At 43.0% G+C, this 108,025-nt stretch overlaps 1 protein-coding gene and 1 pseudogene across 2 annotated transcripts; one reads left to right on the top strand and one right to left on the bottom strand.

Annotated features, from left to right (window-relative positions):
* Positions 1 to 49,020: 49,020 nt before the first annotated feature.
* LOC311108920 (nuclear receptor-binding protein-like) lies at positions 49,021 to 83,617 on the bottom strand (annotated as a pseudogene). Its single transcript has 6 exons — positions 83,063 to 83,617; positions 78,402 to 78,580; positions 76,683 to 76,785; positions 75,817 to 75,933; positions 74,502 to 74,680; positions 49,021 to 49,112 (listed from the first exon to the last, which is right to left on the bottom strand). The product of its transcript is annotated as a nuclear receptor-binding protein-like (transcript).
* A 4,612-nt stretch (positions 83,618 to 88,229) lies between these two features.
* On the top strand, positions 88,230 to 99,378 carry LOC311108974 (delta-type opioid receptor-like; the record flags this gene model as incomplete). The annotated part of the gene is made up of 3 exons (XM_084151755.1): positions 88,230 to 88,468; positions 95,773 to 96,125; positions 98,849 to 99,378. The coding sequence occupies 3 exons, from the start codon at positions 88,230 to 88,232 to the stop codon at positions 99,376 to 99,378; spliced, it is 1,122 nt and encodes a 373-aa protein (XP_084007881.1).
* Positions 99,379 to 108,025: the final 8,647 nt, after the last annotated feature.

Below are 108,025 nucleotides of genomic sequence, written 5' to 3'. Positions count from 1 at the left end.
CCCCCGTGGGAATCGAACCCACAACCCTGGCGTTGCAAACGCCATGCTCTATCAACTGAGCTACATCCCTGCCGGCCATTCCCTCCCCTACCCTGGACGACGCTGGGCCAATTGTGCGCCGCCCATGAGTCTCCCGGTCGCGGCCGGCTGCGACAGAGCCTGGATTCGAACCAGGATCTCTAGTGGCACAGTTAGCACTGCGATGCGGCGCCTTAGACCACTGCGCCACTCAGGAGGATATAGTCCCGACACAAATCTAGGGTTGCTACCCAAGGAGGCTGGTCATTCATTCTATCGGTTCGGTTGCCAGAAACGCAACCCAGTCGTTTAGTCTTTTTGTTCTGTATCTATGGACGCAACCCAGTCGTTCGTTCTAAATGTTCCATTGCCATACTGGCTGGCAACGTTCTTATCCCTTGCTTGCTAGCTAGCCAACTACGGCTAACTTACAGTCACGTCAAACAGTGCAGCCAGAATAACAAAGTAGCTGCATTTGCATTTGTTTAAGCTGTTTTCAATTGACATTTCTTGATATATATCCATGAAAATGATGCCAGCTGATTCATGACTTTGACTGGAGCTGGAAAGACTGCAAACTAGCTGCACTTCGTTTCGGTTTACCTTTTTTCAATTGACATTTCTTTGTATATATCCATAAAAATGATGCCAGCTGATTCATGATTGCGACTGGCTGAGAAACGCTGCCTGATTGTCTCGTCCTGACTCCTGACACATTCATTACTATGGGACAGCTGGAGATCTAATTTGAATATATAATTTGTTTTGCAAATTTCGGAGAGACAGACAGCAATGTTTATACAAATGTTAGTCTAAAAGAAATAATGTCTAGATGCCTTCTATTGTGGAGATCAAGTTTATAAATTGCCTGGCTGGGCTGATGAGACAGTGGAGTCAGATGGAACAGAGTAAATAGGCATTTTAACATCATATATTTAGCCGGTGGTAACTTGTGTAATAGACACCGGCTGGAATGCGGTTTTAACCAATCAGCATTCAGGATTAGCACCACCTTTCAGAGCAGTATGAAAATAAATTTAAAAGAATTGGTCGGAAGGTCAGAAAAGTCAGCCTTTCAGCAGTCCTCCATTACCGGAAGCCCTCTCTGATCTCTATTTTCCAATGAGAATGGTATTCAGACTAACCAGAGGCAGCACTGTGACATGCAGTACAAACACAAAGAGCATGCACAGTTACCATACCGACCAGGATCAAAGGATGAGTACAGTAACCACAGCAAATACAGACAGAAATGATTCCGGTAATAAATACAAAAGCATGCATCCCAAATGGCAATCTATTCCCTATATAGTGCACTATTTATTTTACATGGCCCCTAGGGCTCTGGACAAAGGTAGTACACTGTATAGGGAATATAGTGCCATTTGGGAGGCAATCACTGTTCTGGTCTTCATCTCACACAACTCCAGCTAGCAGAGTTTATTTCTAGATTGGACTAATTGATGTGACATTTTGTGTGCTTGTGTGTCTGTGTGTGAGTTTAGTAATGGCCTCTTTTAATAATAAATCAATTGCTTTTCATCTTACTAGCCCAATGTCCTGCTTTGTGGTATAACGTTATGTATCATTTATTAAACGTAGTGAGCTCATTTCTTTGAATGTGTCATTTGGGTGACTCATGTTCAACATAAAGGTAGTACTCTTGCTTTCCATGACACACACACATTATCTAGATTCTCGTGTATATAAAGCAATTTGATTGATCCTGCCTTATGAATTCCGTCCAGTTTTGCAGCATGGCTCTTCTTTGAATATATTTCCCTGATCCTAATAATTCTAGTTGTCAGAATTATCCCAATGCACTGTCTGTAACTATACTGCTTTAGGAGCCTTGTACACAGGAGAACAGTTGCTTATAGCCATGAAAATATCAGTGTGTGAAATCTCTGCAGTGATGACAACAACATAACCTTGAGAGTGTGAGTTGCTATCACTGCACATCTGGTCTGCGACAGACACCACAGATGAACGAGTCTTACTGGCTGACACGTTCCACAACACATCTGTAAAAATGTCTACACACTCCAGCTGAACCACATCTGGCATGTCAAACTAAATCAATGTGGCTACGTTGCTTGGCTAAGTCTCTTGCCATTCATTGTACAAACGTTATTTTCATTGGTTTAGAGCGAAGTTGGTTCAGTTGAGCGAAGATGGAGCGCATTTAAGGATGCATCTCACATTGAGCCTTGTGTTCCTCATTGGCTTTGCTGCATTGTTTTAGTGGTTCAAGGACAAAGACAATACTTCAGTGGGAATTGTAATACCTTAAATTATAAGTGGAGACAGTACTATATAATATGGAGACTGATACTCACTGTACCATGTTTGATTGATCATTTGTTTTGCCTTTCTTCTTCCCAGGTAGTATTGTTCTGATGTTTTGTCTGCTGGAAAACAGCCATCTGGGCTGTGTGTGTGTGTGTGTGTGTGTGTGTGTGTGTGTGTGTGTGTGTGTGTGTGTGTGTGTGTGTGTGTGTGTGTGTGTGTGTATGTTTGCGTGTGCATATTTGTCTGCCTGTGTGCGTTGGTGTGTGTGTTTCCTTAAACTTGAAAGTTTGATGATGCTGCTGGGTTGGGGGGCCTCCTGTGATTTGGCCAAGAACACAGAATCTCTGGCCCATCTGGAGCCATGGCGTCTCCAAAAGTATGCTTCTCCTCTGAATTATGGATGCAGCTCAATGGGCCTGTTTGGCTGGAAATGGGATAAGCAGAACAACACAAAAATAACTCATGAATTCCCTATACAGCTCCATGCTAAAGGAACATTCATATTGATTCACACTCACATTGATATTAAACGTTAATTCAAATACCCTCTTCCACGTGTCTTCATCGTGATTCTTTTTGAACTGAAGCACAGAGTGGATCATTTATTTGTGAAATATGTAATTGTATTTCCTCTCTCTGCTCATCAATTTCCTGAAATGTAGATGTAAAAAATACAATCTACACTAATCCCGTTCGAATAGGGCTTTATATACAATCTGAGAGTAAGATAGCCTCATCTGATTCGTGATGATATTGCGGCCTCTCACTCCTTCAATTTTGTGCTTTGAATCATATCAGACAACAGTATTTCTGACAGGCTTATGTTCCTGATGTCCTGGTGTCTGTCTGGGTCATGTCATAGCACACAGTCTTCACACCTTGTCACTCTTTCTCTCTCAGTCTCTCTCACAGACCCCCCCCCCCCCCCCCCTCTCTCTCTCTCTCTCTCTCTCTCTCTCTCTCTTGCCATGTCTGTCTCTACACTTCTTCATGCTTTAATGCTATGTTTTCATTATATTTTTATCAGGCGCACAGTATGATAAAGAACATACAGGGATAAGTCTCTCTAACTATGAAAATCAGAACATCTCCTGCAGGCAAAGTTGTAATTCTCTACATGTTGCTCTCTGAATCCTAATTACACCTTGTATTTGTTACATTGTTCTCTAGTCATGATTCATGTTAGATATTCATTTTTAAATGCCAAAATGTACAATGAACAGGACAACTTTCTTGTACTCATTCTTGGACTTGGACAGTTCATGGAACAAATGAACAAATTCAAAGAGTGTGTGCATTTCAGACTCTTGGCTGCAAAGGGTTGACCGATCAGAAAAGTATTGAAATTCCTCCCAGGCAGCACCGCATTCATCTGTTTCATTCCTCTGCCTACTGGAGCTGCTATGGGAGGTCATGGGCATGGTCTGTTAATAATAATAATAATTTCTTACATTTGTATAGCGCTTTTCATTATAAAATTATAATCTCAAAGTGCATAAAATTAAATAGAAAATAGTTAAAGAATAATATATACAATATATACTGTTTATCTAACCATATCATGAAAGCAACATTCAAAGTCTAGAAAGAAGGGTAGGCCAGCCTATAAAGAGGAGTCTTAAGTCCTGCTTTAAAAGCTTCAACAGTCTGAACAGAGTTCCATAGGCGTGGTGTGTGGGAGGAAAAGGCACGGTCCCCCATTGTGCTGAGCCTGGTCCTGGGGGCATGACAGCCTGGTCTCATAGCCTAGATGTAACATAGTAAATGTAAATCCGGCCAAAATAGTATGATATGTTACGCTTGGTATGTCTACATAAAACAGAAGGTTACTTAAAGCAAAAATTAAAGTAGGGTGGTTGGTTGGTTTGGGCAGATGGGTAGATTTATAACGCAAAGCCAAAGGTTGTGTGTTCGAATCTCATCATGGACAACTTTAGCATTTTGGCTAATTAGCAACTTTTCAACTACTTACTACTTTTTAGCTACTTTGCAACTACATACCATGTTAGCTAGGCCTTTCCTAACACTAAACCTAACCTTAACCTAACTCCTAACCCTAACCTTAACCCTAACCTTAACCATAACCCATAGCCTAGCTAACGTTAGCCACCTAGCTAATGTTAGCGTTAGCCACCTAGCAACCTAGCTAACGTTAACCACAACAAATTGGAATTCGTAACATATCATACATTTTGCAAATTCACCACATATCGTACAAATTGAAATTCGTAACATATCATATGAATTGTAATTCATAACATATCATACGAAATGGATGATGAACATCCACAAATGAATACATAACATAACATACGAAATGTAACATATCATACTAATTGGAGTGTCCCTGATTTGTAACCCCCCTTCTGTGCCCCTAATGTAACTAAGCTTTGTAGGATGTAAAACAGGGGTGACCACATATACTAAAAAATAACCAAAGGAAGGCAATTGTCATAAATGATCTTGTATTAGGAAAATTAATTATAGTTGGACAGTACAAATGATCTTTGGGCTTAATTCAGTGATATACAGAAATGTAAGTCTTTAGAATGGAATCAAATGTAAGGCATAAATAAACCAAAACAGTATGGTGTAAAAACTCAACAATACAATTCCGAAACAAAATCAATCTGTATGTTCTCCTGCTAGGGTCAGTCTGTCCTATCTGGTGTAATTCTCCTGTCTTATCTGGTGTACTGTGTGATCTTAAGTATGCTCCCTCTAATTCTCCCATCATCTCTCTCTCACTCTCTCTTTCCCCTCCCGGACTGGCCACCCCTCAGAGCCTGGTTCCTCGCTAGGTTTCTTCCTAGGTTCCTGCCTCTCTAGGGAGTTTTTACTAGCCACCGTGCTTCTACATCTGCATTGCTTGCTGTTTGGGGTTTTAGGCTGGGTTTCTGTATAAGCACTTTGTGACATCTGCTGATGTAAAAATGGCTTTATAAATACATTTCATTGATTGATTTGTGCCATCTGCCTTGGTATTAACTGGTAGCAGTCCCAGGTTGGGCATGAAGGAGTTTGGCGTGGCTTGAACGTAGGGTATGTGGAGGTTCATAGGGGGAGAGTAGGTCTAACAGGTAGGCGGGTCTGATGCCATATAGAGTAGATCTGACAGGTAGGCGGGTCTGATGCCATATAGAGTAGATCTGACAGGTAGGCGGGTCTGATGCCATATAGAGTAGATCTGACAGGTAGGCGGGTCTGATGCCATATAGAGTAGATCTGACAGGTAGGCTGGTCTGATGCCATATAGAGTAGATCTGACAGGTAGGCGGGTCTGATGCCATATAGAGTAGGTCTACCAGGTAGGCGGGTCTGATGCCATATAGAGTAGATCTGACAGGTAGGCGGGTCTAATGCCATATAGAGTAGATCTGACAGGTAGGCGGGTCTGATGCCATATAGAGTAGGTCTTACAGGTAGGCGGGTCTGATGCCATATAGAGTAGATCTGACAGGTAGGCGGGTCTGATGCCATATAGAGTAGATCTGACAGGTAGGCGGGTCTGATGCCATATAGAGTAGGTCTACCAGGTAGGCGGGTCTGATGCCATATAGAGTAGATCTGACAGGTAGGCGGGTCTGATGCCATATAGAGTAGGTCTAACAGGTAGGCTGGTCTGATGCCATATAGAGTAGATCTACCAGGTAGGCGGGTCTGATGCCATATAGAGTAGATCTGACAGGTAGGCGGGTCTGATGCCATATAGAGTAGATCTGACAGGTAGGCTGGTCTGATGCCATATAGAGTAGATCTGACAGGTAGGCTGGTCTGATGCCATATAGAGTAGGTCTAACAGGTAGGCTGGTCTGATGCCATATAGAGTAGATCTGACAGGTAGGCGGGTCTGATGCCATATAGAGTAGATCTGACAGGTAGGGTGGTCTGATGCCATATAGAGTAGGTCTAACAGGTAGGCTGGTCTGATGCCATATAGAGTAGATCTGACAGGTAGGCGGGTCTAATGCCATATAGAGTAGATCTGACAGGTAGGCTGGTCTGATGCCATATATAGTAGATCTGACAGGTAGGCTGGTCTGATGCCATATATAGTAGATCTGACAGGTAGGCTGGTCTGATGCCATATAGAGTAGATCTGACAGGTAGGAGGGTCTGATGCCATATAGAGTAGATCTGACAGGTAGGGTGGTCTGATGCCATATAGAGTAGGTCTAACAGGTAGGCTGGTCTGATGCCATATAGAGTAGATCTGACAGGTAGGCGGGTCTGATGCCATATAGAGTAGATCTGACAGGTAGGGTGGTCTGATGCCATATAGAGTAGATCTAACAGGTAGGCTGGTCTGATGCTATATAGAGTAGGTCTGACAGGTAGGCGGGTCTGATGCTATATAGAGTAGGTCTAACAGGTAGGCGGGTCTGTTACCATATAGAGTAGGTCTACCAGGTAGGCGGGTCTGATGCCATATATATAGTAGGTCTACCAGGTAGGCTGGTCTGATGCCATATAGAGTAGATCTGACAGGTAGGCTGGTCTGATGCCATATAGAGTAGATCTGACAGGTAGGCTGGTCTGATGCTATATAGAGTAGGTCTGACAGGTAGGCAGGTCAGATGCTATATAGAGTAGGTCTAACAGGTAGGCGGGTCTGTTACCATATAGAGTAGGTCTAACAGGTAGGCTGGTCTGATGCCATATAGAGTAGGTCTAACAGGTAGGCTGGTCTGATGCCATATAGAGTAGGTCTAACAGGTAGGCTGGTCTGATGCCATATAGAGTAGATCTGACAGGTAGGCGGGTCTGATGCCATATAGAGTAGATCTGACAGGTAGGCTGTCTGATGCCATATAGAGTAGATCTGACAGGTAGGCGGGTCTGATGCCATATAGAGTAGGTCTAACAGGTAGGCTGGTCTGATGCCATATAGAGTAGGTCTAACAGGTAGGCTGGTCTGATGCCATATAGAGTAGGTCTAACAGGTAGGCTGGTCTGATGCCATATAGAGTAGGTCTAACAGGTAGGCTGGTCTGATGCCATATAGAGTAGGTCTAACAGGTAGGCTGGTCTGATGCCATATAGAGTAGGTCTAACAGGTAGGCTGGTCTGATGCCATATAGAGTAGGTCTAACAGGTAGGCGGGTCTGATGCCATATAGAGTAGATCTGACAGGTAGGCGGGTCTGATGCCATATAGAGTAGATCTAACAGGTAGGCGGGTCTGATGCCATATAGAGTAGATCTGACAGGTAGGCGGGTCTGATGCCATATAGAGTAGATCTAACAGGTAGGCTGGTCTGATGCCATATAGAGTAGGTCTAACAGGTAGGCTGGTCTGATGCCATATAGAGTAGGTCTAACAGGTAGGCTGGTCTGATGCCATATAGAGTAGGTCTATCAGGTACGCTGGTCTGATGCCATATAGAGTAGGTCTAACAGGTAGGCTGGTCTGATGCCATATAGAGTAGGTCTAACAGGTAGGCTGGTCTGATGCCATATAGAGTAGATCTAACAGGTAGGCGGGTCTGATGCCATATAGAGTAGATCTGACAGGTAGGCGGGTCTGATGCCATATAGAGTAGATCTAACAGGTAGGCTGGTCTGATGCCATATAGAGTAGGTCTAACAGGTAGGCTGGTCTGATGCCATATAGAGTAGGTCTAACAGGTAGGCTGGTCTGATGCCATATAGAGTAGGTCTAACAGGTAGGCTGGTCTGATGCCATATAGAGTAGGTCTAACAGGTAGGCTGGTCTGATGCCATATAGAGTAGGTCTAACAGGTAGGCTGGTCTGATGCCATATAGAGTAGGTCTAACAGGTAGGCTGGTCTGATGCCATATAGAGTAGGTCTAACAGGTAGGCTGGTCTGATGCCATATAGAGTAGGTCTAACAGGTAGGCTGGTCTGATGCCATATAGAGTAGGTCTAACAGGTAGGCTGGTCTGATGCCATATAGAGTAGGTCTAACAGGTAGGCTGGTCTGATGCCATATAGAGTAGGTCTAACAGGTAGGCTGGTCTGATGCCATATAGAGTAGGTCTAACAGGTAGGCTGGTCTGATGCCATATAGAGTAGGTCTAACAGGTAGGCTGGTCTGATGCCATATAGAGTAGGTCTAACAGGTAGGCTGGTCTGATGCCATATAGAGTAGGTCTAACAGGTAGGCTGGTCTGATGCCATATAGAGTAGGTCTACCAGGTAGGCGGGTCTGATGCCATATAGAGTAGATCTGACAGGTAGGCTGGTCTGATGCCATATAGAGTAGATCTGACAGGTAGGCTGGTCTGATGCTATATAGAGTAGGTCTGACAGGTAGGCGGGTCAGATGCTATATAGAGTAGGTCTAACAGGTAGGCGGGTCTGTTACCATATAGAGTAGGTCTAACAGGTAGGCTGGTCTGATGCCATATAGAGTAGGTCTAACAGGTAGGCTGGTCTGATGCCATTTAGAGTAGGTCTAACAGGTAGGCTGGTCTGATGCCATATAGAGTAGATCTGACAGGTAGGCGGGTCTGATGCCATATAGAGTAGATCTGACAGGTAGGCTGTCTGATGCCATATAGAGTAGATCTGACAGGTAGGCGGGTCTGATGCCATATAGAGTAGATCTGACAGGTAGGCTGGTCTGATGCCATATAGAGTAGGTCTAACAGGTAGGCTGGTCTGATGCCATATAGAGTAGGTCTAACAGGTAGGCTGGTCTGATGCCATATAGAGTAGGTCTAACAGGTAGGCTGGTCTGATGCCATATAGAGTAGGTCTAACAGGTAGGCTGGTCTGATGCCATATAGAGTAGGTCTAACAGGTAGGCTGGTCTGATGCCATATAGAGTAGGTCTAACAGGTAGGCTGGTCTGATGCCATATAGAGTAGGTCTAACAGGTAGGCGGGTCTGATGCCATATAGAGTAGATCTGACAGGTAGGCGGGTCTGATGCCATATAGAGTAGATCTAACAGGTAGGCGGGTCTGATGCCATATAGAGTAGATCTGACAGGTAGGCGGGTCTGATGCCATATAGAGTAGATCTAACAGGTAGGCTGGTCTGATGCCATATAGAGTAGGTCTAACAGGTAGGCTGGTCTGATGCCATATAGAGTAGGTCTAACAGGTAGGCTGGTCTGATGCCATATAGAGTAGGTCTAACAGGTAGGCTGGTCTGATGCCATATAGAGTAGGTCTAACAGGTAGGCTGGTCTGATGCCATATAGAGTAGGTCTAACAGGTAGGCTGGTCTGATGCCATATAGAGTAGGTCTAACAGGTAGGCTGGTCTGATGCCATATAGAGTAGGTCTAACAGGTAGGCTGGTCTGATGCCATATAGAGTAGGTCTAACAGGTAGGCTGGTCTGATGCCATATAGAGTAGGTCTAACAGGTAGGCTGGTCTGATGCTATATAGAGTAGGTCTAACAGGTAGGCTGGTCTGATGCCATATAGAGTAGGTCTAACAGGTAGGCTGGTCTGATGCCATATAGAGTAGGTCTAACAGGTAGGCTGGTCTGATGCCATATAGAGTAGGTCTACCAGGTAGGCGGGTCTGATGCCATATAGAGTAGATCTGACAGGTAGGCTGGTCTGATGCCATATAGAGTAGATCTGACAGGTAGGCGGGTCCGAAGCCATTTAGGGCTTTGTAGACAAGGAGGAGAAATTTGAGGAACAGGTAGTCAATGGAGATCAGCAAGGATGGAGGTGATGTGGGCAGACTTTTTTGTTTGTGTCAGAATCCTTTCGGCACTGTTTTGGATGAGCTGTAGTTTATGAATTACATTTGCAGGCTGGCCCCCAAGTACTGCGTTCCCGTAATCAATTCAGAAGACTAATGTGAGCATTGAAGGAGAGAGCAGGGTCGAATTTCACATCCAAATTAGTGATGACTGAGGTGAGGGAGATTATGTGGCCATATATGGCAGGGCGGATGCTGCAAGAATTGGTGATCTGCTGGTAGGAGCCTATCAACATTGCCTCTGTCTTGCTGCTGTTGAGTTGGAGGAAGTTGTTCTGCATCCAAGATTGGACCTCTTCCAGACAGTTGGACAATGTTGACAAAGCAGATGTTGTGTCAGGCTTTGTTTTAATGTACAGCTGTGTGTCGTCTGCGTAGCAGTGGAATTGGACACTGTGTTGTCTGAAGATCTGGCCAAGTGGGAGCATGTAGAGTAGGAAGACGATAGGTCCTAACACCGAGCCTTCTGGGACACTGCAGGTTATGGTGGGATTCTCTGATCTTGCCTAACCAATGGTGACGTACTGCTTGCAGTTAGAGAGGTAGGAGGTGAACCAGTTTAGGGCAGTCCCACAGATTGCAGTTTGCTCTCTAAAGCGCTGCAGTAGTATGGTGTGATCTACTGTGTCAAAAGCAGCACTGAGGTCCAGAAGAATCAAGATCCTGTATCTGCAGCCATGAGCAGGTCATTTACAACCTTCACCAGGACTGTCTCAGTACTGTGCATAGGCCTGAAGACAGACTGGAGAGCCTCATAAAGCTGGTTAACACTGAGGTGTGACTGGAGAGCCTCATAAAGCTGGTTAACACTGAGGTGTGACTGGAGAGCCTCATAAAGCTGGTTAACACTGAGGTGTGACTGGAGAGCCTCATAAAGCTGGTTAACACTGAGGTGTGACTGGAGAGCCTCATAAAGCTGGTTAACACTGAGGTGTGACTGGAGAGCCTCATAAAGCTGGTTAACACTGAGGTGTGACTGGAGAGCCTCATAAAGCTGGTTAACACTGAGGTGTGACTGGAGAGCCTCATAAAGCTGGTTAACACTGAGGTGTGACTGGAGAGCCTCATAAAGCTGGTTAACACTGAGGTGTGACTGAAGCTGAGTTGCCACTGTCTTCTCCAGAACTTTAGATAAAAATCATAGGTTGGAAATAGACCTGTAGTTTGAGAGGAGGTCTTGGTCAAGGGATGGTTTCTTGAGCAAGAGGGTGATGGCAGTGATTTTGAACAGTGATGGCACCTGCCCAGTGTGGAGGGAATTGTTGAACAGGTTGGTTACAAACTGAATGAGAGCAGCTGGGCATGTTTTGAACAGTGATGTTGGAATAGGGTCGAGAGGGCCACTGGTAGTTTTCATTTTGGAGATTATTTCTAACACAGCAGCAGATGAGACCAGAGCAAAGTCGCTTTGAGAGGGGGGCAAATATGGGTGGTGGGGTAGGAGCCAGAGTGGGGTTGAGGTTGAAGGATACAACAGTCCAAGCTCTTCTCTGTCCTGGCACCCCAGTGGTGGAACCAGCTTCCCCCTGAAGCTAGGACAGCATCTTCTGAAAGCACCTGAAACTCTACCTCTTCAAAGAGTATCTTAAATAATAGCCCCAAATGTTTTAAAATAAATAATTCCTGAACCAATACTTGCACTTGACTCCCCCTCCCCCTCCCCCATTTCTAGCTCTGATTTTGCTGATAACTACTTTATTGAGGAAAAGTGTACTTACTATGCCTGTGATATGTGGTTGTCCCACCTAGCTTTCTTAAGATTAAAGCACTAACTGTAAGTTAGAGTGTCTGCTAAATGACTAACATTTTAAAATGTTAATGTTCTGTCGGATGGTGTTGATTTTAGACTTGAAGACCTCTGCAAATCTGTTGCATTGTTTGGTAGTTGCTGTGTGGGGGTCAGAGTCTGTAGGGAGAAGGAGGCGACTGATAGTGGAATACATGGTCCTGGGATTTCCTCGGTCGGTGTCTATCATGGCAGATTAGAAGGTGGAACGGACTGCTTTTAGTTCTTTGAAATAGCAAGCCTGATGGTCTTTATAGGCCAGTAGGTGGACAGGTAGGCCAGTACTTCTCCACAGATGCTCTAAACTGCAGCCATGGGCCTTCATGCTGCCAGCTCCTCTGTGAACCATGGGGAGGACCGTTGGAAGGATATTTAAGGCGTTGCTTAGAGTGCTATTATACAGGTCGACCATCTCGTCAGGGTTGGACTCAATGCAGTCAGCTTGTAGGGCAGGGCGAACAGACTCCTGGAAGAGGGATGTGTCAAGGGACTAGATGTTTCTGAATTGAATAGTTCAAGGGACTAGATGTTTCTGAATTGAATAGTGTGCTTGGTGTGGAGCTGAAGGGCTGGAGTAATCACAGACATTGTCACGGCCCTATGGTCAGATACACCTAGCTCATATACATTCAGGTCTGAGGCAGGAACTTCTCCAGTGGTGATGTCTAGTGTATGCCCATGATTGTGTGTGGGATATTGAGATTTGGACCAGGTTGAGACAGTCAAGCATGTTCAGGAAGTCAGTAACAGAGGAACATTTTGTTCAATCAATGTGAATGTTGAAATCACCTAATGGGGTATTGACAGGGGGTCTAGCCTGAAGACTCAACACACATTGCCAGATTGTACTCCAAGATGACACTCAGAGGTGATTAGCCTTTTACTGCAGTGGGATAAATCAGGGTCACACAAAGTGATTCTTGGTAGTCTTAAACAAATCTACTTTGAAACAAAAGTATACACCTCACACACATGGCTATGGAGTGCCAAGTCTAGGTCCAAAAGACTTCTCAACAGCTTCTACCCCCAAGCCATAAGACTCCTGAACAGCTAATCATGGCTACCCGGACTATTTGCACTGCAAACTATTTGCACCCATCCTTTTTACGCTGCTGCTACTCTGTTAATGATTTATGCATAGTCACTTTAACTCTACCCACATGTACATATTACCTCAACTACCTCAACTAGCCGGTGCCCCCGCACATTGACTCTGCAACGGTACCCCCCTGTATATATAGCCTCCCTACTGTCACTTTATTTTACTTCTGCTCTTTTTTTTCTCAACACTTTTTTTTGTTGTTGTTTTATTTTTACTTTTTTTTGTTTAAAATAAATGCACTGTTGGTTAAGGGCTGTAAGTAAGCATTTCACTGTAATGTCTGCACCTGTTGTATTCGGCGCATGTGACCAATACAATTTGATTTGATTTGATTTGATATGGGCTTCAAAGAAGAAGACACCTGTACCATGTCAGATATAGAGTTGAAATGTATTATATTTTGAGTTTGCATCCCAATATTGGACTTTATATACATCACAGAAGACTGAAATATAACAAAACTGTTTGACATAGAAACACCGGATTTCGTCGTAAACAAGCTTTTATTAATTATGAAATTATAAAAAATATTAATAACATTCCACCCATGAGGGCAAAGAGGGCGCTTTTGGTCATTGACTGCAGGAAAGGGCTACGTAATTGAGTGATAACCTTGAAAGGGTCTATAAAAGTCAATTAGGAAAAAATTGCACTTATTAACCTTTGTCGAAGCATGTGAGATGGTTTTTAATGAGTGTCTATGACATGCCTGATAAGGTATTTTAGAAGAGACTGGTCACTCGACATGTCTGTGTGCAGTAGCGGTGCGTGGGTCAAATCACTGAGGAAGCGAAGCCAGGAAAAGCCATATTACAACCTATGTGTTGTGATAATTGCATTGTTTGCTCTATAACCTGTTAGTTCATATGCCTTGCCACCGTGACATATAAGCCTAAGGCCGAGACAATAGGAAGACACAGTGGCAGAATAAATTCAACCACACCTTTGTTTCATCACAAAGCTGGAGAGCAACATCTGTCCGGTGTGGCCCACAAAGCATATTGCATATAATAAACAGTTACATGACCAACAGCATGGTCAATCAGGTTAATGTTTCCAACATTTTTGGACTACTAAACAACTATTGATTTAAAACACTGGAGAGTTACCGCAAGTCGCAAAGAAACAGGAGCTGCCTCCAGTTTTCCAGAACCATTTCAACTTCAACATTTCAACATCATCAAATCACCTATGCATAGATTCAAAAAACAATTTAGTCCAATCAACGTAAGCTAATTATCCTGTGGCTGTCCATGGTACTGATTTCTGTGTGTGTGTGTGTGTGTGTGTGTGTGTGTGTGTGTGTGCGTGTGTGTGTGTGTGTGTTTGTGTGCGTAAGTAGAAAAAACATGTTGACTCACCCTACTTGTAGAGAAACACCAATGCCATCCTCCTCTCTTTCATGTTGCCGAAACGGTCTATGACTCTGTCACACAGTTCATGCTTTTAGTATTTGTTGTTCTAGGCTACCTGGCTAAAATATTTGCTCGCTAGTCTAACTTCCTTTCATGGGCAACGATTAGCCAGATAGTTAACATTAGCCTACTACATCTAGCTACATATTGAACTTCCATCCTCTCAGGCCAGAGGCACAATGTATGAATTTATGGTTGGATCAGAATCGCCATTATAATCATTGGCCAGTATGGAAAATTAAGTAAAACAACAAGTCCAAATCCCTATCTCTGTCTATGGCTAATTTAGGAAAGCGCCAATTTTAGCTAGCTAGCCACCGGAGGACAACAACACATCGAGATGCAATAATTGAAGTTTTTTTCTGTCAATGACATTTGGATTGATGTGATTGATGTGAAGCCAAATCCAAACTGGCTTCCCTTGCTAAATTTTTTTGGTGCGCCAGGACCATTCACGTGTGACCAAACACCGCCAACATCGCTGCTGCATGTGGCTGATAAGAATGGTTTGTGTTCCACTAGTGAGGGACCCTGTTCAAGACGTGTAATATTATTCCAACAGAGGCATAGGATACAAAGGACAGAATACGAAACCAGCCGAGCGAGCGTCCGCCAAGGACATGATCTGGTGGAGACTTTGGGTCTGCTTGTTACATCAGTAGTTTGTTACATCAGTGTCTCAGTGTGTAATTATAATTTTGCACTAGATATTAGATATCATCTATGAAGTGGATAATGACAGCAGCCAATCATATCAGCAGAGTGCCTCATACTGGAGTGCCAATTAGATTCAGAATGAGTGTATGGCATTGGCATGTTCTCTGTACTATAACTGTGGCACCTGTGACTCTCGTGAATGGGACTCTGATTACAGCACCAGATGCCATGCCTCAGCATGCCTCAACTAATATTGAGGGTGATAATTCACTGAGCCATAGTCTTACAATAGCAATGACAGATCCTCCGACATTTTGTTGTGGATGACATGCATTATTGAAGTAGCTAACAGAAGAACAGAAGAATTTGAAATATACACAGAACAAAAATTTAAACGCAACATGCAACACTTTTTTAGATTTTACTGCATTACAGTTAATAATTTATAAGGAAATCAGTCAATTGAAATACATTCATTAGGCCCTAATCTTTGGATTTCACATGACTGGGAATACAGATATGCATCTGTTGGTCACAGATACCTTTAAAAAAAAAAGTAGGGCCGTGGATAAAAAAAACCAGTCAGTATCTGGTGTGACCACCATTTGCCTCATGCAGTGCGACACATCTCCTTCGCATAGAATTGATCAGGCTGTTGATTGTGGCCTGTAGAATGTTGTCCCACTCATCTTCAATGGCTGTGCGAAGTTGCTGAATATTGGTGGGAACTGGAATATGCTGTCGTACACGTCGATCCAGAGCATCCCAAACATGATCAATGGGTGACTTGTCTGGTGAGTATGCAGGCCAGGGAAGAACTGGGACATTTCAGCTTCCAGGAATTGTGTACAGATCCTTGCGGTATGGGGCCGTGCATTATCATGCTGAAACATGAGGTGATGCGGCGGATGAATGGTACGACAACGGGCCTCAGGATCTCATCACGGTATCTCTGTGCATTCAAATTGCCATCGATAAAATGCAATTGTGTTCGTTGTCCATAGCTTATGCCTGCCATTTCCATAACCCCACCGCCACCATGGGGCACTCTGTTCACAACGTTGACATCAGCAAACCGCTCGCCCACACAACATCATGCCCGGTACAGTTGAAACCGGGATTCATCTGTGAATTGCACACTTCTCCAGCATGCCAGTGGCCATTGAAGGTGAGTATTTGCCCACTGAAGTCGGTTACAACGCTGAACTGCAGTCAGGTCAAGACCCTGGTGAGGACGGCGAGCACGCAGATGAGCTTCCCTGAGACGGTTCTGCCAGTTTGTGCAGAAAATCTTTGGTTGCGCAAACCCACTGTTTCATCAGCTGTCCGGGTGGCTGGTGTCAGACGATCCCGCAGGTGAAGAAGCCGGATGTGGAGGTCCTGGGCTGGCATGGTTACACATGGTCTGCGGTTGTGAGGCTGGTTGGACGTACTGCCAAACTCTCTAAAATGACATTGGAGGCAGCTTATGGTAGAGAAATGAACATTAAACTGCATCGCAGTGCTAACTGTGCCACTAGAGATCCTGGTTCGAATCCAGGCTCTGTCGCAGCCGGCCGCGACCGGGAGACTCATGGGCGGCGCACAATTGGCCCAGCGTCGTCCAGGGTAGGGGAGGGAATGGCCGGCAGGGATGTAGCTCAGTTGATAGAGCATGGTGTTTGCAACGCCAGGGTTGTGGGTTCGATTCCCACGGGGGGCCAGTATAAAAAAATATGTATTCACTAACTGTAAGTCGCTCTGGATAAGAGTGTCTGCTAAATGACTAAAATGTAAATGTAAATGTAAATTCTCTGGCAACAGCTCTGGTGGATATTCCTGCAATTGCATGCTCCCTCAAAACTTCAGACATCTGTGGCATTGTGTTGTGTGACAAAACTGTACATTTTAGAGTGTCCTTTTATTGTACCCAGCACAAGGTGTAATGATCATGCTGTTTAATCAGCTTCTTGATATGCCACACCTGTCAAGTGGATGGATTATCTTGGCAAAGGACAAATGCTCACTAACAGGGATGTAAACAAATTTGTGCACAAAATTTGAGCGAAATAAGCTTTTTGTGCGTATGGCAAATTTCGGGGATCTTTTCTTTCAGCTCATGAAACAAGTGACCAACACTTTACATGTTGCGTTTATATTTTTGTTCAGTATATATGCTTCCACATTAGTGCTGTTTGTCTGTGATTCTTTCAGCTCTGGGCAAGTATTTTCTTTAAAGCGTTAAACTCAAAATGTGTCTGTTACCCCCACAATGAAGGTATAGAGGAGGTACATTTTAATCATTTAGCAGACGCTCTTAACCAGAGCGACTTACAGTAGTGAGTGCATACATTTTCATACTTTTTCATACTGGTCCCCCATGGGAATTGAACCCACAACCCTGGCATTGCAAGCACAATGCTCTACCAACTGAGCCCCCCTCCTTTGCTGTGTTAAGTGTTAAATGATTTTTTAAGTGGGTTGGATTGATTGATAATGGTCTGTTAATTACCAGAGGTGTTTTTGAGAAGAGCTTATTAAATATCACCCAGAGGGTTTGCTGTCAGACCAAGGGGAGGGATACAGCACTCATTAGCGGCCTGCCTGCCAAGCTGCCAGCCCCACTGACCATTAATATCCAGCCTGAGTCTGCTAGATACTAGCCCCACTGACCATTAATATCCAGCCTGTGTCTGCTAGATGCTAGCCCCACTGACCATTAATATCCAGCCTGTGTCTGCTAGATGCTAGCCCCACTGGCCATTAATATCCAGCCTGTGTCTGCTAGATGCTAGCCCCACTGACCATTAATATCCAGCCTGTGTCTGCTAGATGACAGCCCCACTGACCATTAATACCCAGCCTGTGTCTGCTAGATGCTAGCCACACTGACCATTAATATCCAGCCTGTGTCTGCTAGATGCTAGCCCCACTGACCATTAATATCCAGCCTGTGTCTGCTAGATGCTAGCCCCACTGACCATTAATACCCAGCCTGTGTCTGCTAGATGCTAGCCCCACTGACCATTAATACCCAGCCTGTGTCTGCTAGATGCTAGCCCCACTGACCATTAATATCCAGTCTGTGTCTGCTAGATGCTAGCGCCACTGACCATTAATATCCAGCCTGTGTCTGCTAGATGCTAGCCCCACTGACCATTAATATCCAGTCTGTGTCTGCTAGATGCTAGCCCCACTGACCATTAATATCCAGTCTGTGTCTGCTAGATGCTAGCGCCACCACCATTAGCCTCTGAACCTGTCTGTCTCTACGACTCTCTACTCCTCTACCACCACAGCCCTCTTAATGGTGAATGAAAGGGCTGATGAATGAGCTGGAGTCATCCAGAGGCATTACCGGTTCAATCATTGTGTTAAAGGGTGAAATACCACAGTGCAAGGGAACAAGAGACAGAAACAGCTCTGATTCTGACGGAAAGGAGACAAAGCACTTTGTCCATCTGTTTAAGCTCAATTGAGCTCATGAGGAGCACAGATGAATGCATTTATAGATCCTGTAGGCGGACTTGAGCAATAATAAACTACTTGGCTTGATCATAAATTGCTCTTGACAGATTGCTTCAATCTGTGTTGACTGGATTTGATGCAGAAATATGGTTTTCTTCTGTACCCAGGTGATCCGTGTGAACTCCCATGCTGATGGCTACGGTTGAAGTCAATGAAGCCTTAGGTAAGATCAGTCATATACACTGAGTGTACAAAACATTAGGAACACCTGCTCTTTCCATGACATAGACTGACCAGGTGAATCCAGGTGAAACTATGATACCTTATTGATGTCACCTGTTAAATCCACTTCAATCAATGTAGATGAAGGGGAGGAGACAGGTTAAAGAAGGATTTTTAAGCCTTGAGACAATTGAGACATGGATTGCTCAATTCAGAGGGTGAATGGGAAAGACAAAATATTGAAGTGCCTTTGAACAGGGTATGGTAGTAGGTGCCAGGTGCACCGGTTTGAGTGTGTCAAGAACTGCAACACTGCTGGGTTTTTCACGCTCAACAGTTTCCCGTGTGTATCAAGAAAGGTCCACTACCCAAAAGACATCCAGCCAACTTGACACAACTGTGGGAAGCGTTGGAGACAACATGGGCCATCATCCCTGTGGAACGCTTCTGACACCTTGTAGAGTCCACGCTCCAATGTATTGAGGCTGTTCTGAGGGCAAAAAGGGGTGCAACTCAATATTAAGATGGTGTTCCTAATGTTTTCTACACTCAGTGTTTATAGAGAGTTAGCCTAATGTGGTTTCTGTCTGAACGTTCCGAGAGCGCCACTTTCTCCTCCATAGCTGTTGCTAAGTGATAATTGATGCTTCCACGTGTGCTGTTTATTTCTGATAGTTTTCAAAACCTATGAAGATGTCCAGTGAAAGCAGATATACAATTTGTTGATACAACAACACTGTATAGAGTTGGATACACATTATTGCAAATTCGAATCAATAAAAACATATTGTTAAATTCACAGCTCTGTTTTGCCTGTTTACAGAGGGTCATTTCAGAGGGAATTGTCTCTTGTATTGTTCCATCACCAACATGTGGAGAATAAAGGCGCTAACATGCCGTCCATTCTAAAACCTGGCTGAACTCTCTTAATACATGGCTCTTGGTAAGATAACCAGCGGGAACCTATGAGTTCTATGGTCGACTAGGCAGGCAGCTCTGTAGATGTTGTACATATTTGATTATTTGTAAGTGTTTTTTGGTTGATTTTCTTGATCATCTTTTAAATGTTTTATTAGCCTGTGTTTTGATTGCACAAATATTGTGGTCTTAACTCACAGTGATGAAGGACTGTGATGGCAGGAGTGGAAGTTTGACTTGGCTAGCTAACGGTTAGCTAGCTTGTAGGTAGGCTACTGTTCCAGACCACTGTCGAAGTGTGGTGGGCTTTCTGCACTTTTCCAGCTGCAAGGGCAATCCCACAGGTGGGTGCTACACTTTCAGCAATGGAGGACGAGCAACCTACGATCGGGGGTGCGGCTGTGGAGGAACCTCAAAAGTCAGACACGGTGAGGTGCCCTACCGATCAACTCCTATCTGTCTGGAGACTCCATCACTCTCCATCTTATACACACAGTACATACATTTTAAAAACGTGACAGCGATAACACAAAAAAGTTTGACTGTTTTTTGAAACTGGCAAATAAAATCAATTATTACATGCCCTTGTAATTCTGACTTGGGAAAGTGAGACGTAATATCCCTGAAACAAAGGCAATTTGACTAGAACTTGGTCCACAAATCATGCATTCCCAATTAAGTGTCAAGGTCTCACAGGACCATTTTTCTCCCAACTTCTAATCAGAACTAATCAGCTCCTACTCAGCCGATGAAAACTCTGTCATGTCCTCATAAATCCTCTACCTTTGAGGGGGGGAAAAAACAGACAGTTCTGTGATCTCGACTGTCCTTATAGAGGCAATTAGCATGGCAACATCATCCTTGTTTTAGGCATTCAAGGTGGACCGATGTCTTGAGGCAGGATGGAGGATGGGTCTTTTAGCTGTCCCATTTCAACAAAGTAAGAGTAATGCCGCTGTCAGGATGCCACCTCTGCCCCAGCTGATTGCATCTGCCTGGCATGGCAGGATGAGCTGTTACTTTTGGGGAGGAGGGCAAATGTGTCATGCCTGCTCGAAACAGACATACAGCATGAGTGTGTCTGCAGGGTGAGAGAAACTGTCGTTGTATTGTACTGTAGATTTCCTCCTGTAGAGCTGTGACAAGCTGTGACAGACATAGTCAATTCTCTATCCAGACAAAGTATAAACAACATCATGTATTTTCACAATGACCAGGATTTTGTTCTTTCTGAGATTTTTGTGGCACCGTCGAGGTCCCTGTGAAAGCCTCTGGTTGTTTTTAGCATGACCCACTTGGCTTTTATATATAGCTCAGTTTCTTGTTGTTTCACAACATGGCGTGAACAACCAAAAAATGAAATACCATGCCCAGTGGGCTGATGTCTGTAGAGTAGAGAGGTACTTTAAAGCCTCGAGATACTGTCACAAAAACTGTGTGTGAAGAATCAACTCTGACCTTCACACAATCCATGCACACCGTCTCATCTGGGGAAGCACCGGTCTGGACAAGCTCTGAAGAGATATCATTGGAGCTTCTGTATTTGATCAGGAACGGTGATGAGACATAGGGAAGATAGTAGTCTGAGTATGCTGGGGGGAAATAGGTTGTTGTACACTCTTAGACATTTTTTATCTTCATTTATCCCCATAAGAGAACACTTTTTGTGTCCAGGTAGAACACTTTGTTGGTTGAAAAGGTTATTCACAGAACCTTTTAGTGGTGAAAGGGTTCTACGTAGAATCTTGTATTAGTGAAAGGGTTCCACTTGAAAGCAAAAATAGTTATTTTCAGAGGGTTCTCCTTTGGGGACAATTTAAGAACCCTTTATGGTATATACTGAGGTGGACTTCCAAGGTGAGGTGCTGATGGAAAGAAGACACCTGCTGGGCAGGCGGGGGCTTATGGTGGGTTCCTCTGATGACTGATCCAGAGTAACATGCTGCCCCATCCTCCATCCCCCATCACCAATTGTAGATACCTACCTGACTGGTATCTGTTTCTTCTCATACTTTTACAATTTGACAAGGACTTACAGTATAGCTTGCTCTAAGTCTGTTTCCTTGCTGTCATGGAAACATTATACGCCTATGGTGAAGCTGTTTGGATTGGATGGCAATGTGGATGCCATTAATAGCCTGTGTTTCTGTTACACTTGCCATATATGACAAGACATCACTTGGCAATCTGCAGGTGCTCTCTCCAGTTGACTGAGATTTAATTCATATAAACCCAAGAAAGGAGAGTTGGTGTTGATTTTAAAACATATTAATGATGCAACAGGGTATTATTTAGTAGCCTCACACCCTCCCCCTTCCCTCTCCATCCCATACACTCTGTGAGGACACATTCACACTTCGTCTGAATTATAAAAACAGCACACAATGTTGTACTTCAGATGCAATGGAATACTTCCCTGAGCTAAACCTTTGCCATTGAAGAAGAAACACTCTTTCCTCATGCCCTCAAGGTTTGAATTATGCACCTTTTCTGTATGATTCCTCGCAGTGACTCAAATGTTTCTGCTTACCTATATTTAAACAGTACACAGTAATGCACGTTGCTATGGTAACATTCACCACAACCACTCCAAAGGCCCTGCCTGCATTCCAAATGGCACCCTATTCCCTATACTGTATATTGCACTAATTTGACCAGGACCCATAGATGAGGGAGAGAGAGAGAGAGAGAGAGGGAGAGTATACATTAACTCAACCTTAATCTGATGCAGCTGTGATGAAGAGGGCCCATCTGGGTTGTATGGGGCTGCCCAGAGTCTGATTAGTTTGGGCTTGTCATTATCCAACAGGGCTTAGGGAGAGACAGGGATGTTACATAGTCAGGGTCTCTACATGCAGTCTCCTATTCACTACTGGCAATATCAACGTGCATAATGAGATGTCAGCACACTGAGACTGTCTCAGAATTGATTAAGTAAGTAAGAGGCTTACAGATTCATTCAATTTAGTGAAAAAAAATCAATTGGTGACAATCTGAGCCAGTCACTCATTTACTGGCAGGGTTTTATATTACATTTGAGTTATTTAGCAGACACTCTTATCCAGAGCGACTTACAGTTAGTACGTGCATACATTTTGCATACTGGCCCCCCCGTGGGAAACAAACCCACAACCCTGGCGTTGCAAGCGCCATGCTCTACCAACTGAGCTACAGGGTTTTATATTGAGGGAAGAGTCTCTCTGTCTCTACTGGCATAACGATTGTTCAGGATTATTCAGTCACCAAGGTCTTCTACTCTTGTTATGAAGCCCTGACTTTGAGGCTACTTCTTTAATGTGCATTTTGGAGAGCCTGATCTGCCTACATATTATGATAATGGGGGTGTAGGCTACATGAAGTGCACACAAACTCTCTATCGCTCTCTCTCTCACTTTCTGTCTGTTGCTCTCTCTCTCTCTCTCTCTCTGTCTCACACACACACACACATGCACGCACGCACGCACACACGCACATACACACACACACGCACGCACGCACGCACGCACGCACACACACACACACACACACACACACACACACACACACACACACACACACACACACACACACACACACACACACACACACACTCCTTTTCTTGAGACTTTTCAGTGGGTGAAAATAAGATATGTTGAGACAGGAACAACAATAGGTGGCTGCAGGTTTTAGACAGCTGAAATACTTTACCATAGCCATAATGGAGTGTTCTGCATTCCTAAATGGAAACCAATATGTCCTCTCCCTCCAGGTAGCTGCTTCTGAACTGTAGATTCTATAGATAAAACCACCGCATCTTGGACACCTGTCAGTTTCTCCCCAGGAGGACTCTTTCTCAGTCCGCATCTATGATCCTTTCAATTCTACTTTCTCTTTTATTTTCCTTTCTTCCCTTTCTTTTTTGGTCGAGCACTTAGTGAAAAGGCTTTCTTTCTATTCACAAACAAAAGCCACCCTTATATTATAGCTCTATAAGCGCTCTCTGGCCCTCCAGTCTCTATAAGTGGCAGAGTAGCATGTTCCACTGCTTCCCTTCCTGCTGCTCATATACTGATACTCTCTGGATCTCTGATTCATCTTTTGATTCATTATCAGCAGCTGCAGCTTTCTAAATGAGTGTAATTGAGTCTAAATTCGATATGTTCCAAAAAGCTCAGTTGGTAGAGCCTGGCGCTTGCAGGGTTGTGGGTTCGATTCCCACGGGGGGCCAGTATGAAAATGTATGTACTCACTAACTGTAAGTCGCTCTGGATAAGAGCGTCTGCTAAATGACTAAAATGTAAATGTAAAATTAGATTGGATCTGGTTATTTCAAATTGATGGGCCAGGGGAGTGAGTAGGTCACTGGCAGAGAGAGATGACTCCAGCCCTGTCGTTCACAGAGAGACGCTTCCTCAGGGACGAGGCCACTACTCACTCTCCCAGGGAAGCACACCATCCTGTACCCCTGGCCTTTTGAACTCACTCTCAGATGTGCTTAGGACCACCTTGTTGTTCTTCATTTGTGGTCCCCTGCTGTTAAATAACAGTGGCAAGGGTGACGTGAAGTGGTCTTCTCAGTGTGAGTGTGTCTCAGTAGAAAAGCATTGACACCAGTTACTCTGGCAGGAAATAGCATCAGCAGGTAACTGACTGCATAGGCTGTGTCTCAAATGCGACCATATTCCTAATAGTTCACTACTTTTGACCAGAGCCCTATGAGCAGTGGTGGAAAAAGTACCCAATTGTCATACTTGAGTAAAAGTACAGATACCTTATTTGAAAGTTACTCAAGTAAAAGTGAAAGTCAGCCAGTAAAATACTACTTGAGTAAAAGTCTAAAAGTATTTGGTTTTAAATATACTTAAGTATCAAAAGTAAATGTAATTACTAAAATATACTTAAGTATCAAAAGTAAAAGTAAAAGTATAAATAATTTAAAATTCCTTATATTAAGCAAAGCAGACAGCACCATTTTCTTGTTTTTAAAATGTATGGATAGCCAGGGGCACACTCCAACACTCAGAGTACTTTTGGTTGTCAGGGAAAATGTATGGAGTAAAAAGTACAATATTTTCTTTAGGAATGTAGTGAAGTAAAAGTAAAAGTTGTCAAAAATATAAATAGTCAAGTAAAGTACAGATACCCCAAAAAACAACTTAAGTAGTACTTTAAAGTATTTTTACTTAAGTACTTTACACCACTGCCTATGAGTCCTGGTCAAAAGTAGTGCAATATATAGGGAATACGGTACCATTTTGGTACACAGCCATAGGCTACTTATCATCATTCAGATTTTAAAATACGGCCAATTCCTCTCCAGCCCTGTTTAATGTTCACCTTCCCAAGTCTATTTGATTTACCGTGTCGTTACAGAAACTTTCTAAGTCCCATCCTCACCTCTTCATTTATAAAAAAAAATTCAACAGGCAGTCATGCTGAGACCAAGGTCTCTTTCACAAATGAGCCCTGCATACACATCAATACACATCAATATACACTATACACATCAATATACATTATACACATCACTATACACTATACACCACCATAAACTCTTTTTTTTTAAAGTGCAAAGTAGAGGATTCTACCTAGTATCCTCTATGTAGGGTCCTTCAAATAACCCCCTGTATATGGTTCTACCTAGAACCCTCTTTGAAGTGTTCTACCAAGAACCCTTTTATCTTTCAAAAGGTTCTTCCTATGAAGCTTTTGTCTTTTGAGGGTTCTTCCTAGAACCCTCTTATGAACGGTTCCACCAGCTTTATTAGCCTTTTAAATGAAATGATTTATGATAGTAAATTACATACAGTGCCTTCATAAAGTATTTATACCCCATGATTTATTCCACATTTTGTTGTGTTACAGCCTGAATTCAAAATGGATTAAATATTATTTATTTCTCACCCATCTACACGCAATACCCCATAATGACAATTACCCCATAATCATCATTTTCCTGCAAATTTCTTGAAAATGAAATACAGAAATATCTAATTTGCACAAGTATTCACACCCCTGAGTCAACACATGTTAGAATCACCTTTGGCAGCGATTATTTAATTAAATGTTTTTATGTAAAATTTTATCAGGTAGTCATACTGAGACCAAGGTCTCTTTTACAAATGAGCCCTGAATTACATAAATTACAGAAAATACACACATCAATATAAATACAAAATGCAAGTACAAAGAAAAACATGGTCATAAAAAACAAACACATTCATCAGTAATAAGGTCCTCAATCAGCTTTCTGAATTGCCCTAGAGGTACCAAAACATCACATTTAAGAACATTTTGAAGCTTGTTCCACAAATAAGGTGCAAGAAAACTAAAAGCTGATATACAGTGGCTTGCGAAAGTATTCACCCCCCTTGGCATTTTTCCAATTTTGTTGCCTTACAAACTGGAATAAAAATGGATTTATATCATTTGATTTACACAACATGCATACCACTTGTGAAACAAACAAGAAATAAGACAAAAAAACACAAAACTTGAGCGTGCATAACTATTCACCCCCCCAAAGTCAATACTTTGTAGAGCCACCTTTTGCAGCAATTACAGCTGCAAGTCTCTTGGGGTATGTCTCTATAAGCTTGGCACATCTAGCCACTAGGAATTTTGCCCATTCTTCAAGGCAAAACTGCACCAGCTCCTTCAAGTTGGATGGGTTCCGCTGGTGTACAGCAATCTTTAAGTCATACCACAGATTTTCAATTGGATTGAGGTCTGGGCTTTGACTAGGCCATTCCAAGACATTTAAATGTTTCCCCTTAAACCACTCAAGTGTTGCTTTAGCAGTATGCTTAGGGTCATTGTCCTGCTGGAAGGTGAACCTCCGTCCCAGTCTCAAATCTCTGGAAGACTGAAACAGGTTTCCCTCAAGAAATTTATGTATTTAGTGCCATCCATCATTCCTTCAATTCTGACCAGTTTCCCAGTCCCTGCCGATGAAAAGCATCCCCACAGCATGATGCTGCCACCACCATGCTTCACTGTGGGGATGGTGTTCTCGGGGGTGATGAGAGGTGTTGGGTTTGCGCCAGACATAGCGTTTTAAATGACGGCCAAAAAGCTCAATTTTAGTCTCACCTGACCAGAGTACCTTCTTCCATATGTTTGGGGAGTCTCCCACATGCCTTTTGGCGAACACCAAACGTGTTTGCTTATTTTTTTCTTTAAGCAATAGCTTTTTTCTGGCCACTCTTCTGTAAGCTCAGCTCTGTGGAGTGTACGGCTTAAAGTGGTCCTATGGACAGATACTCCAATCTCTGCTGTGGAGCTTTGCAGCTCCTTTAGGGTTATCTTTGGTCTCTTTGTTGCCTCTCTGATTAATGCCCTCCTTGCCTGGTCCGTGAGTTTTGGATGGAGGCCCTCTCTTGGCAGATTTGTTGTGGTGCCATATTCTTTCCATTATTTAATAATGGATTTAATGGTGCTCCGTGGGATGTTCAAAGTTTCTGATATTTTTTTATAACCCAACCCTGATCTGTACTTCTCCACAACTTTGTCCCTGACCTGTTTGGAGAGCTCCTTGGTCTTCATGGTGCCGCTTGCTTGGTGGTGCCCCTTGCTCAGTGGTGTTGCAGACTCTGGGGCCTTTCAGAACAGGTGTATAGTTACTGAGATCATGTGACAGATCATGTGACACTTAGATTTAGCACTTAGCAACATTTTTCCGTTATTTATTTCTTATACTTTTTTGAAACAAGTTATTTTTTTAATTTCACTTTACCAATTTGGACTATTTTGTGTATGTCCATTACTTGAAATCCAAATAAAAATCAATTTAAATTACAGGTTGTAATGCAACAAAATAGGAAAAACGCCAAGGGGTATAAATACTTTTGCAAGGCACTGTAGACAGGTGTGTGCCTTTCCAAATTACATTTTACATTTACGTCATTTAGCAGACGCTCTTATCCAGAGCAAATTACAGTTAGTGAATACATTTTATTTTTATTTTTTTATACTGGCCCCCCGTGGGAATCGAACCCACAACCCTGGCGTTGCAAACGCCATGCTCTATCAACTGAGCTACATCCCTGCCGGCCATTCCCTCCCCTACCCTGGGCCAATTGTGCGCCGCCCATGAGTCTCCCGGTCGCGGCCGGCTGCGACAGAGCCTGGATACGAACCAGGATCTCTAGTGGCACAGTTAGCACTGCGATGCAGTGCCTTAGACCACTGCGCCACTCAGGAGTACAAATCATGTCCAATCATGTCCAATCAATTGAATTTACCACAGGTGGACTCTAATCAAGTTGTAGAAGGATAATCAATGGAAACAGGATGCACCTGAGCTCAATTTCGAGTCTCATAGCAAAGGGTCTGAATACTTATGTAAATAAGGCATTTCAGTTATTTTTTCATAATACATTTGCAAAGATTTCTAAAAACCTGTTTTCGCTTTGTCATTATGGGGTATTGTGTGTAGATTGCTGAGGATTATTACTTTTTAAATGCATTTTAGTCTAAGGCTGTAATGTAACAAAATGTGGAAAAAGTCAGAATACTTTCCGAAGGCACTGTAACGATTACAAGCATACCTATAACATGATTCAGCCACCTATATACTTGAAAATATGGAGAATGGTACTCAGTACTGTATTGGATTGGATTTGCCCCAAACATAACACTTTGTATTCAGGACAATAAGTTAATTGTCTTTTTTTTCAGTATTACTTTAGTGCCTTGTTGCAAACAGGATGCATGTTTTGAAATATTTTTATTCTGTACAGGCTTCCTTCGTTTCACTCTTTAAATTACATTAGTATTGTGGAATAATTCCATCCTCAGTTTTCTCCTATCAGAGCCATTCTGTAACTGTTGGACTGGGAAGGCTACGGTCCTATCAGAGCCATTCTGTAACTGTTTTAAAGTCACCATTGACCTCATGGTGACTTTAAAACAGTTACAGAATGGCTCTGATAGGAGAAAACTGAGGATGGAATTATTCCACAATACTAATGTAATTTAAAGAGTGAAACGAAGGAAGCCTGTACAGAATAAAAATATTTCAAAACATGCATCCTGTTTGCAACAAGGCACTAAAGTAATACTGAAAAAAAAGACAATTAACTTATTGTCCTGAATACAAAGTGTTATGTTTGGGGCAAATCCAATCCAATACAGTACTGAGTACCATTCTCCATATTTTCAAGTATATAGGTGGCTGAATCATGTTATAGGTATGCTTGTAATCGTTACAGTGCCTTCGGAAAGTATTCTGACTTTTTCCACATTTTGTTACATTACAGCCTTAGACTAAAATGCATTTAAAAAGTAATAATCCTCAGCAATCTACACACAATACCCCATAATGACAAAGCGAAAACAGGTTTTTAGAAATCTTTGCAAATGTATTATGAAAAAATAACTGAAATGCCTTATTTACATAAGTATTCAGAAATCCAGGGGTGCAACTTTGGTTTTAGAAGTGGAGGACACACAAATGTGGGGGACACACAAATGTTAGGGGGTAGATCAACTTTAATATTGCAGATAGATTGTGGCTTCCATCAACGTAATTGTCTGCATCATTTCCAATCCCCCATACATTTTTTGGGAAATACATATATTTTTTAAAATATATTTTCCTTTATTATTTTTCCCTAACCCTACCATCCCTCCCCTAATTGGAGTAAACTAATGGACAACAACACTTAGGCTTCTACTTCCAGCTTATACATACAATATACAATTTACGGACACAGTATATTTTACAATAGTTATCTTTTGTTTGTTTTTAGTCCCATCGTTCAGCTCCACTCAACCCCTCACATCTATCTCTGAACACATTCCAGTTTAGATTTCTATATGCCATGTCACGCCCTGGCTCTGGGGACACTTGTATGTTGAGCCAGGGTGTGCATTTCATTTGTTTATCTAGTATGTGTATTTCTATGTTGGCCTGAGTGGCTCCCAATCAGAGGCAACGAGTGTCAGCTGTCGTTGGTTGTCTCTGATTGGGAGCCATATTTAAACTGTCTGTTTCCCATTTGTGTTTGTGGGATCTTGTTTCAAGTCTGTTTATGTTAGACCGTGAACTGTCACGTATCGTTTGTTGTTTTGATCGGGTCTCTAATTAAAGAGTATGTTTGCCTGCAACGCTGCGCCTTGGTCCTCATCTGTTCCTGACGATCGTGACATGCCATGCATTTTTCAACTGTGCTGTGATGTTTCACAAAAGTTCTGAACCTTTCTATTCTCATAGATTCTACATATTGTAAATTAAAATTATTATTTTTTGCTAAGAGTATTATTATATTATTGATCGATTTACTATTACTTTTTAAATCATCCAGCAGTGCTATTTGCAGAGGGGGACATAACTTGGCAGAGGATCTGGGGGTCCTCCCATTTTTGGGGGCATCTAATGCACATTTCTTGCATTTCTACCCAATCTAATATGACCCATCGCCCTTCTAGATGTCTCTATTTAGAACAACAAAAAGTAAGCAAAAATGCCCACAGTCATCAAGCTAGGTAAGAGATTATTAAATATGTTTAAGTGATTGATAAGACTGAACTAGATCCATGATAATTCAATAATCAATATTGTGTTGCACCTTTAACCAATAGCCAAACAAATGAACAACTCCTACAAATAAAGTACAAAGACAACTTTTGATTGTCTTTAAGACATCCTCTATATCAAATTTCAGCCAGATCGCCCAGCCAACCCGAGCCGCCTACACGCCCGACCCCCACCAGTCTAGTCAATAACTCAACTCTCTCCCCAACACAACTTCCTTCCCATCTTTGTTTTTATGTCTCAAGGGAAAGGTTTGGAAAACAAAAGTTGAATGAAAACACACATACACCTACACATTAACACACAGAAACAGTACACCCTCCATATAATTAATATCATAGGCCTAATAGTACTGTAGAGTTATTTTTACTTACACACAATATAGCTGGGTCTCCCCGTCCTGCCTTTAGGGGTCCACGGCCCTGTAGCGTAACCAACCAACACACCCCACTCAGCTTTAGGATCTTAGTGAAACATTCATTATTGGTTTCAGGTGTGTTAGGCCAAGACCAGAGTGACAACAGTACAGCAGACCCCCAGGGCTAGGACTGAGCAGCCCAGCAGCTAGGGATTACCTAAATCAAATCAAATCAAATCAAATTTTATTGGCCACATGCGCCGAATACAACAAGTGTACACATTACAGTGAAATGCTTACTTACAGCCCTTAACGAACAATGCATTTATTTTTTAATAAAAAAGTAAAATAAAACAACAACAACAAAAAAGTGTTGAGAAAGAAAGAGCAGAAGTAAAATAAAATAACAGTAGGGAGGCTATATACAGGGGGGTACCGGTGCAAAGTCAATGTGCGGGGGCACCGGCTAGTTGAGGTAGTTGAGATAATATGTACATGTGGGTAGAGTTAAAGTGACTAGCAGCAGCGTAAAAATATGGGGTGGGGGTGGGGGGGCAGTGCAAACAGTCTGGGTAGCCATGATTAGCTGTTCAGGAGTCGTATGGCTTTGGGGTAGAAGCTGTTGAGAAGTCTTTTGGACCTAGACTTGGCACTCTGGTACCGCTTGCCGTGCGGTAGCAGAGAGAACAGTCTATGACTTGGGTGGCTGGAGTCTTTGACAATTTTGAGGGCCTTTCACTGACACCGCCTGGTATTGAGGTCCTGGATGGCAGGAAGATTGGCCCCAGTGATGTACTGGGCCATACGCACTACCCTCTGTAGTGCCTTGCGGTCGGAGGCCGAGCAGTTGCCATACCAGGCGGTGATGCAACCAGTCAGGATGCTCTCGATGGTGCAGCTGTAGAAGTTTTTGAGGATCTGAGGACCCATGCCAAATCTTTTCAGTCTCCTGAGGGGGAATAGGCTTTGTCGTGCCCTCTTCACGACTGTCCTGGTGTGTTTGGACCATGATAGTTTGTTAGTGATCTGGACACCAAGGAACTTGAAGCTCTCAACATTCTCTTTGCCAGAATTCAGCCAGCCTTCAAAAGACCACAGCATATGCAAATATGTCACCTTTTGTGCTTTACACCTCCAGCAGAATAATACAATTTCTGAGTGCATGATATTCAGTTTCACTGGCATATGGTACATTCTATGGATGGTCTTAAACTGCAGTAATTTATGTCTGAAATTATATGAATATGACTGGGCATTCTAACATCTGTATCCATTCATCATCATCAATAGCGTCTCCCAGGTCTTCCTCACATTTTTGTTTGACATGTTTTGTGTCATCGGGAAAAGCCTCTATCAACCCTTGATACAGTTTGGAAATCAACTTTAGAGGTTTGTCAGACTGCCTTAAAATAGCATCTGGCTTGTCCAGTGTTTGCTGGACAGAGAGAATAAAGTGTTGTATCTGCAGGTATTTACCTCACCTCTGTCACAGACTGGTCTTCCCTGGCTGCCTGACTCCACTGAGACTCCTGTCACCATCTGATCCTATTAAAATGAGACATGACAAATAATTATCTTGGTGTACATTTATACATTATATTATCCAAGAATAGAATCAATGGTTCAGTAATTGAAATGACCATTATTCCCAGATCCCAGACTGTAGCTTTAAGCTGAAGCTGCTGTCCTGTAGCTACTGTAGGTCTACCCATCAATTCAAGATGAAACTTTGTATCATTCACTGAATATACTGCTAAATTCTCCTGAGCTCCATAGACTGGTCTTCACTGTCCCAATCTGATCCTGCTAAAACATGATGAGCATAGCGTTGTGTACTGACTGCACTAGAGGGCTGCCTGCGGGACCTGTGGGTCCTGATCGAGATCATTGCGGCGCGGTCGGCCTGAAATTATTTTTGTTGTCTCACAGATTATTTTGAAACGGTCCTCTTTCTGTTTTGTATGCGTTAGCCTACCTATTGTACAGAGCATATGAGCGGAGTGGAGCGGTGAGAATCTCAGCTCCTCGCTCACGGAGCTGTTCACCCCTCCGCTCCCCCCGCTCAAAGCCACATCAGGCCAGTCCGCTCATTATCGCTCAGCGCTCAACGCAGTTTGCATCGCGCTCCACTCAAATTGCCCCCCGCTCACTCCAAAAAAGGAACAAAATCTGCATGTATTTCACTTTTAGCTTAAACCACAGCCTTACTTTATCTCCCCGAATTTGTTGCATACAGACTCATCTCGGATTATCCATTCTGTCTTGAAACGGGGATCTAACACTGACGCTAAAATGAGATGTTAATCAGTATAGTATATTCCATAGCGAATTGACACGTTGTTTGCAAATGTTTCTGCAAAAGCAGCGATGCCCATTGGAAGTGCAGCGTGAGTGTAATCGGTGAGCAGGGATTTGATTTCTGTGACAGCAGGGAGGATCATCCCCAGGTTCCCCAGCTCCTTCTGCATTTTGTCTGTGAGGTCTGCTAGTGGTGTCAGCACACTGACAAGGTGCGTCAGCTGCCGTACTTGATTCAGGGTGATGTTAGCAACATTAGACTTGAGTTTGTTTTACCATAACGGGTCTTTTTGGAACAACCGGATGAACGACTGAATCATCCGCAGCTGGCTGCTCCATCGAATGGCGCAGGCATTTGTGGGGCGGACACCTAATTGGTCGGTTTCCTCTGTGCTCTTGCGTACACTTTTCACCAGGTGCCCGACTTTCACTAACAGCCTATTAATGTTGTCGTGCTTGTTAACTGCGTTTTTGATCGCCAGCTGAAGCATGTGAATGGGGCATCTCAGATGTAAATTTGGCAAAGTAAAGTACTGATTTATCATAGTTTCTTGGGGGAGTGTAGCCCGGTTGAGCTGCGCTGGCGAAGTGTTGCATCCCTTCGCGTTCTCCTTTACTCAGCGGTTCATAGTCCATGAAAATCATTTCAAAAAATGCTACATCCAGCTCTCTTTTTCTCTCCCTTGTTATGGTTGGGCCTTTGCGTGCAGTGAATAAACTTTTGAATTCCTCAACCCTTTTCTCTTGTTGCTGCTGCTGCTCCTCTCGCTCTATAAAATACAAATTAATGGACGACACAAATTAAATTAAACAGATGGATTCTGGGTCAGGCTTGAGCATGCTTCAGACTCGTGGTGTGAGCGAGCGAAATTGGAGCGGGACATAGGGCGACGCTCCGTCCTTTTAAAAATGCCGCTCTGCGCTCTGTTCAAAATCCGTCCGCTCACGCTCCACGCTCGCTCCCGCTCCACTCCGCTCATATGCTCTGCAATTGTATTACAATCACATATTTTTTGCATTATTCACACACTCAGAATTCGCTGCTTCAATTTCAGTAGCCTACCTCTCCTAGTTGGGCGTGAGAGTTCAAGTGTGCCTAGTATGTGTGGTCTCATTGAAATAGAGTAGGCTGTCTATATGGGCGGAGAATCACGTGTCAGTTAACTTGAATATGATAAGAAAAAAGAATGAAGAAGAATCCCGCACACTGCTCTTGCTAGTATCACTGCTTTTTAATAAACGTTATGTATCAGCCTCAATGCCTTTGTCAGAGCTTTTGTGAATATGAATATGAAATTAAACACTACATTAGATTCACTGTTGCTATTGAAGTTATTCCAAAGGGTAGGTTAAACAGAGCAGATTAAATGCCTTTACATCCATCTGTGTACAGTAGTACATACAGTGGGGAGACCAAGTATTTGATACACTGACGATTTTGCAGGTTTTCCTACTTACAAAGCATGTAGAGGTCTGTAATTTTTATCATAGGTACACTTCAACTGTGAGAGACGGAATCTAAAACAAAAATCCAGAAAATCACATTGTATGATTTTTAAGTAATTCATTTGCATTTTTTTGCATGACATAAGTATTTGATACATCAGAAAAGCAAAACTTAATATTTGGTACAGAAACCTTTGTTTGCAATTACAGAGATCATACGTTTCCTGTAGGTCTTGACCAGGTTTGCACACACTGCAGCAGGGATTTTGGCCCACTCCTCCATACCTTCAGGTTTCGGTGCTGTCGCTGGGCAATGCGGACTTTTAGCTCCCTCCAAAGATTTTCTATTGGGTTCAGGTCTGGAGACTGGCTAGGCCACTCCAGGACCTTGAGATGCTTCTTACGGAGCCACTCCTTAGTTGCCCTGGCTGTGTGTTTCGGGTTGTGGTCATGCTGGAAGACCCAGCCACGACCCATCTTCAATGCTCTTACTGAGGGAAGGAGGTTGTTGGCCAAGATCTCGCGATACATGGCCCCATCCATCCTCCCCTCAATACGGTGCAGTCGTCCTGTCTCCTTTGCAGAAAAGCATCCCCAAAGAATGATGTTTCCACCTCCATGGTTCACGGTTGGGATGGTGTTCTTGGGGTTGTACTCATCCTTTTTCTTCCTCCAAACACAGCGAGTGGAGTTTAGACCAAAAAGCTATATTTTTGTCTCATCAGACCACATGACCTTCTCCCATTCCTCCTCTGGATCATCCAGATGGTCATTGGCAAACTTCAGACGGGCCTGGACATGCGCTGGCTTGAGCAGGGGGACCTTGCGTGCGCTGCAGGATTTTAATCCATGACGGCGTAGTGTGTTACTAATGGTTTTTTTTGAGACTGTGGTCCCAGCTCTCTTCAGGTCATTGACCAGGTCCTGCCGTGTAGTTCTGGGCTGATCCCTCACCTTCTTCATGATCATTGATGCCCCACGAGGTGAGATCTTGCATGGAGCCCCAGACCGAGGGTGATTGACCGTCATCTTGAACTTCTTCCATTTTCTAATAATTGCACCAACAGTTGTTGCCTTCTCACCAAGCTGCTTGCCTATTGTCCTGTAGCCCATCCCAGCCTTGTGCAGGTCTACAATTTTATCCCTGATGTCCTTACACAGCTCTCTGTTCTTGGCCATTGTGGAGAGGTTGGAGTCTGTTTGATTGAGTGTGTGGACAGGTGTCTTTTATACAGGTAATGAGTTCAAACAGGTGTAGTTAATACAGGTAATGAGTGGAGAACAGGAGGGCTTCTTAAAGAAAATGAACAGGTCTGTGAGAGCCGGAATTCTTACTGGTTGGTAGGTGATCAAATACTTATGTCATGCAATAAAATGCAAATGAATTACTTAAAAATCATACAATGTGATTTTCTGGATTTTTGTTTTAGATTCCGTCTCTCACAGTTGAAGTGTACCTATGATAAAAATTACAGACCTCTACATGCTTTGTAAGTAGGAAAACCTGCAAAATCGCCAGTGTATCAAATACTTGTTCTCCCCACTGTATGCACATTGCTTTATCAGCCTACATTTTTACATGATTTGGAAAATAAGAATAACATATACCAATTTCAGTTCAACAAAGGCATTTTTGCAAATAGACCAACATAGAGACAGTGTCACTGATCCCCCAGGTACTGCTGCTCATTCCGTTCACCAGCTCCGGAGATCTACGTCACCTGTCTTCTAGGCGTCAATGACCTGGATCATTACCACCAACCTCGGACTGTCTTGTCTCATTACCCCCTGGTTCCCATTTCCCCTGATTAGTATGTGTATATATGTGCCCTCTGTTCCCCATTGTCCTTGTTGATTATTGTCCCATGTCCGTTGGTCTCTTGAGTACCGTGTATTGTGCTCTTGTTATTACGGGTCTCGTCCCGTGTATTGTTTAAAGGTTTACACCTTGCTCTTTTGTTTGGGTTACAGCCCTGTGTTATATATATATCCGTGTTTGTTTTAGGCTTCGTCCCCATCGTTTTTCATGACGTACCTTGTGTTGGGTGGAGTAACAAAAAACCCCAATACGTATTCCTGCACCTGTCTTCTAATCATTATACAACGTGACAGAATAATCGACCCATCATGGCGATTCGGTTTATCCGCCCCTCTACGTCACCAGCCTCCTCAAGCTTATTTTTTGTTAAGAAGAAAGATGGGGGACTGCGCCCCTGCATTGATTATCGAACACTGAACAAAGCCACCGTTAAGTTCAGCTATCCTTTACCCCTCATCCCAACCATCGTCTGACAAATGCACAGGGCGCAGTACTTCACGAAACTGGACTTGAGGAGCGCCTACAATCTGGTGCGCATTCGTGCAGGCGACGAATGGAAAACGGCCTTTTCCACGACCACGGAGCATTACGAGTATCTTCCAGTCCTTTATTAACGAAGTGTTTTGGGACGGGGGTAGTAGTTTATATAGACAACGTTTTGGTCTATTCTGCTGACCGAGCCCAGCGTGTCTCGTTAGTCAGGTCTGTGCTGGGAAAACTGTTGGAGCATAACCTATATGTTAAACAAGAAAAATGTTTGTTTTTCCAGCGGTCCGTGTCCTTTTTGGGATACCTCATATCCACGGAGGGAGTGGAGATGGAGGAGCAACGCGTCAGCGCAGGCAGGTCATGGTCCATCCCCAACTCCATGAAAGCAGTCCAGCGATTCCTGGGATTCGCCAACTATTTCTGGAGGTTCATCCGGAGCTTCAGCACGGTGGTCGCGCCTCTTACCTCCCTGCTGAGAGGAGGTCCCCAGCGGCTTCATTGGATGACGGAGGCGGAGAGGGTGTTCGAGACACTGAAGGCACGCTTCACCACTGCTCCCATGCTGGCACATCCCGACCCCTCACTCCCCTTCATCATCGAGGTGGATGCCTTCGAAGTAGGAGTCGGGGCAGTGCTGTCTCAGCGCACCGGAACCCCTCCAAAACTGTGGCCCTGCGCCTTCTACTCCAAGCAGCTTAGCCCAGCCCAGAGGAACTACGACGTAGGGGACCGGGAACTCTTGGCGGTCAAGAAGGCTCTGAAGGCGTGGAGGCACTAGCTGGAAGGGTACAAACACCCTTTCCTGGTGTGGACGGACCACCGAAACCTGGAGTACATCAGGGCAGCAAAGAGGTTAAATCCGAGACAGGCCAGGTGGGCTCTATTCTTCGGCAGGTTTCAATTCACGCTTTCCTATAGGCCAGGCTCAAAGAATGTGAAGGCGGATGCCCTGTCTCACCTCTATGATGCAGAGGAGAGGCAGGGAGAGGAGACCCCAATCATCCCTCCATTCCGTATCATCGCGCCAGTGGTGTGGGACGGGACCGCCTCCTTTCCTGGGCGCTTACGGCGCCTATGTCGGTTTATCCTAGGATAGGCCGTACCATCGCCTGCCTGACTGAGAAGTATTAGTGGCCCACCTTGGCTTCATTGTTTTGCAATGAATGTCTACAGTAGCCTCAACAGCACTCTGTAGGGTAGCACCATGGTGTAGCCGGAGGACAGCTAGCTTCCGTCCTCCTCTTGTTACATTGACTTCAATACAAAGCCTAGGAGGCTCTTGGTTCTCACCCCCTTTCCATATACTTTATTATGACAACTTCAGGAGGAAGTCCTCCAACCTATCAGAGCTCCTTCAGCATGAACTGACATGTTGTCCACACAATCAAAGGATCAGAGAATGAATCTAGTACCGAAAGCATAAGCTACAGCTAGCTAGCACTGCAGTACATAAAATGTGGTGAGTAGTTGACTCAATGAGAGAGAAAGACAATAGTTGAACAGTTTTCAACAAATTAAGAAGCAAGAGAGAGATTTCGTCATTTTCTTTCACTTTCAGTTTCACTTACTTAGCTAGCAAATGCAGCTGGCTAGTTTAGTTACTCAAACACCCAGCTCAAACAGAGGGATGCTATGTTAGCTAGCTGGCTATGACTATCCAACACAACATGGAGAGAGACGCAGAGAAATCCCACTCAAGAGGCAAAGACGGATAGTTCCTGAGCCAGACTGTCCTGAAGACGCACTCTGTATCGTCAAACAGGTAAACTGGTGGTCCTCTTTAGCTCAGTTGGTAGAGCATGGCGCTTGCAACACCAGGATAGTTGGTTCGAGTCCCGGGACCACCCTTACATAAAATGTATGCAAGCATGACTAAGTCGCTTCGGATAAAAGCGTCTGCTAAATGGCATATATAATATTATTATTATTATATTAAACTGAAATGTGTGTTGAGTCCTCTAACATAGCTAGCCGTTCTTCAAACAAAGTCAACACAGTAGCCATTGCTAGCTAGCCAACACGACCAGCTAACTGTACTGTAGTAGCTAAATACAATATACTTGTGCTAGCTAGCCAACGTCTAATTATTGCTGCGTTATGAAAGGAACTAGACACGGACACGAATGATCTGTTTAGTGTGTTAACACACTATTGGTAGTTTGTTGTAACCAAGTATTGGTGCTAAACTGTGTGTTATTGGATGCTAGCATGCTAGTTAGCTATGGTGTCATAGTTAGGCATCGTGGGCTGTTGTGGGTAGTTACTGTAGGTTGGCATTGTCTTCGGCGGTGCCGGGTGTAGCACGAAGCTAGCTAGCTAGCCGTTTTTCGAACAGAGTCAACACAGTAGCCATTGTGTGCTGTACTGTGGCAGCTACATACAATATATTTGTGCTAAGCTAGCCAACGTTTAATTATTGCTGCGTTATGAAAGGAACTAGACACGGACACAAATTATCTGCTTAGTGTGTTAACACACTATTGGTGGTTTGTTGTGACCAAGTGTTGGTGCTAAACTGTGTGTTATTGGATGCTAGCATGCTAGTTAGCTATGGTGTCATAGTTAGCTAGCTGAATAAAGTGGGTTGAGTCTATTCCTTTAAACATTGAACCGCTGTGGTTCACAACAATTCTGATTTCTAAAGGTGGAAGTTGGGAGAGTTTTTGTTCGGGTGGTTCAGTGAAACAATTATAGTTTCTGAGGTGGAAGTTTTGGTGAGGGAGGCCCTGCTCTCTCCTCTCCCAGATGTTTAGTTCATTTCATTCCGATCTCCTCTGCATTATTGTAGCCATTTGCTACAGCCTGTCAACTATGCCTCTGCCTATCCCTGTTCTCTCCTCTCTGCACAGGCTACACAAACGCCTCACACCGCGTGGCTGCTGCCTCTCTAACCTGGTGGTCCCTGCACGCACCCCACACCTGGAGTTCCAGGTCTCAGGCAGCCTCTGGAACTGCCGTTCTGCTGCCAACAAAGCTGACTTCATCCCCGCCTATGCTAACCTCCAGTCCCTCGACTTCCTGGCGCTGACGGAAACATGGATTACCACTGAAAACACTGCTACTCCTACTGCTCTCTCCTCGTCTGACCATGTGTTCTCGCATACCCCGAGAGCATCTGGTCAGAGGGGTGGTGGCACAGGAATCCTCATCTCTCCCAAGTGGACATTCTCAATTTTTCCCCTAACCCACCTGTCTATCTCCTCATTTCAATTCCATGCTGTCACAGTCACTAGCCCATTTAAGCTTAATATCCTTGTCATCTATCGCCCTCCAGGTTCCCTTGGAGAGTTCATCAATGAGCTTGACGCCTTGATAAGTTCCTTTCCTGAGGATGGCTCACCCCTCACAGTTTTGGGGGATTTCAACCTCCCTATGTCCACATTTGACTCATTTCTCTCTGCCTCCTTCTTTCCACTCCTCTCCTCTTTTGACCTCACCCTCTCACCGTCCCCCCCTACTCACAAGGCAGGCAATACGCTTGACCTCATCTTTACTAGATGCTGCTCTTCTACTAATCTCACTGCAACTCCCCTCCATGTCTCCGACCACTACTTTGTTTCCTTTTCTCTCTCGCTCTCCTCCAACACTACTCACTCTGCCCCTACACAGATGGTAATGCGCCGCCGCAACCTTCGCTCTCTCTCTCCCACTACTCTCTCCTCTTCCATCCTATCATCTCTTCCCTCTGCTCAATCCTTCTCCCTCCAATCTCCTGATTCTGCCTCCTCAACCCTCCTCTCCTCCCTTTCTGCATCCTTTGACTCTCTGTGTCCCCTATCCTCCCGGCCGGCTCGGTCCTCCCCTCCAGCTCCGTGGCTTGATGACTCATTGCGAGCTCACAGAACAGAGCTCCGGGCAGCGGAGCGGAAATGGAAGAAAACTAAACTCCCTGCCGACTAAACGTCTGACCTCTTTGATTCCTCTTTGATAGCTCTTTGCCACATTCTCCTCCCTGCTGAATTCCCCCCCCCCCCCCCCCCCCCCCCCCCCCCCTGATGTCAACAACTACAGACCAGTATCCCTTCTTTCTTTTCTTTCCAAAACTATTGAGCGTGCCGTCTTTAACCAACTCTCTTGCTATCTCTCTCAGAATGACCTTCTTGATCCAAACCAGTCAGGTTTCAGGACTGGTCATTCAACTGAGACTGCTCTTCTCTGTGTCACGGAGGCTCTCCGCACTGCTAAAGCTAACTCTCTCTCCTCTGCTCTTGTCCTTCTAGACCTGTCTGCTGCCTTTGATACTGTGAACCATCAGATCCTCCTCTCCACCCTCTCCGAGCTGGGCATCTCCGGCGCGGCTCACTCCTGGATTGCGTCCTACCTGACCGGTCGCTCCTACCAAGTGGCGTGGCGAGAAGCTGTCTCCGCACCACGTGCTCTCACCACTGGTGTCCCCCAGGGCTCAGTTCTAGGCCCTCTCCTTTTCTCCCTATACACCAAGTCACTTGGCTCTGTCATATCCTCACATGGCCTCTCCTATCATTGCTACGCTGACGACACACAACTAATCTTCTCCTTTCCCCCTTCTGATAACCAGGTGGCGAATCGCATCTCTGCATGTCTGGCAGACATATCAGTATGGATGACGGATCACCACCTCAAGCTGAACCCTGGCAAGACGGAGCTGCTCTTCCTCCTGGGGAAGGACTGCCCGTTCCATGATCTCGACATCACGGTTGACAACTCCGTTGTGTCCTCCTCCCAGAGTGCGAAGAGCCTTGGCGTGACCCTGGACAACACCCTGTCGTTCTCCGCTAACATCAAGGCGGTGACCCGCTCCTGCAGGTTCATGCTCTACAACATTCGGAGAGTACGACCCTGCCTTACACAGGAAGCGGCACAGGTCCTAATCCAGGCACTTGTCATCTCCCGTCTGGATTATTGCAACTCGCTGTTGGCTGGCCTCCCTGCCTGTGCCATTAAACCCCTACAACTCATCCAGAATGCCGCAGCCCGTCTGGTGTTCAACCTTCCCAAGTTCTCCCACGTCAACCCCCTCCTCCGCACACTCCACTGGCTTCCAGTTGAAGCTCGCATCCGTTACAAGACCATGGTGCTTGCCTATGGAGCAGTGAGGGGAACGGCACCTCTGTACCTTCGGGCTCTGATCAGTCCCTACACCCAAACGAGGGCATTGCGTTCATCCACCTCTGGCCTGCTGGCTCCCCTTCCTCTGCGGAAGCATAGTTCCCGCTCAGCCCAGTCAAAACTGTTCGCTGCTCTGGCACCCCAATGGTGGAACAAGCTCCCTCACGACGCCAGGACAGCGGAGTCACTCACCACCTTCCGGAGACATTTGAAACCCCACCTCTTTAAGGAATACCTGGGATAGGATAAAGTAATCCTTCTACCCCCCCCCCCCCCCCCCCCCCCCCCCCCCAAAATTGTAAAGTGGTTATCCCACTGGCTATAGGGTGAATGCACCAATTTGTGAGTCGCTCTGGATAAGAGCGTCTGCTAAATGACGTAAATGTGCCCTTGAGCAAGGCACTTAACCCTAATTGCTCCTGTAAGTCGCTCTGGATAAGAGCGTCTGCTAAATGACTAAAATGTAAAATGTAAATGTAAACATTGGAACTCTTCCAAGTCATGGTAAGCTTTTATTAATTTATTGCCACTGTATTGTTACTGCATGATTGTAGCGGGTTTACTAATGCACAGTGGCGGCTCCTGAAAAAATTCTCAGGGGGGGGGCAATTTTTCTGATGATTTAGGTGACCTACACACATTTTTTAAAAGATATGTCCAGCAACAACATGAAGACAGGGGCAGCATATAAGTCAATACCAGAAGCATTTATTGACTGATCTCAAAAGTGTTGGCTTACAAAAGCAAAATAAGTTATCACAGTAAAAACAATCAAGGGTGTTCTTTCACATTCCTCAACACTGCATAAACAATATGCATTTCCATAAACAAATGAAATATCAGCTGAAAATACAGCATCTTGGTATTTGTTCAGATTGCAGGATCAACAAGAGCTTTTACCACATTTTTTGATATTGTTTAATCTTACCTTATGGCCTGCACTTGCTTGTGAAGCTGTCGAGGGCACGTTTGATAAAGACAGCATCGATGTCCTTCTTCTGTAGCTTCTGGTACAGAATGTCGACGTGGGGCATGATTTTGTGAAAAAGCCGCAGGAAAAAAATTAAATCTTCATCATGTAGTATCCTCACGTAGCCAGCTGCCTCTCTCAAGGTGTGCTGGTCAAATGAACCCAATGAACCCGTCCGGATGGCTTCAAAACATTCTATGAGGTCGTCTCGATTCTCGTAGACAGTGTTCACGACTCTGCTGTTGCTAACCTCATCGTTGTGGCGGCGGACAGCTAGCCTGTATCCCTCATCCAGTTGAGTGGCAATATTCACTCTCCCAAAAGCAGACAATCTCAAACAGCTATATGTGGGTCTTTGACAGCTCATTTTTCTTAATCTTTTCTGAAAGATGGTGCATGTCGGTTACACCAGTCGCTGTCCAAGCGGTGCTGTCTGCTTTGCCGCCTTCAGGGTGAAAGAGTAGTTTCTTAGTTACGTTCATCGTTATGTTACGTATGACGAAAGCGCGTAAGTGCAAGCCCTCAGAAACCCATAGAGATTGTATTGAAAGCTCAGATATTTGAAAAAAAAAATTTTTACATTAGAGGCTATGAGAGACTTCTGGGCGATTTTCAACCTGACTGAAATCGCCCCAAAACGGGCGGGGACATTTGAAGCACGACTTTAGCATGATTGGACATTTATTGGCAGATCAGGCGTCTAGATTAGAACACTGAACTACTGTTGCCGTGATATAATTGATTAGAAAAAAAATCCCTTCCTTTTCCCGTTTGGCAGTGCGTCGCCCATATCGCCCTAATGAACACACCGCCCCTGCTAATGCAGTAGTTCTATTAGCTATGTTGACTAGGACGTTATTTTAGCTAATATGGTGACAACGATGTAGGCTGTGTGTAGCGGTTATGACATGGTTTGACTTGGAAAGTTTTTTTGCCTGGTCACATACAGCTGATGTGTTGTTCATTGAAGTCCACAAACGAAGGGAAAAGGTGAGAGGAGGAGAGTGCATAGAGGCTAGAATGAATACAATATGGCTGCTATGAAAGTGAACTCTGTTTATGCGTGATCAGGGGTGTATTCATTCCGCAGATTCTGTTGAAAAACGTTTCTTAAACAGAAGCAAATGAAACAGGGATGAAAATACCTGAATTTTCCAATAGAAACTCTTGTTTGCAACTGTTGGACTAAGGATTACACCCTAGATAAGATAGATGCAGGCAAGAGTGTGCAAGGCGGTATTGAATGTGTCATTGTCTGTCCATGTGTCACTGTCTGTCATCTCAAACTTTTCTCTCGAACTGTGTGGACCTACATTGTAAACTTTCATTCATAGGCTAGGTTGTAGCAACATCATGATGGGTATATGGAAAATTATAGTATCATGTTATAGCCTAAACCTATCTATATTACATTGAAGATGCTGGAGATGTTGCATCTCCCCTCCATCCACCATAGAAAACCCATAGCCAATTCTACATTTATAACAGTTCAACATTTGTTATACACTGAGCTCGCTGCCTTTACATCCATCTGTGTATAGAAGTAGATGTGCACATTACTTTATGCATACCTGAGAGTGCTAAACAGGCTTTTAGTATTCTTAACTTGACTTGTTTGTCTTCATACTGGAACAATACATTAGATAAGGAGGAACTTCATGTACAGTCCTGTGACTCCTCTTCATATTACCTTCCTCTCTCTGTGTAATTCAAGGAACACCCTTAAAGGGATAGTTCACCCAGATAAAAAAATGACATATTGGTTAGCATTAGGAGACAGTGGCCAGGTAAACAAAACCAAAGCATGGATTGCTGTCTTGCCTTTTCCATAGACTGTTTACAGGGTAAGGAAAGCAATATCATATCAAGTCATGTTGTAATTTTGGTGAACTATCCCTTTAAGACATTAGGGGAGAGTGGGGTATGCCGGGCCAAAGGGTTAATTGAGCCACCCCTTGTTTCTAGGAACATTGAATACTGTGACCAAATATTTAGGAAGAGGTCATCATGTCATGCGTCTGTGAAGGAAGAAACCACATGGAAAAAGTGGTAAGCAAGTTAGGTCCAAAAAACTGATGCTCACAAAGTCAAATGAATTTCTTGTGTTATAGGTTTCATGATGCTTGTATCTAAACCAAAGTAGATAGTTTTAAGACTGTACATCAGCTGGGGTCTCTATAAGCTACAATATGAGGTCCTAAACCTAACATGAAAGTGCATCCTTGTAACTGTGTGGGCTAATATAGTAAAAATGGTTGCTTTTGGGTAAATTGTGCCATTTGACCAGGGGCAAGTTGAGCCAATGGCTCAACATACCCCATACAAATGATGATATGCATAGTAATTTTTCAATTTTTCATGCATATGAACGCAAGATAGTGCAGTTTTATTGTTACAGAGCAGGCTTCGTCCCAAATGGCCCCCTATTCACTATTTAGTGCACTTCTTTTGACCAGGGCTCATATGGTAACCCATAGGGCTCTAGTCAAACGTAATTCACTATATAGGGAATAGAGTGCTATTAACTGGGATGCAGACAAACTGGAACCACCACAGCACCCAGAGGTTAGGAGAAAGTCAGGGTTTTTGTGGATATTTATCATCTGTTCATCTCCTCTTGGCTCCTGTCTGTGTAGCGTTTCACACTGGTCTGTGTATGTATCAGATGTCTGGCTTGATTTATTAATGTTATATACTGAGCTGAATGTCCGGGGGATTATGATGAGGCTATAGGAGCAGCCAGTCCCATAGAAATATAATTACTATTTAATGAATAATATTTATTTGAGCAGTGCACACTTTAGAGACGGGCCCGCAAATCGTGTTTCCTCAAGATGTCCCCTGTGGTCATGTTCTTAAAATGTCATGTACTATAGGAAATGTAATCACAATTTACACTAAAATGTAGAGTGAAGGGTGGATGAGAAAACAAATCATTATAAGCCGAAATGATTGGATAGGTGTTAGGCTTGCTGTGGTTAGGCTTTCTGTGAACCGTGATGACAGGCTCTTGCCAGTATCACTTAATTTATTTAAGCATACGTACAGTGGGGAAAAAAAGTATTTAGTCAGCCACTATTTGTGCAAGTTCTCCCACTTAAAAAGATGAGAGAGGCCTGTAATTTTCATCATAGGTACACGTCAACTATGAAAGACAAATTGAGAAAAAAAAATCCAGAAAATCACATTGTAGGATTATTTATGAATTTATTTGCAAATTATGGTGGAAAATAAGTATTTGGTCACCTACAAACAAGCAAGATTTCTGGCTCTCACAGACCTGTAACTTCTTCTTTAAGAGGCTCCTCTGTCCTCCACTCGTTACCTGTATTAATGGCATCTGTTTGAACTTGTTATCAGTATAAAATACACCTGTCCACAACCTCAAACAGTCACACTCCAAACTCCACTATGGCCAAGACCAAAGAGCTGACAAAGGACACCAGAAACAAAATTGTAGACCTGCACCAGGCTGGGAAGACTGAATCAGCAATAGGTAAGCAGCTTGGTTTGAAGAAATCAACTGTGGGAGCAATTATTAGGAAATGGAAGACATACAAGACCACTGATAATCTCCCTCGATCTGGGGCTCCACGCAAGATCTCACCCCGTAGGGTCAAAATGATCACAAGAACGGTGAGCAAAAATCCCAGAACCACACGGGGGGACCTAGTGAATGACCTGCAGAGAGCTGGGACCAAAGTAACAAAGCCTACCATCAGTAACACACTACGCCGCCAGGGACTCAAATCCTGCAGTGCAAGACGTGTCCGCCTGCTTAAGCCAGTACATGTCCAGGCCTGTCTGAAGTTTGCTAGAGTGCATTTGGATGATCCAGAAGAGGATTGGGAGAATGTCATATGGTCAGATGAAACCAAAATAGAACTTTTTGGTAAAAACTCAACTCTTCGTGTTTGGAGGACAAAGAATGCTGAGTTGCATCCAAAGAACACCATACCTACTGTGAAGCATGGGGGTGGAAACATCATGCTTTGGGGCTGTTTTTCTGCAAAGGGACCAGGACGACTGATCCGTGTAAAGGAACGAATGAATGGGGCCATGTATCGTGAGATTTTGAGTGAAAACCTCCTTCCATCAGCAAGGGCATTGAAGATGAAACGTGGCTGGGTCTTTCAGCATGACAATGATCCCAAACACACCGCCCGGGCAATGAAGGAGTGGCTTCGTAAGAAGCATTTCAAGGTCCTGGAGTGGCCTAGCCAGTCTCCTGATCTCAACCCCATAGAAAATCTTTGGAGGGAGTTGAAAGTCTGTGTTGCCCAGCGACAGCCCCAAAACATCACTGCTCTAGAGGAGATCTGCATGGAAGAATGGGCCAAAATACCAGCAACAGTGTGTGAAAACCTTGTGAAGACTTACAGAAAACGTTTGACCTGTGTCATTGCCAACAAAGGGTATATAACAAAGTATTGAGAAACTTTTGTTATTGACCAAATACTTATTTTCCACCATAATATGCAAATAAATTCATTAAAAATCCTACAATGTGATTTTCTGGATTTCTTTTTCTCATTTTGTCTGTCATAGTTGACGTGTACCTATGATGAAAATTACAGGCCTCTCTCATCTTTTTAAGTGGGAGAACTTGCACAATTAGTGGCTGACTAAATACTTTTTTTCCCCACTGTATCGTCCTATTGGCCTTTGTCAGAGCTTTTGGAATTTTCTGGCTAGAGCAGTCGAAGATATCATAACATTATTCCCACGCACCCACAACAAGCAAACTCAGATGTGTGAGTGTGTTTTCTATTTGGAAACAGGAAGTATGTCTTGCCGTTGTGCTCATCTGCTTTGACAGTCCAGGACTGTTACAAGATACTCATCTTAGGAGATGCATAATTGTCTGAGCCATTGTCATTGCACTGAAGTGAAGTGTTGAAGTGGTTGTATATTTCCAACTGTATACACAGTGAATTTGAATGAGTCTGTATTTTCAGCGGCATTTGAATTCCTACTGGGATCAAAGGATGTGTGAGTTGGAGGGAGACTGTAGCTAAAGGAACTAGGCAGTGGCTTTACAAGCTCCCATCATTATGCCATAGCTGGGGGTAACTTCTAATTAGAGAGAGAGAGAGAGAGAGAGAGAGAGAGAGAGAGAGAGAGAGAGAGAGAGAGAGAGAGAGAGAGAGAGAGAGAGAGAGAGAGAGAGAGAGAGAGAGAGAGAGAGAGAGAGAGAGAGAGAGAGAGAGAGAGAGAGAGAGAGAGAGAGAGAGAGAGAGAGAGAGAGAGACTTTCTCCCCTCACTTTTTATGTAGGCACTTTTTCTTGAGATATAACTCAGGTCATTATACTCTCTGGTAGTCTTGATGGAAATGTCACTAGCTGTGTAAAGTCAAATCCGTATGTGCTGGTTGTCAAGTCCCCATTGAAGTGAAGTGTTAGGCCCCCACCGGTGTTGAGTGCAAAGTCCATATCACCTCAGAGAGCGTATTAGAATGTATATATTTACCCCCACCCTGTAATCCCTCTTTTAAAAATGGTCATCAATAACACACTGCTTCTCTCCTCATTCAGGTACTAGTGGTGATAAAGCTCAGTATAAATGTACAGCTATTTGGAAAGCCTGTGCTCTTCAAGCTCTCTGGCACAACAAATGTAAAATTATATTCAGGTTATTTAAGGTTACCGACAGCCTCTAATAGGCCTCCATACTCTTTTCATCCTTCAGAATGAATGTTTGCCTCTAGTCACCCAGCAGCACTCTTGTAGCAGCTGCAGAATGAATGGGAATGAGATTGCTTGATTTATTGCAGGCGGTGGGCTGAATCGTCGTATCTGCTTTAGTTTCCAAGATTGTTTTTACATATTGGGAAATGTCTTTCTTCTGAACAAATTTCTGTTTGTTGGCAATGTCAATTCTTGATTATTTTTTTCTAAATACTTACTTTTATGTTTGCTAGCTGGACAGGCTGCCAAGTACTAAACAGCAAACCAATCAATACTTGTGTACTATCCAGGTACTATTTATTCTGATCACATCTGCCAATCACGTTCTCCGTACCTAACATACTAAACACAGCTGGTGACAGCTTTAAAGAGATCTCCGTCCGACAAACTGCTATCAGGTAAAGTATTTTTTATATTTGTTATCTATTTAGTTATAGAAACATGATACCATCAGTGTAAGCAGTAAAATAACTCCCAACTTTACTTAGAAGGCAGCAACCATTTCAAAGGAAACAAGCCACATTAATATCAGGTGTGGATAATTAGTGCAGGGGTTCTCAAACTTTTTGGTTCCGGGGACCTCTTTTGTGATAGCAAATTCATCAGGGACCCCCTCGTAATCAGGACACAACTCCAGTGAGATACAAATAGCATACAAGGAGTTTTTCTGATTTTGGCAGTGCATGGCCGGACGAACCTAGTCTCAGGCCCTGGGAAGGAACATTTTCAAGGCTGCCGGCATCGGAGAGAACATTTTGTTTTCAAGTTAATTTCCTGTAACTCTACACCAGGGTTTTTTCTGGATCAAAAAGGGGCTGAGGTGGTGGGCGTGACAGGGGGCGTGGCAATGGGTGCGGTCGGCCCGTCGGCGCGGCTGAATTTCTCTACAGCCCCATCTTGGCGGTGTAGAGAATAAACATTTTAGACAATATCCTGCAATTCTGCAATTTTCTCCATGGAGCTGAGAGGAAATGTTGCCATTTTAAAGTTAATTCTATGCGATTGTATATATTCTGGCATGGAGCTGAGAGACAATTGTGCAGTTTTAAAGGTAATTTCCCGCAATTTTATGCATTTTGACATGCTAATGCTAAGTTATTTTGCTCAAATATAATAACAAAATAATTACTGCTAAAAGGAATTTTCAATTCTCCCTGACTGTCTAGCTTTTATTTTAGTGATCTATTATCTTTTCTACATACTTTATATCTGGTTTTTGTCGTTTAAGTTTACGCTGAAAGCATTTTCCATCCTGAATATTACACTGGTTTGGCCCGCCCAAGGAACACAATGGCAGAAATATCCCTGTACACATTTTCGGCGCATTCGAGCTGATCACTTTTGTCAAGTCGGTGACTATCATTGGACACCGCCTTTCAGTGTGTTGCATTATGTGATAGAAATTGTCTGACTTGCGCCTACATGTCATCTGCATGAACTTTACAAAAATTATGTGATCAAAGGTCATGAAGCTTTGACTGCAATCGACTGCAAGTTTCTGTAGTTGCTCTTCACCAACTTCTTCCTGCAGCCATCCCCTGCATTGTGGGAGGCTCTATTGTCATCCAATCATTAGGGTGTTTTTGATTGACCCAGCAATTCATATATACAGTGGATATACACTGAGTGTACAAAACTTTCGTCTGCAGTCGGTTGCTTCAGCCTTACCACTCTAAGGAGCCCATTGTCATGGGGCACAGAGATTTTTTGTTGTTGCAGCTTTAACATGAATGTAAGTCGCTTCGGATAAAAGTGTGTGCTTATTAACACTAATATACTACAATTCTACACATTTTTCCATGAGGCAGTGAGAAAACCTAGCATTTTTTATGCTGAAATTACAGTGCATTTATGTAAAATATATGCACTACCGTTCAAAAGTTTGGGGTCACTTACAAATGTCCTTGTTTTCCATGAAAGCATACATGAAATGAGTTTGAATGGGAAATATAGCAAAATGCATAGGAAATGTAGTCATTGACAAGGTTAGAAATAATGATTTTTCATTGAAATAGTAATTGTGTCCTTCAAACTTTGCTTTCGTCAAAGAATCCTCAATTTGCAGCAATTACAGACTTGCAGACCTTTGGCATTCTAGTTGTCAATTTGTTGAGGTAATCTGAAGAGATTTCACCCCATGCTTCCTGAAGCACCTCCCACAAGTTCGATTGGCTTGATGGGCACTTCTTACATACCATACGGTCAAGCTGCTCCCACAACAGCTCAATAGGGTTAAGAGCCGTTGACTGTGCTGGCCACTCCATTATAGACAGAATACCAGCTGTCTGCTTCTTCCCTAAATAATTTTTGCATAGTCTGGAGCTGGGCTTTGGGTCATTGTCCTGTTGTAGGAGGAAATTGGCTCCAATCAAGCGCCGTCCACAGGGTATGGCATGGCATTGCAAAATGGAGTGATAGCCTTCCTTCTCCTTTTACCCTGTACAAATCTCACACTTTACCACCACCAAAGCACCCCCAGACCATCACATTGACTCCACCATGCTTGACAGATGGCATCAAGCACTCCTTCAGCATCTTTTCATTTGGTCTGCGTCTCACAAATGTTCTTCTTTGCGATCCGAACACCTCAAACTTCGATTTGTCTGTCCATAACACTTTTTTCCAATCTTCCTCTGTCCAGTGTCTGTGTTCTTTTGCCCATCTTAATCTTTTCTTTTTATTGGCAAGTCTGAGAAATTGCTTTTTCTTTGCAACTCTGCCTAGAAGGTCAGCATCCCGGAGTTGCCTCTTCACTGTTGACGTTGAGACTGGTGTTTTGTGGGTACTATTTAATGAAGCTGCCAGTTGAGGACCTGTGAGGCATCTGTTTCTCAAACTAGACACAATGTATTTGTCCTCTTGCTCAGTTGTGCACTGGGGCCTCCCACTCCTCTTTCTATTCTGGTTAGAGACAGTTTGCACTGTTCTGTGAAGGGAGTAGTACACAGCGTTGTACGAGATCTTCAGTTTCTTCGCAATTTCTCGCATGGAATAGCCTTCATTTCTCCGAACAAGAATAGACTGACGAGTCTCAGAAGAAAGTTCTTTGTTTCTGGCCATTTTGAGCCTGTAATCGAACCCACAATTGCTGATGCTCCAGATACTCAACTAGTCTCAAGAAGGGCAGTTTTATTGCTTCTTTAATCAGCACAACAGTTTTCAGCTGTGCTAACATAATTGCAAAATGGTTTTCTAATGATCAATTTGCCTTTTAAAATGATAAACTTGGATTAGCAAAAACAACGTGCCATTGGAACACAGGACTGATGGTTGCTGATAATGGGCCTCTGTACGCCTATGTAGATATTCCATTAAAAATCAGCCATTTCCAGCTACGATAGCCATTTACAACATCAACAATGTCTACACTGTATTTCACTGTATACATCAATTTGATGTTATTTTAGTGGACACATTTTTTTTAAGGACATTTCTAAGTGACCCCAAACTTTTGAACGGTAGTGTATACAGTTAAAGTTGGAAGTTTACATACACTTCCACATATATTTCTATGTACATATATATACAGTGCATTCAGAAAGTATTCAGACCCCTTCACTTTTTCCACATTTTTTTACATTACAGCCTTATTCTAAAATGTATTTAAAACATTTTTTCCATCATCAATCTAGACACGTTACCCTATACAGGTTTTTTGAAATGTTTGCAAATGTATTACAAATAAAAAACAGAAATACCTTATTTACATAAGTATTCAGATCCATTGCTATGAGACTCGAAATTGAGCTCAGGTGCATCCTGTTTCTATTGATCATCCTTGAGATGTTTCTACAACTTGATTGGAGTCAACCTGTGGTCAATTCAATTGAATTGACATTATTTGGAAAGGAACACACCTGTCTTTATAAGGTCCCACAGTTGACAGTGCATGTCAGAGCAAAAACCAAGCCATGAGGTTGAAGCAATTGTCCATAAAGCTCAGAGACAGGATTATGTCGAGGCACAGATCTGGGGAAGGGTACCAAAAATGTCTGCAGCATTGAAGGTCCCCAAGAACACAGTGGCCTCCATCATACTTAAATGGAAGAAGTTTGGAACCACCAAGACTCTTCCTAGAGCTGGCAGCCCGGCCAAACTGAGCAATCAAGGTAGAAGGGCCTTTGTCAGGGAGGTGACCAAGAACCTGATGGTCACTCTGAAAGAGCTCCAGAGTTCCTCTGTGGAGATGGGAGAACCTTCCAGAAGGACAACCATCTCTGCAGCACTCCACCAATCAAACCTTTAATAGAGTGGCCAGACGGAAGCCACTCCTCTGTAAAAGGCACATGACAGCCCACTTGGAGTTTGCCAAAAGGCACCTAAAGGACTCTCAGACCATAAGAAACAAGATTCTCTGGTCTGATGAAACCAAGATTGAACTCATTGGCCTGAATGCCAAGTGTCACGTCTGGAGGAAACCTGGCCCCATCCCTACGGTGAAGCACGGTGATGGCAGCATCATGCTGTCGGATGTTTTTCAGCGGCAGGGACTTGGAGACTAGTCAGGATCGAGGGAAAGATGAATGGAGCAAAGTACAGAGAGATCCTTGATGAAATCCTGCCCCAGAGCGCTCAGAACCTCAGACTGGGTTCACCTTCCAACAGGACAACGACCCTAAGCACACAGCCAAGACAATGCAGGAGTGGCTTTGGAACAAGTCTCTGAATGTCCTTGAGTGGCCCAGCCAGACTCGAACCCGATCGAACATCTCTGGAGAGACCTGAAAATAGCTGTGCAGCGACGCTTCCCATCCAACCTGACAGGGCTTGAGAGGATTTGCAGAGAAGAACGGGACAAACTCTGCAAATAAAGGTGTGCCAAGTTTGTAGCGTCATACCCAAGAAGAGTCGAGGCTGTAATCGCTGCAAAAGGTGCTTCAACTAAGTACTGAGTAAAGAGTCTGCATACTTATGTAAATGTGATATTTCAGTTGTCGTTTTTTATTTACATTTGCAAACATTTCTAAAAAACCTGCTTTTGCTTTGTCATTATTGGGTATTGTGTGTAGATTGATGAGATTATTATTTTTCAAAGGCTGTAACGTAACAAAATGTGAAAAAAGTAAAGGGGTCTGTATATGCGGCGGATGCACTACCGGTCAAAAGTTTTACAACACCTACTCGTTCAAGGGTTTTTCTTTATATTTTACTTGCCCAAACCAGATGGGATGGTGTATCGCTGCAGAATGCTGTGGAACCATTCTGGTTAAGTGTGCCTTGAATTCTAAATCACAGACAGTGTCACCAGCAAAGCACCCCCACACCATAACACCCCCTCCTCCATAATTTACGGTGGGAAATACACATGGGGAGATCCTCCGTTCACCCACACTGCATCTAACAAAGACACAGCGGTTGGAACCAAAAATCTCATGTTTGGACTCCAAACCAAAGGACAAATGTGCATTGCTCATGTTCCTTGGCCCAAGCAAGTCTCTTCTTCTTATTGGTGACCTTTAGTAGTGTTTTCTTTGCAGCAATTCGACCATAAGGGCCTGATTCACACAGTCTCTTCTGAACAGTTTATGTTGAGATGTGTCTGTTACTTGAACTCTGTGAAGCATTTATTTGGGCTGCAATTTCTGAGGCTGGTAACTAATTAATTTATCCTATGTAGCAGAGGTAACTCTGGGTCTTCCATTCCTGTGGTGGTCCTCATGAGAGCCAGTTTCATCATAGCGATTGATGGTTTTTGCGACTGCACTTGAAGAAACTTTCAAAGTTCTTGAAATGTTCCGTATTGACTGACCTTCATGTCTTAAAGTAATGATGGACTGTCATTTGTCTTTGCTTATTTGAGCTGTTCTTGCCATAATATGGACTTGGTATTTTACCAAATAGGGCTATCTTCTGTATACCTCCCCTAACTTGTCACAACACATCTGATTGGCCAAACGCATTAAGAAGGAAAGAAATTCCACAAATTAACTTTTAAGAAGTTAATTTAAATGCATTCCAGGTGACTAACTCATGAAGCTGGTTGAGAGACTGCCAAGATTGTGCAAAGCTGTCATCAAGGCAAAGGGTGGCTATTTGAAGAATATCAAATATCAAATATATTTAGATGTGTTTAACACTTTTTTGGTTACTACATGTTCCATATGTGTTATTTCATAGTTTCGATGTCTTCACTATTATTCTACAATGTAAAAAATAGTAAATATAAATAAAAACCCTTGAATGAGTAGGTGTTCTAAAACGTTTGACTGGTAGTGTATATATATATATATACAGTGGGGAAAAAAAGTATTTAGTCAGCCACCAATTGTGCAAGTTCTCCCACTTAAAAAGATGAGAGAGGCCTGTAATTTTCATCATAGGTACACGTCAACTATGACAGATAAATTGAGAAAAAAAATCCAGAAAATCACATTGTAGAATTTTTAATGAATTTATTTGCAAATTATGGTGGAAAATAAGTATTTGGTCACCTACAAACAAGCAAGATTTCTGGCTCTCACAGACCTGTAACTTCTTCTTTAAGAGGCTCCTCTGTCCTCCACTCGTTACCTGTATTAATGGCACCTGTTTGAACTTGTTATCAGTATAAAAGACACCTGTCCACAACCTCAAACAGTCACACTCCAAACTCCACTATGGCCAAGACCAAAGAGCTGTCAAAGGACACCAGAAACAAAATTGTAGACCTGCACCAGGCTGGGAAGACTGAATCTGCAATTGGTAAGCAGCTTGGTTTGAAGAAATCAACTGTGGGAGCAATTATTAGGAAATGGAAGACATACAAGACCACTGATAATCTCCCGTGATCTGGGGCTCCATGCAAGATCTCACCCCATGGGGTCAAAATTATCACAAGAACGGTGAGCAAAAATCCCAGAACCACACGGGGGGACCTAGTGAATGACCTGCAGAGAGCTGGGACCAAAGTAACAAAGCCTACCATCAGTAACACACTACGCCGCCAGGGACTCAAATCCTGCAGTGCCAGACGTGTCCCCCTGCTTAAGCCAGTACATGTCCAGGCCCGTCTGAAGTTTGCTAGAGTGCATTTGGATGATCCAGAAGAGGATTGGGAGAATGTCATATGGTCAGATGAAACCAAAATATAACTTTTTGGTAAAAACTAGACTCGTCGTGTTTGGAGGACAAAGAATGCTGAGTTGCATCCAAAGAACACCATACCTACTGTGAAGCATGGGGGTGGAAACATCATGTTTTTGGGCTGTTTTTCTGCAAAGGGACCAGGACGACTGATCCGTGTAAAGGAAAGAATGCATGGGGCCATGTATCGTGAGATTTTGAGTGAAAACCTCCTTCCATCAGCAAGGGCATTGAAGATGAAACGTGGCTGGGTCTTTCAGCATGACAATGATCCCAAACACACCGCCCGGGCAACGAAGGAGTGGCTTCGTAAGAAGCATTTCAAGGTCCTGGAGTGGCCTAGCCAGTCTCCAGATCTCAAACCCATAGAACATCTTTGGAGGGAGTTGAAAGTCCGTGTTGCCCAGCGACAGCCCCAAAACATCACTGCTCTAGAGGAGATCTGCATGGAGGAATGGGCCAAAATACCAGCAACAGTGTGTGAAAACCTTGTGAAGACTTACAGAAAACGTTTGACCTGTGTCATTGCCAACAAAGTATTGAGAAACTTTTGTTATTGACCAAATACTTATTTTCCACCATAATTTGCAAATAAATTCATAAAAAATCCTACAATGTGATTTTCTGGATTTTTTTTTCTCATTTTGTCTGTCATAGTTGACGTGTACCTATGATGAAAATTACAGGCCTCTCTCATCTTTTTAAGTGGGAGAACTTGCACAATTGGTGGCTGACTAAATACTTTTTTCCCCCACTGTATATATATATATATTGTGTTGTAGTTCCCTGTTTTGTATGTTATTATTTATTCATTAATTAATACGTGTCACATATCAGTTTGCAAACAATGTAAATAAATAATTGAGTTAACAAAACTGCATACAAACATTGTCTCTTTTTTGCTTTCTTGAGTAAGGCAGCTCCAAAATGCAGGTGTTTCAGCCTAGCTCAGTGCTTTATGTGGTGGTGGGGGAGCCAGCGGAAAATACGGAGTGTAGGGGTTGGTAATGTTCTCTAGCTGCGCCGTGATTGGCTTAGTGTTCTGTCACTCATTGGGACACTACATCACTGCAAAATCTACGGGGTGAGCTTGAAAATTCAAGCCCCTTGGGTGCTGCCATAGAGTTACTTTAGAAGTGCCCATCCAAGAAGGCGCAAGGTCATTGGCCACAGATAAAATGACGTCAAATCACGTTATATCTACCATAGCTTTGATTGGACTGATAATGTCAACATCATACTTTCAAAATCTTAGCTAGCAAGCTAGACAAGCAGTCATCATCATGAATCAAGTCGACAATCTGCTGGCAAATCCTTTTCAATCCTTGTCATATGAAGATAAATTATAGATAAAACGAATCGGTGGTCATTGGCCATTGGACATAAACATTACACAACAAGTTGGAAATTGCAAATTCAACAATGAGTGGTTTGGAAGGAATCAGTGGCAAACTGCAAGCGTAGCAAAGCAATCACTAGCCTGCTATTCAGTGGAGTGGGTGTGTGGTCCAATTGTGGATTTAAGTGTCTCTTTTCCAAGCTTAAAAGGATGAACATTCACATGCAACACCATGGGCCAGAAAATATTGAATACATTGGCCATGCTGTCAGTCCAGCATGACTTCTGCCGCGTTCAAAACAACTGGAAACTCTCAGACTTCAGTGAGTTCAAGTCAACTGGGAACTGAAAAAAATGAACCCCGACTGGGAAAATAAGTTTTGAACAGTCATCCAACTCGGAATTCCAAGTCGGGAACTCAGGCCTCTTTCTAGAGCTCCGACCTGAAGATCACTGACGCCATGATTCAACCTTGTTTTTTTCCAGGTTCCCAGTTGTCTTGAAACCACCATAAATCCAGAGAATGCCAGACTTTGATGACAAAGTTTGATGACAAAATTTGCCCACAAGTAGGACCGCCGCACAGCACAACAAAGTGAGTCTAAAAATTTATTGTATGCTGCTGCATAAATTATGTAATATGCCAGGGAGATATGTATACTTTAGCAAAGAAAGTAATACTAAGTGTATATTGTGTAGTAAGCTGTTAGTAGCCCATGTGCCTCACCCTAATAATTTGGTCCCTTTTCCCCTCATAACTTAGCCTACTGTTCTGACTTGGTGGTGCACATGTAGCCTATAGCCTGTTTTAGAGAAATGTAATCATTGAATATTGAAGAGCTTTCATTGTCTGCTTATATGCCCCCTTTATTTATCCTACGGTTCTGACTTGGTGTGCAGGGAGAATACTGTAAGAACGGCCCATGTTCTGAGTTCTGTCGCTGAACAAATAGTTATATTGACTACGGCCATCCTAGCTCGCTCATTAATGTCTTAATCGAAATTAAGGATTGCATCTTATTTGCTCGTCGTTCCCTTATGCCATAGTTTGTACATCTCAATTGTCAGTAGAAACCACATTTGTTTAAGCAAGTCAGCCATATCAGCTATGTTTTTTTAATAGCCAGGTGTAGCCGTGTTAAGGAAGCACTCTCCACTGGCGGGAGTTTGGAGAGCGCAAGTGAAGAGCCACGCCTATGGTGCGTCTTAGCCTCTGTAATAATTCATTTTAAACAAATTCCAAATGCAAGCTTCGAAAGTAAATTAGCAATTTCAAGCAATTGTTACATACCAAAATACCAGTAGGCCTATGCTAGTAATTGTCTCTGGCTACATGTAGAGTAATCCACATAGACTCTGTGCCACAAAATGAGTGACAAAACATTTAAAAAACCTTGTCAGATAAATTCAAGTCATCAGTCTCAAGTCAAAGTCGAGTCCCGAGTCTTGAGGCTCTAAGTCCAAGTCAAGTCTCAAGTTATTTTATTTTCTATTGTCGTGTATGACGATTATGACTATTTTAGAGGAACAAAGAAAAGAATGTTTATCTTAGTTCAAAAGTAGCCGTTTGTTGGGTGACGCCCCAGGGGAGACTGGTGATTGGACCGCAGAGGGAGCAACCCATATTTTTACATTGTTTATAAGTATATGCTGGAGGCACAGGAAAGCAGAGCGGCCATTGCAATCTGGGACGTCGCTCTCCGGGGGTTTCATGACACCTGTAACTCATGCTGAAAGCTTGTGATATCAATAAACGTATGATCAAAGGTTCAGTATGAGCGGACTCCTTTGTTTATCAGCAATAATTGCCGGCATTTACTCGATACGACAAATGGCGCCCAACGTGGGGCTGGTCAGCATCTCTCCTTTGCTCCATTCAGCCGCCAAGCTAACTCGTTCTGAAGTCATGGCCAGAAAAGGGTGAGTTTTTTCTCACAAGCTTTGGAAGGTTGTTAGTTTGGATGCTATTTGTGTACACTGGAGCGATGTACCATTAGGACCGAAATGTGCCTCGTGTGGCGTTATTGCTGAGAACTGGGGGTCTGGCTAATCATTATAAAAAAAATTAAAACAGCGCAAAAGTGGGGAGAGCCTATAGATTGGCTATAGAGATGTGTTGCTTGAATAGTAAGTCAAGAACAATCGGAGGCCAAAATATGTATACAAGTTAGGACATTGCAGGATTTGATAAGCCCTCGGAACGAACGAGGCGACCCCTATGGTGGGCCATAAATCCTGGTAACGCGCTAGATGTTGTCAGGTCAGTCTTGGACTGGGGTTGGGTTATAGATTTATTGTAAGTTGCTGCTCATCTTCTATCCGACGGGGTATCTGCTTGGGGGGACCGCTCATAAAATATCCAGAACTCACGGCAGCCTAAAGTTAGGAAAAAGGAAAAAGTAATTAAAGACGCAATGTCAGGTGCATTGTTTTCATGCTATATGGTGCATACAGGCTAATGCTAAATGCTAATGCTAATATGCTGCATGCTAATATGTGACCATGGAGGTCCACTGCGATGGAATAAAGCCTCTTAAATTATGTTTGTGTGTGGAATTTCGGTTCTATGTTTTGTGAGCGCTGTTAAATGTTGTTTGACTATGAGGGGAAAACGGAGGTACAGCAGGACTGGTAACTGTCTGTTTGGGTTGGGGAGAGAGCTAAGAATCTCCCTTCCACGGTGAAAAAGTATTTTTGAATGTATCGCGCATGCGTGGGATTTTACTAAAACTACAACACGGGATTGTGGGTAAATGGGTCATATTTCTGTTAGACTGGGCTGCAGGGGGAGACAGAGAAACACACAGAAAAAGGGGAGATTTGGACACGAATCTTCTAGTTGTTAAAAGCGGCTGTGGTTTGAAAATGAAACTATTTGTTAGGATGTAGTGAATTTATAAATTAGATATATGTTGACGGATTATAATCAATTGAATTAAATGACGGATTAAAATAAATAAAAATGTTATTGAGCTATTTGGTCCTGAGTTAAGTCTTAGAGGAATATTGAATATGGTTGAAATAACTCAGTGATTGCATTAACTACTAAAATCTTTTTCTGTGTCTCTGTTCTTTTGTCATATGAGAGGAACGATGGAGAGAGAGAGAAAAAAAGAGAGGTGCTGACGTGACATCACGTGACAAGGGGAGGATCGAGTCAAAAAGGTTTTGGTACTGGTCTGTTTGCAAAATCTTCCCCTACAGGATATTTGATGTTATGACAATTTCACAGAGGCTTGGCAACAGACTGATCATTTGAATAAAATTTGCATTTTAGAGTCTCTGTGCATCATTTGGGGTTGATTGGAGTTGTGTTGGAAATCAAGGACTGACATTATTCTGTAAAATTAAGATAATTAGGTGCTTATAGAGCAAGGGGGTTTATGGGAATTGTAGTGATGGTAGGGTTAGAGGCTTTGTTTTTAGGATTGTAGTCTGATGTTGACTACTTGCATTTTCTTTCCTGATGGGTTGTGGTAAGATAGCCACTAATTGATAAATTGGTAAGATAGGATATAGAAATAAAAAATGGGTTTTAATTATTCATAATTTTTAATTGATTTTTTAATTGATTTTTTATTTTAATTAAAAATATTTTTTGAATAGAATTTTAAATAAAAAAATTTGATATTCATATTTTTGTTGATTGATGTTTTTTTTTTTTTGGGGTTGTTTAGTTTATATTAATAATTAAAGGGGGGAAGCCATAGGCTATATAGTCTAAAATAAAATAATTCACAATAAAGGAATATAAAAGGGTTGGTACAATGGGAAAGGACAGCAAGGCTATGAAAGTCATTACACCGGTTGATATAGTTGAGAATAGTAATCCTTTAGTTAAGGGTATTGCGAGGTTATCCGGCAAATGAAACAAAAGTTGCCCTTCATTCTCAAACAAAAACTGATAAAAGATTCCAGCGATAAGATAAACAAAGGTATAGAGAAAATGCTAAAGGAAGAGAAGGCGACAGGAAAACTAATGGCAGAAGTTAGTACACCTTTCTCACATACAGATTCAGCAAAAAAACACCTCCACCTTATGAGAAGGAAGTAGAGCTTAGGGATGTGTATCCTCAGCTTCCAGGGATCATCCAGGAGGGTGATTATTGCATCAGAGATGAAGATGAACGAATAATAGATAGAGGACAAGCAGAAACGACAATGAAGATGAATCCAAAACTCCAGAAGTAAGAAAAACCGAGATGTCTGGAAACTAAGAGAAGAATGAGGTTCGGAAAGATGAGGATGAAGATACAGAAGAGAAGAAAAACTGCTGAGAAAAGAATCCCAAGAATTGGAGGAGAAGAATACATTGAGGTCAAGGAAAGGCCAATAGTAAGAAGATGATGGAAGATGATATTTCGAGGACAGAACTTAGAAATAAGCTTTTGAAGAATACTGATATGTCAACAACAGGAAGAACAGGATAAAGAAACTCTCAAAAACCTCAATCATACAACTGGTGGAGAAGGAGAAGAGAAGCTTTGGTTATGAAGAATCAGAGTGAACCAAATCAACAATCACTGTTACAGCTTCAACTGAACAAGATCAAATGCAATTGTACCAGCCATCAAGGGCGGTACCAGGTGTTTCATATCCACAGCCAGCTTCTGGATAGACAGAATTGGAGAGGAAGAGGACGAGAAGGCTTAGAAGGAGGAGGAAGATTTCAGCTACACTTCCAGCAACTTTCAGAAGACTGTTATAATTATGGACAGGTTGGTCACTTTACCCGTGAGTGCAATAAGTCAGGAGGAAACATCAGAGGGAATTTCAGAGGAAGATACAGAAGCCAGTCAAGATCATCTGGAGGACAGGTGAACCCCTACAGGGGGCCGGAGCAAAGAGTCTAGAGCCTAGAAGATATGAAGGGGGGTGTCAGCTGATAGCACCGATTAGAGAAGAAGAGAAAATATCTAACAATTGAAGTAAAAACAAAGGACTATGAGAAATGATGGTGAATAGTGGAAAAACTTTTATCTGTGTTGAGCCTAAAGAGGTTAAACATCTCACTATGTAAAATTAACTAATTAGGATAGGGATTTGAGGTAGTAAAACAGCTAATTACTCTTAAGGAACCAATTGAGCTATGCTATAAAAAATCAAAGAGAAATTAAAATAGACATACTAATATTAGAACATATACCTATTGCAGTGTTGGGAAGAGATGCATTGTTTAAATTGAATTGTACAATAAGATGTACACTAGACGACTGTCTGGTAGAGGATTTTAAAAAGAATAGGGTTTTTGGGAATTATATTGGCTTAAAAAGATAATATCATAGGAAGGATGATAATCTATTAGACTGCCTATTAGACAATCTGTCTGAAAAATAAAGTTAAAAGGGGTGACTGCTATTCTGGGTTACATTCTTACACCAAGAGATTTCAGGCTAGGCTAAAAGGTGTTTAGTCGTTTGCCAAGTCTGTGTGTAAAGAAGTCATCGCATATTCTAAAAATTGGTGGTAAAGGATTTTGTGAATAGATCAGTGGAAAAGGTTTTTAAAGGTTAGGAGAAAAGATGAGATTAAAAAAGTTAGGAGAACTAGGGTTGAAGGAACTCTAAGACAGTAAGCTAAGTTTCAATGTTACTTAGTAGTAAGAGAGAGAGAACAATGGTGAAGGACATTTTTAGAGTTTAGTGGGAAGATAGATATGGTAGGAGTTTAGATCTGTTAGGAGCAGATGCATTGAAAAAGTATGCGTTGCTGAATGATAAGAGAAGATTGAGGGTGATTGAGTATCTGTACTTACAATTCCCAGCAGGAAGATCTAGGTAATTGTGGGTGTATTTTTTATAATCAAAAGTTTGAAAGTCAGGGATTAGAGGTAGGACTGAGAGTAAAAAAAAAAAGTGACACTAGTGGTGATAGATGGAAGTACAAGCAAAGAGTTCAAAGCTTTGGGGAAACTAGATGAAGTAACAATAATGACATTAACACTTCAGTATATTAAAACAACAGTGAGAAGCAATTTAACTCTTTCAACATTTGATAGTTATTAAAGCCATAAATATATCGCATTTGATTATAAGGGAACCAATAGCTCCAGCACCAATTTTAGGGGGAAAAAGACTTATTAGGGTTAGGATGGGGACGTTCCTCCCACATGGAGAGATAATTATGGAGAAGAAGTATTGTTATCAGGACCAGAAGTAGAAGCTGTTGCCCCTAATCAAAGGAGGTATAGTTTGTACAACAATATGAAGTGGAAGAGGGTTATGAGTGATTGTTCATTTATTTTGCGTAATATTACAGAGAAAGATCAGGGAGAATATATGTGTACTTATCTAGTGCAAGTATTAAAATTTGTTCCGGTTAAGAATTATTGGTTAAAAGGCTATGTAATTCATAAAGTGACACTTATAATGGAAGATTTGAAGTCTGTCGAAGCTTCCGCAGTCACCAAAGGAGGTCAGGAGAAGTATATTATTACAGTAGCCACTCCAACAGTAAATAATACACATAGGATATCGGTAGCTTTCCCACTAGAAGTAGTTAAGGGTGTTAATACATCAACTAAATCAACTACTTTAATGGTAACTTTGGAAAGGGATTAATGATACGATGGCAATAACAAATGTAGGAAGTATGACACAGACACAAACAACGACTTTTCTGAAATGGTACGGACAAAGAGTGCTGTCAATGGTAGTAAGGATAGGGTTAAAATAGGAGAGCAGATAGTGGTAGAAAATAATATAGATTCATCTGAAATAGTGAAGGATACTATCATGGAGGTACAGGATAAGGTCTTTGATTTTAATGACAGACAAGGAGAGGTATCTGATCAGTACCGCTCGTTAGGGAAGAGAGAAACTAAATGGATGGGTTTGATTCTTCTGTTGTGAAAATTAGAGATAGATGGGCAGGTAGGAATCTTTGGTTCCAGCAGTTAACTCATTCTGTAAGATCAGTGAGGAATCTTGAGGGTCCATGTCTGTTGAGAATTCCAGCACCAGAGACGTGGGGTTCCATTTTAGAGACGGTCGCTCAACCGCTATCAAGTGTGTGTCGGTCTTATGCTTTGTCATGGCTGTTGTATCAGCAACGAGCATTGACAGATAAAGTAATGTCGTTGTCAAAACATTTGTTTAAGCCTAGGTTTAGGTGTTCTTGGTTAAATGAATTACCCTATAGATGGAAAGTAAAATCAGGCAACAGCGAACCCTGAAGCATTGGAGGTGAAACCAGTGAGGGCTAAAAGTTGTTTTTGTTCTAATAAAACATATGATGTAAGGGGTATGTTTATGGGAATATCAGATTGTGATGATTATATGATAACTTTGGGTATGCATGACCTTAAGGGTAGTAATGATAAATATAATGTTACTTTTTATGTTCCAGTTAGTAAGAGCAGGACTTTGATGGTTGAAAGATTAACTTTTGCCTGACAATGTGACTATTGGGAATTTTAGAGATATTTGGAGGGTTTGTGGTGATAAAGCGTATATATTCTTACCCTGTGGATGGACAGGATGTTGTTACATGTCAACGTTGAAGCTTCCATATGAGGCTTTTACCATTAGAAGAGGGGTAGCACCGGACACAGATAAATCTGAAGCTAGGGTTGAAAATAGGGTGAAAAGAGACATGGCGACATGTCATAGTCTTCAAGCCTATCATTGAAGGATAAGTCTAAGAGAGAAGGGGGGATTTTTTCCATGGTATGGTGTAACATTTGGGAAGATCATATTGATAATATTAGTTATACTTTGAGTCCAGACAGTTCAGATATTATCACTAGGGTTATATATGCATTGAAGAATATAAGGGATCCATTTGGTAGATCTGAAGGAGCTGGATGGTCAGCGAAGACTTGGTTGCAAGATCAGTTAGGCCAGTAGGAGCAGTGATGGATTACATTTTAATAGCAGCTTTGATAACACTGTGTGTGATGTTTGTAATTTGTTACTGACCTTTGAGAAAGCTATGATATTGAGATAGGTTGGAGTAGTGATGCCTGGAGACAACACTCTGATGCCGTTGTTGACTGTTCCTGATCTGGAGGAAGAGGGACAAGTGGGACTGGATGGAGTATTGATGATAAATATCCTTTTTGATGATTTGATCATTAAAAAAAAAAAAAATCAATATTAGGGTGATTTTAGTATGATGTTATGAATCAAAGGGGGGAAGTGTATGAATGAATCACATTATCCTATTTCATTATTCTATCATTTATATTGATTAATACATCATTTATATATAATTTTTATATTCTTAGTGGATATTGATGTTTAATTTGAAAGTGTTGTTTTGCAAAAGATACTGTTTGGTCTTTTCTTTTCTTCCAGAAGCATTTGGGGGAAAATGTAAAGATTGAAATACTCAAACAAGGACAATATGAAGGGACAATATGAAAGGACAATGACTGGAGGAGATGGAACCAGAAAGGTGTGGAAAGGTTCCCATTCCATCATCAACAATGCATTAGAAGAGGAGAATACGGAGGAGATGAAGTGTAGTGGACTACATTCCAGTGTCTACAATGAAATATAGACATATTTGCATGTGTAATACATAATTTGTGTCATAGTCTTAGGTATTAATTTTTGTAGAATGATGTTTGATGTTATTGGATACATGTGGGGATCTTAGATGTTTTTGTTTATTTCGTTGATGCTTAGGGACAGGGAGTCTAGGCAGGGAGAGGTCCACTGTAGGATCCGATGGGTTGACCAGCCTTAGAGTGGACATTTTTTGGATATTATTTTGTTTGCAGGGGCTTTCATGTGTATTTAATTGCATCATAGTTTCAAATGCATTTATAAAGATTTATGGATTCATCGGGAGTACCTAGGTGGTTGCCTGGGGCAGAGGGACCGTGAGAGAATTTTACTGTCTTGATTGATAACGAAGGTTGCCAGACAGTTTTTCGCTCTCACACTCCATAAAGATTTGTTCATATTTCATAGTAATGTATTCACACTTCATAAACAGTTATTCATATTTCATAGAAAGGTATATACACTCTAGAGAAGAATGTTTTTTGGTTTAATGTTAAAGATACTCAATAAGATAAATTGTTACTTGTCATAATCCTATTCTGTTTGGTTTCGAGACTTTTAGTTCGTCTCGAAGGGGGGATATGTCGTGTATGACGATTATGACTATTTTAGAGGAACAAAGAAAATAATGTTTATCTTAGTTCAAAAGTAGCCGTTTGTGGGGTGACGCCCCAGGGGAGACTGGTGATTGGACCGCAGAGGGAGCAACCCATATTTTTACATTGTTTATAAGTATATGCTGGAGGCACAGGAAAGCAGAGCGGCCATTGCAATCTGGGACGTTGCTCTCCGGGGGTTTCATGACACCTGTAACTCATGCTGAAAGCTTGTGATATCAATAAACTTATGATCAAAGGTTCAGTATGAGCGGACTCCTTTGTTTATCAGCAATAATTGCCAGCATTTACTCGATACGACACTATCAAGTTGAGTCTTAAGTCATCAAATGTGTGACTTGAGTCCACAACTCTGCTAGCTAGGGCTGCAGTCCAAGCATGTTATTTTTACCCCCTCAGCCCTCGTGCTAGACACTTTCCCTATGGGGAATCCCCGTCAAAATTGGATGCAGTTTGATTGCCATTTTAAGTGGAGGTCCAATTCACAAACGTTGCGCCCTCAGCCCTAGATTTAGCTCAAGGGAGGAGTGAAGTACTTTGATCACTGGTGGTGTTGATATGACCCACAATTCAATGCAAACTGTAGTCGTGTCAAACTCCAGTGGCCGCGAAGTGTCAAATTGCATCAACATGGCTGCATTTTCAGCATGTCAGACAACATTATGATGTTAGCTTGCTAATAAATATCTAAATTACATGGATTTTAGCATTAGCAAATTGCCTAGTCGCATAGTGAGGAGCCTATAAAACATAGCTAGCTTCATAAACATATTTTTGGGAATTCTGAACTGTATTGGAATAAATGACCAAGCTATAAAACTAGCTGGCCAGCTATGGGTAGCTAGGTACCTGACAGGAGTGCTAGCTAGCTATGTTAGCTTGCTAGGTACATTAATATCAAATCAAATCAAATTTTATTGGCCACATGCGCCGAATACAACAGGTGCAGACATTACAGTGAAATGCTTACTTACAGCCCTTAACCAACAGTGCATTTATTTTTAACAAAAAAAGTAAAAATAAAACAACAACAAAAAAAGGGTTGAGAAAAAAAGAGCAGAAGTCAAATAAAATAACAGTAGGGAGGCTATATATACAGGGGGGTACCGGTGCAGAGTCAATGTGCGGGGGCACCGGCTAGTTGAGGTAGTTGAAGTAATATGTACATGTGGGTAGAGTTAAAGTGACTATGCATAAATAATTAACAGAGTAGCAGCAGCGTAAAAGGATGGGGTGGGGGGGCAGTGCAAATAGTCCGGGTAGCCATGATTAGCTGTTCAGAAGTCTTATGGCTTGGGGGTAGAAGCTGTTGAGAAGTCTTTTGGACCTAGACTTGGCACTCCGGTACCGCTTGCCGTGCGGTAGCAGAGAGAACAGTCTATGACTAGGGTGGCTGGAGTCTTTGATAATTTTGAGGGCCTTCCTCTGACACCGCCTGGTATAGAGGTCCTGGATGGCAGGAAGCTTGGCCCCAGTGATGTACTGGGCCGTACGCACTACCCTCTGTAGTGCCTTGCGGTTGGAGGCCAAGCAGTTGCCATACCAGGCGGTGATGCAACCAGTCAGGATATCCTCGATGGTGCAGCGGTATAATTTTTTGAGGATCTGAGGACCCATGCCAAATCTTTTCAGTCTCCTGAGGGGGAATAGGCTTTGTCGTGCCCTCTTCACGACTGTCTTGGTGTGTTTGGACCATGATAGTTTGTTGGTGATGTGGACACCAAGGAACTTGAAGCTCTCAACCTGTTCCACTACAGCCCCGTCGATGAGAATGGGGGCGTGCTCAGTCCTCTTTTTTTTCCTGTAGTCCACAATCATCTCCTTTGTCTTGGTCACGTTGAGGGAGAGGTTGTTGTCCTGGCACCACACGGCCAGGTCTCTGACCTCCTCCCTATAGGCTGTCTCATCGTTGTCGGTGATCAGGCCTACCACTGTTGTGTCGTCGGCAAACTTAATGATGGTGTTGGAGTCGTGCCTGGCCATGCAGTCATGGGTGAACAGGGAGTACAGGAGGGGACTGAGCACGCACCCCTGAAGGGCCCCCGTGTTGAGGATCAGTGTGGCAGATGTGTTGTTACCTAATAGCTTTAGGTTGGTTGTTTTTAAGTTCAACTTCAAGATTTCCACATTGCCTCTCCTATCATTCTCTCTCGCTTGGGCAAGGGACTTTTAAGCTACACTCGGATATGACAATGTAAATCGTCATTCGAGGGCTGTCTACTTTGAGTTTGGACTGCAGCTTAGGACAGTTACTGTTAACCATTAGGCTGGAATGGCATATGAAAACAAGGTACGTATTCAATAGGGCACACCGTAGAAAAACATTTTACAACGGAAGCGAAAAGAGTGTTTGTTATTGGATATGTTTACATAGTCCCTCCCTGTTTCAGTACGTTTTCTTCCGTTTGGTGCTAAATGAATACAACCCTGTGTATTTGATCACTGCGTTTAGACTAACATAGAAAATGTTTAGACTAACTTCAAAATGTTTTCTTCTCAACACTGAATACCATTTGTGTCGGGAAGAAAATGTGTTATGTATTTACACCCGGGGAACCCTTTGCAGGACAGATAGATCACGGAGAAAGAGTTATTTTCATCTGTCAGGGTAAAAGCCACCTGTAATTCCCAGCCTCCAGAACTGTAAACCAATTTAGAAAATGGATGAGAGGAGATGGGTAATGTCCTGGGGAGGAAAACATAATGTTGAGGTTTTTGGGAGGAAAACACAGCGTGATCTGAAAATGGTAAATGATGCACCATGGTTTGTCTTTTTCTCTCCCTCTCTTCCCCTTCTCTCATTTTCTCCCTCCCTCTCTATCTTTGATCTGCAATCCTGCTTGTTCTACCCCAAGGCCTGTCCCCTTGCTCATCATTTTCTGGTCCCACACTAACTTTTGCTCTCCTCCCTCCCTCCCTCCACATCCACTCTCTCCCTCCATCCCTCTCTCTCCCAATCTCCCTCAATTGTTGATGGAGTGTGCGCTGTGAAGTGGGTATGCACTCTGTGGTCCGGTTGGCTCTGGCACCGGCCATAAACGTCCAGGCATCCCGTAGTGCACCGTCAGCGTTTTGGAGAGATGATCACCTGTTCTTCAGGGCCATACATCAAACAGGAAGCCCTGCTGACTGGCTTCACTAAGGCTAAACTGACCCCGGCCACACGCATTGCTTTGTTTACTGGGCATTTTGTAGTTTTTAGTTTAGACATTGATTTGTTATGGATTTTTGATATACAGTGTACAGTCGTGGTCAAAAGTTTTGAGAATGACACAAATACCAATTTTCACAAAGTCTGCTGCCTCAGTTTTGATGATGGCAATTTGCATATACTCTAGAATGTCATGAAGAGTGATCAGATTAATTGCAATTAATTGCAAAGTCCCTCTTTTCCATGAAAATGAACTTAATCCCCAAAAGCCATTTCCACTGCATTTCAGCCCTGCCACAAAATGACCAGCTGCCATCATGTCAGTGATTCTCTTGTTAACATAGGTGAGAGTGTTGACGAGGACAAGGCTGGAGATCACTCTGTCATGCTGATTGAGTTAGAATAACAGACTGGAAGCTTTAAAAGGAGGGTGGTGCTTGAAATCATTGTACTTCCTCCGTTAACCATGGTTACCTGCAAGGAAACACGTGTCATCATCATTGCTTTGCACAAAAAGATCTTCACAGGCAAGGATATTGCTGCTAGTAAGATTGCACCTAAATCAACCATTTATCGGAACATCAAGAACTTCAAGGAGAGAGGTTCAATAGTTGTGAAGAAGGTGTCAGGGTGCCCAAGAAAGTCCAGCAAGCGCCAGGACCATCTCCTAAAGTTGATTCAGCTGCGGGATCGGGGCACCACCAGTGCAGACCTTGCTCAGGAATGGCAGCAGGCAGGTGTGAGTGCATCTGCACGCACAGTGAGGCAAAGACTTTTGGAGGATGGCCTGGTGTCAAGAAGGGCAGCAAAGAAGCCACTTCTCTCCAGGAAAAACATCAGGGACAGACTGATATTCTGCAAAAGGTACAGGGATTGGACTGCTGAGGACTGGGGTAAAGTCATTTTCTCTGATAAATCCCCTTTCAAATTGTTTGGGGCATCTGGAAAAAAGCTTGTCCGGAGAAGACAAGGTGAGCGCTACCATCAGTCCTGTGTCATGCCAACAGTAAAGCATCCTGAGACCATTCATGTGTGTGGTTGCTTCTCAGCCAAGGGAGTGGGCTCACTCACAATTTTGCCTAAGAACACAGCCATGAATAAAGAATAGTACCAACACATCCTCCGAGAGCAACTTCTCCCAACCATCCAAGAACAGTTTGGTGACGACCAATGCCTTTTCCAGCATGATGGAGCACTTTGCCATAAGGCAAAAGTGATAACTAAGTGGCTCGGGGAACAAAACATCGACATTTTGGGTCCATGGTCAGGAAACTCCCCAGACCTTAATCCCATTGAAAACTTGTGGTCGATCCTCAAGAGGCGGGTGGACAAACAAAAACCCACAAATTCTGACAAACTCCAAGCATTGATTATGCAGAATGGGCTGCCATCAGTCAGGATGTGGCCCAGAAGTTAATTGACAGCATGCCAGGGCGGATTGCAGATGTCTTGAAAAAGAAGGGTCAACACTGCAAATATTGACTCTTTGCATAAACTTAATGTAATTGTTAATAAAAGCCTTTGACACATATGGAATGCTTGTAATTATACTTCAGTATACCATAGTAACATCTGACAAAAATATCTCATAACACTGAAGCAGCAAACTTTGTGAAGACCAATACTTGTGTCATTCTCAAAACGTATGACCATGACTGTACTGTAAGGTCCCCATTTAAAGATTTGAAGTGTAGTAGTGTATTTTACAGGTTGGTAAATGTGAAATATGCCTGCATACTGTACTTATGAATGTCTTGGTGACATGCTCAGCTGTTTTATTTTCTCCTCCTGTTGTGTCTTTGTCTTTCGACTCATTCTTCAAGAGTGGATGATGGTTAAGATTTTCTTACTCTACTCCATACTACATGGGAGACTGGTTGGTAGAGATTATCCCTGTAGATTATCCCTGTAGATTATTCCTTATGTCAACCCACCATTCCTGTTGCCAAGACTCATTCAGGCCTAATGGCTAGAAGACATGCCAGCATTTTCCAATAAGCATCATTGAATTAGAAGATAGCCAGTCGATGTCATTGTTGGAAGTAACTCCACACAGACACAGAAAACAGCAGTCAGTCACATTTAATCAGGGCAATTTGACACTGATTTCTTGACAGCTGGCTTCTCCATTCCTCACTCTGTCTCCAGTGATTCAAATCATAACCAAAGCTAGACAGCGACATCTTTACTTCAGCCATACCCATACTAAAGCGAAATAAATCTGAAAATATTGATTAATTAGAACTGTTCACAGTCTTGCTCCCATCTGCAGCTAGTCTGGCCAAGCGATACTGAACTGCTCACAAAACCAACATCTATTTATTTTCACCCAATAAATCAAAAACAATTCACATGTATTTCTGAGAGAGGCAGTGGGGATTTTTCAGAAGGTTCTCTAAGTATGCAATTAGACCTATACTCTGGTTGCTATTCCCTTCTCACTTCTCAGTTTAATGACACAGAAATGGAAAGGTGTCCCAGTGGATTAGAATGAGTTATGTACAACTATTATGCATAAAAATGACTGAGTAGTAGCATTCATCATGCATGAAAGTGAGTGAATAGACTGTTCAAATACCAGCCCAAACTCCAGAGGATTGCAAAATTCCATGTGTGTATGCATTCACGCGTGCATGCGTGTCAGTGTGTGAGCATGTGTGTGTGTGTGTGTGTGTGTGTGTGTGTGTGCATATGCGTGTGTGCTTGTGCGTGTGTGCTTGTGTGTGTGAATTAGAAAGAGACTGATGTAGAGCAAGAGAGACACTTATAGAAAGTGTGTGTGTGAGAGAGAGAGAAAGAGAGACACCTCAGAGAGCCTCAGAGAGCTCAAGGTTCACTGGTTCACATTGAGAATTTCTTCTTTTTAATCAAGCTCCATTTTATATTCCTGCTGTCTCAACAATCCCTTCATGTCCAGAAATCCAGGATAATGGCATTGATACTAAGACTCTAAACATACTCCCAAAAGAAATCAAGACAGAACTCAAAACACACACACGCCGCACACACGCACACACACAACATTTCAATCTCAATTTGTGATCTCACTGCAATCCCAGAGATTCCTCCAGGGACTAGACACAATCATCAAATGACTGGAGTAGATTGAGATTGATCTTTGACCCACACTGTTTCAATAAACATCAAGATCATAAATTAATTTCCAGCAGCAGTAGATTTGTGGGAGGATAGATACGTAAACTGTTCTCCAAATTGGATGACTGAATTCAGAGGACTCTTGTCTGCTACCATCCCACTGGGCACAGACATCAATTCAATGTCTAATCCACGTTGGTTCAAAGTGATTTCATTGAAATGATGTGGAAACAACGTTGATTCAACCAGTGTGTGCCCAGTGGGATGAGATTGAAACCCATAGTCAGTGGACTGCTACCGACCAGAGAAATATTACAATATCTGTGCAAGAGATGTAAATATGGTTTGAAAGATTAAAGGGGCAACCTGGCATTCAAACATCAACAAATACAATGGAAACTTCTTAGCTAGGCTAAATAGTTACTTGACACATTTAATGTCAATTCATAATTTCATGTTTGATGGATCGATCAAGGAAATGACAATGACAATCAATACGATTTTAGTTCACTGAGAATATAACACTTTCTCATGAGAGTATTTACAAAAACAGAAGCTCTTCACTGTATTTCTTAGAACCTCTTTATAATCGATGTATTTTTCAACCTTTTGGCCTTTGTTCGTGTAATCCATAGCCATGGTAATGCAGCTCACAATGCTCACAGGAACATTATTGTTTTTCTGTTCACATATACTTGTCAATCATCCTTAATGTTCACCAAACACATGAGTCATGACATGTGAAACACTGCAGCAGTACTACATTCTTATGATCTGTAAGAAGAACCCTTCATTTGTTTATAGTACAATCGAGGTGTTTTTACATGAATTGTACAAACATATATTAATCATTGACACACAGGTCAAAACAATGAATTCCTGTTTGGATTTGGATTTCTGCATTGTGAATGTTTTCAAATCAAATCAAATGTTATGTGTCACATGCGCCGAATACAACAGGTGTTTGGAATGCTTACTTACGAGCCCTTAACCAACAATGCAAAGTTTTTAAAATGTAAGTAAGGAAAATGTGCTAAATAAACTGAAGGAAAAATAGTAACACAATAAAATAACAATAACGAGGCTAAATACAACGGGTACCGGTACCGAGTCAACGTGTAGGGGTACGAGTTAGTCAAGGTAATTGAGGTAATACGTACGTGTAGGTAGGGGTAAAGTGACTATGCATAGATAAAAACAGAGAGTAGCAGCTGCGTATGTGAAGAGTGTGAAGGAATGTGAATGTATGTGAATGTACAGTAAGTGAGTGTGTGTGTGTGGCGTCAATATGAGTGTGTGTGTTTTCTGTTTGTGTACGTGTGTGTGTGTTGGAGTGTCAGTGTAGTATATGTGAGTCCAGTGAGTGTACATCGAGCCTGTGCAAAGAATAATAATAAAATAAGGGGGTTAATGCAAATAGTCTGAGTAACCATTTGATTAACTGTTTAGCAGTCGTATGGCTTGGGGGTAGAAGCTGTTAAGGAGCCTTTTGTTCCCAGACTTGGTGCTCCGGTACCGCTTGCGATGTTGAAGCAGAGAGAACAGTCTATGACTTGGGTGGCTGGAGTCTTTGACAATTTTGGGGCCTTCCTCTGACTCTGCCTGGTGTAAAGTTCCTGGGTGGCAGAAAGCTCGGCCCCATTGATGTACTGGGCCCTGCGCACTACCCTCTGTAGCGCCTTGCGGTCGGATGCCGAGCAGTTGCCATACCAAGCAGTGATGCAACCAGTCAGGATGCTTTCGATGGTGCAGCTGTAGAACGTTTTAAGGATCTGAGGTCCTAAGCCAAATCTTTTCAGCCTCCTATCTTGGTGTGTTTTGACCATGATAGGTCCTTAGTGATGTGGACACCAAGGAACTTGAAGCTCTCGACCCGCTCCGCTACAGCCCTGTCGATGTGAATGGGGGCGTGCTCGGCTTTCCTTTTTCTGTAGTCCACGATCAATAATACGAATAATAATAATATGCCATTTAGCAGACGCTTTTATCCAAAACAACTTACAGTCATGTGCGCATAAATTTTTACGTATGGGTGGTCCCGGGGATCGAACCCACTACCCTGGCGTTACAAGCACCATGCTCTACCAATTGAGCTACAGAGGACCACAACTCCTTTGTCTTTCTCAAGTTGAGGGAGAGGTTGTTGTCCTGGCACCATACTGCCAGGTCTCTGACCTCCTCCCTGATACAGTTCTTAATATATATTCTAAACACGTGATTTGTAAAAAAAATATATGTATTTTTTTTACATTTTAGCAGAAGCTCTTATCCAGAGCAACTTACAGGAGCAATTAGAGTGAAGTGCCTTACTCAAGGGCACATGGACAAATGAGTACCAAGTTGGCTCAGGGATTGGAACCACCTACCTTTCAGTTACTGGCCCAATGCTCTCAACCTCTGGACTACCTGCCACCCTAACAAGTAATACTGACATATGATAACTTTGTTGACTTCCTTCTCAAAAGAAATTGCTACTATATAGAGGGAACTAAAAACGGAAAGGGACTGACTCGGGCAGCCCCGCAACGGCACAGTGACAGGGTTGAGGGAACCGTTCCTGCTGAAGAACTTGGTGAAGGCCTCTTCTAGTACAGTGGCCATCCTGCTCTGGTCCACCTCGCTGATGAAGCCCAGTTGGACCAGCTCAACAGCCAGTTCCTGAACATTCTCATTGGGTAACAAATCACAGCTTACAGTACAGTGTATTCACACCCCTTGACTTTTTCCACATTTTGTTGTGTTACAGCCTGAATTTTAAATGGGTTACATTGAGATTTTGTGTCACAGGCCTACACACAGTACCCCATAATGTCAAAAGGGAACAATGTTTTTAGAAATGTTTACAAATGAATTGAGTCAATAAGTATTCCACCTTTTGCTATGGCAAGCCTAAATAAGTTCAGGAGTAAAAATGTGCTTAACAAGTCCTATAATAAGTTGCATGGACTCACTCTGTGTGCAATAATAGTGTTTAACATGATTTTTGAATGACTACCTCATCTCTGTACCCCACACAATTGTCTGTAAGGTCCCTCAGTCGAAGAGTGCATTTCAAACACAGATTCAACTACAAAGACCAGGGAGGTTTTCCAATGCCTCGCAAAAAAGTGCACGTATTGGTAGATGGGTAAAAAAAAAAAAAGAAGGCATTGAATATCCCTTTGAGCATGGTGAAGTTATTAATTACACTTTGGGATGGTGTATCAATACACACAGTCACTACAAAGATACAGGCGTCCTTCCTAACTCAGTTGCCGGAGAGGAAATCAAATCAAGTTTTAATCAAATCAAATGTTATTGGTGGCATACACATGTTTAGCAGAAAACTAGGAAAACCTAGTTCAGTCTGCTTTCCAACAGACACTGGGAGACAAATTCAATAACCTAAAACATAAGGCCAAATATACACTGGAGTTGCTTGCGAAGATGACATTGAATGTTCCTGAGTGGCCAATTTACAGTTTTGACTTAAATCGTCTTGAATATATATGGCAAGACTTGAAAATGGCTGTCCAACATGACAGAGCTTGAAGAATTTTTAAAATAATAATGTACAAAGCTCTTAGAGACTTACCCTGTAATCGCTGCCAAAGGTGATTCTAACATGTATTGACACAGGGGTGTGAATACTTATGTAAATGAAATATTTCTGTATTTCATTTTTAATAAATGTAAAAAAAAATCTAAAAACATGTTTTCACTTTGTCATTATGGGGTATTGTGTAGGTGGGTGATAAAACAATATATTTAATACATTTTGAATTCAGGCTGTAACACAACAAGATGTGGAATAAGTAAAGGGGTATGAATACTTTCTGAAGGCACTGTAGGTGTCTGTTCAGTTTGTCCTCCAGCTTCCACAGTAGTGTCAGATTATGTTTTGCACACTCCTCCACCGGCTCAATATTACACTGCATCTGAACAACCTGTAGTTTAGCCAGACTGGTCTCATAGACTAGGCGTAACATAGTAAACGTAAATCCGGGACACTCAAATTAGTATGATATGTTATGTTTGGTATGGTTACATAAGATAGAAGGTTGCTTAAAGCAAAACAAAAGGAGGGTGGTTGGTCGGGGTGCATGGGTGGGCATATAATGCAAACGTCTAGCAATCCAAAGGTTGCGTGTTCGAATCTCATCACTAATTAGTAACTTTGCAACTGCTTACTACTTTATTGCAAATACTTTGCATGTTAGCTAACCCTTCCCCTAACCCTAAACATTTACATTTACGTCATTTAGCAGACGCTCTTATCCAGAGCGACTTACAGTTAGTGAGTTCATACATTATTTTTTTAAATATATATTTTTTCATACTGGCCCCCCGTGGGAATCGAACCCACAACCCTGGCGTTGCAAACGCCATGCTCTACCAACTGAGCTACATCCCTGCCGGCCATTCCCTCCCCTACCCTGGACGACGCTGGGCCAATTGTGCGCCGTCACTAAACCTAAACTTAACCCTTTAACCTAACTCCTACCCTTAACCCCTAACCATTAGAGTTAGCTAATGTTAGCGTTAGTCACCTAGCTAATGTTAGCCACGACAAATTGGAATTCATAACATATCAGACAAAATGGATGATGGACATCCACAAATTAATACATACAGTACCATACGAAACATATCATACTAAATGGATTGTCCCGGATTTACGTACAGAATAATACAAAATACACTGAGACAACATTAGTTCAGCAGGTTCTGGGGTGGGGGATTTGACGGAGGGGGTGACAATGGGGGATTTGACAGGGGACTGCTGGGGCTGCTGGAGAGAGAGCAGACCGAATGCTGTCAGGATGTACAGTGGGGAAAAAAAGTATTTAGTCAGCCACCAATTGTGCAAGTTCTCCCACTTAAAAAGATGAGAGAGGCCTGTAATTTTCATCATAGGTACACGTCAACTATGACAGACAAATTGAGGAAAGAAAATCCAGAAAATCACATTGTAGGATTTTTAATGAATTTATTTGCAAATTATGGTGGAAAATAAGTATTTGGTCACCTACAAACAAGCAAGATTTCTGGCTCTCACAGACCTGGAACTTCTTCTTTAAGAGGCTCCTCTGTCCTCCACTCGTTACCTGTATTAATGGCACCTGTTTGAACTTGTTATCAGTATAAAAGACACCTGTCCACAACCTCAAACAGTCACACTCCAAACTCCACTATGGCCAAGACCAAAGAGCTGTCAAAGGACACCAGAAACAAAATTGTAGACCTGCACCAGGCTGGGAAGACTGAATCTGCAATAGGTAAGCAGCTTGGTTTGAAGAAATCAACTGTGGGAGCAATTATTAGGAAATTGAAGACATACAAGACCACTGATAATCTCCCTCGATCTGGGGCTCCACGCAAGATCTCACCCCGTGGGGTCAAAATGATCACAAGAACGGTGAGCAAAAATCCCAGAACCACACGGGGGGGGGGCTAGTGAATGACCTGCAGAGAGCTGGGACCAAAGTAACAAAGCCTACCATCAGTAACACACTACGCCGCCAGGGACTCAAATCCTGCAGTGCCAGACGTGTCCCCCTGCTTAAGCCAGTACATGTCCAGGCCCGTCTGAAGTTTGCTAGAGTGCATTTGGATGATCCAGAAGAGGATTGGGAGAATGTCATATGGTCAGATGAAACCAAAATATAACTTTTTGGTAAAAACTCAACTCGTCGTGTTTGGAGGACAAAGAATGCTGAGTTGCATCCAAAGAACACCATACCTACTGTGAAGCATGGGGGTGGAAACATCATGCTTTGGGGCTGTTTTTCTGCAAAGGGACCAGGACGACTGATCCGTGTAAAGGAAAGAATGAATGGGGCCATGTATCGTGAGATTTTGAGTGAAAACCTCCTTCCATCAGCAAGGGCATTGAAGATGAAACGTGGCTGGGTCTTTCAGCATGACAATGATCCCAAACACACCGCCCGGGCAACGAAGGAGTGGCTTCGTAAGAAGCATTTCAAGGTCCTGGAGTGGCCTAGCCAGTCTCCAGATCTCAACCCCATAGAACATCTTTGGAGGGAGTTGAAAGTCTGTGTTGCCCAGCGACAGCCCCAAAACATCACTTCTCTAGAGGAGATCTGCATGGAGGAATGGGCCAAAATACCAGCAACAGTGTGTGAAAACCTTGTGAAGACTTACAGAAAACGTTTGACCTGTGTCATTGCCAACAAAGGGTATATAACAAAGTATTGAGAAACTTTTGTTATTGACCAAATACTTATTTTCCACCATAATTTGCAAATACATTCATTAACAATCCTACAATGTGATTTTCTGGATTTTTTTTTCTCATTTTGTCTGTCATAGTTGATGTGTACCTATGATGAAAATTACAGGCCTCTCTCATCTTTTTAAGTGGGAGAACTTGCACAATTGGTGGCTGACTAAATACTTGTTTTTCCCACTGTAGATACCATTCCTGACATCCTCCAGGAACTTATCCAGTTCCAAGGCAGGAAACTGAAACAGCTTGAGCTGCACGTCCGCCTTTATCTCAGTGATGATGCGGTTGTGGTCCATGTCCTTAATGATCTCCTCTAAGGCATTCTCAGGGATCATATATGACTCACAACCTGGATTTGGTCTTATGTAGCAAAATTTGAAATGCTGTTTTTTACATTGGATAAAAGTAGCGACTCAGAGCTACAAAATGGTATATCATACACTGCATTTTTGAGGAACAATGGGAAAGTAATTCTGCTTTGAAAGTTGATAAACTTGTAAACTCACTTTTGAGAAAATTGCATTTGAATGTTTTGGTATCTAGTGAAGAGCTCTTCTTTGTCTACACCCATTCAGCATCGTTCACACACTCTTTAGCTTCAGCCCCACCCATCTCGTTTCGCTCTGGCCGATGATTTGTTTACCTCTGGATAATATGTGGTCCTCTGTAGCTCAGCTGGTAGAGCACGGCGCTTGTAACGCCAAGGTAGTGGGTTCGATCCCCGGGACCACCCATACACAAAAATGTATGCACGCATGACTGTAAGTCGCTTTGGATAAAAGGGTCTGCTAAATGGCATATTATTATTATTATATGAAAACAGCATAACCAGCTCTGCTGGCAACAATTTCATTAAGATTGTTTGCCGACGTTTACTGACACCGGCCATATTCAACGGGTGTTGTACCGTTACACTTTAGCTTAAGACATGTAGCTAGCTAGGTAAACAATTATGTAAGATCACACACGTCACGTAACGTTAGCTAACGAGCCAGCCAGCCAACGTTAGCTAGTTAAAAAACAATGAATAATAACGTCATTCACGTAACGTTAGCTAGCTAGCTAACAGTACACTTTAGCTTGAAATTAAACCACTTTCTGTCAAAATTAGAAACGTGTAATATCTGAAAATATAGCTAGCTAGACTATCTTACCCGTATACATAATCATGCATGATGGGCGCGTCTCCCTCTCACGGATGCATTGCCACGGTTGCCCTTAGTTTGAAGATTTTCGCCATCTCTTTTGCTATCATACTCTAATTCCACTGATTTAAAAACTCGATCCTCCAGAAAGTGGAGAGCAACACTTATGCAGATCCACTACATTATATATATATTTTTAAACAGCGTTCGACAGGATTACCAACACAATTCTGACCAGCTCAAATAGACAGAAGGCTTCAACATGGCAGCAGTGATGCCAACTTAGCAATTTTGTTGCTAGATTTAGCAACTTTTCAGACTACCCTGGCAACTTTTTTTTCAAACAGCGCCTAGCAACAAATGTAGCTATTTAAAAAAATAATATTTGGAACATTTAGCAACTTTTGAAAAGTGATTAAAATGCTAAAATGCACACATTTTCCCTCTAAATGACACAAAAACGATTTTCTCTGTCACACACTCAGTCACAACACACGTGCCTGGCTGCAAAAGTGCATTGTGAGTGACGTCAGCACAGGCAGCAGCAGGCCAGCCAAGCAGCACAACAACCTGGAGAGAGCTGGAGAGAGATGCCTAGCGCACACATCATTATTTGAGTTAAGTTGCTTGTTTGATAAGATAGTGTCACACCCTGGCTCGGGGACTCTATATGTTGAGCCAGGGTGTGTGCATTCTATGTGTTCGTTTTCTATGTTGGGTATTCTAGTTGTTCTGTTTCTATGTTTGCCTGTATGACTCCCAATCAGAGGCAACGAGTGTCAGCTGTCGGCTGGTTGTCTCTGATTGGGAGCCATATTTATCTGTATGTTTCCTTTGGGTGTTGTGGGTTTTTGTTCCTTTACGGTCAGTGTTAACCGTTGGACTTCACGAGTCGTGTTTTGTTTGTTAGTACTTTAATATAATAAAGTCATGTTTCTTTCACACGCTGCGCCTTGGTCTACTTCGCTACTAGACGATCGTGACAGAAAAACCCACCATACAAAGACCAAGCAGCGTGTCCAGGAACACACGCAGGAGGTGACGCTGGTGGATGTCCTCCTCGGTTGGGGGCAGATTACCGAGGAGGAGGCCGTCCGGTACCGGAAGGCGATGAAGGGGGAGACCCAGGCAGGAGTGGAGAAGCGGCGTCAACCGGGCCGTGGTCGGAAAGGCGAGAGGCACCCCCAATAATTTTTTAGGGGGGGGCACACGGCATGGGCGACTGGGCAGCAGGAGGCTGCCACAGGGCGAATCGGGAGATTAAGAGAGGAGGCCACCGGCTTTTGGGGGCCAGAAGGCAGGTTGGCGGAGCCTGGATGGAGAGCAGAGCCAACTCCCCGTACTCAGGCATGGCAGCATGAGACTGGGCAGGTTCCGCGGTATGCGGAGATGCGCACTGTGCCGCGAGTGGTCCGGCATAGTCCGGTACGTCCTGTGCGAGCACCCCGCACGTGTTGTGCGAAGGTGGGCATGCAGCCAGGACGGAGTGTGCCGGCTCAGCGCTCGCGGCCTCCAGTGCCTCTCCTCGGTCCCGGATATCCTGTGCCAGTGTCACGTGCTGTTATGCCAGTACGGGTACACAGCCCTGTACGTCCTGTGCTGATGCCTCACACAGAGTGTGTGAAGGTAGGCATTCAGCCAGGACGGGTTGTGGCAGCTCTTCACTCCAGGTCTCCTATCCGTCTCCATAGCCCAGTCCGGCCTGTTCCTGCTCCACGCACCAAGCCTACGGGGTGCGTCGTCAGCCCAGCCCGGCCTGTCCCTGCTCCACGCACCAAACCTACGGTGTGCGTCGCCAGCCCTGCCCGGCCTGTTCCTGCTCCACGCACCAAACCTACGGTGTGCGTCGCCAGCCCAGCCCGGCCTGTCCCTGCTCCACGCACCAAACCTACGGTGTGCGTCGCCAGCCCAGCCCGGCCTGTCCCTGCTCCACGCACCAAGCCTACGGGGTGCGTCGCCAGCCCAGCCCGGCCTGTCCCTGCTCCACGCACCAAGCCTACGGGGTGCGTCGCCAGCCCAGCCCGGCCTGTCCCTGCTCCACGCACCAAACCTACGGTGTGCGTCGCCAGCCCGGCCCGGCCTGTTCCTGCCACTCGCACCAAACCTACGGTGCGCGTCGCCAGCCCGGCCCGGCCTGTTCCTGTCACTCGCACCAAGCCAGGGGTGCGAGTCGCCAGCCCGGCCCGGTCTGTTCCTGCCACTCGCACCAAGCCAGGGGTGCGAGTCGCCAGCCTGGTCCAGCCTGTTCCTGCCACTCGCACCAAGCCAGGGGTGCGAGTCGTCAGCCTGGTTCAGCCCGTTCCTGCTACTCGCACCAAGCCCGGGGTGCGAGTCGTCAGCCTGGTAAGACCGGTCAGCTGCTCCACAACGGAGCGTAAGCAATCCGCTCCGTCGATGTCCAGTCCAGATCCAGCCAGCGGGGTCAGACCGGACCAGGGGCGCTACGGGGGTAGTATGGAGGGGTGGTGGTCAAAGCCGGAGCCGGAGCCGCCTCCGAGGAGGAATGCCCACCCAGCCCTCCCCTGTTTGGGGTGTTTAGACGCGGTCGCAGTCCGCGCCTTTAGGGGGGGGTACTGTCACACCCTGGCTCGGGGACTCTATATGTTGAGCCAGGGTGTGTGCATTCTATGTGTTCATTTTCTATGTTGGGTATTCTAGTTGTTCTGTTTCTATGTTTGCCTGTATGACTCCCAATCAGAGGCAACGAGTGTCAGCTGTCGGCTGGTTGTCTCTGATTGGGAGCCATATTTATCTGTATGTTTTCCTTTGGGTGTTGTGGGTTTTTGTTCCTTTACGGTCAGTGTTAACCGTTGGACTTCACGAGTCGTGTTTTGTTTGTTAGTACTTTAATATAATAAAGTCATGTTTCTTTCACACGCTGCGCCTTGGTCTACTTCGCTACTAGACGATCGTGACAGATAGCATATATACCTTGTTATTAGTTTGTACCTATAATTGTTGATCAGTTTGGTAGCATGTTAACTAACTACCAATACACTTCTTAAAACTATTTACTAGTTAATAAGAAAATAAATCAAATATGTAATTGTTCAATAATGTGTAATGTGTAATTGTTCAATAATTCTATGTGTTGTGTTTAAAAATAAAAATATCTGATCATATAAAATGTGTTGTGTTTATATTACTTTTACAAATAAAAAATATGTGATAATAAACAAACAAATCTAAACTAGCAAATGTCAAATCATATTTGTCGCCGAGATGGCCAGTCAATTTGAGTAACGTTATTGTGTATTTTACGTAATGACTCAGTTTTACGTTATTACATAATGACGTCATCACGCAATGACATCCCAACGTTATTTAGCAACTTTTAGCAATAAATCGACCTGCTTCTAGCAACTTCCCTGAAAATTTGTTGGCAACACTGCATGGCAGACCAATCCGAACTCCGAACTCGGCATGTCCAGCCCACTCATTATCTTAGCCAATCATGGCTAGTGGGAAGGTTGCTGTCTTTTTCTGTGGCTTAACCAACAAGGCTCGTAATTTAACAATTTTATTCGTATTTACAGATGGCATACAAGTTTGTTATTAAGGCACATGAAAGTTCACATGTTCCAGAAGGCATTTCTGCCAAAAAACGCATTTTGATTAAAAAAACAAAAAACTTTCAAATGGCTCTCCTGTGAAGTTGTGACTTGCGACAAAGGCCTGGTTTGCTGAAACGGGTCACATATGCTGGTGGCTAACGATGCAGTGTGCAGCTAGCAGCTTTAACAGGGGCACCTAAAACAGAGACTGGTGGAAAAGCAGCTCTCTGGCTGTAGGCCTCTTAAACAGGTCAGCATCCAGAAACTTCTGAATAAACTCCCTCTGTAGGGGTCTTCCAGTGACTCTATGGTGTTGTTGATGGCCTCCTGACATAGGAAGTTTCTCAGTTTCCCTGGATCTCAGACACTGCCATCTCCAAGGCACACATCCCAAAGGAATAGATATCCATTGCAGTGTTGACATCTACAACAGTTCCATATTCAGGGAAGAAGAAGTGCAGGTCTTTCTGTTCCTCTCTGCAGGTCTTCACATGGTTGTTGATGGTGTCTGGAGACACTGATCCCATCTTGATGAATCCGTTGTGTTGGATGAAGATGGTGTCACAAGTCAGGTTACTGTGGATGATGGGCGGCTCACAGGAGTGGAGGTAACTGAGCGCTGAGAGAATCTGGGTGCACCATCTCTGTACAAGGTTGATTTTATTCTGCACTAGTGTTGAAATTACTGCATATCTCATTTTTGTCTCTCATCTCATCTCAATACATTTTGCAGCAGAGGAACAGTGTGTGCCTCAATCCCTCTCCTTTAAATCAAAACAGTTTCTCATACCACATATGAAAATGTAATATCTAAATGTACTACCGCCCTTGTCCCTGATACCTCTAATCAAGAAAGCTGCTTATGCAGAGTAAGTCTGCGTCTCGAATGGCATACCATTCCTTATAGGGCTCCCCATAGGGCTCTGGTCAAAAGTAGTGTACTATAGGGAATAGGGTGCCATTTAGAATGCTGCCTGAGAGATATCAATCTAGGCTTCTTCGCCTGGCTTACTTTTGGGGATCTCTTTATCAAATGTCCACTGTTACAAATTAAAGTAGACTCCGCCAGGTGACACGATCATTCATTGTCATGTGTCTGATTTGCCTGACGTTGTGCGAGCCGTGTGTGATGGAAGGTGTGAAATACAGTTTCCTTAAAGCTCAGGAAGATTTCAGAGCTTAAGTCCAGAGATGACTTGAGCCTTACATCAACACCTACCAGAAGAACAAGACATAGGAAGTGATCCACATTGAAATTACAAGACATCCACATTGACAATTGATACAGTGGGAAAATAAATGACACTGTAATTTACAAGAACTATATTACATTTCAAACTAACCCTTATTCATTTCAGCCATTGCAGTAGAATACGCTTGTAAGTACCTGGAACTGACTAGTACCTTCAATGCATGTAATAATGGAGGACTTATGTGTTCTCTTCATATATTTTACCAGAAAACGTCATTAACACAAGGTTAAACCCTTGAATAATGCTACTCCTTTATGTAATACATAGTGTTGCTGAAATGCCATGACATTTTACCATTATTACAAGCAACAAACTAGTTCACCCATTCAAAACATTATGAGAAATGCATTAGGATGACCCCCTATCCCAGCAAATAAAACATATTGTACAATGCTTTACAGAGAACTTCCAGGAAATAATTTTGCTGTACTAGTGTTTGAACAAAATATGAGACGATTGTCACTGAAAATACCCCTGTTCAACCAAAGGAAATTCTTTTTTGAGGGAAAAGGGCCTTGAAAATACGACCCTTTAGAGTATGACTAAAAGCTCATGGACAGAAGAGAGTGAGGTGGGGAACCATAGTGGATGCCCTATGCTCCCAAGGGGGCCAAGAGGACTAAGTCAAGTCAGAGTATGACTACGTAATCATCAGTACTGTAGCAGTACAGAATAAAAGTGCACCAATCAATTGATAACTGCTAAACATTTGCATGACCAGCGCTTAAGCGTTTCAATCTGCTTCCTGTTGTTTGTGTATCTGTTTAACTTATTTGAACTGAGGACCCATCATGCATCATATCCACTATGTGAATCACTGTGGGAAAATGTTGGGCTACATTAACAAGGTTTGACTTCTCATTTGCTTTCTTCTCTGATTAGTTGTACTTAGTGTTAAGAGCTCATGGATCCTTGGCTTCCCTCAGGCTACTGAGAAGACTACAAACCGAGACTGAGACCCAGCATTTCCACTCACATCAGTTACAGCCTGTACATGCATTTCAGGACATACACAGAGTCGCCTATATTTACCTACATTACAGGATAGAGGGTATGAAATGTATCATTATACAGTGAGGGAAAAAAGTATTTGATCCCCTGCTGATTTTGTACGTTTGCCCACTTACAAAGAAATGATCAGTCTATAATTTTAATGGTAGGTTTATTTGAACAGTGAGAGACAGAATAACAACAAAAAAATCCAGAAAAACGCATGTCAAAAATGTTATAAATTGATTTGCATTTTAATAAGGGAAATTAGTATTTGACCCCGTCTCAATCAGAAAGATTTCTGGCTCCCAGGTGTCTTTTATACAGGTAACGATCTGAGATTAGGAGCACACTCTTAAAGGGAGTGCTCCTAATCTCAGTTTGTTACCTGAGTGGCGCAGTGGTCTAAGGCACTGCATCGCACTAGATCCTGATTCGAATCCAGGCTCTGTCGCAGCCGGCCGCGACCGGGAGACTCATGGGCGGCGCACAATTGGCCCAGCGTCGTCCAGGGTAGGGGAGGGAATGGCCGGCAGGGATGTAGCTCAGTTGATAGAGCATGGCGTTTGCAACGCCAGGGTTGTGGGTTTGATTCCCACGGGGGGGCCAGTATAAAAAAATATATGTATTCCCTAACTGTAAGTCGCTCTGGATAAGAGTGTCTGCTAAATGACGTAAATGTAAATGTATAAAAGACACCTGTCCACAGAAACAATCAATCAATCAGATTCCAAACTCTCCACCATGGCCAAGACCAAAGAGCTCTCCAAGGATGTCAGGGACAAGATTGTAGACCTACACAAGGCTGGAATGGGCTACAAGACCATCGCCAAGCAGCTTGGTGAGAAGGTGACAATAATTGGTGCGATTATTCGCAAATGGAAGAAACACAAAATAACTGTCAATCTCCCTCAGCCTGGGGCTCCATGCAAGATCTCACCTCGTGGAGTTGCAATGATCATGAGAACGGTGAGGAATCAGCCCAGAACTACGAGGATCTTGTCAATGATCTCAAGGCAGCTGGGACCATAGTCACCAAGAAAACAATTGGTAACACACTACGCCGTGAAGGACTGAAATCCTGCAGCGCCCGCAAGGTCCCCCTGCTCAAGAAAGCACATATACAGGCCCGTCTGAAGTTTGCCAATGAACATCTGAATGATTCAGAGGAGAACTGGGTGAAAGTGTTGTGGTCAGATGGGATCAAAATCTAGCTCTTTGGCATCAACTCAACTCGCTGTGTTTGGAGGAGGAATGCTGCCTATGACCCCAAGAACACCATCCCCACCGTCAAACATGGAGGTGGAAACATTATGCTTTGGGGATGTTTTTCTGCTAAGGGGACAGGACAACTTCACCGCATCAAAGGGACGATGGACGGGGCCATGTACCATCAAATCTTGGGTGAGAACCTCCTTCCCTCAGCCAGGGCATTGAAAATGGGTCGTGGATTTGTATTCCAGCATGACAATGACCCAAAACGGCCACTTCCCTCACTGTATGTCATATTCATTTGGCACAGCATATGATTATTCACAGTGCGTAATCACATAGAGTACATCCAAGACATCATCTTTGTTAGAGGGTATTTTGTGTGTCTCTGATCATATGATGGTTATTGATGATGGATGATTGGTTGTGTGTTGCTCTATCACTACATAACATGCATTTTAATGTAATCAGAGGTTATAGCAAGGGGCACAGAGGAATTATCAGATTTCTCTGATAAATCTGATTATTGATGTATGTTATATCAGCTGGTATTATTACTTTGATGTTATGGCTATATGTTTTATAAATAATTTAATAAATTAAACCAATCAGAGTATTGCACAGTTGTTCTCCAGAACATGTTGAAGACCCCTGCTGTCACGGTCGTTATGAGATGAAGCGGACCAAGGCGCAGCGTGATATGCGTACATCTTTTATTGAAGTACACCACACGAACAAAACAACAAACCAAACGATACGTGACGTCCTAGGTTAACACCAAAACAAACCTTACGGAACAAGATCCCACAATGACTAGTGAAAACAGGCTGCCTAAGTATGGTTCCCAATCAGAGACAACGAGCTACAGCTGCCTCTGATTGGGAACCACCCTGGCCAACATAGATCTAAACGATCTAGAATGAAAACATAGAACAACTAAACATAGGAAATCCACACCCTGGCTCAACAATTAAGAGTCCCCAGAGCCAGGGCGTGAAACCTGCAGAATAGAACAGTTCTGGAGTTAATTCAAACAATTCAAGTGAGTCGATAACATGGTCAATAACTTCCACATATAATATAATATAGTGTGATATAATTGATATGATAAAGATACTATTGTTGTGATTTAAATAATGTAATAAGGAAATGGATGTCTGTGTTTTCTTTGCGCACTTTGTCTCTCACCGTTGCAGGCTAATCCATGGTTACATCGAATTATATGGTTACATGGGGACGTTAACTATGCCTTGAGGTTATTGTCATTTCTCTGATGTCATATTTGTGCTGGATAGGGGGGGGGCGTTGGGTAGGCTACTGAGCGGGAGTGGCTCGAGTCTCTGCCGAGCCGCGGTGCTGTGGTTGTCGCTCTCATACCCCACTCTACAAAGTTTGGCGAGCCATATCTTTCTGCAATCCAAAAGCAAATATCTTACATCGTTTCGCACAAATTCCATATTCTACAAACACAAAAACGAACAGAAGGAACTAATATCCAGAGGGTAAGTTACCATGGGCTCGGATGGGTGAAATTACGCATTAAGCTTTAATTGTTAATATCACATAAAAAAACAGGTTTGAATCAACCTGTATATATATATATATATATATATATATATATATATATATATATATATAATGGAAATTGATCGTTTCATTTGTTTTTTGAACGGCATATAATAGAAAGTTGGTTTCATATACAAACTATGATCATTTGACGCATAGCTTCAACTTTCTTACTGTTATTTGTTCTTCTTCTTACGGGCTTCCTTCACGCATAGCCAACAGCCAGTCAAAGGCATATGCTGGTAACCAGCTTTTCTCCTTTTTGTTAGGTGGTCAAACATAACCAAAAATGGATGCCACCCCGGTAGAAATGTTCAAAGACGACAAGTGTATCTTGGCGCTCGCGGAAGACTGTTATATGAATTCTAGTTCGCAATCTGGATATGCAGCAGATCACAATCTGACTTTTGACTCTGACGGGGAAGAGGAGTCAATGTCCCCAATCATCCCAATTATCACAGCTGTGTACTCCGTGGTGTTTGTGGTGGGCTTGGTGGGCAACTGCCTCGTCATGTATGTTATCATCAGGTAAGGTTTATTATCATTTATTTGCACACTCACCTCAATATTGCATTGATATCAATTGCCAATATATTAGCTATTTCTAAAGAGTTTTGGCTAATGAAGGGTTACACCAAGTATGCTAAAAATACAACATTTCAGTCAGATGCCCATGCATACACTTTACCACATTTTCGCACAAAAAACAAAACAAAAAAGTGAAGTTTTCTTTAAACATTTGGAACACTTGTGAGCCACCCAGTGGCAGGTGCATGTTTAAACTTAATAGTACAACATGTACAATCACTATATGGTTTGTTAGGATGTATTATTTTAGTTTCAATCATAACATACTGTACAGTTCAATTGCAGGGTAAAATACCTTTTTACTATTGGGCCTTTTTACAGTTGGAATGCTACATCTGTTGGGGCAATGTTTAAAAGTGTTCTAAATGTGTCAAGCCTATGAGAAATAGTGTTATTTGGGCAGAGAGAGAGAGCATATTAATTGCATTTAATACCAGTGGCCCTCTATCATGCTGATAGGGTTGCTTGCACCTCATTGGGTTTTATTTATGGTGTGTAAGACAGATAAAACAGTGCTGGTGTCATGCGCAGTGCACCAACCCCTCACAAAGCACTCCAGACTAGAGACAATTACCTCAAATCAGATTGATTGCACATTATCTTCCGGTGAGCAAAATTACGTATTTTAGACGTCCATGGACGTCTGCGTCCGAATATGCTCACAGGGCCATTCCGTCACCTCCCCAAGTTAGTTCCATTGATGAGCTAATAGTGATATACTCTCAGCTCTCTGTTTCATGTAGACAGCTCAGTTTACAATTGGTATATTTTTTATCCGGTTGATTGATTTTGTCTTACACATTTTCTTCTCAACAGAAGAAAATGTGTAATCAGAGCTGTGATTTATTCTAGTGTAGGCCTAGATTCAATCAGATCGAGCGTTAACCATCGTTAATCAGTATTGGCCGACATCCGCATAGCATATGTTTTGGCTGTGTTGGAGCTGACATATCGGTGAATGGCTGCTCTTGTGTGTCACAAACCCTTCCTTATTATCCCTACCACGTTACATTTTCAAAATAGCAATGGTAAGTGTAGAATCTATCGATAATAGTAATAATGACTCTCAAATGTCAAATGCTTGTTTTCATGTTAATTTGGATGGGGAATTTATAGCCGCTTGTGGATTTGACAGCTCTAACGCAGTTCCATCTCCGACACCGCCAAAACAATGCTATGTGGATGTCAATCTGATTAAATCTAGTGCCTAGATTGGGGTTTCAGTCCCGTTGTTTTGGAATTATTTTACTGTAGTCTGTCCATAAATCAGCTGTGACAGAAGTCATTGGAAGACAGAGGCCTCATCAGCCCTGCAGTGGCTGGAGCTTTATCATGTGCTCCCAATGACTAGGATTTGGCTATGTCACAAATGGCACCATATTCCCTATATAATGGACTATTTTGACCAGAACCCTATGGGCCACATACTGTATGTCTTGTGCAAAATGCAACAAAATGAGATACAAGCTTTTTGTGGGATGGTTAAAAGATATGCAAATAGATTATACACTGACATTTGCTTGTTCTTCCTCTCAACACCTTTGAGGCAGTGGTCTCCACAGCAATTACCCATTGCATGCTCCAAAAAAATAGGCTGAGTGAAATGGAGCATGTCCAAGGTATTGATCCAAAAAAAGCAACAGGCTCAGCTAACTTCTAGTGGATCATGTGTATGGTAACTGACCAATAGTCTATAACACTATACTGTATGTAGAGTGCATTCGGAAAGTATTCAGACTCCTTCCCTTTTTCCACATTGTTACGTTACAGCCTTATTCTAAAATGGAATAAATATATTTATTTCCTCATCAATCTACACAAAATACCCCATAATGACAAAGCGAAAACAGGTTTTTAAAAATGTTTGGAAATGTATTAAAAATATAAAACAGAAATACCTTATTTACATAAGTATTCAGACCCTTTGCTATGAGACTCGAAATTGAGCTCAGGTGCATCCTGTTTCCATTGATCATCCTTGAGATGTTTCTACAACTTGATTGGAGTCCACCTGTGGTCAATTCAATTGAATGACATGATTTGGAAAGGCACACACCTGTCTATACAAGGTCCCACAGTTGACAATTTATGTCAGAGCAAAAACCAAGCCATGACGTCAAAATAATTGTCCATAGAGCTCCGAGACAGGATTGTGTCGAGACACAGATCTGGGGTAGGGTACCAAAACATTTCTGCAGCATTGAAGGTCCCCAAGAACATAGTGGCCTCCATCATTCTTAAATGGAAGAAGTTTGGAACCACCAAGACTCTTCCTAGAGCTGGCTGCCCGTCCAAAAGAAGGGCCTTGGTCAGGGAGGTGACCAAGAACCCAATTGTCACTCTGAAAGAGCTCCAGAGTTCCTCTGTGGAGATGGGAGAACCTTCCAGAAGGACAACCATCTCTGCAGCACTCCACCAATCAGGCCTTTATGGTAGAGTGGCCAGACGAAAGCCACTCCTCAGTAAAAGCCACATGACAGCCCGCTTGGAGTTTGCCAAAAGGCACCTAAAGACTCTCAGACCATGAGAAACAAGATTCTCTGGTATGATGAACTCTTTGGCCTGAATGCCAAGCGTCGCATCTGGAGGAAACCTTGCACCATCCCTATGGTGAAGCATGGTGGTGGCAGCATCATGCTGTGGGGATGTTTTTCAGTGGCAGGGACTGGGGGACCAGTCAGGATCGAGGGAAAGATTAACGGAGATAAGTACAGAGAGATCCTTGATGAAAACCTGCTCCAGAGCACTCAGGACCTCAGACTAAGGCGAAGGTTCACCTTCCAACAGGACAACGACCCTAAGCACACAGCCAAGACAACGCAGGAGTGGTTTCGGGACAAGTCTTTGAATATCCTTTAGTGGCCCAGCCAGAGCCCAATCTCTGGATTGACCTGAAAATAGCTGTGCCGTGACGCTCCCCATCCAACCTGACAGAGCTTGAGAGGATCTGCAGAGAAGAATGGAAGAAACTCCCCAAGTACAGGTGTGGTAAGCTTGTAGCGATCATACCCAAGAAGACTCGAGGCTGTAATCGCTGTCAAAGGTGCTTCAAAAAAGTACTGAGTAAAGGGTCTGAATACTTATGTAAATGTCATATTTCAGTTTTTTCTTTTTTATACATTTGCAAAAATGTCTAGAAACCAGTTTTTGCTTTGTCATTATGGGGTATTGTGTGTAGATTGATTAGGGGAAAAAATGATTTAATCCATTTTAGAATAAGGCTGTAACGTAACAATGTGGAAAAAGTCAAGGGGTCTGAATACTTTCCGAATGCACTGTACCTTATGCTGTAGCCATTTCAGATCTTAAAGATTAAGTTCTTTAAAGGGGTAATCTGGGATTCAAACAACAACAGCTTGGGGTAAACAGCTGAGGAACGGGGCTAGAGAAATGTAACCACACTAAAATGAGACAGAGCGATGGATGCAAGGACTGGCCATCCATGAGATCAACATTTTTGTTTCAAGCTTAGACAGTTGAGACAGCTACTGACAGGGGGAAGAGTTGAACTAATATTTTGAGACATTTATAAGTTATCCTGATTTCTTCAAGAATCAATGGCTATACAGTGCCTTGCAAAAGTATTTTTCCTATTTTGTTGCATTACAACCTGTAATTTAAATGAATTTATATTTGGATTTTATGTAATGGACATACACAAAATAGTCGAAATTGGTGAAGTGGAATGAAAAAAATAACTTCTTTCAAAAAATTCTAAAAAATAAATAACGGAAAAGTGGATCGTGCATATGAATTCACCCCCTTTGCTATGAAGCCCCTAAAGAAGATCTGGTGCAACCAATTACCTTCAGAAGTCACATAATTAGTTAAATAAAGTCCACCTGTGTGCAATCTAAGTGTCACATGATCTCAGTATATATACACCTGTTCTGAAAGGCCCCAGAGTCTGCAACACCACTAAGCAAGGGGCACCATGAAGACCAAGGAGCTCTCCAAACAGGTCAGGGACAAAGTTGTGGAGAAGTACAGATCAGGGTTGGGTTATACAAAAATATTCGAAACTTTGAGCATCTCACGGAGCACCATTAAATCCATTATTAAAAAATTTAAAGAATATGGCACCACAACAAACCTGCCAAGAGAGGGCCGCCCACCAAAACTCACAGACCCGGCAAGGAGCATTAATCAAAGGCAACAAAGAGACCAAAAATAACCCTGAAGGAGCTGCAAAGCTCCACAGCGGAGATTGGAGTATCTGTCCATAGGACCACTTTAAGCCGTACACTCCACAGAGCTGGGCTTTACGGAAGAGTGGCCAGAAAAAGCCATTGCTTAAAGAAAAAAATTAGCAAACACGTTTGGTGTTCGCCAAAAGGCATGTGGGAGACTCCCCAAACATATGGAAGAAGGTACTCTGGTCAGATGAGACAAAAATTGAGCTTTTTGGCCATCAAGGAAAACACTATGTCTGTTGCAAACCCAACACCTCTCATCACCCCGAGAACACCATCCCCACAGTGAAACATGGTGGTGGCAGCATCATGCTATGGGGATATTTTTCATCGGCAGGGACTGGGAAACTGGTCAGAATTGAAGGAACGATGGATGGCGCTAAATACAAGGAAATTCGTTTCAGTCTTCCAACATGGCTGTTGTCATTTTCTCCCCTAGTTACAGATATCGTTTTTTTCAGAGATATCAAAAGACCTTGTCTGATAATTTTGTATTGTTTTAGTCTGCCTCATGTTGTTGGGATTATCAATAGAAATTAAAATCACCAGCTCAGATGATGGCAAGGTAGACCCCTTTCCTGCAGTCAAATGACAAAATCGCCCTCTAGAGGCCTCATGGGTGGAATGTTATTCATATTTTTCATAATTAATTAACATTATTTTTTTTTTAACTCAGAAAATCCGGTGTTTCTATGTCAAACGGTTTGGTTATATTTCAGTCTTTTGTGATGTATATAACGTGTAATGTTGGGATGCAAACTCAAAATGGAATACATTTCAACTCTATATCTGACATGTTACATATGTCTTCTTAATTAAGCCCATAACCTTGTGTGTGAGTTGTATACTTTTGTTTCAAAGTAGATTTGTTTAAGACTACCAAGAAACCCTCTGTGTGACCCTGATTTAGCCCACTGCAGTAAAAGGTTTAACAGATTGGGTTTCATTTAGTTCTTTCATCAGCTGTCAATAACAATAATTGCCTGGGTTCAAATACTATTTGAAATCTTTCAAATACTGTTGGCATTTGCTCTAGTCTAGCCTTCTTCAAACCTCTCCATGGGGATTCCCAGCCATTCTATGTACAGTGCCTTCAGAAAGTATTTATACACCTTGACTTACTCCACATTTTGTTGTGATACAGCCTGAATTCAAAATTGTTGAAATATATATTTTTATCAGCCATCTACACACACTACTCCATAATGACAGAGTGAAAACATGTTTTTAGACATCTTTGCTAATTTATTGAAAAATGAAATACAGAAATACAGTATCTTATTTACATACGTATTCACACCACTGAGACAATACATGGTAGAATCTCCTTTGGCAGCAATTACAGCTGTGAGTCTTTCTGGGTAAGTCTAAGAGCGTTGCACACCTGGATTGTACAATTTTTTTTATTCTGTCAAGTTGGTTGTTGGTCATTGCTAGACAGCCATTTTCAAGTCTTGCCATTGATTTTCAAGCCGATTTAAGTCAACTGTAACTAGGCCACTCTGGATCATTCAATGTCGTGTTGGTAAGCAACTCCAGTGTAGATTTGGCCTTGTGTTTTAGGTTATTGTTCTGCTGAAAGGTGAATTAATCTCCCAGTGTCTATTGGAAAGCAGACTGAACCAGGTTTTCCTCTAGGATTTTGCCTGTGCTTAGTTCCATTCCGTATATAATATGATGCAGTCACCAAAATGCTTGAAAATATGGAGAGTGGTACTCAGTAATGTGTTGTATTGGATTTGCTCCAAACATAACACTTCCTCTCCGGCAACTGAGTTAGGAAGGACGCGTGTATCTTTGCAGTGACTAGGTTTATTGATACATCATCCAAAGTGTAATTAATAACTTCACCGTGCTCAAAGGGTTATTCAATGTCTGTTTGTTTTTTTACCCATCTACCAATAGGTGCCCTTCTTTGTGAGGCATTGGAAAACCTCCCTTGTCTTTGTGGTTGAAACTGTGTTTGAAATTCACTGCTCGACTGAGGGACCTTACAGATAATTGTATGTGTGGGGTACAGAGATGAGGTAGTCATTCAAAAAACATGTTAAACACTAACACACTGAGTCCATGCAACTTATTATTTGAATTGCACATTTTTACTACTGAACATATTTAGGCTTGCCATAAAAAAGGGGTTGAATACTTATTGACTCAAGACATTACAGCTTTACATTTTGTATGAATTTGTAAAAGATTCTAAAAAAATAACTCCACTTTGACATTATGGTTATTGTGTGCAGGCCAGTGGCACAACATCTCAATTTATTCAAATTTCAATTCAGGCTGTAAACAATAAAATGTGGAAAGAAGTCAAGGGGTGTGAATACTTTCTGAAGACATTGTATTTATACTATTCCAGAACTAGCACACCTGATTACATTTGTCAACTAATCATCAAGCCCTTGACTACTTAAATCAGGTGTGCTAGTTCAGGGCTACAACAACATTGTGAAAAATCTAAAGTATGATATATCTCAAGTATGGGTAACTGCATACATGGAATGTGTCTGAAAGTGGGCGTGGCAAAATAAGTGGGTGGATCATCAGCGATGGGTGTAACATCAGCGCTCTGTGATTGGTTAGACTGTTTTGATTGAGCGGTCTTGTTTTTAGTTTCTAAATGTGTTTTCATTGGTCAGTTCCTGTGTGTTGATACTGATGGTTTGTCGGGACATTTGCAGCCACGCAAAAAGTTTTTTACTGATAAAAAATCTTCCCATTTAGCTGTTCGCTTTCCATACACCCACTTGTGTTGATACGCCTGTATATGTTGACACGCATGTTCCGGCAGCCATGTTGACTTCCAGTTACCCATGACTCAAACGTCTGGGGGTCCCTGAGGAGAGATTTGAAAAAGACTGCTCTAGTCTGCCAGATGGACGGGGTTAGCACTCTTGTCGCTATTCTATTGTTTCCACTGTGCCATGCAGTTAAGCTCAATCAAGCCCAGATAGAGTATTTAAGATGATTTCATATAGTATTTAAACTCAGGTATGGACCTTACACAATCTACCCTACATTATTTACTCTATGCTGTTTTTGAAACAGGTACACAAAGATGAAGACGGCCACCAACATTTACATATTCAACCTGGCTCTGGCCGACGCCCTGGTCACCACGACAATGCCTTTCCAGAGCACCGACTACCTGTTGAACTCATGGCCATTTGGCGAGGTGGTGTGTAAAGTGTTCATATCCATCGACTACTACAACATGTTCACCAGCATCTTCACCCTGACCATGATGAGTGTGGACCGCTATGTGGCCGTGTGCCACCCGGTCAAAGCCCTGGACTTCCGGACTCCCATCAATGCCAAGATGATCAATGTGTGTATCTGGATGCTGTCCTCGGCAGCAGGGATACCAGCACTGCTACTGGGGGGCACCCAGACCAACAATGGTGAGAACGCACGCAGACATACACACAATCATGAAGCACGCGCACACACTCATGAAGCACGCACACAAACATGAATGCATATGCATGCATCCACACACGCACACATTTCCCAAGACAACATAATGAAAATGCCCCTGCACTGTTTGAGCTGGTTCATTGTATGTCTCTGTTTGAGTGAATCAAAGTGCAGAAGTGCCCATCTAATCTCAGAACATAGAGGCCTAATACAGCCCAATCTCGCACCTGTTTTGAAGAGGGGAAAATCATTCCATCTAAGCCATCTGTTAGTAATGAGCTTGCCATTATCTTTAAGCCACATATTATTGTTTCTAAATACAGATGAAAATGTGAATACAGTTGAAGTCGGAAGTTTAAATACACTTAGGTTGGAGTCATTAAAACTCGTTTTTCAACCACTCCACAAATTTATTTTTAACAAACTATAGTTTTGGCAAGTCGGTTAGGACATCTACTTTGTGCATGACACAAGTAATTTTCCCAACAATTGTTTACAGACAGATTATTTCACTTATAATTCACTGTATCACAATTCTAGTGGGTCAGAAGTTTACATACACTAAGTTGACTGTGCCTTTAAACAGCTTGGAAAATTCCAGAAAATGTGGCTTTAGAAGCTTCTGATAGGCTAATTGACATAATTTGAGTCAATTGGAGGTGTGCCTGTGGATGTAGTTCAAGGCCTACCTTCAAACTCAGTGCCTATTTGCTTGACATCATGGGAAAATCAAAAGAAATCAGCCAAGACCTCAGAAAACAAATTGTAGGTCTCCACAAGTCTGGTTCATCCTTGGGAGCAATTTCTAAACGCCTGAAGGTACCACGTCTGTCTGTACAAACAATACTATGCAAGTATAAACACCATGGGACCACACAGCTGTCATATCGCTCAGGAAGGAGACATGTTCTGTCTCCTAGAGATGAATGTACTTTGGTGCGAAAAGTGCAAATCAATCCCAGAACAACAGCAAAGGACCTTGTGAAGATGCTGGAGGAAACAGGTACAAAATTATCTATATCCACAGTAAAACGAGTCCTAAATCGACATAACCTGAAAAGCCGCTCAGCAAGGAAGAAGCCACTGCTCCAAAACTGCCATAGAAAAGCCAGACTACGGTCTGCAACTGCACATGGGGACAAAGATCGTACTTTTTTGAGAAATGTGCTTTGGTCTGATGAAACATAAATAGAACTGTTTTGCCATAATGACCATCGTTATGTTTGGAGGAAAAAGGGGGTTGCTTGCAAGCCAAAGAACACCATCCCAACCGTGAAGTACGGGGGTGGCAGCATCATGCTGTGTGGGTGCTTTGCTGCAGGAGGGACTGGTGCACTTCACAAAATAGATTGCATCATGAGGAAGGAAAATTATGTGGATATATTGAAGCAACATGGCAAGACATCTGTCACGGTTTCGGCCGAGGCTGCCTCTCTTCCTTGTTCGGGCAGGCTTCGGCGTTCGTTGTCTCCGGAATACTAGCTGCCACCGTTGTATGTTTCATGTTCGTTTGCTTTTGTCTGTTTGTTGTGACACCTGTTCTCGTTTAGCGTATTAGTGTCCTATAAGTTTCTCGTTGTGTTTGTCTAGTGTTGTGTGTGATTGATTTATTTCTGTCGTGTGTTGCTTGTAATTTGCATTTTCGCTCGGTTGAGCTTCACTCCACTGCGTTGGAGCATTTACGCACATGTTTAGTGCGCCTTCATTTTTGTCGCCTTCGTGCGTAGTTTCGCCTTCGGGCAAGTGTGTTCGTATTTTCCTTGTTGGAAATAGTACTAAAGTCTTTTGGACTATACTTCGGTGTCCTGCGCTTGATTCCACCACTACACCCACCTACAGCACTCTTGACAACATCAGTCAGGAAGTTAAAGCTTGGTCGCAAATGGGTCTTCCATATGGACAATGACCACAAGCATACTTCCAAAGTTGTGACAAAATAGCTTAAGGACAACAACGTCAAGGTATTGGAGTGGCCATCACAAAGCCCTGATCTCAATCCTATAGAAAATTTGTGGGCAGAACTGAAAAAGTGTGTGCGAGCATGGAGGCCTACAAACCTGACTCAGTTACACCAGCTCTGTCAGGAGGAATGGGCCAAAATTCACCCAACCTATTGTGGGAAGCTTGTGGAAGGCTACCCAAAATGTTTGACCCAAGTCAAACAATTTTAAGGGAATGCTACCAAATACTAATTGAGTGTATGTAAACTTCTGACCCACTGGGAATGTGATGAAAGAAATAAAAGCTGAAATAAATAATTCTCTCTACTATTATTCTGACATTTCACATTCTTAAAATAAAGTGGTGATCCTAACTGACCTAAGACAGGGATTTTTTACTAGGATTAAATGTCAGGAATTGTGAAAAACTGAGTTTAAATGTATTTGGCTAAGGTTTATGTAAACTTCCGACTTCAACTGTAAGTGAGAAAAAGTGGATGTTCCCTTTTGAGTTTACATTAGGCATTCCATAACAGCATCGTAGAGTGAGAGATGAACCAGACACAGAGGGAAATGTATGTGTTCTCAGAACACTTTGTTTGAGCCTAGGTGCATTTCATCAGTGCTCTCTTTTTCTCGACCTCTCCTCTCCTCTCCTCTCCTCTCCTCTCCTCTCCTCTCCTCTCCTCTCCTCTCCTCTCCTCTCCTCTCCTCTCCTCTCCTCTCCTCTCCTCTCCTCTCCTCTCCTCTCCTCTCCCTCCCTCTAGGTACCACGGAGTGTGCCTTACAATTCCCCGAGCCGTACGTGTACTGGGACACCCTGATGAAGATCTGTGTGTTTGTGTTTGCCTTCGTGGTGCCTGTGCTCATCATCACCGTGTGCTACTCCCTCATGGTGCTACGACTCAAGAGCGTGCGTCTCCTCTCTGGCTCCCGAGAGAAGGACCGCAACCTGCGACGCATCACCCGCCTGGTCATGGTGGTGGTGGTGGTGTTCGTAGTGTGCTGGACGCCCATCCACATCTTCATCCTGGTCAAGGCGCTGGTGAGCGTTCCCGAGACCACCGCCGTCATGGCCGCCTACTTCTTCTGCGTAGCGTTGGGCTACACCAACAGCAGCCTCAACCCCGTCCTCTACGCATTCCTGGATGAGAACTTCAAGAGGTGCTTCAGGGACTTCTGTGTCCCGACAAAGCTGAAGAAGGGGGACAAGGGGTCGGGTAAAAACAACACCGCAAGGTCCCGGGAGGCCCCGGTTCCACTGGAGAACCCACATGGGACTATAAGTCCAGCATGACTAGCCATGGAAGTGTCTTTCATTTCCCAAGTTGGAAAGGAAGATTCTACTGATCTGGGACTAACCCAGGCGACATCAGGAATGTGAGCACAGCAGTGCTACTGTTCCTCTCTGTAAATAGCTCACACTAGATGACTGGTGTTCCATTGGTTCTCTTTCAGTTATTTGTTTCGATATCTCACAAAGGGATTCGCTAGGATCACCTACTCTCTGAAGAATCTATCAAAAGCGGCTGTTGGAGACAGAGCCATAGAGTGGTGAATGAGGTGAGCCCCTCACCTCCTTTAAAGGAGCCACTCTCCCGCTCTCTGGTTATTCTTGCCTCTCTTCCAAATGAAGAGTATTACTCTCTAGGTCACCTCAGATCAACAGGATCCCTGTTTTCCTGCTTAACGGCTCACAAGTGAACCGTGAAGGATATCGCTTTTGAGCGTAGGTCTTCAGACCCTGTCAAGAGGTTGAGTACTGACCGAAAGGTTTGTGTTTTGTGCATACATTTCTTTTCTACTTCTCAGTCTCCATTGGTAGCTAGCTTCATGGCTATTGAAACTCGGTTAGCCCACGCTGCAAGGCTAACTTAGCTAACTTGGCTAGCTCGCTTAGAGCCAAGCTAACCTCACTAGCATATCCTACCTGCAACACCGTAGCATTGCTAGCTCCCTTCTCTCGTCTAGTTTAACCTACGTTCACCCGTTTGTGTTAATTAGACCGACCGTCTCAGCCTCACGGCTCCTTTGGTCGCGGGAGCACACTATCTGAAGGCTAACTCTGCCCCCACTTGGTTTCCTTCAGCCAACACTGAGCTAGCTACGCCACACATTCACCAAGTGGTAGCTGCTAGCTAGTTAACAGCCCACTAGCCTTGGGGCTATAGCGTACTACTGTGCTCATTATTGCTAGCTGTTAGCCACAAGGCTTCTAACTAGCTAGCTTATTACGCTGTTTACATGAGCTACTATTTCCGAGCCACCAGCCACAAGGCTTCTAACTAGCTAGCCTATGCCATCTACACGTTGTTCTTACAAAAGGTGTTGCTTTGTCCCCCTAGCAAGCCCTAGCAAGTTCCTCACAATTGCCACTGCTATCCCATCCCAGGATGAGCCCACACAAACCCCCACGTTCTTCAAATCAAAAAAGGTTATTGGTCACATCCACAGATTTGCAGATGTTATCATAGGTGCAGTGAAATGCTTATGTTTCAAGCTCCAACAGTGCAGTAATATCTAGCAATACAATAACCAAAAAGTAAGAAATATCAGAACAAGCAATATCAGAACGAGCAATGTCAGAGTCCGAAACATATATATATATATATATATATATATATATATATATATATATATATATATATATATATATATATATATATATATATATATATATATCAGTACCATTCAAAAGTTTGGACACACCTACTAATTCCAGGGCACACCTACTAATTTGGACACACCTACTCATTCCATTTTCTACATTGTAGAATAATAGTGAAGACATCAAAACTATGACATAACACATATGGAATCATGTAGTAACCAAAAAAGTGTTAAACAAATCCAAATATATTTTATTGATGACAGCTTTGCACACTCTTGGCATTCTCTCAACCAGCTTCATGAGATAGTCACCTGGAATGCATTTCAATTAACAGGTGTGCCTTCTTAAAAGTTAATTTGTGGAATGATTTCCTTCTTAATGCGTTTTAGCCAATCAGTTGTGTTGTGACAAGTTAGGGGGGGTATACAGAAGATAACCCTATTTGGTAAAAGACCAAGTCCATATTATGGCAAGAACAGCTCAAATAAGCAAAGAGAAACGACAGTCCATCATTACTTTAAGACAGTCAACACGGAACATTTCAAAAACGTTGAAAGTTTCTTCAAGTGCAGTCGCAAAAACCATCAAGCGCTATGATGAAACTGGCTCTCATGAGGACCGCCACAGGAATGGAAGACCCAGTAAACCTTGCTGCAGAGGATAAGTTAATTAGAGTTACCAGCCTCAGAAATTGCAGCCCAAATAAATGCTTCACAGAGTTCAAGTAACAGACACATCTCAACATCAACTGTTCAGAGGGGACTGTGTGAATCAGGCCTTCATGGTCGAATTGCTGCAAAGAAACCACTACTAAAGGACACCAATAAGAAGAAGAGACCTGCTTGGGCCAAGAAACACGAACAATGGACATTAGACCGGTGGAAATTTGTCCTTTGGTCTGGAGTCCAAATTTGAGATTTCTGGATCCAACCACTGTGTCTTTGTGAGATGCGATGTAGGTGAACGGATGATCTCCGCATGTGTATTTCCCCCCGTAAAGCATGGAGGAAGAGGTGTTATGGTGTGGGGGTGCTGTGTTGGTGACACTGTCTGTGATTTATTTAGAATTCAAGGCACAGTTAACCAGCATGGCTACCACAGAATTATACAGCGATACGCCATCCAATCTGGTTTGGGCTTAGTGGGACTATCGTTTGTTTTTCAACAGGACAATGACCCAACACACCTCCAGGCTATGTAAGGGCTATTTTATATCCAATGAGTTTTGAAGCATTTGGCTGAATCTGAGCAGATAATATAACCCTAAACACTTAATAATTCATCCTGCTGCTTTTGTCAGCAGTCACATCATCAATAAATACATTGGCAGCCATACATGCCCACGCCATAACACTACCTCCACCATGCTTCACAGATGAGGTGGTATGCTTCGGATCATGAGCAGTTCCTTCCCTTCTTCATACTCTTCTCTTCCCATCATTCTGGTACAAGTTAATCTTTGTCTCATCTGTCCATAGGATGTTGTTCCAGAACTGTACAGTTTTTGTAGATGTTTTTTGGCAAACTCTAATCTGGTCTTCCTGTTTTTGAGGCTTACCATTGGTTTACATCTTGTGATAAACCCTCTGTATTTACTCTGGTGAAGTCTTCTCTTGATTGTTGACTTTGACACAGATACGCCTACCTCCTGGAGGGTGTTCTTGATCTGACCAACTGTTGTGAAGGGGACCACATGTAAAAAGTGCTGTAATTCCTACACTGTTCACCCGATTTGGATGTAAATACCCTCAAATTAAAACTGTGGTAGACATCTAAAATAATAATAACTTGGTCAATGTCCAAATATTTATGGACCTGACTGTACAAAGATAGTGCATTCGGAAAGTATTCAGACCCCTTGACATTTTGTTACATTACAGCCTTGTCATCAATCTACACACAATACCTCATAATGACAAAGCAAAACAGATTTTTAGATTTTTCTTTGCTAATTTATAAACAAATAACACACTGAAGTATGACATTTACATAAGTATTCAAACCCTTTTATTCAGTACTTTGTTGAAGCACCTTTGGCAGCGATTACAGCCTCAAGTCTTCTTGGGTATGACGCTACAAGCTTGGCACATTTGTTTTTGGGGAGTTTCTCCCATTCTTCTCTGCAGATCCTCTCAAGCTCTGTCAGGTTGGATAGGGAGCATTGCTGCACAGCTATTTTCAGGTCTCTCCAGAGATTTTCGATCAGGTTCAAGTCCAGGCTCTGGATGTGCCAATCAAGGACATTTAGAGACTAGGCCTGAAGCCAATCCTGCATTGTCTTGGCTGTGTGCTTAGGGTTGTTGTCCTGTTGGAAGGTGAACCTTTGCCCCAGTCTGAGGTCCTGAGCAGGTTTTCATCAAGGAGCTCTCTGTACTTTGCACCATTCATCTTTCCCTCGATCCTGACTAGTCTCCCAGTCTGTGCCACTGAAAAACATCCCCACAGCATGATGCTGCCACCACCATGCTTCACCGTAGGGATGGTGCCAGGTTTCCTCCAGACGGGATACTTGGCATTCAGGTCAAATAGTTCAATCTTGGTTTCATCAGACCAGAGAATCTTGTTTTTCATTTACAATAAAAAAACAACAACATTTTAGTCATTTTAGCAGACACTCTTATCCAGAGCGACTTACAGGAGCAATTAGGGTTAAGTGCCTTCCTCAAGGGCACAACGACAGATTTTTCACCTAGTCAGCTTGGGGATTAGAACCAGCGACCTTTCGGTTACTGGCACAACGCTCTTAACCACTAAGCTACCTGCCACCCCATGGTCTGAGAGTTCCTTAGGTGCCTTTTGGCAAACTCCAAGTGGGCTGTCATGTGCCTTTTACTGAGGAGTGACTTCCGTCTGGTTACTCTACCATAAAGGCCTGATTGGTGGAGTGCTGCCGAGATGGTTGTCCTTCTGGAAGGTTCTCCCATCTCCACAGAGGAACTCTGGAGCTCTGTCAGAGTGACCATCGGTTTTTTGGTCACCTCTCTGACCAAGGCCCTTCTCCCCCGATTGCTCAGTTTGGCCGGGCGGCCAGCTCTAGGAAGAGTCTTGGTGGTTCCAAACTTCTTCCATTTAAGAGGTCAATGTGTTGTTGGGGACCTTCAATGCTGCAGAAATGTTTTGGTACCCTTCCCCAGATCTGTGCCTCGACACAATCATGGCTTGGTTTTTGCTCTGACATGCACTGTCAACTGTGGGACCTTATATAGACAGGTGTATGCCTTTCCAAATCATGTCCAATCAATTGAATTGACCACAGGTGGATGATCAATGGAAACAGGATTCACCTGAGCTCAATCTCGAGTCTCATTGCAAAGGGTCTGAATACTTATGTAGAGAAGGTATTTCCGTTTTTAATTTTTATACATTTGCAAAATTTCTAAAAACCTGTTTTCACTTTGTCTTTATGGGGTATTGTGTGTAGATTGATGAGGGAAAAAAATATATTTTATCCATTTTAGAATAAGGCTGTAACGTAACAAAATGTGGATAAAGGGAAGGGGTCTGAATACTTTCCGAATGCGCTTTATATATACACTAAAAAGTATGTGGACACCCCTTAAAATTAGTGGATTCTGCTATTTCAGCCACACCCATTGCTGACAGGTGTATAAAATCAAGCGCACAGCCATGCATTCTCCATAGACATACATTGGCAGTAAAATGTACTGAAGAGCTCACCGACTTTCACCGTCATAGGATACCACCTTTCCAACAAGTCAGTTGGTCAAATTTCTGCCCTGCTAGAGCTGCCCCGGTCAACTGTAAATGCTGTTATTGCGAAGTGGAAACGTCTAGGAGCAACAACGGCTCAGCTGCGAAGTGGTAGGCCACACGAGCTCACAGAGCGGGACCGCTGAGTGCTGAAATGCGAAGTGCGTAAAAATCGTCTGTCCTCGGTTGCAACACTCACTACTGAGTTCCAAACTGCCTCTGGAAGCAACGTCAGCACAAGAACTGTTCGTCAGAAACTTCATGAAATGGGTTTCCATGGCCGAGCAACCGCACACAAGCCTAAGATCACCATGTGCAATGCCAAGTGTCGGCTGGAGTGGTGTAAAGCTTGCCGCTATTGGACTCTGGAGCTGTGGAAACGCGTTCTCTGGAGTGATGAATCACAGTCCGATGGACGAATCTGGGTTTGGCGGTTGCCGGGAGAACATAGTGCCAACTGTACATTTTGGTGGAGGGTGAATAATGGTCTGGGGCTGTTTTTCATGGTTCAGGCTAGGCCGCTTAGTTCCAGTGAAGGGAAATCTTAACGCTACTGCATACAATGAATGACATTCTAGCCAATTCTGTGCTTCCAGCTTTGTGGCAACAGTTTGGGGAAGACCCTTTCCTGTTTCAGCATGACAATGCCCCCGTGCACAAAGCGAGGTCCATTCAGAAATGATTTGTCGAGATTGGTGTGGAAGAGCTTGACTGGCCTGCACAGAGCCCTGACCTCATTTTCCAACATCTAGTGGAAAGTCTTTCCGGAAGAGTGGAGGCTGTTATAGCAGGAAAGGGTTTACCAACTCCATATTAATGCCCATGATTTTGGAATGAGATGTTCGACGAGCACATACTTTTGGCCATGTAGTGTAATATATATATATATACATAGAAAGTGGGTGAAACAGTATGTAAACGTTATTAAAGTGACCAGTGTTCAATTACTCTATGTAGATAGGTGTCTAAGGCTCAGGGCAGGGTGTCCTTGCACATGCGGTTTCATGATTGCGGGGAAAGATTCCCACCCTCTTTGCATGAATTGCTTGGGTAAGGAACATGCCCAAGAGGTGCTAAACAACCCTTAGTCCTGTGAGCACCGCAAACTGCTGACGAGGGCAGGTCTGAAGAGGAGGCTTAAATGAGTTTCTATCTCGGTAGCCCCTCTCGCCTCTGAGCCAACAGCGACAGATGAGGCTCAGCTCCCCGCAACCGAGCCCAGTTGGGGCGAGGCCATGGATAGCCTTGACTCCCTCCCCTTACTGTCTGACGACGTAGTGTCAGAGCTAGGGGATGACGAGGATGACGATGGGATTAATCTCACGGATATCCTCGAGCTAGCTCAGGAGATCGGCTTGACGACCCCGTTCTCCCGCCCTCTCAGGCCCGCAGGTCTGACGGCCCGACAGCAGTGAAGCTGCCCCTCCTCCATTGGAGTTTCAGCTCCTTCATGTCTGCAAGCGGGCTGCGGCCTGACTCGGCATCGAGTGGCCATCTCCTGTAGGGGCTGAGGGCCCGTTAAGAACCTATACGATGGGAAGAGACTCCTGCAGTACCAGCTTGCCTCAGGAATGCTGAGAGGTTGAGGGACAAAGTCCTCACTAGCAATATTCTTGCTATTGGCAACCCTCCCACGGTGGAGCCATTACTGGCTGACCAACTCAGCCCCTCGTTTTGTGTTACTATCTACATAAGCGCCTAATTTCCTAGGAAGACGGAGCGCTTTACTGCCTCCGTTTTTCAGAAGACGTATAAGGCCTCGGCCTAAGCAATCAGAGCTCTCAATGTGACCTCTTTATTGTTTTCTGAGATACTGGAGGAGGTAGGGAAGCAACTGGACTTGGACACCCTAGACCCATATGTTTGGGAGGAGATCTGTATAATTACAGACCTAAACCTCTGTTCCTCCCGTAGTGCCATTCAAGGCTGTGCTCATACCATGATCCTAGCAGTGGTGGGAGAAAGGGCTCTTTGACTGAGCTTATCCAGCTTAACAGAGAAAGAAAAAGTGGACCTCCTGGATGCCCCAGTGACACCCAAGGAGTTTTTCGGGCCTACTGTCGCCGCCGGCAGAAGTGTGACATGTGCAAGAAAGAAGGCGAAGGGGGGTGCCGAGGGATTATTTAAAATACTCTTTGAAGAGGTAGGGTTTTAGATGTTTTCAGAAGATGGGCAGTCTGCCAAGAATCAGGCTAGGCACCTGAACCAGGCCAAACCTGTAGGAAAGCAGTTATATGCTGCAGCCGCAGTAAGGATCCACCACTCTAACCCTCCTAAGGGAGGTAATAAGGGGCGGCCAACCTACGGCTCCCTGCCCTACCCTCTGTCTTCGGGTTTGACGTTTGCCACTCTGAAGTTTTCGCAGCAGTGGGAAGGCATGTCTGCATTAAGACAAATCCCTATTCTCTGTGCAGCGGTGAGGCTGCCTCTCACCCGACTCACCGTCCCTCCGCTCTCCCTCCCTGGTTGAGAAAAGGGGACACAGTCTTCCAGCTGATGGCAAAACTCGAGTCGCACTGCATTATTTCTGCCTCATGCACCAATTCATGTTGTTACTCCTATGACCAGAGAAAGTGAAATATTGCTTGATATTAAAAAAGACACAAGCCGCTAATAATAACAACGCAAGCTTATCAAAACACTTTGCTATATTCATTCATTGCAACTGCAGTGCTGGTTGTAGCGTGAGTAGAATTTGGGAGAACGTGCATTTTATGGCTTATAAAAGTGTTGAACAAAGTGTTGACAGTGCTGAATAACAACTTAAAGATGAACTTTCTTATAAAAACATCAGCTCTTTGCTGTATTCATTGAGTCTGTCTCTAGTCATGGTTTTAAACGTTTTTAAACCTCACAGTATCAACTTTGCTGTGCGCACAAGGCTTCTTTTTACAACCTATGGCTTGAGAAAACTGTTCAGACATAGTGATCTGAGCGCTAGGGCTGCTGAATCAAGTGCACCTACCGGCAACAGCGCTAAACAGAAAAATATATAGGAACGCAAGGCTTTATCGTTGTTATTTTTTACAGAAATGTTTGGGGATCGACTACGAATGCCTTGGAGATCAACCACTGGTGTATTCTATGGAGTTGTTGAGCCAAAGGCCTCTGCATTGTGGTCTGCATGATGGTTGCTGCAAAATATCTGCAAAAAATTAACTTCAGTCAGAGTATCGTTTAGAAATGTTTAAAGGTGAAATCCTCAGGGACATAGAATGGGTAAAATATTTCTGCCTTGTAATATAGATACTGGTGAGAATTCACTCTAAAATATGTTAAGTGCTACAAGTTTTATTTGCTATTTTCTATAAATGTATGTAGTGGTACTCTATTTATTTACATATCTTATTGACTGTTTATTTTTTGTCCATTAATGTTTAATGTATCTATTTATCTATATTGTATCTATATTGTTCTGTCTCTTTCTGTGAATTCCAAATGGCATCCTATTCCCTATATAGTGCACTACTTTTGACCAAAGTACAGTATGTCAAAGGTCAAAGGTAGTGCACTATATATGGAATAGGTTGCTATTTTGGACACAGATTTGTCTTTCTGTATGTTTCTAGACTATATATGCCTTTTACAGTCCAGGATACAGTGGGATACATCTCCAGGCAAA

Source organism: Coregonus lavaretus (genome assembly GCF_964263955.1).
Source record: "Coregonus lavaretus genome assembly, chromosome: 34".
NCBI classification, from domain to species: domain Eukaryota; kingdom Metazoa; phylum Chordata; class Actinopteri; order Salmoniformes; family Salmonidae; genus Coregonus; species Coregonus lavaretus.
The sequence above is the reverse complement of the archived record's forward strand: the minus strand, read 5'-3'. Positions and strand labels throughout refer to the sequence as shown.